General features: G+C 48.7%; 2 protein-coding genes across 2 annotated transcripts; both read right to left on the bottom strand.

Moving 5' to 3' along the window:
- Window positions 1–29,168: 29,168 nt before the first annotated feature.
- Window positions 29,169–95,449, bottom strand: FGF18 (fibroblast growth factor 18). Its single transcript, XM_066560186.1, has 6 exons — window positions 95,410–95,449; window positions 93,438–93,706; window positions 93,133–93,169; window positions 70,308–70,488; window positions 45,325–45,431; window positions 29,169–30,166 (listed from the first exon to the last, which is right to left on the bottom strand). The coding sequence occupies exons 2-6, from the start codon at window positions 93,467–93,469 to the stop codon at window positions 29,900–29,902; spliced, it is 624 nt and encodes a 207-aa protein (XP_066416283.1). The 5' UTR covers window positions 93,470–93,706; window positions 95,410–95,449; the 3' UTR covers window positions 29,169–29,899.
- Window positions 95,450–103,869: 8,420 nt separating this feature from the next.
- On the bottom strand, window positions 103,870–115,907 carry NPM1 (nucleophosmin 1). The gene is made up of 11 exons (XM_066560229.1): window positions 115,775–115,907; window positions 115,000–115,079; window positions 112,070–112,189; window positions 111,207–111,300; window positions 110,389–110,492; window positions 109,868–109,929; window positions 109,366–109,420; window positions 108,290–108,379; window positions 107,312–107,413; window positions 105,187–105,261; window positions 103,870–104,218 (listed from the first exon to the last, which is right to left on the bottom strand). Exons 1-11 carry the CDS (start codon window positions 115,836–115,838, stop codon window positions 104,180–104,182), a joined length of 885 nt encoding a protein of 294 aa, XP_066416326.1. The 5' UTR covers window positions 115,839–115,907; the 3' UTR covers window positions 103,870–104,179.
- Window positions 115,908–143,727: the final 27,820 nt, after the last annotated feature.

Raw genomic sequence — 143,727 nt, forward strand, 5'->3', positions numbered from 1 at the left:
CATGCTGCTTTCCAGTAATTCCCTGATAACACCTAGAGGGTGAAACAAACCTGCTGGTGGTCTACTCTGACCTGGAGGAACAAAAAAATGCTAAACACTGACTCTGGGAAATAAACTATTCCTTAAAAACAAGCCAGACAGATCCAGTGTCCTGAATCATCTTAACTTGTGCATGTATCTAAATGTCTCCAGCAAGGGCTTAACCTACAGAGGATTTCAGGATTTGACCCAAGGGAAGCTCTTGAAGGACCACCAGACTTCAGGGGTTTTATTAAGAAATCTCCCCCCCTTGAAGAGCAGATTGAGGGCTTGAGCATGAGGTCAATGGCTTCCAATTGCTCCACATCCACAGCTCCCAAACACATCCAACCCCCTGAGCAGTTCCCTCTGACTCTGAATCACATTCTTTTATTGACAGAGGAGGCAGAATATTAATTGCATACCAAGGACATTTTTGCACAGAATTTTTTTGTAATCTCAGCATGTCCCTAGAAGATGTCAACAATTTGATTCTAATAGGCTCTGGCAATGCATGTACTATCAGTTTATCAGCCTCAGCTTTTTTGCTTTGGGTGGTACAAAATGGTACTGAAAATTAACACTGCTATTAATAATAGGTGCTCAAAGTGATACTTGCAGTCATTTTAGAAAGGTTCAAAGCCCAAGTTTATTTTGGCTCTCTAAACTAGATCACATAACACTGTTCTGATTTAGAACAGGACCTTGCTTCAGTTCTTACATGGGTGGGTTCAAACAGGACTGACCATCTCAAAGATGCACAAGCTGAATCCTCCTGACTTCATTCTTGTTTGCTCTCCTTTCATGCAGGACAGGATAAATTGTGTCATTCAGTAGAATCAAACCACATCTATTCAGGTTTCCTGGGGTTCATTTTTAACAGGTGTAAAATCCCTGTTTTAACATAAAGCAGCAGTGCCTCTCTCCAGCAAATCTTCCACCAGTGAGAAAGGTTTACTCCATGAGGGCAAAGAGCTGTGTCAAGACCTGATACATAAAAGCAGGTCTCACCAACTATCAATATCACTTTTTCCTTGCCCCTTGTGAGTAATTATGAACAAAGTTAAATTTTATAGAGGCTGGTTGTGATGGGTAGCAGATGAAATGCTTGTGATGTTTGGAGGATAAGTTCTTTAGTATTCAGTCTGATTGGCAGAAGCTGCACAAAATAATTCAGTTGCCACCCCATCATCCTCTCCCCGTTTTGCTCCCTCGTGGGCAGCTGCACATCTGCCAGGCAGGGGAGGCAGAGGAGCTCTGCACCATGGGGCTGTGCTTGGGTTCACTACACCTTCCCACCTCTCTCAGCCGTGAGCCAATAACATGAAGGCTCCACACCCCCAGCAACAGCCCTCAAAGGTAATTTGCACTTTCACAGCCTGGTTTGAAGTTGCAAAGCATATTGAGGGAGCTAGTTAACGATACAGACAGGTATCAAATATATGCAAGTGCATAAAACAGAGGAGTAAAATGGCTCGAACCAACCAGACAGAGCAGTCAGCCCAAGAGCACAAACACAGAAATATGATGGGTATGAAATCATTGGGAACCAATCAGTAAGCTCCAACTTCTAAAGCAATTTCATAATTGAGTAATGGGACACAGCAGGGTCTGAACTATTGTGTATTATAATCTGAATGGAATGCTGTGAGAAGGCTGGAGCAATCTGATCGCACCGAGACCTCGCTCACAAGAAATGCCTTTGACATATTTCCTTAAAGCGCAGCAATAAGAGCAGAATAACTGCTTGTTAATGACACCCTGATGGGTTGTCTGCAGCACTGAAACTGAGATAGCATAGATTGGAAAGCATGTGCCTCTCCTTGGCTGGAGTTAACACAGCAGCCCCCACAGACTGCCCACCCACTGCAGCCCTAATCGCCGGCGTGCCTGTACAATCACCAGTTTCACTTCACTACATATTTCCTCCCCCAGAACCTTGCTTATAAAACAAGAGGCTCTAATAATCTGAGATGATCCCACGCCAGCCTCCTGTCATGGCACAGTGCTCCTGCTCCGTGCTGCCCAACCCATGGCTATCTGCACAGCTATGTTAGCTGGGCTCTGTTCCTTTCCAATTTTCAGTCCTTCCTTGGATACATGTGCACTGACTCCACCAAGGAAATATAACCTCTTTCTGGTTTAAAAGACATCACCCATTCTGCCTTCTCTTCACCCCTTCCCTCTGCTCTACTTGCAGACAAGCCTGGAAAGAGGCAAAAGTTGGGCTGTGGAAGAGTTTGACAGTAAGGATGGGTTTGGGTCTGGATCCCAGGAGGTGATGGGGGAAGCAGGGCAAACCCTCAGCCTGCTGTTGGGCAAAGACTGGAACACATCTCTCTCATTCACATCTCCTTCACAGATGTGCTCCAATGTGGACAGGGCTGTTCTGGGGCAGCAGACCTTGTCCTGCTTCCTGTGCTCCAGGCCAGCTGGGACCACAGTGTGGAGGGGGAGAGGGTGCAGCTTTCTGGGGAGCAAGGGACAGGCTTTGCTGGAGAAAGCTGAGCGGGGGCAGCAGCTGTGGCAGAGTTTGCATCACAATGGCAAACTGGGAGGCTTCTGAAAGAGTCAGGAAGTGTGACCGTGGTGGGGACCAGACTCACAGCCAAGCCTCAGAGGTTGTGGGAGCAACACAGAGACTGGGAGCCAGAAGAGATCTGTGCAACCCATTGAGCCAGCCACTGAACCTTCTTCGGTTGCAAGAGACCCCCTTTTCTCCCTCAGAGAGCAGTTTTTGCTTTCAGTGCTTACTCTGTTTCAAGAAGCAACCTTGAGCACTCTTGCTCTTTTATAGCATTTCCACACTCTGAGAAGACGTCAAATGGTGCTGCAGCAGTTGGGTTGAGGGCTCCAAGAGCCTGACATGCTCCATCAGCCAAAGCCCCAGCAGGCAAAGAACAGGGAATGAGGGAGATTTTCAAAGAGTTGAAGTGTTCCTGGGGACAGTCGAAGGAATTCACATTGCAGAACCAGATTTTTGTAGGTCACTGAAGATACAAGGAAGCTCCAGCTGGGAGTTCATAAATGGGTTTCTAGGCCTGGGAACTGATGGCAGCACCACAGGACTGAATGTCCCAGGAGCTCCACTCTCAGCACCTCACTGTGACAGGTGGCACCTGTGGCCCACCCAGACATGTGGTGGCTCTGGAGGAGAGATGGGCAGCTGGGTATTTCCAGGGCTTAGGAGGCAGGAACAGAGCCAGCAATGAGAGCTGCAGTGGACAAACCAACACAAGAGAATGAAAAGAAAGTGGGAATTGGGCTTGGAAGCTGGAAAGGCACTTTCAGAAAATTCATCCCACATAATTCTAACCCTTTAAATACCAGGCTGCCTTCTCTCCTCTGCCCAAGAAGCTGTTTTCATACAACCTGTTAAAAATCCCTTGCTAAATTCTGAGTTTACAAGGATGCAGCCCAAAGCTCAGTCAGGCTTGTTGCCCAAGGAGTTACTGGACAGGTTTGTTCTCTGAATGGACAGATGTTGAGCCAATATTGAAGAGTCTCAGCAAGCATGATGAATACCTATAGCCAGGAGCAAACCTATCCCAGAGTATTCCTGTCCTTTCAGATGAGGAAGGTCCTCTCCACGGACCTTCCAGGGCCTGCCAGTGCCAGCAGGAAAGCTCCCTGGGTTTTAGAGGGATTTAATCAGGTCCATGTGAGCTGTGTGCACGCATGCAAGACAGCCTGGACTTGGACTATCAAACACTAACAACAAACTACTCACTAATAAGCTCCAGAGCAAGATTTCCTTTCTTTTCAGAGATTATTTTTTTAAAAACCTTCCAAATAAGAAGTTTCTCAAAGAAAAATCCAACCTTTTCATATAGACAACTCACATACTGGAAAAAAAGGCATCATTGCTATTTAGATTATTCATTACAAATTACCCACCTATTTCTTGCTACCAGTGGTCCTTCTTGTATACCTGGAGCTGTGGAAAAGCTAGGGTCACCTCAGAGAAGGGTCACTAAATACAGCCCTGGGGTATCAAGCCAGATGAGGATGATGGTGGGACCTCCTGACCTGGCATTTGTCACATGTGCACCAAAAATCTCCTTTTTAGCCCATCGGTTGTTTTTCTGCCCAACTCTAACCTTCAATCCATATAAAAAGGCAATCAGGAGAAGTTATCCAAGATGTTCCCAGCAAATCAGCATAAACATTTTAAAAAAGAAAAAAAAAAAAAAAAAAAAAAAAGAGCACCTGTTTATCTCCTAAGGGTCAGCAGAATAAACAATAGAACTTCACTGCAAACCAGAGCCTTGTAGGTTTCCCTCTTGCAGTGCAAGCTCTGTGTGAGTGGTGTCCTCACATGTGCTGGGATGCTGCTGTTCACTGTCCATGTCCAAGGGCTGTGTCTGGCAGGTAACAGCTTTCATCTCCCCCTCTCCAGGTACTAATGCCATATCCCAGCCCACGGCATGGCCAAGCTCCAGCACAAACCCACCCTGATCTCCCTGGGGTCACAGCACTCCAGAGCCTTAGGGTTCACAAATGAGCACAGCTCATGTCATTGCAGACTTGTATTCTACCTTCCTCAGGCATTCAAAAAAGGTCTTATCTCCTACCATGAATCTATCACACACATCTCCCAGCTGTGAAACTCTTCAGACAATTCCTCCTGTTGTGCAATAGTCTGAATGAACAACACTTGAAGAAACCACAGAGTGGGGGGATGTGCTACGTCTGTTGTCTTCCTACATTTTCCCAGTGTAGCCATGGCCAAACTGGGCCATGCATGTGGGTACCTGTGGCAGCTGCAGCTCCTCAGGTTGGGCTGAGTCTGGCTGAGTTTTCCACCTAGAGACAAAGCACCACATGGTTATGTACCCAAAAACAGGGCACACATTTTGTGATGGACAGCTCTTCTTAAGTGTTACGTTATAATTTTTTTTAGCACTTCAGGTATATAATTTGACTAGTTTACAAGGAATTACTGGAAGTGAGGCAGTTGTGGAATTCAGCATGCTTGTTTCCTCTCGCTCTGAAGCTGACTACAGAACAAAGTAGGCTTTCAGACTTAGCAGATAGTTAAGATTCATGTGCCATGGATGCACATGGAATCACCTAAGAGGAGATCAAGTGTCAGTTTGAACCAGCAATTCCTCAGATCTGATGCTTTCCTTTGGTAGATGCCTGTCTAGCAGAAGACACGAGCACATGTTCCAGGAGGTCTGTTCCAGAGAACAGCTCCTCTCACTATTTTCCTCCTGCTTCCACATCTTACATCTGCTTGGAATTTAGAGGCTGATTTAGGACCTAACTCTGGCTCCGGGCGAAGGCATCCTGACTTGTCAGTCTCTTTGATGGCTGCTGCGAGAAGCCTTGATAACAGCTTGGGCTGTGTCCACTCTGCAGAGGCAGCGCCTGGTGCGGGCCATCTGGACACTCCCAAGGTGCCAAACGCTGTCGTTCTTGTCCAGCCCAGCTTCCTGCTCCAGGCAAATGGTATTTGATGAGTGGCTGCTCAAGCACTGGGGGTTTGACCCTCGCGTGTGTCCAGCCCTCCCCAGCAGTGACATGGTCTGCTCATCAGCTGTTGACTCAGTTTGCAATAGAGCCAGCTGAAAATTTTTCAACAGAGCGATTTCTCATCCAGTAAAGTCTATTTAAAAATCAAAATATTTCTCGGCAGTTTGTCAATTTCAATGAAATTTTACACCAGGAGAATGTCAAAACACGGTGTTTCATCACCACGGCGCTGGTTCCTCTCAATGGCATTGACATGCTTTGTTTCATTGTAGTCTTTTTGCTTCCACTACTGCATAGAGCTGAATATTGACCCAAACCTTCTGGAGATTTTACATTTCCCGCTTCCTAATGTTAGTTTTTCCTGATTTTGTATAATAGGAAAGTAGAAACAAATCACTTAAATAAGGCTTTCTTTTCTGAACAGTTCTTAAATTTACATTTTGTGGGAAACTTCCAAATTTCACCTTTTTATCTTGATTCAATAACAAAAGGAGCTGAGGAGTGTCAGAGCTTCTCCTACAGGAAATTCCACCTTCTGAGCAGCTCCCATTAACACCCAGCCTGACCCAGCTGCAACCCTTGGGTCTGTGGGAAGGTCCAGGGCAGATTTGCTTCCCAAGCCCAGCAACAACCAAAGAACACAACTGGCAAATCAGCCCTTTGTGAATCATCACAGCTCTGATGGAGCCTGTCCTCCGTGCAAGGAAAATGTACCTCAGCAACAGAAATAAGATATTAAATCAAATCAGACACAGCTTGAAATATTTATCTACTGTTCTGGGAAGAGGGATTGTAGTGGAACAAATCCTCAGAGTTATTCTACTCCTAAGATGGAAAGAAGAAAAGAAAATCTGAATGCAGTTTTACCAAAAAATGAGGGAGATGACACACAACTGTGAAGAAACTCTGGCCACTGAAGTGTCATATGACACTGAACAGGCAGCCTCCCCACAGGCTGAGGAGCTAGAACCCACACCAGATAGCTCCAAAACCAGAGGAAACACTTGCTGGTGTAAGTCACAACACAAGTGCTTGTGAAACACGAGGCTGCTCAATGCAGATCTGGGTGAGATTTAGCCACTCTCCTCTTCCAGAGCAGCACTCTTGGGTCAGAGATGCTCCATTCTTTCTGAAGGTGCCCAGTGACTGCTGGAGCTCATCTGCCATCTGCCTTAGCCCTGTTTCAGACGCTGCAGCTCCTTGCTGTGTGTTTGGTGATAACCTGGCAGGGCAGGAAGCAGAGGATGGGTGTCCATACAGGCTGTGGCACCATGGGGTGACAGTCATCTGCAGAAAGACAGAGGAGCATGAGCTGGCAGGATGAGACATGATCCAAACCACTGGTTCCACGCTTCTCTAGAGGAGCCATCCCAGAAATCCAGTAGCACCCATGGGATTGTTTGCCTCAAAAAAGGCTTCAATCATGTTCCAGGGGCAGTTTCTAGGATCACCCATAAAATTACTTCACCTCTGCAAGGCAAACGGGGGTTACAGTCCTAGGAGATGAAGAACCTGGCCTGTAAGACAATTTAAAGTATCAGCTTGGTTGATCTTGACCAAATGGCTCCAGTTCCCTCAGCCTTTGCTCCTACACCCACCAGCATTCTGTTGCACCTAAGCAGGTTACAGCCTTTGGATCCCATTCAAGAGAAATGTGTCCAGTCTGTGACTTGCTCTTCTCTCCACTTCTCTCCAGCCTTTTCCCTGCTCATCCAGCTGGAGACGAGTCCAGCTGTGAAATGACCACACTCCCAACACAAAGCAGGGACAGTGAGTTTTCCCTCTCATGGGTGCCCATTCCCAGCCAGAGGGTTACGAACTGCAAGGTTAGATCATAAGTAAAACAGGGTGGGAACTTCCTAGCAGAGCAAGGAAGCCTCTCAGGGCAGTCTCAGTGCAAATAAACAAACAGTATATTTCAAACGTGACTGATGTGGAGCCCCAAATATTTGAGGCTGGGTACCCTGAAGCAGAGCCCTGAGGACCAGAGGCCCCTCTGAAATGCAGTGATTGGATCTCATGTGAAAGCAGAGCGCAAAGTGACAGAGCCAGGCTGTGGTTTTGCAGCTGCACTGGCCTGGGCGATGAAATCAGGCCCAGACAGGAAGCAGTTTTCCTCAACAGTAAGCTGCTATTTTTACCCATCTCAGTTCTCCAATCAAAGAGACATTTGGAGTCAGTGGACTCTGTTCTGCTGCCTGTCACGACAGCACCAATGTCTGGAGTAGGGCTGGGCAATGAGCACTGCTGGCTCCCCTCTCTATCAGTATCCCTCTGCTATCTCAACACACCCTTGATCATCTCAACACCTCCCCTGAAGATCTCAACTGCTCCCTGGTCATAAACGTTGTCTCCACAGGTCCGATCACTCAGGCCTGAAGTCCAGTGGCTGCATCTGCCCTGTGGAAGAGGACAAGTTGGATTTCCCATGGATCAAACGGCCCAGGGCGAGCACAAGAGGCTGCAGCAGCCTCATCAGCCACTGACCCTGCTGCTGCACCACCCAACACACAGCGTTAGCCTCCAGGAATTACGGAGGAGGAGCTGCAGGGCATGGATGTGTCCAGTGCTTTCCTATCTCAGCTGCTATGTGAGGATCTCATGTTGCTATTTATACTTGGAGGCGATGGTTTCCTTCAGCTCCTGCGTGTCCTGGCCCTGGTCACAGCCCTGGCTCCCACCTCGGGGCTGCAGCTGGGTTGGGCAGTGCAAGCAGCTCCATCTGCCACTTTGTGCAAGGTGACAGCTCTGTTTATTCCCCAGTTCTCCTTCTCCCCACCCCACAGCAGCAATGTGGGCTGAGGGAGTGGCAGCACTTCCCAAATCCCAGAGCAATAGATCTGGAGTGAAGTCACTAATAACTGCTGCTTCACAGGAACGAGCTGGAAAATAGAGCTCGGAAGGGGGAACAAGCTGTTTATGCCAGAACCACTGACATCCAGTAACACCAAGAAGCAATGAGGGGGAACATTACCATCCCCTTCTCCAGTGGTTGATTTTCTCCCAGTTTCAGTACTTGTCTGTGGGAAATGTGAGCTCAGCTGGAAGAAAGTGAAGCGAGATGGGCAGGGGTTTGCAGCTCTGGCAGCAAAGAGCCCCTGGCCCCAAGTCCCACCAAGGGCTGAGGCAGCTCCCTGCGGATCTGTGCCATCCTCCTCCCCACCAGGCACCATTACGGGCATTCTTTCAGCTCTTTGCTTGATGTCTGTGCACATGCAGTGACCAGAACATCCCATTACACCTCCCTAACACTGTCACTGTCCTTTTCAGCAGAAGTTTAATAGCAGAAAATGCCCTGTTTCCAGCTCTTTCCAACACTCCAGGCCGAGCTCTGTCTCCCTTGCTCACTGAGGACCCTGCCACACTGCACAGACAAATCGGGAAGCTGAAGACTAGACTTAATGAAAACATATAAATTAACATATGCCTCCTAGGGGGGTTGTTAGGCTCAGCTCATTAGTGGTTTAAAGCATATCCAATGCTCTAAGTTATTTATTTGTTTGTATTTTTGCAGCTGTCCTTAGTTTTCTTAGGTCAAGTAGAGGTGTGAGGTCCAAAATAGCATCGGGATGGCTGAGCTTATGTTTCCAGCCCTGAAAAAACAATGAAGTGCTAATAAAAAAAAAACCTTGTGAGAAAGATTTCACTCCAAAGCTCTTTGCAAACAACACACACAACAACATGGAAATGCAGGAGCCTCTGCTCCCCGGGGAGGGGAGCTGCTGCCAGCTACTTTGGGAGGAGAAATGGAATCTCGGTGGCCTGGAGAGAAATTTTGGACATAGATACCAGAGTAAGAGAAGTCACTGGATCTTTGCTCTCTGAGCATTGCAGCTCAGCTGGGCAGCTGATGGGGTCAGAGGAGCCCGTCCATCCAACCCTGCTGGTCACTAGCACTGAAAGGCAGCTCTGCCTGCAGCAGCGCTCTCGGCTCTGGGAGCAGCCCCAGGCCCTGCAGTGCCTCTCCCGAGCAGGCACTTTAGCCCAGGCTCATTCTCTCAATACAAAGCAAGGGGTGCATGTTCCCAAAACACAGGGACTGTGCTTGGGCTGGGGGGAGCAGCTCTTCCTCAGGGGAGCTGCTTTGCATCCATACCTTGCCCTCAGAAACAAAGAGGTGCTTGAAGCAGACCTGTCCTGCTTTGAAGTGCTCCTCCCTTTTCCAGCTGAGCACAGCATTAGAGATCTGGAAGTGCAAAGGGATAAGTAAGGCTTAGAAGCCTCAAAAATGCTAGAAGAGCTGTTACCCCTCTCTGGAGTGCACTGAGCCCAGCAGCTCCTGCACTTCCCTGTGCAGGCTCTGAAAGAGAGATCTGACTTTTCCTCCAGTGGCAGTGTTGGTGTGGACCTGCACGTTTGCATCCTGGAGTGGACAAATACTGAACAGTGGTTGAAGATTCCCATTTCTGCAGGGAGGTAAGACAGTTCTCCAGTGGATTTGGTCTCATTTGGTGACAACACCACTTGTTTGAGATCTGCTGGATGAGCAGCAGCACTCAGGGGGTGCAGGCAGCATGAAGGTGGTGTAAGGGCAGGGTAGCACGTTCCCCTTTGGATGACATAAAATCAGACTGATGGTTCAGGCAAAGCCTGCAAACCAACTGGGATCTTATGAAAGGACATTTTCACTTGTTTTGGTTAACTCCACCAGGGACATGCCATCACTTTTAAGCAAAGAAACTCCACTAAAAATAAATGACGCCTCAGCTTGTGATGCCTCTCCATTCCTGTGTATAAACACTGCTGGGAGGTGATGGAAGAACAAACCATCAAGCAACACTCTGATGGAAACTTTATCCCTAAAAATTGCCCTGAGCACAGCAGGAATTACTGCTGAGTGTCCTACCTTTGAGAAGAGGTCAGGGAGACTCTTCCCACTAGATCACTCTCTTTCTACAGCAGTCATTAATTGCAACCCTCTTTGCCATCAAGAGAAAAAACCACATCTTTAGAGCCTCAGAGGTAATAGCAGAGGCTTTATCACAGTGTCCAGGGATGGGATGACTTTTTGAGCAACACTGGGGCAGTTGGACTGTCCCTTCCATTTAACAGGAGGCTCTTAAAAAGCAAAACCCTTTCCTCCCCTGGCACTCCTGTCCCCACTTCCACCTCACAAATTTAATCTTAAAAGTCACTAACAGTGGTCTCAGCCCAGGCAAAACTATGACTCTCTGAAAGCCACCAAGATTCCCTTTTTTTCGGTAGAGCCAGAATCCCACCAGCCAGATTTCAGATGGGCAAGAAGAGGTTCACTCTCAAGTAGGAGAGATACTGTTTGGCTGCAGGAGCAGTTAAGGAGACCACAGGCAAAGCTGCACACCCAGGCAAAGGCTGAGCCCCATTCCTACAGGCAGGACAGGAGCTGGGGCAGCCTTATCTCACACTGCTCAAACTCAAGCTCATTTCAGGAAAGTGTTGTTGTTTTGATCCTTCTTTGAGGGAATGAGCTCAGATGAAACGGAGGCAGGTGCTAATTAAAACCAGAACTATTCTTCAAACTGGGATTTTAATTACTGTAAATATATGTAAAGGAAAGTTGCAAAGAAAAATAGTAATTTCTTGTGCTACCTGCCATTTTCACTTGATTACCATCACACTTTTCTGTAGAGCAAAAACATCAGTCCTTCATAACAAACTCCTCTCTTGGGGGCTAGTGTGAATTGAGAGCTGTGAGGCCCTGCCATGGGTTCCAAAACTAGCAGCATAATGTCTGTAACAGACATGCTACCTAATTAAATTGTTAGGGAACAGGCTTTTATATCTTTAACACCTAATTTACTATTGTTTCTTTGAAAGTGTTTGGCTTCCCTGTGGTTTTTTGTGCCTCCCTTCTCAGTTTTACGATAGCTTTTAAGTTTTTCGTGTGTGTTTCTACTAAATAACCATTTTGGAAGTTTTGTTAGGGTCCCGGCTCGAGTCGGACCAAGGGAAACAGGGGCCTGTTTTACTGTTGTTCATGCTGGGTGAGTTACCACTACTGTGCTAATTATGTAATTACCCTATTTTAATAGCTATTGTACACTACTTTATTGCTAACAAATCTGATTTCCTCTTTCTTTGCTCACTGATCGAACAGTAAAGGCACAGGGACACACACAAACATTATACAACTCCATAAACCTCAGCACCAGAGCTGGCAGGGCTCTAACCATAAACAAGCATCTTCAAGGCAGCAGGTTTAGCCAAATCTACTTCACACTAATGACAATATAATTCTTGCTTATTGGGAAGACACAAAATTGAGTTAATTTCTCAAGAACCAAGTGCTCCACAGCTGTTGCTCAGGGAGTGTATAATGTGCTCACCACAAAAATCAGGGGCTATACCTGAGATGTTTGGACTGTGCTGTACCAAAAATGAGTAATGAATGTGTTAATCAGCTACTTCCTCCCTTGTACTTGCGGGGGGGAAGGAAATATTTGGCCCCAGAGAGGTGGGGGAACATATGTTCCAAAATACTCCTGAATTCTGCACAGTCATTTGGAGACTATGGCTGACAGGACAAGGTAGGGTACTCAGGGATATCAGAATGCAGATAGGCAGGATGAAAAGGGGAAATGTTACCCAACGTCTATCCCGTACAAAATTCAGTCATAATAGCAAAACCTTATTTTTCTGCTCTCCTTGTCTTTGCCCACAGCCAGACCCAGGTCTCATTCCCAGTTTATCTGAAGGATAACCAGTCTCCAGGCAAGTAAAACATACATTAAATTCAGCTGGACTTTCAGCAATAAATCATTTTGCCTGCTCCTTTCCAATGGCACTGATGGGCCCCAGTGCCCTCCTCTGCACCAGGAAGATCCCTGCAAACAGCAGCAAGCTCTGACACTTCACATTCCTCCTTAAATCCATCCATTGCCAGCATATCCACCAAAAAATTGACAGCAAGAAACATTGCATTAGGCTGCTGGTGTGCTAAGACCACTGTCTATCATAGTGAGCAATATTGGCTCGGCTCTCCCTGCGCTCGCTCTCTGTCTGCACCCATCTGCTGCCTTTCCTCTCCTGCTCGTCACTGGGTCAAGGACAAAAGCTTTGGGATGCTGGGAGGCTACCAGTGAATACAGAGAGGCACACACATATGTGTATGTGTATGTGTAATGGGTGTGTGGCTGTGTGTGCCTGTATGTATGTGTTTATGGATGCACAGGCATGTGTATGTGTATATTTCTAGATATATTAATATCATGCATCAAAAGCAGTGTGGGCAGCAGGGCAGGGGGAATTCTACCCCTGTGCTCAGGTGATTTCCCACCTGCAGAGCTGCCCCAGCCCTGGCCCAGCACAGGCAGGAGCTGGAGCTGCTGGAGCCAGGCCAGAGGAGGCTCCAGGATGAGCAGAGGGATGGAGCAGCTCTGCTGGGAGGAAAGGCTGGCACAGCTGCCATTGTTCACCTGCACAGGAGAAGCTTTGGGGGGACCTCAGGGTGGCCTCGCAGGGCCTAAAGGAGCCCCAGGAAACCTGGAGAGAGACAATTGACAAGGGATGGAGGGACAGGACCCAGGGAATGGCTCCCAGTGCCAGAGGGCAGGGATGGATGGGATATTGGGAATTAGGAATTGTTCCCTGGGAGGGTGGGCAGGCCCTGGCACAGGGTGCCCAGAGCAGCTGTGGCTGCCCCTGGATCCCTGGCAGTGCCAAGGGCCAGGTTAGACATTGGGGCTTGGAGCAGCCTGGGACAGTGGGAGGTGTCCCTGCCATGGCAGGGGATTGGAATAAGGTGATTTTTAAGGTCCTTTCCAACTCAAATCATTTTGTGATTCTCTGATTCCAGGACTCTGGACTATTCCAGAACACCATCATGACAACACTGACTGAGATCCACCTACAACCTCTGCCTTTCAGACCCCTTGTTCATTTCTCAGCCAGGCTTTTAGGGTGTCCTTCAGAAGGGTCCAAACCTGATCACTTGGTCACAGGCTGTGGTCCTCAGGGTTGTACAGATGTCAGGTTGCTGAGAGGAGATACTATGCACAAGCTCCATTCCACCAGCTTCTGCCTCCCACCCTGAAGGAGTTAAGCAGAACTTACAGCATTTTTAACTTATATTACTCACTTGTATTGAATTATTCTTGGATCAGATATTAAATGGAGATTTTCCATATTATATCTGTCACAGATGGAAAAAACCCCATCATCTATGGATGAGTGTAATCCATTCATTGGTTTACGGATACAGTCCTCTCCAGGGATTGTCAGAAATAAACACGATGTCCCTGTTTGCTGGATTTTTGCATTTGGATTGCTGAGCTAGCTGAAAAAATGTGTGAAATCGCATGAAAGCCGACAGCTCCCTATTGACTCGGCATACGAACAAGCTCCCATGTGTTATTTATTCCAGCAAGCCCATGGACTGTGGCGTGTACATGAAATGCAAGCCCGCTCTGAAATTCGAGGGGATAATAATCAATAATGCTTTGTTTGGAATGCAGCTTTCATCTGCAGAGCCCGGAGCAGTGGGAGGGAGCTGGGGGAGAAGGGAGGGGCAGACACACAGACCCTCTCTCAAAAGACACAACTGGCACCTGTCTCTCCACCCTGCAAACTCCAGGGACAAGCTGCCTGCTGACAAGGCACCTTTGGCATCTCAGACATACAAAATCTGTGGATTTTTGTTTGTTTGCTTGTTTTTTAACAAAACAGTCTCTGCCAGAGTAGCTTTCCAGTTACCTGCAAAGACCAACTGCAGTGGTTAAAAACTACTTGTTCTTTTGGGAATTCCTGGGAGGAATTAGGGATATCAGTGTGCCCAAAGCAAGGGTACGGCAGGATGGGAAAAGCCAAGCCTATTTCCAGTCCTTGCTTTGATTCCTGAACACGGGATTTGCTGCAGCATCCTCTTGCCAGGCTGGTGGCATCTGGGTCACCCCGGACGGGCTCACCCCGCTCCCTCGGCAGTGCTGCCTCGTGCTGAGCGGCATGGCACAGCTCCAGGACAGCATCACCCTCACCACACAGCTACCACTCGCTCGGGGATAATTAGTATTTCCCCCATCTGCTAGATGAGCCTGGGGAGGGGAGGCAGGGGAGCGCTGCCAGGGTGTGCTTAACTCTTCCATCCTCAGGCGTTTCACTGCCGCTCCCACTCCCAGGCTCGTGGCAAACCCAGCTGGAGCCTCAGGAGGTCTGGGAAAGGTGGCTGGATCCTGCCTCCCGCCTGAGCCTCTGAGGGGCTGTTGGAAGGGGAAGGGTCTGTCCTGCTCCCATGGGAGCCACCACCAAATCCCTGCCATTCCCTGTGTGTGGCAAAGCACCCACTGCTGTGCCCAGCATGGGTGGCCTCCAGGTGAGCAGGTTTAGGTTCCTCAGCTGCAAACCCCTGCCCAGCTGGCCCTTTCTGCCCTTCCCAGCCAAAGCAGGGGCCCATGTGCCCGGGACAGTGTGTGGGCACCTCATGGAATGGGGCCCTCACGTCCAGGAGACAAAGGAGGAGGTTAACAACCACAGCCCAAAAGGCAGATGCAGGATTAGTGCTGCTCCCGGCAGCAGGCTCCTTTCCTGCATTAAAGTCAACACATCACCCGACACTTACTTCCCACCTTCCCTGGGGTGGCCAGAGAGCTCCCTTTCTAAGGTTAATGCCTCCTCCTCCCCCAACACCCTGAAAGAAACAGGATTATTTCCTAGCTAATTTGTATGTGTCTAATTTTCATATCAAAAAAGCAAAGTCATGATTTGAGGCTTTTTCGGCTTTGCTTTCTTTCTCACCACATTCCTGCTCTTACTGAGGCAGTTTCCATTCCTCCACTCCTTTCCCAGATTTCAGTATCCACAGGTTTCTGGGTTAACAACAAAATAACACAGGCTGGAACCTGTTCAGGTGACTTTTTTATTAATTATTTTTATTTTCTTGCTTGGAAAACCTTTTCCCCTCTCTTTCACCCTCCCCGCCAGGGAGTTCAAAGGGACATGTTCGCAAACAGGGGCAGGGCAGCTCTCCACACCCACACTTGCCACCTTGAGGGAGGGAGCGGCATAAAAACTCTCTGGTGAACATTTGTGCAAATATTCATTTGGCATCTGCTAATGTCAAGTCTAGCTGGATTGGGGCTCAGAGCTGCAGAAAAGCATAAATGAGTCAGGCAGACAGCAAAAGCCGAGCTCTTCGTTATGCAAACAGGAGCCTCTCACAGCAGCTCTTGTGCATAGGGAAGGGGCTCATGCTCCTCCTAATTTCTGTCACGCTTTGTCCTGCTCTTCAGTTACTATGACTTTTCTCATGCAAAGCCCCTGATGTGCTAAATGCTGGACAAACCTCTAGCCCCAAAAAGCACAGCCTCAATAAACCCCGGTCTGACACAGAGAGCTTGGCAGCCACAAGGCAGCAGCAGCAGCAGCAGGGACAGGGGCTGCTCTTGCTCCTGCCTTCATGGCTCTTCTGCTTTATGGCTGTTACTGCCACAAAACCCTGGCAGGACCGAGTTCCTGGGACATACACGGAGCTCCACGAGCCTTTGGTCCTGCCAGCTCCCTGGCTATGGCAAACGCAGCAGAGCAGGTAGCAAGGAAGGGAGGGCTCCCTGCCAGCATAAGCAAAATGCTCAAACAAGTGCAAATAACCCGCTCCATACAATGTTAAGGGGGCAGCTACAGCCAGGGCATGTGGCTTGTTAGTAAAGCATCCACATGCAAAAACAGACCCAGGCCTAAAGAATGGAGTCAGTTCCCACTCACTTACGTGGTGACAAACCTTCCCCGAAATCAGCAGGACCTCATGGGGCAAAGTAGAGCTCCCACAGCCACAGGAGAGTTTCACTGCAGGAACTTCATCCATCCCTTGTAAATTCAACAGCACCAATGTAGTGGCTCATGGACCACATAATCTATAATTTACAAGTAAATTAAACAAGGAGCAGGATTGCTTCCTGGAAATGATGCTTCCACCAAGTACATGGATCCTGGGAAGGAGGTCACAGCACACCTTGCTCTGGTGCCTCAGATACAAACTGGTCACAAACATTTGGATGGCAAGAGCTGGACTGGCCATGTCAACACAGCCCTGATTCACCAAGCAGCTGACCTCCTCCCTGGTCCCCTGCTCTGGCTCAGTGCTGGCCTGCCTTGGGTGACACAGGGCTGAAGCCAGGAGGAGAGGGCCTGGCACTGCACTGTTAACCATTGGAAAATTGAGCACTGCCATTTCAGATCTTATGAACTGAATAATCAGTGTAAGAGCTGGCTGGAAATCTCCACATGTTTACAGGTAAACAAAAATTTTGCATTGAAGGAAGCCTCTCTTTTTGTCAAAACCAGAAAACCTGGGACCTGAAATGCATTCGTTGCACTTTTCAATATTTTTAGATTTTGTTTCTAGGCTGGAAAAAGATAAATAATTTTTCAAGAAAAAAAAGGTTTAAAAATGCAAAACTTAATCCATTTCCTTTAGCTGTACTTTCCAAGGCACAAAGGACAAAATTCCCAGTCATATTTCACCAGACCCCTGGCTGATTCCTGATTTAATGTTTAGTCCTTGTTCAATCATCCCAGTCCAGCCCCAGGTTCAGCATGGCCTTGGTGAAGGTGTCCCCTGGAGGTGGTGACAGGACCAGGCACAAGGGAGGGTGTCCCTGTGTGCCCAGGGCAGGTGGACACTGGTGTACAGTGGGGAGGGAGCTTCTCCAGGGCCCCAGCTGCACCCACCATCTTTGCCTGGGTCACACCATGGTCAGAGCAGAAAGGGGCTCTGACTCTCCCAGCAGCTCCCACCAAGTCTGGCTCCCTTCCTGCTCCTTTAAACAGCTTCCCACTGCCAGAGGGCAGGGTTAAATTAGATAGCAGGAGGAAATTGTTCCCTGTGAGGGTGGGCAGGCCCTGGCACAGGGTGCCCAGAGCAGCTGTGGCTGCCCCTGGATCCCTGGGAGTGTCCAAGGCCAGGCTGGACAGGGCTTCAAGCAGCCTGGGACAGTGGAAGCTGGCCCTGCCATGGCAGGGGGTGGGACTGGATGAGCTTTAATAACTGAACCAGTCTGTGATTCTGTGACACATCCCGGCCAGAGAAGCCCGGGGAGAAAACCCGAGCTCCTCCAGGGTGGAACAGTGTAGGTGTAGGTGTTGGTTGTAGGTGTTGGGTGTAGGTGAGCAAAGACTTGTTCCTTAATGACACAAACAGCTGATGAGTCCATGGAGAAGAACGGGCAGGTGAGTCAGGTCTCCTGCTTTCTCCATTGCACCCACAGCCTGAGCAATGATGCCTGGATCCCCAGCAGCATCCCTCTTCACTCCCAGAGCAGCAGGGTCTTGGGTTCCTGGGTTTGACTGAAAACACTGGGGAGATGAAACTGAATTCCTCCTCATCAGCCTAAAGACTTCCTTATTATTTATGACTGGGAAAGATTCCCACCAGAAATGTGAGCTGGTTATAATTTAAATGTTTCTTCTAACTCGGGAAATTTCCAGGAAGGTCTAGCAGTAAACACAATAACGTGCCCACAAGTTACAAGCCAGATATTCTGTTTTTTAAATTCATTTGCCCAGAAAAATAATGAATACAAAACTGATGATGATTTTTGTTTGTTCCCTAAAACAACATTATTGGTACCTGCCCTGGTGCATTTTTACTGCAATTATAAAGGTTTTTCCATCTGGAAAGTGAGCCAGCTTAACTTTCTTCTTTTAAACTAATGACCATTTAATGTCAGATAAAAGGTTTAATGGAAAGGATTAAGTACCACTTTCAACAGAGATGGTGGGAGATAATTGACTCAATTTAGCCCAGATATCCATGCAGGACACTGAATGCATGTGTCTGAGGTACAGCAGAGCAAGGGACCTCACCGGAGGGAGGCCTGCACTTTCCCCGTGCAGGTGCGTGTTCACATTGTCCCCCCCCGCATCGTCACAGCACAACCAGCACTCTAGTGGGTGTCCCTGCGCCCTCCAGGAAGATGCACTGCCTGCCCAGGAACCAGCTACACCTTTCAAACAGCAGAGATGTTGCTTGGCAGATGTGAAGCTGATAATGCACCCCCAAAAGAAGATAACAGAACAAAATGCTCCAGATATTTGCCAGCAGACAGAGGCACAGCCCTACCCTGATTCTCTAACCTCCAGCCACAGTCACATTTTCACCTGCACCCACCACCACTTCTCTGGATCCCAAACGACTTTTAATCTTTCATCCTGTGCACTCCTTTGATCCATTTTTTCTGCCATTTTCAAGGACTTGGGGTAATTCCTCCTGGAGCAATGATTTTCTGATCTCTTTGAGAAGGATAGACCCTACCAGCAGGGCTGCTTCAGGTGTCATTGTTCCCCTCTGCTCACAGCCAAACCCACCCTGGAGCTTGCTGTCTGTGTCCTAGGTGCAGTGTGGCCCTTTCCCCTGTGGCTGTGAGGCTGCCAGGAGAGGCTTTGATTGCTGCTCTGGTGTAGGAACCTCTTGGCTCGGGTGGAAAGGTGTTTAATGAAGAACAACTGTAAGGCATTCACTCCATCACTGCTCCCTCCCTACACAGAAGTCACCTATAAATTTACATGTCATGAATTCCACCCAAGGGCAGGGTTTTGGTTTATTTGCGAAGTCAGTCACTTCCTGAGAGCGATCCCTGCCTCCTGAGGTGGCTGGGAGCTGCCTGTGGGATCTGGCTTGCCCCCTGCCCTTGGAGAGTGATGCCCTGGGAGGAAGAAGGACTTTGCTGGCTTGTGGCTCAGCTGCTGGCAGGTGGTCCCAGCACCTGAGTGAAGCCACCCCATGTTTGGAGGAGCCACCTGGAAAGAGTGAGGGTCTGCCCTTGCTGTGTTGTCTCACAGGCCACAGTCTGGGTTCACACCTTGCACAGGTACGAAGCAAACCTCCAGCCTTGAATAATTTGGCTGCTGCAGCAGATCGGAGATTAGGGCACCTTGGGCCGCGTTCAGACCACCCACGGCAGCGTCTGCCAGCAGCATGTACAGCCGCGCCGAGCCCACAGCCGGGCCCACAGCCGGGCCCACAGCCAGGCCCACAGCCGGGCCCACAGCCGGGCCCACAGCCAGGCCCACAGCCAGACCAACAGCCAGGCTCACAGCCGAGCTCACAGCCGAGCTCACAGCCGGGCCCACAGCCGGGCTAAGCCCACAGCCACACCAACAGCCGGGCCCACAGCCGGGCCCACAGCTGGGCCCACAGCCAGACCAACAGCCGAGCTCACAGCCGAGCTCACAGCCGGGCTCACAGCCGGGCCCACAGCCGGGCTAAGCCCACAGCCAGACCAACAGCCAGGCTCACAGCCGAGCTCACAGCCGGGCTCATGGCTGGGCAAGGCCCACAGCCAGGCCCACAGCCGGGCTCACAGCTGGGCAAGGCCCACAGCCGGGACCACAGCTGGGCTCACAGCCAGGCTCAGAGCTGGGCCCACAGCTGGGCCAGGCCCATAGCTGCGCTGCCCAGCCCAGCCCCTGCTGCTCCTGGAGAAGACACCAGCCACGGTAGGGCCCAGAGCTCTGGAGCCAGACTCACTCCCGCCCAGCAGCTGTTTGTGGTGCTTCCTAGCAAACCATGCCATGCAGCCATTTAGATTCCCAAAGCAAAGGGCCTGTCATGTGCAAGGATCTCCTCCTGAAATCACGGGAGAAATCTGGCTGTAAGGTGCCAAACAGATGGGAATTGAGCACCTAAATCCTCCAGGTCACAAAAGATCTCAGCCCAAATGTGTGCAAGGAACTTGTAGGATCAGGCTGTGAAACACGGAGAACAAAAGTTGCCATGTTCAAGAAAAGCAAGCAATCCCAACTTCTCCACCTCCAGAATGGGACCACTTGTGCTCAGTTGTCTGGCTGGCTGATGTGAAAGGCAGTGAGGGCTGGGCAAGGTCTGGGTCACCCTGTGGAGGGGTAGGACAATTCTCTTCTCCAACTCCATGCAACACACGGCCATACATCCCTGCCACATCCCACACTGGAGCTGTATTGATGGTGAGCAAATGGGATGGTCCCTCTTTGACACAGGAAGGGCCTTGGAATCTAAAAAGCGCCAAGAGAAAAGGCAAGGTAGGGTTTGCAACCAGGATTGCCACATTGGCAAAGGTCTCAAAGGTCTCATTGGAAATAGGTGCCTGTGGAGCTTCTTGTGGAGATGGAAAGGTAAAAGAATGAGGATGGACCATACAAGTGTCCTGCAAGGTCATCATGGAGCATCTTTGCTGCTCCTTCAGGCAGCACAGGAGTGTGAGAACAGCAGGCCTCTGTGACACAGGACAAGGCAAGGACTCAGAGTCCACACATGTGGAGTTATTCTTTCTCCAGAGCTATTTAACGTAGGTGAAACAAGGTTGAACCCCAATGGTTTTCACTGGGTGGGATGGGTGAAGCACCAGTCTGTAGGGGGGTGTGCTGCCCAACACCCTGCCTCTCTGAGGCTGCTCTCCAGGCTCCCACTGTCTGAGCCCAAAGCTAATTTCCATGCTACATGTTAATTTTCCCCGAGTCAAGAACCCCTCTCTTTCAGCAGTTTTGATATTTGCTGCCTTTCTTTGAATTTCTCTGTGTTGGGAGGGCAGGTGAGTGGGAGATCCCAATTTACTTTCTCTGCAGTCTAGACTATTCATTACTTTTCTGTCTCTAAATGAAGCAGGCACAGTCCTTTCAATACCTACATAAAGCATTCCCTCACCAGGCCTCTAAGTATTTTCATTGTCAGCCTCTGAACACTTATTATTTCCACTATATCCCCTTTTGAGATCAGGTATCCAGAGAGAAGCTCGGTGTGTTAGCAAGGGTCTCCTCCGGAGCTATGCTGTAAGCAGACAGGAATTAGGGAATATTTTACATCCCTCTCTTTAACCATCCTCATATTTTGTTTTACTCTCACAATAGCAAAGAGGAAAAAAAACCCCAGAGTGGCTGTTATTGCACTCATTTTGTGAGAATAAATGATTACAATTAACATGGAACCCGACAGAGTGCAGGCACAGCTCGAATTATTCTTTGCCATGCCTTGCCTTGCAGTTATCAGGGGTGAATTTTATCTGCCATTGTGCTGCCCATTCACCTAGCTTTGTGTGGTCTGACAATATCTCAACCCAAGGTGGTATATGGTTGCAGGCACTGCCGCTCTCGTTATTTACAATGGCTAATTAAGATCCTGCTACAACCTTCATCCCACCCTTAATTCTTATGAAGCAGCCAACAAAAGGTTTTGATTTCCTTTTTGGCTGGAAGACCTTTTGGCTTCTGCAAAAAGGGGATTAAGAATGAAAGCACATAAAGGTATGTGCACAATCACAAAGTCATAACAGCTCTCCCAGTGCAGTCTCCCAGGAATGAAACGCAGCATTAGCAAGAAAGGCTAATTGGGACCGGTTTAAAGAGTGCACATTGTGTAGCTCAGTCCGGTAACACTTTTGATCAGGCAGACAACACAGCCACAAATTGCTTTCTTCCCCCTCCAAAATATCTGACCCTGCAGGAAACGGTGTTTTACCTTTCCCAAGGAATCCAGACAGGCAGGCAGACGGATGGTGCACATGGAGCTGTGTGATCACCCAGCTGCTCTGCAGGGCACAGCCTGCACAAGCCCATCTCTCTGCCAGCTCTGGGCAGATGCAGGGTCCCTATCCCTCGCCATCAGGGTCCCCAGAGGCTGGTGCTGGCTCTGATGGTGATTGCCACTGTCACTGTCATGGCAACTTTAAGATCAGATGGAGTCACACACAGGCAACTCACCCAGACTTTCTCTCTAGGGAGTGCTTCAGGCACTGCCATCAGCTGTGGGTTTCCAAGCAATTGCTCTCCATCACCTCTTTGCCTTCCAGACGAGCTGGGTCTCAGATCCCTGGTTTCAGGTTGCTTCTAGAGAGCCTCCCCATTGCACACCTTGCTTCAGAGCCTCCTCACTGCCCACCTTGCTCCATGGGGATCAGCCCTCCCCACTGCCCTGTCCCCCCGTGGCCAGGCACCCCATGCAGGCTCTCCTGTGGTGCTATGGTCCCCAGAGCCTGTCCCCAGCCCAAAGGCCTTTCCTCTCTGTCCCTGCATCCCCAAGCCAGCTCTGCAAGTCAAGCCCAGGAATCTGGTTCATTAGCTCTTGGCAATGCCACCCCCCAAATGTCATGGCATGCAGGCATCTATGAAAACCAGAGGCCTGGCACATGTGTTTTTATTTGTTTGCATGTGCCAACATTTCCAATGGCTCAGAAATGTGTGCCTGTGAAAGCTGCATGTGTGTTATTCATTTAGGATTATTTTCAGTCCTCATAATAGGAGGCTCATTTTATCCTTTTGAAAGCTCTCGAGCAGAGATGATCACAGCCCGAAAGCCTGCCATGGCTGTGAACAACATCTAAGCTCCACATAGCTGTCTCTCCTTGGAAAATGGTCCCACCAAGGAGTGGAAAGGTTTTCACTTTGTGCTCATGTCAGATACACACATAAAGAGCAGCTCATTTCTCTAGACTCCTTTGTAAACCCCAGCCAAGATTTTTACATTCTGGTTCATGCAAATCCGATCATCTGATCAAAGTAACGTGCTACCTCCCAGGAACTCAGGCCCTGCTGGCTGGGCCATGGCCCATCCCTCACACACCAATGCCTTCCCTCTGGTTCCTGGCCGCTCCCTCTGGCCTCACACACAAATCCCTCTGGCCAGCAGCAGCTCCAGGCCTGTGCCATGGTCACCTCCCAGCTGGCCATGGTCACCTTCCAGCTGGCCATGGTGGGCTCTGCTCCTATCCAGCTCCAAACTGGCCACCACAGGGGCTGCTGACTCTGCACAGCCTCACAAGACACTGGGACAGCCTTTCCGTGCACCCTCGCTGCTCCACCCATGCCAGAGTTTCTGGTGGCACCTCTCTCCTGGGTAGTCATAGGGGTGTACCCCAAAATGGGCATGTCTCTGAATCCTCAAGCTGCAAAGTTTTGAGGTGAAATTTCTCAATTACAAATTTCTCCCATGATTGCCATAGCTCATTGCATTCACTTGGGACAAAAGCAGGTTCAGAATTTCCTCTTCAGCAGAAAAAAACTGGCCCTTCCACGACTGGGATTGCACAAGCCACTGAAAACACATTCCAAGGGAGGAAGAAGCCCTCAGCTGGGAAGGGGAACATCATCATCACCTGCAGTGCTTCCCCCAGCTGGGCCACACTGTCCTGCATCCAGGACATCCCTCAAAACATACTGCAAACCTCAGGATGCCTGCGCTGCTTAACCCAGGAGGAAACTCCCATCAGAGGCTTTGGTGCGGTTACGTCTTCTGTTATTCCTGGCCGCTGCGGTTGTTTTTTTCAAAACAAAGGCAGTGTTTTCTATCCTTTAGGCCTGAGCAGACCAATTCATCTCTCTTTATATGGGTTTGATGTGGCTTGGGAAACTCAACCGGTTGTTTTCCAAGCCCAGCATAACTCAGTTATGCTTCCTGTGGCTCAGCCACGGGTCCTCCAGCCTGGCAGCCACTGGGATGCACAGACAGCTACCCTTTAGTCTGTTCCAAGCCTGGGAATCAGCCCTTGCCCAGGCAGGTGTCAGCCACCTTCACGCTGCACTGGTTGGACTAAACTTTCCACAATTCTGAGTAGAAACGAGTCCCACCCACAACAAACAGTCAGGGACTGGTGACTACGAGCCCAGAGCTCACAGCTTGGCTTGTCTGTATCAGTAACCACTAAATTCACAGGTCTTGATGGCCACGGAGGCCCCAGTATGTGCCAGACCTTGCTGAGGGACGGGGGACTCTGGAGGATGCTCACAGTGTAGATCTCCTTGGGTTGGTACCTTAACACAGACACTTAAAATGCCACAGGAGGAAGAAAACAGTGTTCTGAGCTTTGCTCCCATCAGCCAGGATTCAGCCTCTTATAAAAGGTGAGGGGGCAGAAGAAGGGCAGCAGGAATGGGTGGGACAGGGAGAAGGTCTGGGCTCTGCACCCATCTGTGGGCTCCAGAAAAGGTTCCATCCAGGGCCTCAGCGAGTGGAGAGAGGCAGCATTTGCTAAACCAACAGAAAACTGCCAAAGGACTGAAGGTTCAGTGGGGGGCTCAAATCAGTTTCAACTGACAAATAGGCAGGGGAGACTATTTTACTCATCACATAATTGTTTTTTACCTTCGAAACTTCTATTTCTCTTTTTTTCCCCTATGAAATCACATGTATTTAAAGAAAGTAAATAAATCCTTAATAAGAGTGAATTAAATGTCTCTGGTAAACCCAAATCACTCCACTCAGAACTTTGTCTCACTTAAAAAGAAAAAAAGGATAAGTTTCAGTTTGACCTGGTTTTTCCTCCCTAATTTTTCAGCTCACACTGTTGGAAATAACAGTCTACATAGGTTACATCATTTGTGAGGAATCTCCTCTCATCTGTCTCCAAATGAATAACAACAAACATTCAAAAAATAATTGAAGTTTTATATATATCCCTTGGCCATTCAGGTGGTATGGCTGGCATAAGACATAGGCACTTTAAACAGCTGTTGTGAATCTTAAGTATAAACTTCCACCCTTTGGCACAGCACCAGGAAATTCTGCATAGGAATATACCTGCTCTGCCTCACAGCAGACACAACCCACGGTGTTTAATACCTTGAGAGTGGACAGCAGAGAAAAGCTGTTTTCCCAGGGGACACCCCTGCTTTGTGTGACCCTTTTCCCTCTATTGGATGAGCATGACTGAGCAGGGCTTGGGGGAATGTACAGACCCCCACACACACAGAGCTCCTCTTCCTCCTGCACCAGCAGATACTTGTGTTGCAGAGTAATGCAATGGCCTAAAAAAGCCCAACCACCACTACACACACACACCCCCTATTTCACATACATGTTTTCACCTATTCCAACCTTATTTCTCAAAGGCAGGCATGGTAACACAATGTGCTCTGGGAGCCAAAGTAACCCATGTTTTCTGTTACCCAACCTGTCCCACTAGAGCTTACTCCAATTGCTCAGTCAGATCTTCCTTGGTGGACAAACTCTTCTAAACAACACAAAGACCATGTTCTCCAGCTGGAGTCTAAAATCATGGCTGAACTCCCATTCCACTGCTTTTGTGAAAATACAGAGACACCAAATTGAGCAGAGAATCAGGGAAAGCTGATGGACATCACCAGGCACGTGGTGCAGAACACCACCCCTATGGCTACATGTGTGCCTGTCAAGCCTGGCTTTAACAGCTGGTCGAGGCTGGTAGTTTGCCTAAGCCAGACCTAACTTCCACCTTGCCATGTTTCCATAAGCAGGTAAATAAACTGCTGCAAAGACCGAGGTGGTGCAGCAGGCACGGCTGGGCTGAGCTCAGGCCTCACAGCGCTTTTAGGGTCCTCCCCAAGCTCTGCCCCACTCCAACACACACCCACCCCCAGACACACAGGGCTCACAGGCATGAGGGCATCCAGCCTGTTCAGATTATGGCTTTAACTCCACGAGCCAGGGACATAGAAATTGGGTCTTCTTGTCGTTTAACTACTAGGGCAGCACCCCTTCCCAAAACAACATTATTTTGACCTGACTGCTTCCTTCTCCCCTTGTCCCACCTCATGACATTTATTGGAGGATGGATCAGCCATGCTCCCAGAAGCTGTTATAATTACAGCTGCACAGATATCACACATGTTGATGTGTAAGAGATGCAGCTGAAGAGATCAGTTTCTATCACAGGTAGGCTACACCTGGGCAGGTGCAGTAGGGCAGGGCTAAATCTGCAAACATGCTCCTGGAAGAGGCTGCCCCACTGCTTCACATCTGTGAAAAGTTCATCCAAACTGTCTGTGTGACCCAGCACCAGGGGGGTGATCCTGAGCTAAAGACTGCAAGGACAGCACAGGGAAACAAACATGGGTTTCCCATGCCTGTGCTCCCAAGGATTGTTGCCAAAAGCCAGCTGCTGGCCCAGAGGGGCAGATCAGGCTCTGTTGGGTACTTCAGGTCAGAGCCTGCCATGGCACTTGCAGACACAGAACAGAACAACTCTGCTGCTAAGCAAGAAAGACCACACCAGCTTTGGGGCTCCAGCTGCAGGGATGTGAACTCAGTCACACCCTGACAGCTCTGTGGCAGGGGGTAGGAAGACCAGGGCAGCTTGGCAGGGGGTTGGAAGGCACCTTGCACAGGGACCAGGACACTCTTTGTCCTCTTGGCCAGTGGTAAGCCGCAGGCAGGGCACAACACCACCATGGTCAGTTGTGGGGTGGAGGGTTTGTCCTGCCTGGACCAGACACTGGGCCTAGCTGAGTGGTGATCACTGACCCTTCACCCTCACAGGGACAGCACAAGAGATCCAGCACCCAGAAGGTCTCATCAAACAGCTCTGGTTCATGCAACATGCTCAAAAAACTTGTACCCACAAAGTTTCCCTCCTGGGCTCAGTGGCTCCTGCACCCGACAAAGCCAGCCTGGCATTAGCAGCCCGTGCCTCTCTCTGATCTCAGCTATCAAAGCAGTGTGATTAATCCAGCAGTGTTTCTGAGGCAGTATCTCCAATACACTTGTATTAATGCCAATTAAGCAGAGTACTGGTTAAAGTGTGCCCGCTCAGAGCTCCATGCACATTAATGCCATCACAGAGTGTTACGTCCCTTGCTCTTGAGGCGAATCCCAGAATAGCAATTAAATCCTCATTAACAATCTTCAATTATAAAGTAAATCAAATGCAAAGCCTCCATGGGAAATTTCAGCTCATATTCAGGGTGACTGAAGATTTTCTGAAAAGACAAAATTAGGTTAAACACCACAGACAAGCTACTTCTCTGCTCTGGATGTCAGAAAGGGATCTGTCCAGCAGGGCTGCTGACAACCACCTGTAACCAGCTCCTGGCCCGATCCCTGAGCACAGCCCAGGCAGGAGTACCATGTGCCCCACGCACAGGGCTGTCCCTCACTGGGCACAGGATGGATTTCTCCTATTTCTGTTCAGTCTTTGAATGTCTCCTACCCTGAGCACCCTTCTGTCCAACATGGAGGTCCTCTGAAGGGGAATTCTCACCTTTGCCCCTGCTTTTGTTGTTAATAAAGCCTGAAAGCAGATGTTCAAATACAAATGCTTAATGAGCACCATCAGCCAACAACTCCCTCCAGCATCACCTAATCCAGGTGAGCATCAATCTCCTCACCACACGGCCTTTCCACAGCCTGAGGGACCTGTCCCACTGCTGTCCAAGAAATACTCCTGTAAACCAATGACATGAGAGACAGAGGCCCCAGTTGTATACCAGTTGTATGACCCCTCACTCCCATTGTGGGATGGGGAGCAGATCCTCCAAGGTTGCTCCCAGCCTCAGTCTGGAAGAGGAGATCCCTTCTGCCCACACTGCTCCAGCCTTTACTGCCCCCACCCCTTTAAATTTCTCCAATAGCAAATAAACCCTGTTGTTCTAACAGTGAAACCATCAGGGCCATGGCAACATTTCAAGGAGAAGAAAGGCACCCATAAAACCTTTCTCACTCTGGAAATCAACTGGGTGTCTTCTCTTGGAGGTACTAACGCAGTAAATCTCCAGTTGCTCCCAATCCTCCACCCCAGCACTCCTCTGAACTTTCCCCAAATCCTTCCCACATGAATCAATCTGGAGACAAAGCTGGCAAAGCCTTCCAGCCCCCACCAACCAATTCCACCCTTGGGTCCCGCTCCTGTGCTTGTCTCCAGGTGCCCCAGGAGAGCAGCTCCCAGTAATCCCCTGGGACAGGGGCTGTTGAGTGACCTCCCATGTTTAGCTGGCATGAGGCATCACCTGTACAGCTCCCCAGCTCCTCCTGGAGCAGCATGGAGTGACCCTGCTTAGCACTGCTCATTTTTCTCCAGGCTTGCAAGGTTTGGAGATTGGTTCAGATAAGCATCCTCAAGCTTGCATGCTTATCTGCCCCATCTCCCAAACAGCTTTGATCTGCAGGATTTGGCTGCAGCTCTCAAAGTTATCTTGGGAAAGCTTGTTCTGGGGAGAGTCATTCTCCTGATTAACAAAAAAATCTTTCTTAGTGGCATTGAGCATTTCCAGCCCTGGCTGTACCCAGGGCATGTAGCCATGTCTGCAGACAGAGAGAAGGAAAAGCCAAGCAAGCTTTTCCTTAAAACTCCACTTGGGCTCCATCAGCATTCCAGCTAAAATCTGGAAATATCTGAGGTCAGAAATTTCATCTTGCTTCTTTTCCCCATTTTCTGTTTGTGGGGCACTTTACATCACCCATATCCTGTGCAAAATTCCCGGAAGGAAAGCTGGCTGGACTGACCAAGGAAACAAGTTCCTGGATGAGCTAGGTGAACCATGCAGAATAAGGGAAAGGGATTTATCTGGCTGAGGGCAAGTTTTAAAAGCCACAATTTTGCATTAAACAGCTGAAAGCAAGAGCCCCTCTAAATCCTCTAATGAAGGAAACACAAGCCACACGTAAGTATGTGTTAATGCAGTCAGATACTCATTTTCCAGTTTACTTTCTGCTTGGCCACAGCTTTAGGAAATATTCCTTGGACTGCAAGGTATCAAATGTGCCGCTCTTGAAAAACACTGGCGTGGATTCCCTCACACTCAGCTCACCACCATCACCCCACTGAAACTCTTCCTTGTGGAAACAACCAGGGAGGAAGAGGAAGATGGTATTAAGGAACAGGAGGAACTACAGAATCAGCAATGAAGTTTATAGTGGGGAAACTGCCCCGAACATTTCCTGCCAGCCTCGCATAAAGGATAAATATGCATTTAAAAAACACTACTCAGTGAGGGGAAAGAAGTGTGAACAGCAAAAATATGTACATATGTTTTAAATAATTTTTTTTAATTGTTGAGGCAGTAATACTTGGTTCATGGAACTGCAATATACAGAGAGGTGAAATAAATAGCTTATATATATATAATATATATAATATAGCTGGTTTTAAAATATTCCCTTATCATTGGTGTACTAGGTCATCTTGTAGTCACTTGAATGTAGTTAGCAGCATTCTCCAGAAGTGAGCGGGATGCAGGATCACGGAGCCGTGACTCCCAATGTCGTCAGGAGGGGTACAGAGGGTCGGTGCGCCGAGAGCTCCGCGGGCTCGTCCCTGCAGCCGCCGCCTGTCCTGGCGGGTGGGCAGCAGGCAATAAATAATTACTGCAACCGGCACTTGGCGGGGCAGGGTCTCAGTAACTTTGGGAAAGAACTTTGGTTTTCTTTGGTTTTATTTATTTATTTTTAATAATTTTTTTTCCCTCTGGGGATATGCTTGAGAAGTTGTCCTTTCCAAAAAAAGCAAAAGAAGCACCTGTGTGTCATCAACAACAAGAAGTCAATTTAAATAGAGCAGTTAATTTCATTTTTCAAGTCACAATTAATCCCGAACAGCTTTCCCCAGCATTTGCCATCTAGTCTTTTATTAATTTTTTTTATTTTTATTTTTTTTAAACACAATGTACAAAAATAGAGCTTCTTCCTTATTTTTAATGTAAAAATATTCCTCTGGTGCAGTTTTTTTTTTTTTTTTCTTTTTGTGGTTTCTTATTGTGACACTATTTTTGTCTGGTTTTAGCTGGGGTTGGTGGGTCGTATTCTCTTAGTCCTCTTGGTGACTGTTGTGTACTTGAAAGGTTTCTGTATCTCCATTTGACCCTTTGGGTATCTCTTCATAAAGTGTACATCTTGCTGATTTTCCCGGGTCTTGGGCCCTTTCCGCGGCCTCCCTTTTTTGGTGAATCCAACATACCAGCCTGAATATTTTGCAGACATCAGTGCTGTGTAGTTGTTTTCTAGGACTTTTTCAATGAAGACACACTCCTTACTGGTGCCATCAGGCTGAAAAAGGAAAAAAAAAAAAAGGAAAGAAAAAATAAATAATTCAAATGCAAGCTCAGTGACCAAAACCCAATTTGGCATAAATAAAATCATCACATCTGGACCTCTTTTTTGGTTCAAACATTCTTAATAAGAGCCATAACAAGCATCAGCTAAAATAGATTTTTTTTTTAAAGCATGAAAGCGTGAGGTCATAATTTCTTTTTTTTAAATGCTCTTATCCAAGGGGAGAAAACTTTTTCAAAGACAACAATTAAGTTTATCCAGTCCAGTGCCTTCAACTGCAAGCAAAGCAAGACATCCAGCTTTGCTTTCTTCCCTTAGGGAGAGAGGATGAATTGAATTCGTGCCAGGGAAACATCATACTTAGTCAGAAAAAAACCAAACCCCAGAATCTCACATGGCCCAAACAACAGCATTTCCCCTTCTACCCCTCACTCCTGAAATACCTCATGGGCTTTCACCCCCAACTACCCAAATCCCACTAAAATTATGACAAGCTTCAGTCTAAGCCTCCACAGCAATTTGAAAACTCTCCCCCATGTGATCCCAGGGCAACCCCTGGCAGATGGACCACACATGGTGCTCCAGGGCTGCTGGAACCACTGGGGTCCCCAGCACCACTCCAGTCCCTGGGACCCTGGAGAGCCCTGAAGCCAAACTGGGCTCAGCTCAGCCTGGAGATTCCTACCAGACCCAGAACTGGGCTTTGAATATGGCAGAACAAGGATCTCTGCATCCAGGACTCTCACCCAGCACAGGCAGCACCGGAGGGAGTGACAGCATCACACAACTGCATCTTCAAGTCCTTGAGCATAAAGGAAATTCTTCTCACCCATAACCTTCTGCCAGAAAACATTTTGCCCTTTAACTGCTGAGTCACTGGTACTGTACTTAGAATGTCACATGATTTGATTTATGCATCAGAAGATACTCAGGAGTAGATACAGGATAAGTAAATATAAACCATCGCACAGGACTTCATTTAAAGCTCAGCAAACTCAAAGGAAGTATTTCCATCATAGGCCAATTCAGCTTCTCACTGATATCAGATGAGTTTTTTGGAACTGCAGGCCTACACATACTACTATGAAACCCTGCCCACCCAAACTAAACACTACACCCATCATATCCTGGGGGGGCAGAGAAGCGTGAGCTGCTCAGCCCCCAGTCCCCGCTCTGCTTAGGGGCCCCTCTGGGCACAAGGCTGGGGTGAGCAGCCAAACCCTGCATGGTCACCATCCTTTCCCCAAGGACAGCTCACCCTGCCCTTCCAGGGCAGCCATCCTGAAATGTGCTGCACAACCCCTGTGGAGTTTGCTGCAGTTTGTGGAAGGGCAGGGAATCATGGAACAGGAGGGAACCCCTCCAGGCCATGCTGCACAAGGTTCCCTGCACCCCTGAGCCCCAAACACACACGACAGAGGAATCATCAGGCACCATGACCCAGGCTGGAGGCAGCAACAGAGGAAAGCCAGGATGGCTGGTCATCACCAGCCCCCAGGGCCAGCCATTCCTCTAGGACTCCATGCCTTTAGCAGAGCTTTGGTTCCATCTGTGTGACAGAAGGTGATGTTTGCTCTGAAGTCAGCACCTCGAAGCTTTCAGCACCAAGTAAGGTCTCATTAAGAGGGCGAATTCTGGCAACTCTTCCAACAGTTCTGCTAATCCAGGGGCTCTGCCTTAGGACCAGCAGTCTCCATCCAGGATAGGCACAAAGGTCCTCATTTTACCATCCCCAACTGGAAGCTCACAAATGCTTTAATGAACAGCAGAACTGGGCAAAGCCCAGTGATTCCAGTTCCTGGGGGTGTCATTCTACAAATCCTGGGTTTGATCAAAGCCACATGAGTGGCAAAGAGGGAAATCAGTCAACACCACAGGGTTCCACCAGATTTCAATGGGAAGCCATAAAACCAGCTCCAGGTTTCTCAGGGCCCAGCCCACTACAAACCCTTCCCCAGTGAGTGGAGAATTTTTAAACAATACCATGGCTGGGATTCAAATCCACCCAAAGCCAGGTGCCTGTGAACCGACCGGATCCGTACCGCAGGTAATTGGAAGGGTTGTTCCCCCCATGCTCGTGGGAAGGCACTGGATTTGAGCCCTGACCTTGTTGCTAGGAGAATTAAGGGTTTTTCATGCAATTTGGGAGGGTTCCGCTTCTACTGCAATGTCAGTTTTTCACGGAAAATGAAGACTGGAATGAAAAGAAAACATGTGTGTAGGAGGGGGGAACTTATTCTATTAATAACAAAAAAGTATTTACTTATACCTTCAAATTTGCCGACAGAGCCTAAGACGGAGACAGGAGGTGGAAGATTAACAAGGTGCAACTTCAGGCCAACCTCAGGGCTAATTTGAAGTAAACAAGGTGCATGAGATAAAATAACTTCGTTCTGGAAGAGGAAGAGCTAAATGGTTTGATAACATGAAATTACAGCAGCATTTACAAGTACCTAGAGATAAATCAGGATAAGGACCTCACTTCCCCAAACAGAGCATTCCTGTATGTGCTAAGACACGTCACAGACACACAAATGATTTTCAAATACTGACAACATAATTTTACAGTTTCTTTTATGATCCCCAACAGGATAAATCATTCACACAAGCTACCTACACCATGAAGAACTGTACTCACAGCAATCTATTAGGGGAAAAATAAATTTGTGAGGGTTTTCAGTAATTTTTAAGCATCAGGTGACCAACATTTAAAATTTAATCAGTTCCCTACTTGAGCCATAGCAAAACACTTCTTGGGTCTGTCAGCATCCTCTCACACCTCCAAAGAGAGGGGGGTGAAAGAGAAAAGGGAGACAGCTTTATCCAAGGATCACTCCCTGCTCCAGCCATGGGCTCACCCTTCCCCAGGAGCTCCTGGTGCAACTGACCCAGGGCTGCACCCTCTGTCACCAATGCAGGCAGGTGGGAGCTGCTGCCAAGCCACATTTCATACACACTGTGCTGGCAGGGATGTGCCCTGCAGAGCACTCACTCTCCAAAACACGGACCTTTGTGTTTTCAACTGATTCTTGACAATAAACAAATTCTTGAAAGCCTCAAAGCTGCACAGGGGCTGTCTGGCCCAGTGTAATGGCCTGGCCACAGGACAGAGGGCTTCCTGTGCCCCTCATGTGCCCCACTGGCTGCATCTGCCTTTTGGCCTCATCGTCCCACTGGCAGCGGCTCCAGCCACGCTCCCTGCTCAGAGCAGAACACAGCAGTGGCACCACCCTGCTCCTGCAAAGGCCCTCTGCAAGTCAGAGACCAAACTGTTTGGGTTGGCCAAGGGGCTGCTGCCTGGCTATGCAACAAGGCCATGCCCCCCTGGCAGGTCAGTTCTTTGCAAAGAAATCATTCAGAGCACGTTTTTGTTTAAACACAGCCCAAGAACTTTGGGAAGATGTGGTATCTGTTAGCCAAATTTCTGATAAATGCCTTATATTTTATAAGGCATTTATCAGAAATTTGGCTAACAAAATGCCTGATCTAAATGCCACCTTCCAGGGAAAGCTCTGGGGCGTGGCCCAGGTCTGTGCAGAGTGAGGGGAAAGCCGGGCCTGAGCAGCACCCAGGGCTGGCTCCAGCAGAGTATCTCCTAAGAAAGGGCTGGGGAGCAGCCCCGCTGGCACTGGGTCAGTGCCCAGCGCCAGGCAGGGACCTGAGCGGTGCCAGGGTTTTTACAGGGCAGGGTTAGAGCAGCAGCAGCCCAGGCTCACCCTGCAGTAAGGGGTTCGAGCAGACTTTCTGCACCGTGAGCCGGCTCCAGCCCGCGCAGCTGAGCGCAGCAGAGCCGAGGGGCCGCGCTGGGCCGGGGCTCTCCGAGCACACGGGGCTCACCGAGGAGCAGCCCCGGATTGTTTGTGCAGAGCATTTGGTGAGGGGCTCTCCAGTCTTAAACGTGAAACATGTTGAACTGACACTAAAGCAGAATTAAGTGCCAAAGCATTTGCTGCTTCTACAATTACACTCCGGAGCGCTTTGGTGCTCCTGCTCTCCTTTTATGACCCAACTTGGTCTTATTGTAGTTTGGCTTTCTCGTTTTAAGTTCTCCAAATGGAAAGGATCAAAGAGCTCTTTGTTGTCGTAGCAGGAGCGCTCCTCGGAGCGAGGCATTCCTGCCACGAACAGCTTGCGGCTCAGGGGGAATTCGCGGCCGCTCTGTGCCACCAGCCCGAGCCAAAGCATCAGCAGGTGCAGCAGCCGCCCCCGCCCTCCCCCGCAGCCACGCCGAGCCACCTGAGCAGCTCTTTATGGCACACGGGGCCAGGGCAGGTTTTCTCATTTACGCTTCACAAATCTGGCGCAGTGGACACCGGGAAATCCAAACTTCCCTCGGCTTTCACAGCAACAATGAGCTCGCGGCGGCAACTCGGGTAACAGCGAGGAGCGGCGAGAGAAGCCTCCAGGACGGAAAAGTTTCTCTGTTTGCAAAGATCGGGGTTAGCTAAGCTTAGGTTAAAACACTTCCCCTCCTCAAGTGCTGCTGTATTTAGGAGCTCTCTGGGTGAGCGACTGGTAATGTGCTGCAAATAACAAAAAACCCCAAACACAACCAAACATCCCAGACATGCCGGGTTGGCACAGGACACAGCGAGTCTCAGCACTCCAAGTGAGAGGTGGCTGAATCTCTGGTTTAATTATCACCTTTTTGGCAGCTCAGCCCCCAGGCTCGAAGTCAAACCGTGGTGACACCAGCCCTCCGTACAATGGAGAGCATCTCCCTCTGCGAGGGAAGCAAGACCCCACCTCCCAGAAATTCTGGAGTAGGGAAAGCTACCACCCAAGCAAAAGGTTTCCAAGAGGTGCACGCACCCAGGCTTTCACAAGGAAAACCGCTGAAAAGGGACCCTTCCTGCACCCATCCTTCTCTCACACAGACAGACAGACGGGGTTCCCAAGCCCTGGCACCCTACCGTGGTGGTTTTCATGCCACCCCCAGGTGTGAGGCACACCCACTGAGCTCAGCAATCATTTCAAAGGACTGCTGAAATTCCCTCGGACACTGACACTGTTAGATTCACCCACTGCATTACGCGGACGAAATCCCACCTTGTGTCTCCTAGATTTCACAGCAGTGAGAGCAAGGAAGGCTTGGGTTTCCAGGAGCAGCATGGCTCAGAACTCCCCGTGAGCTGCTCCTGAAGGATGCCCAGCTGAGGACTCAGGGCTGGTGCCCCAAACACCACTGATAACCCCTGGCAGCCCCAGAGCTGTTCCCCCAGCAGTGCCCAGAGACGAGAGGCTTTCAGGAAGTTCCTTCTCTGCAGTTTTGCACAAGCTTAGCTCAAAGCCAGAGGGCCAATGCTCGGAGCCTCCTCTAGACTTGCTCCACATGGCTTGGAAAATCCCAGGTGGAAGGAGGCAATACAGGAGCAGTGTTAATGTCACAGCTTTTAGCACTGCCCCTCTCCCCCTTGACGGGCACGCGCACACACACACACACACACCTTCTAAAGGCAGGTCGGAAAACACGATGGGGAGGTGAGCACAGCACTGCCAGAGCCCACAGTTCTGGGGTGGCAGAACCTGCTCACTCACAGCAGTGAGCCTGAGTGCTCAGCCATCCCCTGCACTTTATGGGAATTATCGGGACAGATCCATCAGCAGCATCCTGATGCTCAGCATCTTGGATTTATGACAAAGCATCCTGACCACAGAGACACCTCTTGACCCAAATGCACATTCCTGCTCCTAGAGCAGGCTGTAAATCAGGGAAGCTGCATCCATAACTGCCAAGAGTCACTCAACCTCATGCGCGTTTCCTCCAGCTTTCTGCCCTCTGAACCTGCACAATCCTCCGAGGAAAATACTTAGGAGTCATGATGGGCAGTTCAATAAAAGTGTCTGCCAGCACAGTGGAGAGGTTAATTATGTATACAGGACATCTAAGTGCATTCACGAGGCAGGGAAGTAACACAAAACCACGCAGAGGAGATGCTCCGTGGAGGGCACATCTCCCTCCAGAGGCCCCGTTCCAAAGCAGCCCTGCCCACATTTGCCTCCAGCTGCCCCCATGTGCTGGGAACACCCCATTCCTCCTGAAAACAGGCAAAAAAGGGCACGGTCCTGCATGTGTGGGTCAGGACATGCAGGCTCGGCAGAGCCCTGTGCCTGTCTGTGCCAGGCACAAGCTGCAGGAACCGAGGAAGGAAGAGAACAGCTTAAAATTTTTCTTTCCTTCCACCTTCCCTTCCAAAATTCCCTTTTTCTAACTAAGTTCAGTAATCCCCACATTGCCCTGGGAGAGCTCTCTGTCACAGGATAAACTGGAGGACACAGATGAAAGGAGTCTCTGTAGGCTGGACCAGGCAAGGCTGGGGTTACACCAGGACAGGCCTCCTCACCTGCTCCTTCCGTCACTGCCACGGCTCCTGCCAACACTGCAGCAGGGTGGCCACAGCCTGAATTAGGGCAAACCAGGTGGCTTCACCTGGAAAGATGCACATTTGCTTGACAGACATTCCTAACTGCATCTCAGAGAGCTGCACATACGAAATATCAACTGCTTTTTAAACGAACTTTATTAAACCAAGAGAAAATTTAGGAAACTTAAGTTAAAACTGCAGGTTCCCTGGAGCAGGAAGCTATTGCTCTTCAGGAGGTCTGAATCCCCAGGCAGGTTTCAGATGTGATATCTGAGCAGATCTATGGCATCTTCTGTTATCTGCACCCACCAGGTCCAGTTCCATGGAAGCTGGGAGGGGCTGCATGTGGTAAGGGATGGGAAGGTGTTTTTACCCCTCTGTACAAAGCACAACCTGCTGCTGAAGGGCTCTGCTGGGCTTTGCTGGGAGCTCTTTTCCAGCAGTCATTTCCAGCCTCCATAGGCCAGTCCTGAACTTTCTATAAAAGCCATCTAAGAGCAGCAGCATATTTCATGTAGGCTTCAAATCAATATATAATTGTAGCAAGGTGGGAGTCACTCTTCTCCCTGGGAACAAGCGACAGGATAAGAGGACAGAGACTCAGGCTTGGGGGAGATTCAGGCTGGGCATCAGGCAGAATTTGTTAAACATGGGAAGGGGCTGCCCATGGAGGTAGAGTCCCCAACCCTGGAGGTATCAAAGGAAGGCCTGGAGGTGCTCTGGGCTGGGGACAAAGTGGGCACCAGGCACAGCTTGGACTCAGTGGTCTGGGAGGGCTTTTCCAACCTCAGTGATTCTGTGATACAGAGAGTTGTGCCACTACAGGCATTGTTTTCTTAAAAATTTGTTTAAAACCCAGGTGTAGATGATAAGTGGAGCAGGATAACAAGACTAGAAGAGTTGCTGACCTCATAGAAAGTTGTGTTTGTCCCAGATTTATTCACATTAAACAAACATGCACACTTACTGTAAGTTATCATTGCAAACAAATGCAATTTCATCCAGCCAAGATTCCAGTAGTGACACCACTTTCCATGGAGCAAGCTTAAATGGGGGAAATTTAGAACCAGAAAGGTCATTGTTTGTATGCAGGATGGCATTAGTTCTCTTCATGTCAAGTTATATTACTAAGAAAAGAGAGAAATCCATCATCAAATCAAGTGCCATCCAGAAAAAATTATCATCCAGATTTGTTCCAGCCTGTGAGTGACCAACTTCCATCCCTATGCAACAAATGCAAGGCTTGAGACTTGTCCTCCCTAGGCAAAACTTCGTATCTCTGGGTACCCAAAAGATAAGGCAAGAGAATCTCAAGAACAAAAATGTATTTAAGCAGGATCTACTTTTCTTGGACCTCAAATATAGTTCTGTAACTGACATATCAAATAGACTCTATTTTGCTACTGTTAGAGCACAGGTTTTATTCTCCACCGCAAAAATAGCCTCTGTCTTCTCACCTCCTCTCCAAAACCAAACTGCAAGCCAAGGAGAAACAGTCCTTGAGGAGCAGGAGTCCCCTGAACGTGATCTCAGCTGCACCCATTTGAGAGAGACAATTCCTTCTTCCTTCCTTCTTGCAGTTAAATACATCAGTGTATTTGCTAAGTAGTGCTTAGAAGAAACATCACACTCAGCTTAAGAGATGCTCAAGACCAACAAAAAATTGCACTTAGGAGATGAAATGCTGTGAGGAAAGCAGTTAAATCCAACTTGATAAGTGTCAGCACAAGATGCATTCAGCAGCACCCTCTCCACCCAGACAAGACAAGGCATGACCAGGGCTCAGGGATCCCCATCAGTAATTTTAATTAACATTAAACCTTAGGGAACTGAAATAGTCCAACAGGACACACAGCTGCAGCCACCACAAAACAGAGGACAGGAGGTCAGCAGCTTTATGGTGACATTTGCTTCCTGAGGACAGCAAGGATTAAATTAAATTATCACACAGCTTTCAAGAAGATGGTTTTCCTCCCTGGAAGGGCATGGACACCTTCCAGCCATCGGATAAGGAAACGATTCAGAGGTCAAGCTTACAAGTTGGGGCTGCAAGTGAACCTTGACTTTGCAAGCTTAGTCTGAGAGAGAACTGGGGCTTCTTAGAAATATCCAAAGGAAACACGGCATTTCCTAAAGAGGAAACACAATAAACCTGTACATGTGTTACAGAGCTCTCTGGTGCCCTGACACAGCCAGGACATACAGTGCTCACATCCCCAGCAGAGTACCTGCGAGTCCTCATCATAAAAATAATACTATGAAGAATGTTTATTTTTTTAAATAAAATGACCATTTGCTTTATTTCAGGGCAAACACTTGAAGAATTAGGGCTGTGCTGAGAAGCTTAAGTTTACTGGAGATGTTCACATATAGATAAAAGTAGTTTTGGGCACCAAAACTGCCCCAGCACTGGAGGTGAGGCTGCCCCAGCCCAGAGCAGAGCAGGACAATCCCTCCCTTGCCCCTGATGTCCCCAGGACAGGGATGTCCCTCCTGGCTCCAGGGCACTGCTGACTCAGATCCAACTGGCCATGGACCAGGGCCCCCCCAGGTCCCTTCTTGCAGCTCATCTCCAGCTTCTCAATGATGTTTGGGGTCTGAGAATGGAGGAGTGTGGTTTAGCTTCCACTTCCACTTTTAATTTCATGACACTCTCAGCTTCTAAATTTTCAGAAAAATAATTCAATTTTTTTTCCACAGGTTACGGGGGAAAAAGCCTGATCAGATAAATGCAGAAGATTCTGATAGCCCAACCAAAATAGAAGTGGTTTTGTCATCTCATTGCTTTTAAGACCTTCGCAATCCTGCAGGCTCTGATTCCAGATTTTTGGACACTTGAGACAATTCCGGATCAGGTCTCCCTGTCCTAAATATGGCAATGTCCAAAGCTGGTTGGCTTCAGGGTCCAGTGCATGTGTTTATTTAGATGACTTAAACTAAAAAAACGTTACAGGAAAGCGAAGACTCAGACTGCAGTTCCAAACGAGATCTGAGTGAGACCCAGCAAAAGCCATGTCAAGTTCTGCTTTTGCATGAGATGCCAAGTTGGAATGGTTTATGGCTGAGCATGTCACAGAGAGATCCACAAAACATGTGCTATTAAACCTGACACCCCACCAATCCTGCTCATGTTTATGTTGCAAATTCAGCATTCAAAAATGTAAGGTTTTACAAGCCCCTTTCAAGCAACCCGAATACTGTGCAACTCCAGGAAAAATTCTGGATAAGCATTAAACTCCAGTGAAACTTAGAGTTCTGCCCCAAATCCAAGATGCAGTTAAGTGTGGTTTTAAATATACAAGCTGAGCAGGGCAAACACCTCATGTACTGCACCAGAGTTCCAAACTGCAACCCCAGGGTGCCCCTGCCCTCTCCACACACCTCCTGGCACCTTTACAGCACCCCTGGCTGCCAGGATGGCCCTGGCATGGCAGGCACAGGAGCACTGGCACCCAAATGTCACACAGGACTGGGGCATGTGGAGGGCACTGGGCTTGGGGCTCATCCTGAAGTGTCCTTACCTCAGCCCCCAGCCCTGCAGTGAGGAACTGATTCTCCACCAGTAGCTTTTCAAAGACAGCTTTTCAAGAAAGCTTAACCTCACTCTCAGCCAAAGCCAACTGATGAAAACCTGCTCCAGGTACAGCAAAAAGGCTTTGGAGGATCCCCTAGTGTCTCCCACCTATGTGAGTCTCCTTCCCTACAAAGGGAGGCTCCTGCTGAAGCCTCCACAGCTCCTTCCCCCATGGGGCCAGTGGGTTTCAGGGGCCAAGAGCACATTTACAGGCCACAGTGGGCACCTTCAGTCTTTGATGCTGTCAAGAGTTTTTTTAGCCAACTTTCCTGACTAAACACACACATGCCTCAAGAAAACCCCTATTTTAAAGCTGTAATGTAAACAACTCCAAATTATTACTATCCCCTAAAGGCTACTGCTGGCAGGCATCAGTGATAAAGCTCTGCCAGAGCAGTCTGGCATCGAGCAACAATTTGTTTGTTGTCCTGCAAAAATACAGAGAGCCTTGCCATATGGTATTAGCAACTTTCTGGTAACATTAAGAAATATATTGGCTTGGAAAGCAGTTATCACACCAGCAAAAATGCTGTGTTTAGAGGCAGGTCTCTGCTGTGAGTGGCACCAGCACAGTGGTGCTGGTCAGGGCTGGGAGAGGCACTGGTGGCCAGCCTGGCCGTGCCACCTCCTGTCCCCTGGACCAATGACATGGCCCTGGCACAGCCAGGCTTTGGCTGGCACAGCTTTTGTTCAGGAGCTGGGCTGTGCCTGGGGCCCAAAGCTCAACACTGCTCGTTGGGAGTGCTGGGAGGGCCCCAGTGCTGCAGACATGGTGTCAGGGGACACATCCCCAGGAGGCACCCAAATGATCTGTCACCTGTCTGGAGCTCTGCCTCAGCCACCCAGCTGCCCACAGCCTCCTACCCTTCACCAAACAGCTTTTCTCCTCTGCTCACATTCAGCTCAGAGAATGGAGGAATAAAATCAAACTCATTAAAATGCTTTTACAAAAATAATGCCCCTATATGTCCCCAATACTACCATGATTTTGAGAGTGTGTGGACACCAGATCACTGAGGATCTTTGAAAGAAGGTGGGAGTGTGAAGAACCCTCCCCACGGATACCTGCTGCAGCCTGAGCGCCAGCATTGACCAGACTGCCTCATCCCACAGGGGGTGTCAGGGAACTTCCCTGGAGACAGTGCTGGGGTCAGGAGATGCTCTGCTCTGCTCCCCATGCAGCAGCCACCAACCCTGGCTGTGCCCAAAAGAATAGCAGGCTCTGGCCTTCCTTTGATGGTTCAGGCTTCACACAGACCCCTGACTGCAAATGTTCTCCTGGCAGAGGATGGGACAGGGCAGTGAAGGGCAATCTCTGCAGCATCCTGCAGTTCTAGGGAGCTGGATGTGCTGTAAGGACAGGCTCAGCAAGAGCAGCTGGAGCCCAGCTCAGGTAAGAGCCACCTGCTCAGCCCAGGCTGCTCCTCACTCTGGGAGACTTCAGTGACTCACCCTTGCCAGCCTTCAGCAAACACAAATGGCCTCATCTCAATGCAAATGCATGAGATAAGAGAAGCTGAGGCAGAGAGAGAAAACACAGAAGGACTCCCCAGGAGAACCAGTTAGAAGCTCAAGAGCACCTCCAAAGAGACCATCAGCTCCTCTTTGCCTCTAACAGTGAATTACTGCCAATATTCAGAGTTGTTGTGTTCTAGATGACTTGTCACAAGTGGACAAGTCACATTGTGCCTCTCCTTTGAAGAACTGCACCTTTGAGTCCTTTTCTCCTTGTGTTTGTAAAAAACCTGATATAAATAAAGAGGTTTAATAATTTTTTTAAAGACAAAAAAGTTTCTCAGAAAAGCAGCTGGCATTCTTGTTCTGAATTTTCCTATTTTCATCTCTCTCCTGATTCCACCATAGTGTGATTCCACCATAAAGCCTGGAGAAGAGAGGGCTCTAGGAAGAACTTAGTGCAGCCTTTCAGTATTTAAAAAAGGTTAAAAAAACAGGGACAAACCTTTTAGCAGGACCTGTTGCAGTAGAACAGGGAGTAATGGCTTTTACTAAAAGAAGATAAATTTGTACCAGATATAAGAAGAAACTCTTTGCTTTGAGGGTACTGGCACAGGGTGCCCAGAGCAGCTGTGGCTGCCCCTGGATCCCTGGCAGTGTCCCAGGCCAGGTTGGACACTGGGCCTTGGAGCAGCCTGGGACAGTGGGAGGGGTCCCTGCCATGGCAAGGGGTGGAATGGGATGAGCTTTAAAGTCCCTTCCAACCCCAAAAATTCTGTGATTTTATAATAAAGTTCAATGGTCCACAGAAAACCTCAGGAAGACCAGAAAACTCAGGACCTACAATTTTTATGTAGCTCCAAAACACCATGGTCTAAGAAACAGATGGGCAGAAGTAAAAAGAAAGAAATCTAAATGTTTCTTGGGCCTTCTTCAAAACAACACCAAGAATCCACAAAAAACACACTCTAGTTTGTTTTCCCCAAGCGCTGCTCACCTGTAACAGAGAAGTGACTGCTGTACAACACATCCCCTGTCTCATTTTCCAAAGCATCACAGAGTGCCAGTGACTGCAGCAGCTGCTGTTATAACAGAGTCAGGAGCCTGCCCAAACCAGCTCTGAGCCCTTTGGCCACTGCTGCCTGTGAACACACACAGCAGCACCTGAGACAGGCAAAACCCACAAGGTTTGGGGCTCCTGAGCAGGCTCCATCAGAAGGCTCTGCTGGGAAACTCGGGTGGAGGTACAATCATCAGAAATAAGGACACAAAGGCTGCTCTTCTTACCCCTGGGGAGTTAATCTGCTTCCCTGCAACACAGCCAGCTCCAAGGTGGGGAAAAGCCCTGTCCACCTCTGGAGCTCTTGTGTTCATCACCAGTTCCAGCTGAGAACAACAACCTGCTCCTGACTGTGGCACTCTTTGTAGGTGATTATGGGATACAAAAGGGGCTAAATTCAAAGCAGGTTTTCAACTGGGGGGGATCCAAAACTGCTGAGTGAGGAGGAGAACAGAGCCAGATGGCATGTGCTGGTCTGGTTGGGGATTCTGCAGTGCAAGGCAATAGGAAACGAGCAGAGGAAAGGCCTGGGTTGGTCCCATGGCTCCTCTCCTGCCAAATGAACATAGCAGGACAACCATGGAACAATCACTTCGTGGGCTTCATTCCCCTCCACCCCCAGACTGAACTTAAATATTTGTATAAGCCCAGGCGTAACTTTTATCTCATGTTTTCCTTGGGGTTTACTGGCTGTTTAGAGCATTCAGGCTAAAAAGCATTCCCTCAAACTCTTGCCACAAAGAGAGCTGAAACCATGACACTAATTAAAACCACACTCTTTGGTATCAAGAAGACATGCTATTGTTTTCTTTTGTTGCTTATGAGGAGCTGTTAATATGGGCAACACGTCTGGAACATTTTCCTGCCCAGCGCCGCGTTCCCTCCAGCCCAGCTCGGCTGCTTTGGGAAATTGTCATAGGCTGGGCTGGGAGGGCAGCAGTATTTACAGGAACAGACTTATTTATTCTTTGTAACAAAACATTTACCAGCTTAACACCATGAAAAGCACACGGGGAGGCAGGTAAAGGTTCACGCTGCCTGAAAGGTGACAGTGAAACAAGTGACCTGCCTCAGTGCCCAATGGGCCAAATCAAGGGATGAGCCTTAAATACACACTCCATATAAATTTATGGTATGTTTGGAAAAACTGAGTGTCCAGGAACATCCTGACTTTGCCAGGATGCTCCTGGGCACTCCATTCAGAACAGGAAAGGCTGTGGGCTGCCCTGTGCCACTGCTGACCCACCTGGGGCAAGGTCTGCTGAAGGAAAAGGATTTTTCTAAGATTTTGTGCTCAATTTACCCCACCTGAGTGCTTCTAAGGTCTCCATGACTGGTATCAGCACCTCATAAACATTAACAACATTATCCTTACAACATTTCTGGGGAAAATGCTCAGATCTGGGGAAAATGCTATGATCACATTTAAAGGATGGAAAATTGGGGCACAGAAAAGTCTAAGGTAGGTTTGTGTCCAATGCAACCTTCAAAAGCATCCAACATGGTTTAAAACCAGTTAAAATAATTTCCCTGTCCAAGACCAAACAATGGGGTCCCATGCAGGGTGGTAACCCAAGTGGAGGAAGCAGAGACAATTGGCTGCTTTGCCCCAGCCCTCTCAGAGTGCTAATTTCCATTTCTCCCTGATTTTAAGCAGTGCCCTGGATGCCTCCTGCCTTGACAGGTAGCTCCAAAGCAGGTCAGGCACAGGGCCCTGGCTAGCAGCAAATAACCTGGTCTTAGCCTCCACAGAGCATCTGATCCCCAAGGAAGCACAAGTGGAAGAGGGAGGGGTCCTCCAGGGAAGGCAGTGTCCCACAGGTGTCACTCCTGGGACCACAACAGTAAATAATTTTTCATCAGAGCCATTTGGTTTCTGGTTTCTGTTTGGGAGCACGGCTTTCACTGCCTTGACTAAAAACAAAACTCTGCTTCCATTTTTCACGGCCACAAAGATGCTCGATTTGAACTCCTGGTGGTGCAAAGTGAACGCAGTTGAGGTTTGAAGGCTGGAATATTCTATTTGATATTTATTTTTTGGTGGCACTTCAGCTTTGCACAAGCCTCTTCCTGGTTAGCAAGCCTCCAGCCTTTCCAGCCATAAAGAAGGACTGTGTGAATTACAAAAATACTACTTCAGCACACAAGTTGGGCTGAAGGGGTGAACACACTGTAATTTGTTACATGCTTCCATTGGGGAGGCATCCCCCAATGTTCAGATTCCAGCCCTGGCTGTGCCATGCCAGTCCCTGGCTCCTGGAGGGCAGGAAGGAGCCTTCTGCTGCCCAGCACAAACCACAGCACAGTGCTCTGCTTGCGCTTCTACTCTGAATTCTTCCCAAAAGGAATTCTGGGGGAAATTCATATTTGAATGTCCCCCCAAAGAAAGATCAGATGAGGAAGGTGCTGTGGAGGTGGCCATGGCTCTGGGATGCTAAGGTGACATCTCACGTGAGGCACGACCCCGTGCACACCTGCAGCAGCACTGGAGAGCCCTGTGAGGCTGCAGGGCTCCTCTGGCAGCCTGGGGGGCTCAGGAGAGCCCCTGGGAGAGCAAAAGCTTCCCTGCAAACCCCACATCCCCTGTCCTGCTCCTCATTTGAGGCTGACAGACGAGGCTCAAACACATCATTACAGCCTTGAGGAGGCTGCTCAAGGTAACACTCAGGTTACAGATGAATTAATAGGAAACACTTACCTTGCCCACTAGCTTGCCTTTCCTGTTCATGCAAAGGTAGAAATCTGTCTCCTTCCCTTTGATCCGGACTTGACTTCCAAAAGTGTCTGTTTCCACTAGAAGCTGGGCTTGGAAAGGAAGAAGAAAAGAAAGCATTTACCTGTGTGGTCCCATGAAGGCACAGGGTGCAGATCTCCCTAGGCACTGTCCCAGTGCCCAGCTGAATCACACCATGCCCAGGTGCTCTGCAGGGCACAGCCCCAGGCAGCACCAGGGGCCGAGCTCATGGCTCGGTGCAGGACTGACACCTCTCCACTCACTCCCACACAGATACCCCAGGTTTAAAGCTGGTTTGCCACAGAATAACCAACAATAAACACAATATAACCACACGTGTGGGCTCCATCTGTCACACCAACGCCACCACCACCAGCAATATTAGCTCAGTGTTAATAGAACCAGAGAACTGCTTATATTGGAAAAAACCTCTGAGATCATCAAGTCCAAAACTGTTCCTCCAGCACTGTTGAGGCCACCACTACACCCTGTCCCCAGGTGTCACATCTACACGGCTTTTAAACACCTCCAGCGATGGTGATGCCACCGCTGCCCTGGGCAGCCTGTTCCAATGACAACGCTCTCCTTCACGCTGCGGGAGGGTTCTTGGAGGATAAGAACGTGGATTTTATTCTCATGAAGATGAAAGATTAGCATGACGAGAAAGAAAATCCTTTCCCCACAGCCAGCAGCCTTCAAACACTGCACAGAAGTGGTTCAGCCACACACTCCAGTGCAAAACATTACAGTGACCTCCTGAAGGTCACCACAACAGCCAGCAGGGAGAAATTTGGCACTGCTTGTTCTGTCTGATGCACACCCACCCTGCACATGTCCTCCATGCCTTGTTGTGCATCCAGGAGGTCAGAAATTTCTTTCTGGCAGTCCAGACTGAGGTCTCCAGCTCTAGCTGGGAGAAATGTGGCCAATCTCAGTGTCTTGCAGGGTATCGATGCCAGAGCTGGTTTGCAGCAGGAGCCAGGGTAGAGGACAGATTTCTGCCGCATCTCCATAAACGCCCTGCTCTGCCACAGCTGTACCTGCAGAAGGGGCCAGGCTGCCACCCAGACAAGCAGCATGCCATCATCATCATCATCATCATCATCATCATCATCTCAAAACCCCAGACAGATCCAAATCCAGCCTTTTATTTCATCTCTAATCTAAACACAAATTCCAGTCATGCTCAAGATTCGGATTCCAGGAATTTCCCCAGAGAGGCAGGAACAGGCAGACTGGACATTTTGGTTCAGATCCATCCCCGACATGGAGGAGGAGAAAGGAGACATGGTTGAAACACAATGCAAGAATGTGTGAGTGTCAGCAAGTGCAGCTCCATGCTCCTGCTCTGGAAATACTCACGCCTGTGAGTGCTGAGCCCCACCGTAGAAATACAGCTTTTGCCAAACTCTGGAGAATGTTTGATCTGTGCTGCAAAAAGTCACATTCTTTTTGGCATTCATATTTCAAACTTTAAAGCCCTCTAAGAGCAAATATGTTCATTGTAAGGATTTACCATGGGGATAGAAATAGGAGTTTGTTTCATTTAAACACATTAATATTTTTCCCACTTGTAAAGTCAGCTTTTGGCTTCTGCAGCAGTGCAAATATCACAGACCTTTAACTCACAAGGGCCCTAAACAATTTTCCCCTCACAGCTCAGTCACATCTGTAAGTTCAGGGGTTTCCAGTTACTAGCTGCTTACATTTATTTAGATCTATTTGTTAAACCTGTTATCACTGGGGATATTTAAATTATAACTGCTTTCTGACAGCAAGTGGGATAATGTCTGTATTACAGCAGGATATTACTTGCAATCATGCACAGATATGGATATTTATGGAAGTTTTTCAGAAACACCTCATGGGTTTAGGTACCTGTGATGGAGAGCAGCCTGAAGCAACAACTGGGTGCTGCCCACTTTGTCCTTTCACCTGCCAGGTCAGTATCCAACCTGTGACCACTTCTGTGAGGAAGGGCCCTGAGCCAGAAATAACCCCTCAAAGGGAGGCTATCAAGGTGAGCCAGCCAGGAGGGGAGTGATGGCACAGGGCCAGGCCAGCTCCTCCAGGGCAGGCTGAGCAGCACGGCTGGAACCTGGTGAGTGCCCACTGCTCCAGGAAGCTCGGGGAGGCTGCTCAGGTGCAATGCAACATTAACAGACAAGAGAACAGCAAAGATGGGACTGTCTGCCTTTGAAGAGGTGATTCTGAAAGGGCTTCTCCTCACATGAGCAGAGGATGGAGGTCAGCCTCAGAGCGGGAGTCCAGCAGCCAGCACAAGAGCAAAGGTTGTGGAGCCAGCAAAGCCTGGTCCAGGAGCCATGGCCGACACCCAGAGCACCAAGGAGCTGCTCACAGATGTGCAGTGGCCAAACCAGCTGGGCATGAACACTGGTGTGGTGCCACCCAGCACAGGGGTCAGAGAAGGCTCCACACAGGCCAGAACAGGAGAGCACAGCTCCCTCTGAGCTGTGAGGCATTCCCTATCCACCCCAGCCTGAGAGTAAAAAGCTGCTGAGAGTGAGTCTGAACATCAGATACAGCCTCTGGCCAGCCAAAGGAGGAGCTAACACCGACAAAACCTTCCGGCATGAGAGCCGTGAGCTGCGGTCCCACGGGACAGGCAGCAGCTCCCACCCCTCTGACGCAGGTCCCCGTGGCAGCCCGTGCTCAGATGGACAAACACGGGGCACACTGGCTCATGCTCCCCACCCCCTCGCTCTGCAGCCACTATGACTAATATCCAAGCTGATTTTAATTTGAAAAATATCACCTTAAAAAGATGCCGGTTCCCTGCTGTGAAAATTAAAACCATCTGGATGGAGTGATTTCAAATAATTAATCTAGGACTCCTTTGGCACCACTACTAATTAAAATATGATACCTTCCTCCCCTTTTTTAAATAAAAAATTTAACTAAAGTTTAAAGATCTAATAAAATAATGTCATAATTTAGAACTAGATGGAAGTCACCTTTCCTGCAGGCTGCAGAGGTTACAGCAGCCTGAGATCCCTCCCAGGCAAGTGCCACAGCACAGCCTGAGCACCAGAGGATAAGCAGGCATCCAGGGAGACATTTGTGCTGGCAAACACAGCAGCATCCATCCCAGGGCCCTGAGAGACAGCCCAAACCCCCAGGGACCACCCTGCACCCCATGCCGAGGAGTGGGAACAGAGGCCAGGAGGTTCAGATGTCTGATCCCTGCTGTGACCTGAGCTGCCCTAGGACAGGCCAAGGCCTCACAGAGGTTTCCCACTTCTGCAAAATCTGAGTCTTAAGATGTAGGAAACATCTTATTTCTAGGGATCCCTGACCCCCCTTTCTACAAGAGAGATCAGTGCAGCTCTAGGGTGGGTTATAACCTATAACCCAGGGGTCTGCAGCACCCCTGACAGCTGATGCTTCTTTGTGCAACAGGCATCTCCCTAAGTTCTCTCAGGAGCAAGGACAGGCACCTTAAATAGCAAATCTGAAATCCTCTGGGATGGATCCCAGCCCTGAAGGATGCAACCAGAGTTCCTAGGGGGTGGAGGCTGAGCCAGCACCCAGGGGTTGCTCATGTCTCCCCCTCCACTCACACACAGCAGGAGAAAAGCTCAGCCAACATATTTTACATTAATTCAAACTGGACTTGAATGCTGTCCTGTCCTGTGATAGGTATGCCATGGCACAATGGAAGTGCCCGGGAAAATCCAAGAGAATGTACAGGAGAGTTCAGGTGAAATGAGAGCCACCATGCCAGAGCAGCAGCCCCACAGCACTCTGGTGCTCAGCACCCCTGACTTCCAGCCCCATCTCTGTCCCTGGACACACCACACAGAGATTACAATCTTTATTTTCAAAGGCCCTGTGCTCCAATCTTCAGATCAGGTGTTATTGTTTAAATTCTTTGACAGCTAGATATTCTGATATGTTTTCCAGGGGAATAAAATAAAGAGCAAAAGAGAAAAGATGTCTTTAGAGGGTGAGATCTCCTGCTACATGTTTTGCCTTATTGGCCCATTTAACCTAAACCTTCCTGAAAACTCCCACTGGAAGAGACTGGAATTCCTCACAAGTCTAGGTGAAAAGAATTACATATGTATGTATATATATATATATATATATATATATATATATATGTTGAAAAGCTATCTACCAGCTAAGAAAACATGAAGTCAGGGAGATATGTGAGATATGTGAAGGTGGCAGAAAATATGCCAAATTATCTTTCAGATATTTCCTGGGAGTGGGAGGACAGGAGCCAGAAAAGCACAGGCAAAGAGAGGAGAAAGAGGGCACCTGAGAAGTGTAAGGTTTACAAGTACCAATCAAAAAATCCTCAGGTCCAGATAAAGAAAGAGATAAAGGGGAAAACACAAGAAGGGTGCAGAAGGACTAGATACTTCAAGTCTATCCACTGGTTTGTGTTTTTTTCAGGTGAAACCCCTGCAAAGGGAGCCACAGGGAGAAAGAACACAGCTGCTTACACTGTCCACAGGCACCCTGCAGCTGGCAAGACACTGGGGAAAAGGATCTCAGAGGGGACAAAGATATTGTTGCTTTGGTTGCACTTCTTTTTCTGAGAAGTCAGGAGAACCTTCTCAGACTTGAAACCATTTCCAGCTAATGAAGAGGATGCACGGACACACTGAGGCTGGGAGCACAGCACCTGGGATGGAGGGCAGCTTTCCCAGTTTGTTACCCTGGAGCTGTGAACAAGGACATTCCCATCTTTCACAGTGCATAGATCACATCCGATGGGAGAGCAAAATCCACTCTGCTGAGACTGAATCTTCTCCTGAGACTCCCAGCATGGGCAACAGTGCTTAAAATAGTTGAAATCTGTTCAAACACTGCCTACCCCTACCAAAACCACATGAATCCCTTCCACGACCACAACATAGGAGAGAATGACCCCGTCTCCACAGTCATGATGTAATGATGAGGGAGTAACACCAAAATTAGGTAAAGTCTGGAGGGTCTAATGAAGCCTGCAGGCTGTGGCCCAGTGAGGGAATCAAGGCTGCATCCCCAAGTTTTGTCTGCACGCTTGCATCGTCCAGCAAACTAAATGGTATTTAATATTTATAATCCACAGAACCCAGCTCCCTTCTCAAATATTCAGGTGCAAATTAGGAGTAACCACCCCAGTCAGTGAGGCTGGTGCTCTGACCCACATACCACTGCCCTGAGCTCATCCTGTCTCTCCTGAGCACAGCATATGCCCATCAAATTATTAAAAGGTATGTTCGTGGGGAGGAAGACTAAGAGCAGCTCTGAGACCCAGGCTCCAGATATTGTCTGTTTTAAGCCACCATGTTTCAGGAGCCAGGAAAGTGCTCGGTGTCAGCACAGAGGCTGCCCAGGGAGCAGCTCCCAGTCCTGCCCAGGGTTTGAAAGATGCTGTTACTCTAAATGAGGATTTCTTTTAGACGCTGTAACTTTCACTCGGTGAAAGCACCCTAACTGTTGCTGACCTGGGGACAAAGACTTTTTGGGGTGTAAGGTCCTCAGGGCACCAACACATCCACCGAGTGCCAAGTCCTGGCAGGTTTTCCTGCCCCATCGCGGGATGGGAAGAGAAGCGGGAGCGAGGGCTCTGTGTGCACAAAGGACAGGCTGCAGGCACAACCTGCCACCGCACAACTGCCTCAGTAGCTCTCAGGAACCAGACAAGTTAAATATTTGCATGGGAGACATCTGAAGAAAATCTATAATGCAGCAAAGACCTCAAAGACATTTCCACTGCAGCAACCTGATCTTGTAAATACTTCCACACAAAGGACTTCACACACATCGGAAGTCCCTCGAGTGCTGATAAAGACCCTACAGGCCGCAGGGTCCCGCCTCTGCCAGCGGCGGCAGGGTGACAGCACAGCCTGGGACAGGCTCTGGGGACAGCTTCCCCCTAGGGCTGTGTGCTGCCCACTGCCCACCCCGAGGGGAAAGGTGCAGGATCCCGGCACGGAGACCCCTTCCCCTCCTGGCACCTCCCTCGGGCCTCCCCTCCGCAGCAGCCACGGCAGCTTCGGCCTCCGGGCTCTGCTTTCGGGCGCTGCCGCTCCCACAGCCCCGCCTCACGCCCGGGCGGCTCCCGTCCCACATCCATCGCTCTGGGCTATCCCTCGGCGCTCCCTGGGCTCGGCTGCAGCACTCGGGGCCAAGACACGCAGGAATCTCCATGCTGGTGCCAAGCGCACCAGCCCGAGTGCCCAGCTGGGCAGGCAGGACACGCTGTGCTGCAGCCAGCCCAGCCTGCACGGCCCGGGATGATCAGCACAGAAAGCATAACTCTCAGGCTCTTTAGTATCATTCTCCACTATTAAATATCACTCCCTATTTAGCCTGACACACCATTCCTAGAAACATGAAATCACATAGTGGTTGGGTTTGAAGAGATTTTCAGGCTCAGCCAGTCCCAACCCCCTGGGCAGGGGCACCTTCTACTGGACCAGGTTGCCCTAAGCCCTGTCCAACCTGGCCTGGACCATTACAGAGCTCTTACCTGTAGTGATGCCCACCCAAAAAATTTCCCTACCACTTCAGCAGTAGCTAACAAAACACAGCCAGGAGATGATGCTGAGCTGGTGTTCCCCAGGTATCTCCGGGACCATCTCAGGCTGATTCTGCCTCCCCACCCTGTAGAGATGTGTTGTTTATGCCAAAGGAGGTTCTAAAACATACAAGTCCTCTTCCCCAGACTGCCAGGCTCCTATAGGATGACAAAGCTTCCAAACATAGTCCCTACAAACTCACTCTAGTCACCACATCTTGAGAGAAGCTTAAATGAAAATGTGCTAATTTGAGATCTTTTATTAGCCTACACATATGAAAATTGTTTGAGAGTTCAACAGATATAAGACCAGAATCAGACCAGAATAAATACCAAGGTAGGTAGGTAGGTCTAAGAGATTTTTGTCCAACTTAAATAAAACTTTAGTAAATCCCTGAATCTGTAATTCTGTGAAAAACAAAACAAATAAACACACACAGAAACAACCCCCCCTATCGGAGCTGTAAGTACCATATTACTGGCCCAGGCTGGTACTACCCAGAGGCTGGTCATCCCTTAGCCATGTGAGAAATGAATGCAAAATACTGTCATTCTAACAGGGAGCCATTTGCACCCTTTTGTATATCTAAGAAAACAGGACTAAGCAGTGGGAATCAGACTTGACCTCTTGCAGATGTTTTATACATAATTCACCATAAGAGACACTAAAAATATTTTGGTAATTGCTTCAACGATGGTGAATAAGTTTATCTAGACAAGATTCAGTAAAAGGGAGGTGGGTAGGTTGTGTGCTTTAAAAACGCCTGGGCGGGGACAGCTGTGAACAAATTCTGCCCTGAACTTTGCCACCTGCAAACTTGCCATGACTAAGAAATAAGCCTGGAAGGAGAAACGTTCAGAATGTTAGCACAGAAATTCCTCTATCTCACCAGGGTGTCCTGCTGCCTCCAAGCACAGCTCAAGTGGACAGTATTTCTACAGAGGCAGGGAAACTGCCTGACAAGCTGCCAGGCTCTGAGTCTGGAATTACTGAAGGATGAGCCTCAAAAAAGTTCAGAAGATCTGTTATGCTTGAAAAAGCACCTAAAATGAAAAATAAAGGGCCAAACCCTGATGTCTTTGATCATTCTCATTTGAATAAACTCCTACTGACACAGTGAAGCCCAACACAACGACCTCAGAACCTGGCCCTGAGCTCCTCGCTGAAACGCATCCAAAGCGCTGGAGTCTCTCGGGTCTGGAAAGAGTGTGAACCTTTCCCGTCCCCGCAGAGGGTTAGAATTACTGCAAGAACAAACCCCAAGGAAGGTATTTTGACTCTCTTGTTCCCAGTCTCAGCTGGACCCAATAAAAACACTGATGTACACAAAAATAACAATAAGGAGAGAATGACCAGCCCAGGAACCCATGTGCTCTCGCGTCTCTGCAGAGCTGCTCCGTGTGTGCCCAGGAGCTCAGGAGAGAGCACAGGGACCCTGCAGCACTGCCCACCTCCCTCAGCAGCTGCTGGCGGGCTGCTCATCCTTAGGGATGAAGTAGGAGTGATGTCAGCACTACCATCTCCTCTTTCCGAGGAGTCCCAAACACATAAATCTCTCCCACATCCCAACACCCAGATGGTTTCACCCACTCCAGCAGTCAGCCTGCCCAGGCTCCACTGCTGTGTTTTTCAGTGCTCCAAAAGGGGGCTGATTGGGACAAATGTGTCAAGCATCTGCAGTACAGCTTGAATTATCAGACGTGCCCAATACACAAAGATTAAGTTCTACCAAGCAGGGTTCTTATTCTGCACCAGTAAAAGCTGAAATTAAGATAATTAATTTTATGGATCAGAGTAGAAGTGTGTCTATGCATTCTCTCAAAAGGGACTCATTGTAACATTCACTTCTTTCGGCAAGTGAAAAATATGCTGAAAATAAAGTTGCAGGATGCTCTGGTGTTTTAAGTGGGATTCTTGTGGCTCTGAAACCCAAAGGAGCAAAGGCAGCAGCACAACCTACCAGAAGAAAATGTTCTGGCACACAGGGAAAATTCCTTTCTGTTTTAAGATTTTAAGCAGGATTTGCTCTTAGACATGGTCACAAATACAGTTTCAAAGATACCTGACTTCTTAATGCCTGTGTTGCTGAAGCTCCCTTTTGCCAGATAAAAGATAACTTATTATTAAATGAAGTACAGAAAATCGTCACTCTTGGGTCAGAGGATATAAGAGAGTGTGACTATTTTGGAGTAAGGGTTAAAAGACGTGGGAAAGGACTGATCTTCTTACAGTGCCTGGGGACACCTGGAACCAGCTGTACCCTGAAGAGTGCCTCAGGGGAAGGACCATGGAGAAAAGTCCTCTGCACCACCCCCTTTGGAGAGGTTTCTCCTAATAGACACAGCACAATTCTTACAACTGTTCTCAGGGCATGAGCAACAGAAATAGCACAACGACCACCAAAAATCAGGTATCACATTAACTCTCCCTTTAACACCTTTGGTTTCACATATTTATTTTTGGAAACATTTATCACGGGACTTCTCTTAAACTGTTACCCCTAGTCCTCAGCATATGTAAGACTATATACTTCCCTTTTACTGCATTTTAATTGCATGAGAAGTTTTAAAAGTCTTTTTTTTTTCTTTCCTGAAGTCATTTGGGACAAAAGGCATCTGGCACTGGGTATTTAAATAAGACCTGTCAGAACTGTAAAATTAGTTTTATGTTTTAATAAAGGTACTTTAAAAATCTCAAATATAATTCTGCATTCAAATCATAAGTGTTTGGATTAAGAAAAGCAGATCCCATGTTAAATCTTAATATAAAAAATAAGTCAAGTACAGAACTAAGCCAGTCCTCATTTGTGGCATTATAAAGAGCAGCAAAGAGGTAATATCTCCCAATAGCTTTTTGGGGGGGACATTCTAAGTTTAGAGAAGCAGCATTGATAGCGAGAAAATCTCTATTATATTATATTATTTGCTATTTATTTCAGTTTATCTAGAGACCCAGGCTACCTTTAAGCTCAGACTCAGGCCCCTGTTTCCATCCAAAATTCTCTCCTCTTTCTTATTCTCCCTGGGATGGACCATCCTGCCCTCCTCTCCCCACCCTGAAGGGGTTGGCCCCAAGGACCTGCATGGCAAAAGATCCCTGGAGGTGCAGGTGCCACATTGGCAGGGGACATTTCTGCTGTAGGTGTGCAGCCCACACCCATCCAAACTGGGATTGAAAAAGCTCACTTAGCTTGGAGAGCTCTGTTTTCAGCTCTGCAATGGGCACAGAATTCACTCCAAGGACCTGCAGACATACAGACAGAGGACAAACCCAAACCTCCTTCCAACACTCACTACCCTACACCAGCGAGCACATCCCTCCTCCCCACCAGGGCACCTTCTGACTCCCCTTCTGTTATCTCCTTCCAGCCTTTGAAGTGCACAGAGAATTGCCCACTCCTACACCTACACAGACCTGTGTGCCAAGCCCGAGCATTGGGCTGCCCCCACCTTTGGCATGGGAGGACAAAGCCACCTTCAAATGCCACCAAGGTGACCAAGTCTCCCCATGTTTGCCACCACCTGAATTCAGCAACCACTGCTAGGACACTCATGGCCAGCACCACCAGAACAGAGGAACCCAAGGACACACCACAGTGGTGGGACAAGAGACAGCCCCTGGCCAACAACACCTTCTCCAAGGGCTTTATAGCCCAGCACAAAGCTGCAGCCTGACCTGTGCGAGAAGGGAGCCACTTCTCCATCCAGGACCCCAAAGGAGCAAAGGAACCAGCTAACACGGACTAAGGAGCTTCAGTGCAAGCTCCTGGTGAGGAACTGCCTGACCTTTACGATCCCTTCCAAACCATTCTTCCCTTCCTTCACTGTTCTGTGACTCTGTGGAGTGGTTTTCCAGATGCTCAGCAGGCCTGGCCCTCCTCCGAGGTCACAGTGTGGATGAAGGGAGCAAGCAGGGAAGTGTCACAGGTGCAGACAGGCTCGGGACAGCCCCCATCCCCCAGCCATGCTGTCACCTCCCTGCCGCCAGCTGCCCAACCTGGCACTTCACCACAGGTCACCTCTGGTGTGAGGAGTTAACGCTCATCCCCCAGCAGGCGCGATGAAAAGGAGACAAAAAAGCAGGATGCTGGTGAATGACAGCAGTGGGTGGCCCAGCCCTGCACACAACAGGCACAGCCAAGTGTGTCTGGCACCAGACAATGCTTGGGCTGGAGGTGTGTGGGGCGGCAGCGCCAGCGCCATTCTCACGGCGGGGCACCCGGCCATGTCGCCTCACAAATCCACTCCTCTCCTTGCTCCCAGCTCTTTCCCGAGGTTGGATTTGTTTTTTTTCTGTGCTGTCCTTCCTGTTGGGACATTTGCAGCTCTGAAAAGAAAGCAGGTCAAACCCCCTCAAATGGTGTATTTAGAGCTTCCCCTTGGGTTCCTGTGGCTTCCTTGCCATTTCCCCGCTGCACTGGGAAGTGCAGCTGGATTTTGGGGTAGCAGCCTGACCCCTGGCTGCTTGGGGCCTGATGTCAAGTGCTGCTAATGTGTTTTGCATTTGTGCCTGGGGGCAGGAAATCTCAACTTCCAGTGCCAAGGGGTTAATTATAATTTATACAGCAAGATCTCAGGCTGCAGGAATTTTTTTCTCCAGCTAATTAAAAGGTGCAATTACCTTTGAGAATCAAAGGGATATTCTGGTACCCAGCTCTGAGAAGCAGATTACAGGCACTTAGGACACAAGGACATCTTTGCTTTTCTACATGTTCTTAGTTTTTGATGTTGATCATTAACAAGAATTTGTCATATTTCTGATCCATCATCACAATGTCCTGCTGACCACATGCTGAAAACCACTGCAACAGGGTAACACAGAGCATTGCTGCTTTCCCTGTGATTACCTATCCTTCCACAACATGCTCAGCTGGCCTATCACCTGCTGCTCAGGACTCCGAGCAAAACTTCCTGCTTTTTTAATTAACAAAGCTTTATGATGACCTTGAGGTGGGCAATACCTAACAGCCCAGTCTGTGCTCAGACCACAAGCTCGGGACTACTTACTCCCAAAGCAAGCAGTGCATTGACGAATGTTGTATTAATTTAATAAAAACATTTGTCTTTATTTGTAAATATTATTATAATTAATAATTATAAATTGATACAATAATTATAAGTATTGTATTAATTTAGTAATAAACATGACTAAACTGTCCCATGGCAGCCGCTCTGCATTTCCCTGTCCTACCCAGCGGTCCAGTGCAAACAGGAGGACACCATTTGCAAATCTACCCCCTCCCACAAGCTCTTCCCATCCGCTCCTTGTCCCTTGCCTTCGTGTTTGTGCAGAGGCTTAACAGTTCCAGCTCTCTCTTCTTACCACTCCCAGAGATGACTGCTGAGCCATTTGCAAGGGGCTAATGTAATTGAATATTCAAATGTGGGGAGTGGGGCTTTTGGCTGAAGACAGCAGTGAAAGGTTCTGGGGAGCTCTCAAAGTCCTGCTCTGGGGTCTCAGCAGAGTTACACGTGCAACACAGGCTGCAGCCTCAGCCTGGCCCAGAGTGCACAAATAAATCCTCAGCCATTCATTGTTTTTTAGGGATGCACTGGGCCATTGCTCTCAGTGAAATGGAGTGCTTAAGTTAGAAACTGGTGCCATGCAGTTGTCAGCAGCCCACACACACTGCAGGGCTCATACACCCGCAGCAGCAGCCTCCACCCTGACCCAGAGCACAGCCAGAAGCAGAGGTGAGGCTGGCAGTGGCAGGAAGACCAACCCTTCCTCTGAAGAGGGGATTCCAAGAAGAAGCTCTGTCTGTGTGAGTTAGAAATGAAGCTCCTGCTGGCAAAGGCGACAGGGGAGCTCAGCAGCTGGTACCCAACATCAGTGACTCTCTACCATGACTTGATTACACTGTAGCAGCTTTATCAGGCTGCCCTTTGATGTGCTGACAGCAGCAAACTGCCTGTGTTGAACTTGTGGCCACGCAGGCTGAAGCACACACCCCAAACCCACACCACGTGAGGCGTTTTGTTAAATGAGGAGGCGATAACACAGATAACACAGCTGACATCTCGGCATGGAGAGATGCCTACTGGCACTGCTCATCTCACAGGGAGCTCCAAGAAGCTCCTTTAGAACTGACAACAGACTTATCCCACAGGTATTGCCATCCTTTGGTAGGTGGCTACCATAGAAAGGGCACATCAGTTGTCATAAGCCATTTTACAAGAACATCTACAAAACTACACAGACCTGTATCAAGCAGAGCATTTCCAATACAACCAAGTCCCCAGACAGAATAGTCTATTTCTCTTTAGGAGACTAAGCAAAAATCAGGAAGGCTTTCCTCTGCAAAGGTTGAGAATAATCAGGGTAGAAGAGAGGATGGCAGTTTTTAGAACATTTATTACTCTACACAGGAAGGTATTTTGCTCCTTGTTGGTGCAGGCAAGAGGTTGGGAAAGGACCTGGCTCAGCCCTGGAAAAAGCAAGAGAGGGATTACAAAACTATGCTTGTAGTCTCAGCTTAACCCACGAACCTGCACAGCATTCAATGAAAAAGGTTGTAAATGCTTCATCAGCAACATGACCAAGCTAAAGAAAGGAAGGGCAGATCCAGAGGGAAATAAATTTACTCCAGCGTTACCTTTCCCTACAGCTTGCTATTTATTGAAGAAGCAGAAAAGCTTCAGCGTGCTTCAGGATACAAACGCTGACACGGAAATTCAGAGCCCTGAACCACCTCCAGCAGGGAAAATATACTGACCGCAGTCTCTTTGGAGGTCAAACAAAATCAATAGCCTTTCTCTCCAGTCTGTCTCTAAACTAAGCTTCTTTCAAAGACATCCAGAGAAAATGGATCATCTTTTGTTGTTGTGTGTGGTTTTGGGTTGGGCTTTTTTTTGTTTTGCTTTTTTTTAAGTGGTCAAACATTCATAGAAGCATAAGAACTCCTTCCTCCCTAAGCATACTGAAAGGATTGTATAGAAGTCAACACTGCCCATCAGTTTTACTACACAATAGATGAGTTATCCACTTCTTGGGGAGGAAACCAAGCTGGAAGCTGCTTAGTGCTCGGCAAGAGAGGAAAAAATAAATCAATGCGTTTTGCTTGATTGGGGTACGTTTAAAGCTGGTTGTCAATTAGTTCAACACAGTTTGCTGTTAGAGAGCACAACAGTTTAGCCCCAGGAGCTGAAGTTTGCTGCATTTCCTCAGATTCCTCCTGCTGAGAGACAGATATTGGATGCAGCACAGAGGAGGAGAAGGGGTGAGGCTGAAGTCACAGCCACAGAGTGGGAGCCTGACATCAGATACAGCCAGCGGGGACCATTTTCTTCTGTTCCGAGCACACAGCACACCAGGCTTGTGTCCAGAGAGGAGCCGAGATGAGAGCTGCTTCTCACCCTGATACACGGCACGCCTCTCCCCTCCCAGCACACATCTTCTGAGATAAACTACAGCTTACACACCCTTGTGTACCAGATGGTATCATCCGTTCCACACGAGGGGGTCACCCCAAGCTGAGCAAAAGGGCAGAAGGACCAAAGCGGGAGGATGAAAAACTTTGCCTATCTCCAGTTTTTAAAGTAATTCTTAAAAATCTCAATACAAAAATCCCAAATGGGGACAAACCACAAAAGTCACTGCCCTAGGGTCCCTCTGAATGCATCCAAAGGAAAATCAGAGAAAGGGATCACCAATGCCTTTACCTGCCAGTTCTGTTCTGACAATCAGTGTTGAAAGACACTCATTCAGGCTGAGAAGGCTCTCAAGAGGTGACCCAGCTCAACCCTCTGCTTCGAGCAGGACCACTAGAGCTGGGGACCATCACTTCTCAGCTGTGCTCCAGCTACCCTGCAACAGGTCACTCTCTGAGCAAGTGACATCCTGATCTAAGCACACCTAAGGGTGGCATTACTGTGTCACAGGCATGGCTGGAGAGGGACAGACACATCTGCAGCTGACAGGTGTCCCAGCACCACCAGCAGGGCTGAGCACTAACCCAGCAGAGTGAGCTGCCCCCGGCCATGACCATGAGACCCTGGTGCCCTCGCAGGCACAGGGAGTCACGTTTGCCAGCAGGCACCCATCCCACACTGCTGGCCTGTGCTGGCAGAGCCTCCACGGGCTGTGCTCAAGCTACGCTGTGTCTGCAGCCGCCCTCCAGGCACAGCACACCTGACTCACGGCCGGCCTGCACTCACACCACGGGAAGGAGGGTTTGTTCCCTCAGCCGATGTAAGGGGCACCTCATTTCCGAGCGAACACATTTAGCATCCTATCATTAGGATCTTAGTCCCGTGCCCACACGGGTCTAATGGTGCTGGAAAATCCTGGGGAAGCTCAGAACAGGCTCCAGCAATGGTGACCATCAAACGTCCACCCCAGCTCCAGTAGCAGCAGGAACAGCCAAGGCTAGGAGCTAGAAACAAAAGCGCTGCTTCTTTGTAATGCTTTTTTATCTCCCCTCCTCCAGCCCCCCCAGGTGGGACAATTTACCCGGTGACTATAAAGCTCTTACATGTGCTTGTTAGCACCCCCAAATTAGTAGGTGTAAAGTCAATATCCTTTTGCCTATTTACTCCTAATGAGTCACCAGTCAGAAACTTCACTTGAAAAAAACGGTTACAAATGCAGATGCCGAAGCAAATGAAATAAAGGCGAGAATCACAAACGTTGCACAAAGGCAAGGGGCTGGGCACACCACACAGCACCAGGCCATTGTCACCGGCTCAAACCTAACAGCTTTGATTTGCCTCCCACCGGCTAAAATGGTTTGAAATGCAAGGTCTGAACAAAGGTGCAAGACACAGGAGGAATGGGAGGCACTGCTGGGCACTTAATCTCCTTTCAGTCTCACACAGGAGCTCCAGGAATGGCTCTGTTTAAGTCGGTGGAGTTTCGGGAGTGTAGGAAAAAGGATAATCAAGCTTTGGCTGTAACAGAGATCGAGCCCTGTGATCCCTCCATGCAACCAGCAGAAACCTTATTAGGGATTTATGCTGGTTACCTTTAGGCAAGTTCCTTTGGCACTGGAACCTGGGCCTACATCACTGATGCCGAGAGGACAAGACCAGCTTTTGGGAGCTGTGGTGTTCACCTTCTAACTAACCAAGTATGTGATTTGAAATCAGGAGCCTGAAGCATCCCCCAGTCTGCTTCAGCACTCACCCCTGCAGACTGTGAGCCTTGCAGCTGTCCCTGGCCAAGCACTGGGGACACCTGGACAATATTTTTAGTGGCGTTTCTGGTGCTTACATGCCATCCGATTCCTAGCCCTTCCCTGCTGCTTCTCTACTCTAAGGTCCTCACAGCCTCCAGAGGCTGGGGGTGACATCCCTCTCACAAAGTACCTCAGAGCTCCCCTCTCACATTCCAACAGCCATTTCCTCTCCTGCTTGTCCTTCCAAAAGCACTTGAGTACATCAGATATAAACCAAAGCACACCAGCTCGAAGCCAGGATCCCAAGCATGTCACCCACCATGTGGGTCAAACACCAAAGGCTCATATCACCATCGAGCTGCTCAGGAGCAATGTCTGCTCCTTCTCTGCCCCACCAGCCCAGCTGTGGGACGAGGCCAGAGCAGCTGAGCAGCGCAGGAGAACAAGGACTCCTCTCCACAGTAATACCTGGGGCCAGACCCCTCCAGCCAGCACAGCTGCTGTCACTGCTGGAGAACACCCAAAACTCATCACAGCTGAAAGAGGCAGGGCCACAGTGGACGGTGGGGTTTTGTTCATATTGCTCTGGGAAGAAAGGCACCTTTTTTGGCAGCTGCAAATGCAGAAGAGGAGAAGGCCTCCAGGCACATGTTTCAGCTCACAGAGACAAGGGCAAAAATATCTGAGCACTACCCAATCACGCTTCAAGCTCCACCATTCCAGGCAGCATCAGCAAAGGACACATCCCAAGGCAGCTACAGCACAACTCAGGGACCCAAAGCTCAGGATATATTGAGAAGGTCTCAGCCCCTATGTTCACCATGAAAGCATGAACTGTCTATTATGGGCATTCAAAAATACTGAAAGTTCTTCAGGGACCAAAGTGGGCACTATTTATTGCTGACACAGCTTATTAAAAGGGATGCTTGCTGAGTGCAGCTGCCTTGAACCCCAGTAGCCCCACACTTCCTCACTGGATGAAAAGTAGGTGTTTCTTATTTTTTACTGGGACTTCTCACTGCCTTTACATCCAGCTCACCTTCCACTTCTTGCGAGCACTGCGACCGCAGACGCTCCACACGTGTTCTCCTCTGCATCCGACTGGCAAGCAGTCTGGAAAATGCCAGTATTGGAACGGCCTGGATTCAGCGGTTTCTGAATGCTGATCGGACACTATTTCATTCAAGCCACAGATAGTCATTTTTGGGGGGTATTTTCAGCTCCCTTTCTGGACTCTTCCAGCTTTCCAAGCACCATGCATCAGCAGTTTCTCCTCTTCACAGCTTCGTTATTTTTCACCTTTCTGCCAAACACCAGTGCAGTTCTGCAGGACCTGGGCTCTTCCCTGTTCCTGCAGACAGCCAGGCAGTGCTACTGGCCTTGTTAATGTTTGCTGTGCTCCACCTTGCAGCTGCGGAAATTCCTGACTATCTGTTTTTTCAAAGAGCTGAGGTGAAATCCGAGTGACTGAAGTACCTTATTTTTTATAAATTTAACACCTTTCTTGAGGAACCCCCAACCTGAAAACAGGAACAGTCTCACAGCATCTCAAAGCACCAAATAATTACTTCTACCCAGGCTACCAGTGTGGTCTCCGTTAGCACTGTCTCCTTAGCATTTCTCCATCTGCAAAGCTTTCATCCTGCTGGCACACCATGGGCTGAGGGGGTTCTGGGCTGAGGAGGGACACGTGAGGACACTGAGATGATGAAATTCATGCTGCTTCATTATACATGAGGAACAAAGTTCCTTCTGTGTCCAGTGTCTGGAGGGTCCAGCCCCAGCGTCCCACCACCCCAGATCACCCTTCCTGGAGTAGGAGATGCTCCAGGTGAGGTGTGGCCAATGCCAACACCACCATGAGTCTCCAGGAATCTGACTTTAGGAATCTCAAACAACAGGCAAGTGAGGTTCCATGATAACTTCAAGGAGAAGTGTAATCTTCACATCAAGTTTTGTATTCCCCATCCTGTCTTTAGTTAGGCAGTTTTTAACAGGGTTATTGACATTTCTTATTCTTTCCAAATGTTTCTTGTGAAGAAAAAAATTCTTTGGCCACTTGACATCGTGTATGGGAATGTACACAAAGCAAAATGTACAAGAGCATTTGTTGATGATGTTTTCCTTCCTTCTTCTTCAAAGTAAAAGCAATTAAAAACCCTTTTGGAAATGCAGACTAGCCTATTTGTAGGGTACTTTTACTTGCGCCCCAAGAACCGACTTGAATTAATCAATGACTGGCCAAATGCTTAGACATGGGAAAACCTCCGAGAGCACAAAACAAGGTTTGGTAATAGGCACCAACACAAAACAACTGCAGTAAACCCAAAGGAGCTCTCAGCATTTGTGCACAGAATCACTCCTGGCCTAGAAATATACTTAAAATTATGCAAACTTCTTCCAGAACTTCATCACAGAATGATCTGGGTTGGAAAGACCCTGAAGATCACCTCCCAGTGTCCCTCCAGCAGTCCCCAGTACAGATTTCAGACAGAAGTAATCACTATACTGACAAGCATAGAGCATTTCTGGAGCCATGGAGGAGAAAGGAAAGCCCTAAGTTTGTTTCTGTGTTATTTCATCAGAGCCAGGGAAGAACATTTAACAAAGCAGATGCTTGACCTTCGTGGGAAAGCACCATAAACACAGCAAGGCAGGAGCAGATAACATCATATTGACCTGTCTTCAGGGGCTGGCATTCACATTTTCATAAAGTGTCTAAGAAGATAAATCACTATACTAATAATATTTGTATTGATTATCTAAACTGAAGCAGCAATCGACTCCATTGTCTCACTTCCTCTTAAATTGCTCACAGATGGGATCCTATTTCCTATTCTGCATTTCTAATGGGAACACTTAAATCACAGTGCGGAATTATACACACACACACACAAACTGTTAACAAAAACCCTTTTATGACTCACATGAAAATAAAGATTTTTCACTTTGTAGCTCACTTTCTACTCTACACAAGAATTAAAAATGACAAATTATCAGCAGATCCCTAAATTACCTCTCCTCGTTATTTCTGAGTCTCTAATATTTGCTGACAGACAGGCCTATGCTTTCAAAACCCTGACCAGTGCTTGTGAGACTTGTGAAGTATAGACACCCAGTTAAAAGGAGATTCTTTGTTTCCCCATGAAAGTCAAGGTTCTTTAAGCTATCTCAAGATCCAGCAGTAGGGAAATCTAAAATCAGTGCGGTGTCAGAGGGAAAATAAACGTAAGGCTTTGCTGTTATGCGGGTACAAAACAAGGACTGGTGCAGAGAGACTCGGCTTCAGGTGTGATGCTGGTTGCAGCAGGAGCTCAGGAGAGGAGCTATCAAAATCAAAAGTAAAGGAAATTGGCAACAAATTAATTGTTCAAAAGAGGTTTGTCATGAATCAAAAAGGCTAGGATTTTTCTCAAACTTCTCATCCTGCCTAAGCAAGGCTTTTCCCCACACTGCTGCGAGCACAGAATATGGCAGAATAAAAACAGAAAATGTCTTCAATATACAGATGGTTTGTATAAGATGCTAACAGTGTGTTTCAAATAGAACTTTTCAGAGCCACCAGGAAGGTGAGGGCAACCAAGAGCCCTCGCTGCCCAGAGCAAGCTGGGAGCCCCAGCTCCATCCCCAGCCCCAGCTCAGGTTTCTGCCTCACACAGAAGCTCTTCCTGGCTCAGCAAAACCCTGAGCTGCCTGAAGCTTCAGCTCATCCCCTCATCTGCTTTCAAGGAACAGCTTCACCGCTGCCCCACTGCAGATGAAAAGGGGAGACGTTTTAAGGAACAAAATATAATACAGCTCTCAGGGATTGCTAGGCAAGCAGGGAAAAGCCCAGAGCCACAGCACAGCAGCTGGAGGGCAAAGGCTGCTTGGCTCAGGCCTGTCCCCAGGACCCATCTGACTGTACAGCTGCCATGGTGAATGATCATCCCCTACGCTGAGGTCAGCTCTGCCCCCGGGCTAAGTAAGTGAAAATAAATGGTTTAGAAGATAAAAGGTCTTTTAAAAAATTTATTTGTCTTGTTGTGATGTCAAAACTGTAATGGGAAGAGACTGGAGGCAGCGATATGTGGGTTAAATGGGAAACAGCCATTCTGATGGGTCAGCACAATAAATTACAAGGCAGATCCCAGCTCATGCGGGATTTGGGGCTGAGCTGCACTGACAGACAAAACCTTGCACGCACCTGTTCCTGGAAAGAAAAGCAGCTTGGAAATACACGTGGAAAAACTGCGGAAATACAGCGATATTTCACAAATCAAAATTGATGTTCGGACTACATCTCTTATCTTTCTTGCACAGAAATTCTGAGTCTTCCAGCCACAATGAGTTTAGTTTTTTACTCCTGCTCTTTCCAGGAGATGGATCAAAATTGATTCAAACTATTCCAGGAAGGGAAAGGGTTAATCAGATTTCCCAAGGCAGCTTGCTGTTAAGGTGCCAGAAATACTGAGGGAAAGAATGACTTGCTAAAGATGGGACAATGGCACTGGTATTTTGCATTTGTTTCCAGGCTTTCAGATAGAACAAATGGGAGTCATTAGTGAAATGAGTTTAGGGAGTTCTAAATTAGCTGTCAGGCTGCCAAGCTCGAAGAAGTGCTATGTCAGCCATTAATTCTGGAGAGCACCAGATTACCCAAACCTAGGAAGGAATCCTGCAAAATTTAGAGTCAATTAAAGGAGGCTATTTTGCTATAATATTTTCCACACATATTACACCTCCTCATGGAACAAAGCCCACTTCTACCACAAATGAAATCTCTGGCAGGATGGAGTGTGGCTGATGTCTAGACAGCAGTAATGTGCTCTCCGTGGGCAGGTCCGCTGGCATCTCAGGGCAGCTCCAGCTCGAGCAGGAGGTGGAGGCTGCAGGGCTCAGCAGCCCGGCTGGAGCGGCCCCAGGAAGTGACACCCGTTTGCCTCAGCGCCTTGCTGTCTCTGTACCACCCAAAGCAGCGCATCTGTGTGGGGCGTGATGTCTGTGCCCACAACGCCCTTCCCCTTCCCTCCTGACCCCACTGACAAACCCAAAGACCCCAAACCCGTCCCTCGGGAGTTCTGAGCCGAACCCGCTGAGCCGCGGGAGCCTCCAGGGGCTGGCACCGCCAGGGCACAGTGCCCGGTGCTGATGCCCCACCTGTGCCCTGCCCCTGCACAGGGTGTCCCCAAATAAAGCCTCCACGCTGTAGACGAGAGAGCTTATCGGTAGGACGGTTTATAAAACACAGGGTTTGTAACTTCCTGAGGGACTTGAGAGTGTTTTTGAAGCTGTGATGGAATGGATGCATGGAGCACACACCACCTGGAAGGTGCCGTTCAGGGATGTACCTCTGTCCCGAGCCCAGCCCCCGGGACACCCCCACACTCCGCAAAATAAAGTTCTCTCCACCGAGGGGAGCAGAGGGCTCTCACACCTCTGCACTGACGGCTATCGCTGCTCCATGCCCCGTAGGACAGCAGGACTGGGAACAAATTAAATCAAAAACCTCTGAAATACAAATGAGGCAAAAAATGCCTTCACCCAACCAAGAGAGCTCTGCCTGCCCAACTGCGCCGGATACACAGATCATGAACAAACAGGATAGAATGTCTTCTGCCTTTTGTGAAATGAAAATAAATGAAAGGATCTAAGGTTTCAGGTCACTGATCCCTCTCTTCCCTATCTGTACCATTTATCGGAGGTAGATTATAAAGGTTCCAGGTCCTTTTTTTTTTGTCAGCAATTTAATGGTTGTTTTTTCTCCTTCATCCTTTCATTTTCTGAATGAAAGGACCACTTAGGAACCTGTAAAGCAATAATAAGCTTATAATAGAAATATTGTTTTTCTGGGCCAGTGCAAATTCTTTCTGAATAGGTTCAAGGGATTAAAGTAAAAATGCAATTTGTATATACATCAGTCGTTTAATTAGTTTATAGTCTGTTAAGAGATAATATTTTGCTCACACAGATCATCTATTATCTAAAGATCTCAGAGCACTTTAGGAACATCAATTAAGCCTTTAAAAAAACAACCTTGGGAGATAGGTAAGTGTATTTAGATTAATTAGTGTTGCTGTGAGCAGTAGGCATTATTATTAGATTTAATTTAGTCCAATAATTGACTTATCTGTTAATGGATTCTAAATCATCCGAGAAGGGATCAAATCCATCTGATTAAATGGATTACATCGACTCAATTAATTCTATTAACTGACTTAATTTGACATTTAATAATCCAACACACAGGACCAGATCTTGGCCCCAAAGAATGCATAAACCAAAAATTACACACTGGAATTGTTACGGCAGCAGAATTATGCATTGCAGAGCATGCATTTTGCCTTGCACATGGCATTTACACACCTGGATTAAACAATCAATGGGGATTCCTCTGCCCTGGGATCCCCCAGCCCTGCAGCTGCGTTCCTCCCTGACCAGGGCTGGCTGCTCATTTTGCTATACTTGGGGTGGCTGCTTGGAAAGCAGAAGTTCCCTGCCTGAGATCTGCCACCTCCCCTCTCTTCTGGGCATTCTCTGCAATCAAGAGGTGACAAGTTTTACAGAAGTCAATAAGCCTTGCAATAAAAGTAATCTCCCTTCAAAGGCAGGACAACCCTCCCATTTGGAAGCTGGATATGTGGAAAGAAAAAAAAAAGGAAAAAAGAAACATTTGGACACTGTTGTGAATATAAGGGAAGACGGGAAAGAGGTGTTAAAACATTATTTATTCCGCTATCCTTAAAACGGGCTGGTGCTAAAGGGCTGGTGATGAGCACCAGGGACCTTCGCCCTGACAGAGCTTCCCACGTGAACCCTGAGCTGGCGTGGCCCTTGCCCGATGTCACCTTCTCCTAATTGGACCGGGCTGTTGAGAGGATGCACGGCTGGAGCCAGCTCACGGGCACCTTTGATCACGTCTCTTGCCTTTTTTTCAGACATTTCTCAGACGTGTTTCTCCTCCTAAAACCTTCCCCAAGCTGCAATCCTTAGGCCACCAGCCCACATCATCCTCGCCGTGTGCTCCCCCAGCAGGGCCGGGGCAGGAGCCGGTGCCATCTGCGAGGGTGGCACAGCCCGGCTCTGTCACGGCCAGGGAAAGGGCAGGGGGACACTCAGCCATCTGCTGCGTGGGAGGAGAGGTGTCCTCCTCCAGATGCAGACCTGATCGGTAAGACGGAGATGTGGATCAAAAGTTTACAACTGTTGAGATTCCCAGACCCGGTTTAAGCCTCTCTGGTCTTGATCAAAGGTTACTCCATAATAATGCCTCAGGGGGCGGGGTTCCTGGCACATAATGAACCCTGTGTCATTGCTTTTGTGTCCAGGTTGGGCTGTAACACAGATGGTTCTCACTCCAGTAACTCCGACATCTCTCCCCCCTCCATTATCCCAGACAGGAGCTTTGCGTGGATCCATCCCGGCCCGCCGTGTCCCACCTCACTGTCTTCCCGATTATCATGCTCCGAGTGTTCCATGCCAAGCAGCACCAAGAGCAGATTTCCATAACCTTTCACAGCGCTGGGGGCGAGAAGGCTCCACAGCCTCGGCGCGTTTGCTGAGAGGCTCTGGGGACGGAGCCGGACGGGGTCTGGGGGAGCAGGCAGGGATGGGGAGCGGGGTTTGGAGACAGGCGAGGATGGGGAGCGGGGGTTCGGAGGCAGGCAAGGATGCAGGAGTGGGGGTTTGGTTCCAGGCAAGGATGCAGGAGCAGGGTTTGGAGACAGGCAAGGATGCAGGAGCGGGGGTTTGGATGCAGGCAAGGATGTAGGAGCGGGGGTTTGGATCCAGGCAAGGATGCAGGAGCGGGGGTTTGGAGGCAGGCAGGGATGCAGGAGCGGGGTTTGGAGGCAGGCAGGGATGCAGGAGCTCCCGGCCGAGAATCTCGGGCTCTCACGGCAGCAGCGCCCTCGGCCACGAGCACGCTCCCGCACGCGGGGTTTGTTGTTCAGACACGATTGCATATGTATGAAGGGGACAAGATGGGCTTTGACACATAAATTAGCACTTGTCAGCTGCTCCCGGGAACACTTCCCTGATGCACCCACTGTAAATGCCGCCTTCTTTCACCGAGAGGAAAACTCCATCACGGCACCTGACAGCCACCGCGGGCAGCAGCCGCACCCGGGCGGCGGCGGCAGCGCCCAGCGCCTCGTTTACACATCAGAGCTCAGGAGGATGAATGCCATAAAATGACACAATAATTAGCAGCCAAGTGGCACTTTTCATTCCTGTAATATCTGGGAAAAAATTTGGGAATGACAAAGGGCAAGGTTGATGAGACGTGAGGGCAGGGCTTTCTCTGAGAGAGGGGCTGACCCCACACAAGTGCTTTGGGGGGGTCACTCCCTACCTGCCCGGTGCTCTCTGGCTGTCGCTTCCCGTGGCACAGCTCACGCTGCCCCTGCCCCTGCAGTGGCAGCAGCTGCCCTCAGTGCTCAGCGTGTGCCTCATCCGTCCTGAAGCTTCCCGAGGGAACAACCGCTCCCAGATTTTGACCTGCCCTCCCCGTAGCTCAGCTCCATCTCACCAGTGCTGCACCAGACAATCCCATACGAATGGCTGAGCCAGCAAACTCTCACACACACCTCTGCAGCAGCACAGGAACTCAGAGGGCTGCACATCCCAAACACAGACAGGACCAGTGTTCTCAACAGCCCTAAACTCCTCCCAACAGCCAACTAGAGTAAAAGCATCTCAGCAGAAACCATCTCAAAATGAACCAGAATTACAGCATTTTTCATAGCCCAGGCTCTAGCAGCGTTTCCAGCATGTTGCTTGTGTGCAAATCACAAGAAGAATAGTTGAATGTGCTGTCAGCACAGGGATCCTGCAAGATCCACACACTCGAGAGATTCAGCTTGAACTCTGGGGTACCCTCAAAGCTCTCAAAGTCTACTTTCAGTTTAAACCAAATATCCCACCACCCGAAAAGAAGAAAGGGCTTCATTCAAACACTGGATTCACCCAAACACGAGCTCAAGAGTTCATGGGGAAAGGACTTCCCCAATCACCAATTTAGGTATCATTCATGAATTGCAGTAAACACACTGTGAGCTCATGGCCTGGGGAGAAAGACATTTTGTTCAACCATATACTAATAAATTGGGGCATGGCAGTATTGTTGGAACTGCCTGCAGCTGGGAGGCAGCACCAGCAAAACAAATCTCATGTTCTTAACCTGGAAATGTTATTTTTCCTTTTATTTTGGTTTTTATTGCTCTTATTACTTTTCTCCCAAGAGGTTCTTAGCACAACACCCTGGATTAAAGCCTTTGACCTGAAGTCTGGGGGATCCCAGTAAATATTCTTACCATATTTATCTCCATCTTCTCCTTTGGCACTGATCCTCCTGCCGAGCACTTGGATGTGCTTCCCGCTTGTCCTGCTGTAGAGCTGATAGAGCCGGAGCTGCTTCCTGCTCACATCGTCCCTCGCTCGCGTCTGGTTCTCCACGTGTATCCGAAAATCCACATTCTCCTCAGCAGCAAACATCTGAGATGGGTGGAGAGTGGGGAGAGAGAGCAGAACAGAGCATGAACACAACAAGCTCTGGGGCAGAGGGACTGCAGACTGGCCTGCCAAGGGCACTGGCACTGGGGACCTCAGATTTGGCTGCCTTTCATTTGGCAGCAGTGTTAGCAGCCATCCAGAGCTGATTCTCCACTGTAAACCAAATCTGGGCCATTGTAATCAAACTGGGAGTTTTTGAATAAAAACTTCTGATCATCCCTGCTTTGATTAAATCCTAGTCAGCCATGCTGACCATAAATTAGGCTCCCCACTGCATATGCGCAGCCTCTACCAGGTTACACAGGCCCAGACTGGAGAGTGGAGACAGCCGAACCCTTCTCAGAGATTTGGTGCATCTCCTTCAGCAGCTGCACTGATTCTCTGAGTTAACTGCAGGAAAACATCAAGGGGAAAAACTCTTTGTGTTGCCCTTAGCAGTACAGACTTCAACTTCACACTGGCATAAAGTCCACTACAATAGAAGTGACACTTGTACACTCTGCAGCTTAACTGTTTGATCAACTCTGCTCTGCAGTGAAGCCACCTCATGATCCCCAGCCATGGATGTGTTTCTGTCCACCTCAAAAGGGGTCACAGGAGGACTGGTGAGAGTCAAACCAGCTTTTCCACCAGTGGCTGTGATCAGTAGGGGTCTGACAACCTCAGCCACCTCATCTGTTTCTTCTGGCCAAGGGAATAAATTAACCTTAGTTCACTACAGCTTAAATTATTACCATAAACTTTTCATTTTGTTTCCTATTTTAAGTATCCCCAAGAAATATCAAAACAGGAGTCCCACTTTTCCTTCCAAAGAGTCATCCTGACTTGCCCAAGGTCAGAGGACCCAATAACACCACTGTTCTCAAGATGCCTTCCCAAAGGGGAGACTGGGCAGCATGCACCCAAAAAGCTCTTCACACCCAAACAATAGGAAGCCCCAAAAATTGCTCCATGAACTGTCCATCTATGATCTGTGGAGCATTTGCACCACAACATCCACACCGTCCACTCCAAACTCACAGATGGGCAACATTTTGGTGGCAGACTTTACAGGACAACAAATGACATGAAACATGGCCTGCAAGCAAAAGTGTTCTGATGTATCAGAGTGAGGAGGGAACTGGCAATGAAAATGGAAAAGGTCAATAAATCCTTGTTCAGATCTGCTCCAGACTAAAACACATAAAGAAAGTGGCCACAACACACCAAAGAGCCCCACTTCAGCCTCCTGCACATCACCTCATGCCAGCAAATACAGTGAAGCCTGAAAGTCAAAACCTCAATAGAACTTTGCAGCATTTCCAGTTATCCTGGGGACACCCAGGCCTGCAGCAGGAAGAAAAGCAGTGTTGCTGAGCACCAGACCTTCAGAAAGCACCCCGAGCCAAAGCCCAAGCTCAGCACAGCAGCAGCAATGAGGTTCCCAGTGATGCTGTGGGATTGCCTTCGGTGCTCTTAGTAAAATCTGGGATTCTGGTATTGATGTTTTGAGGAGAAAGTGATTTATCTCTGATTTGGCTGTCAGAAGCCCATAGGGAGCTGAAGGCACAGGCAGAGGCTGGGCAAGGGAGGCTCAGGGCAATGCTGGGACATTCACAGTGCTGTCAGAGGTGACAGACAGGGGTCACAATATTTCACACTCTCAGAAAACAGGGTGGCCAGAAGCTGTGACCCAGAGCTGGGGAGTGGGAGGAGGAGCAGCCCCTAGCCAGAGGGCATGGCAGGGTGCCACATCAGGATGCTGACAGAGCTCTGGCCAGCAGAGAGCAGGGGTCTGCTTGCCCTGCCCTCTCCAGGCACCACAGCTACACCTGAGCGAAGCACACAGGACTTGACTTTTGACAGAAATCATATTAATTTATTTTTCTCCTTGCTATGTCTTTTCTTCCTTTCTTTTCAAATCCCATTGCTGCAAAGGATGCTAAACTACCAAACCCAGAAAGGTTCCAGTCATGCTGACAGTCTGCCTTGTGCCCACAAAGCAAGGCTATTTGCAGCTAAAATTCTGGCTCCATTATTTTAAGATTTAAAACAGATTTTAAATCAAGATGACGTCGTTACATTGCTTTCACCACATGTTAATGAATTTCACATTTTTCTAGGAAAAAACCAAAACAGGTGGGATTTGAAATGGGGGGAAGGGCAAGTTGCTTTGCTTTTTTGGAAACTCCCAACAGAAAATGCAATCTGTTTTCCAAAACATGTTTTAATTATCTTCTAATTGTCTCTGGAGCACTCAGAGTGCAGAGGCTCCAGCCTGTAGCTGCAGTGCCTAGGTGGGCCCAGGAACACTCATGGAGCATCCTGCACAGTGCTCAGCTCCAACATGTCACCAACACACCTTTGTCACCACTGTCCTGCCTAAGATCAGCTAATTAAGTGCCCCTTCCCTTTGCAAGAAGGGCACCAGCAGCACAGGGGGTGACATCTCCTCTTCCCCTGTCCAAGGAGCTGGATGGCCCCACCCTTAGCCAAGACCTGAAGTAGCTGATGCAGGAATCAGCAGGTGATGCTGACCCTGAAATACAGCCAGCCTAGCCTGTATCACTCCACCACTTCCCTAGAAGTGCCCAGTTCTGCCCAGGGCAGAAATCCTGGAAGAGGAACAGGCTGCAGGTTCCCTTGCGGCTGAGCTGTCCCCTGGCCAGAAGCCGTGGTTAAGAGCAGAAGTGAAACCACCCGGATTTAGCCACCTGCTTAAAGATAAGCTCACACTTAACCACCCTGTGGAAACAGGATGCTCTGCTGGAGGGTGGCCAAAGGGAATTACCCATGCCAGCCTGGGCTGCATCTGGCCTGCAGCAGAGAATATCAATACCCCCCAAAAAATTTCACGCAGTGTTGATTTTATGAGATAAAACTTGTTTGATCATTGATAAAATCCACTCTCACAGGACCCCTTCCCTACAGGGTACACTCCCTCAAGCAGCAAACCTCTCTGAGATAAGGAAGTCCATATATATATACCAAAAGAGAGACTCTTCTATAAATCTCATAAAAATTAGTAACATATGTCTCCTTTGGCAACTGATCACCAACACTCAGTCAGGGAGGTCACCTGAAACCAAGTACACTCACCCTCAAATACACTTGAATGCAGAAATGTCTTTAAGTCCCTTAAACTGAAGGGCTTTCACTCCTGTTCACCAAAGCAAGTTTTCCTTTTTTGTTTTGACTATTGAAATGCTATTACTGCACATAACACATCATACACAAAATGAGGCCCTTTTTTGCCTTTCAGTCTGATCATCCACATCTCCACGTAGGCAGCAAAACAGACCCTGGGTCCAGAGCTCCACACAACAGGTCCCTGAAGGGAAGGGCTGTTTGCACCTTCTAGCTCCTGAGCAGCACTGTGGGACACAGGAGACAGGACTCTGTCCTGTCTGGCATCTGTCCAGCTGGTATGGGCTGTTGTCTGTGCATGTCGATTTCAGCATCTCAAGACAGTGGTTTTGTGTAACTCCACCTCATTCCTTGGCAACAATTTATAACCTGCAAAATTCCAGCTGTTAAATCAGAGCATTGAATTTCATTTCATTTTCACTCTTCCTCTCTTTTCCTTTTCCATCAGTTTCTTATCCATTTTTTATTTATTTGTCACTACACCTTTCAGTGATAATATCCAGCTACAAGTACAGTTGGCTATCCAAAGTTTATGCAAAGGAATAAACAGCATTTACTTTAAAAATAACCATCACCTCCAGCCCCAGAAGCGACAAAAATGCCTCACTCATGAAAGGAAGCTGCTCTCCCTCGTCTGTTGTCCTTGCCCGGTCATTCAAGGTGGAGCATTCAGTTCTTCCTCCTTTCCCAACAAGCCAAAGGAACCAGAAATTACATCTGTCTTCCAGTGAGTCCACAATGGGAGATTTTCATGTGCTTTTTTGCCAAATGAGTCTCAAATAAGAGTGGATTTCATTTTAAATGGCTTTACAATGATCCTTCAGCTTAAAGAACGACTGCCCTCTTTGTTAAATCCCAGACAGAGGGTGAGGGAAGGACCATTTTGCTGATGCAGCCTAAGGTTTCACTGTGCATTAATCCAAGAAAAGCTCAGGAGCAGCAGCAAAAGCCTCCAACAGCAGCTCTGTGATGTCAGCCCTGCACAGGCTCGTGCCCCATCTCTGCACTCACGGATGCCTCCTGTGAACGGAGCAATCCCAGCCCAGCCAAGGTCAATGAAAGCCTGGCTGTGCCAAGCCACGTTTGCAGGATTTGGCTTTCCACCCAACCAACCTCCAGCACTTTGGATTGTTCTATTTCAAGCTTTCCAGTAACGGGGGATGTTAATCTGTTATTGTTCATGTCATAAAGTGTTACAGCATGAGATGTCCAAGGCCCACAGCATACCCAAGTTAGCTGGGAGCTGGACTTGAGAATTTCCTGGTGTTTTGCTATTTATGCTACAGAGCACTCAATAGAGAGCTCCGTATGTCACTCAACCATATGTCATTCCCCCAGCTGAACCAGGAATACAAAATCCCTCTAGCTAAGGGCCATACCAATTGCAAAAGATAAACAAATCAGGCTATTCAAAGTCCTCTCAAACCCCATCTGATAAGCAGGAAATACTTATTACCTTTCAGCCATCAAATCAAGCTAATATTAATGATTTTCTCCATGACCTTCTAAACACATGAAAGTTAACTCAATAAGGTCAACAAGAGGATATCCAAGACAGATCTCTCTCAAGCCCTCAAAGGCAAGTAACAAACCACTTTGCTTCCATGACTTTGGCAGAATTCCTGTATACAAATCACAGCAGGATTTGCTAGCTCCCCATGACAGCCACCCTCAGCACACAGTGAAACACAATGCACTCCTTTTTCCTCCATTTTAACTGCAAAGTCAATCCACCACCAGGATGTTGTTACCATCGTGTCACAGAGCCTCCCACAGCTAGACAGGAGTGCTTGGGTGTGGTCCCTTCTGTGGCTTTAGGAGCATGTTTGGAAAAGCAGCTCCATGCTCAGATATGCAAAGAAGGTACCTTACAGTGAAGCTCTGCACATCCAATGGGAGAGAGGCCATGGTGCAACAGTGCCAGAATTCCACCAATAGAGCTAAGCCTTTCCAAAAAACAGAACTTAGAGCTTTGCTTTGGTGTTTGTTTCTTCCCGATACCCATGGAAAAATATTTTTGTCTTGAAAAATAAATATCCAAAAATTTAAGCTGCACTCTTAAACTGTGGGAGATGTCACCATGGATGGTGACTGTGCACCTTTTGGGATGGTCTGTGAGAAAGGGCATGCAGCACTGTGGAAGTGGTTGTTCAAAGTGATCAGATATGAGATTCCACAAAAAACTTTACCAATGGCATTTACATTGAAATGCTTTTTGGTATTTCTTTTTGGTGAGAAAGCTGGAACAGGAGAAGGAAATGGGGTGATGCGGGGGTCAAGCCTGCCCATCCCTTTGGATTTCAGAAATGTTAAATAAGACCCAAGGAGAACACATTTCCAGGGCTTAGAAAAAGGGACACAGCTCCATGAGGTGACACATACTTGGATCCAAAAGCTGTTCTGCAAGCGAAGCCTCCTTTCCTCTGGAGAGCTGCCTTGTACATTCAGAAAGGCAGATTGAATCTCCTCGGGCAGTGCCAGACCTCTGTTCTCTCTGAAACACACAACCTCTGAGAAATGCAGCCATCACTCAGCCACACCTCCAGCAGCTCCAAGCCCCCGCTGGCTGTCCAAGCCATGCACCACTGCAAAAGCAACGCATCTGTCGGCCTTGGAATGGCAGGCACAGTGTTACTGAGCCTGGTATGAAACCAGGAGGGAGGCTGGAGGGAGCGCCAAACAACTGGAATCTGAGAGTTTGAGGAAATGAATGTTTTATGGCCCATCAATCAATATTTGACCATTTTCTAGAGAAAGATGATGCCATCTTCAAGAAAACTAAGTTCCTCCTTTTGATGGTGGAATGAGCCATAGCCAGAACTGTGAAAATGCCCCATGTGTGATACGCTGAGATTCTAAACTTGTTGCACCCTGGGAAATGGTTAATCCTGGCGAAGAGCAGGGTTTCAGCCTTGATGAATGGCTTTTAGGAGCCCAGCTGGAGGCAGGATGTCGCTCATGGCCTCTCATCACCCCCAGCCTCCCATCTCCCCCTGCACCTGTCTGTTCTCACTGGCTCAGAACAGGTTACTGCCAGCAGCTCCCAGGCCACATTACTGACAATGTCACCATGAGCAGCAGCAGCTCAGCTGCCTGCACTGGGCAGCCCCAGTGCCCCCCATGCCCCTGAGCTGTGCCCTGGTGCTGCAGCACCAAAGGGGCCAAGACTGAGCCCCCTCCCAGCACCCAAAGGCAGCTCTTTCCCACTGGGACCAGTTCCTGCTACCTGTGTTGACCAAAGCAAACCAACCTCATGTACCTCAGCTGAGGGAGATCTGCGGGATGCCACAGCTTGCCATGGGCTCTTGACAGTTCAAGTCTCCAGAAATACAGTTTAGACCTTAACTATTTTTCTTATTTTTCTCCAATTCTGATATATCCTGATGATAATGATGGTGACGATTATTAGTTAACAGCTGGTATTATTTTACCATGCTATCCATCAGGCAAGGAGCAAGCAGGGCTTTTTCTTTCTTCCTTTCTTTCTTTGTCTTTTTTAATGCTTGTTATATCTCTGCTATATACTTCCTCTCCACACAGAAATATCCCTTCAAAGCTTGATATTATTGAGCAGCTTTCAACCATGCCCAGCAGAGCCATGTATTCTCTGCATTTGTCTGGCCTTTGTTTCTAGGAATGAAATACCAATGGCTGAACAGTGTGACTTCGTTTCACTCCTTCATTCCAATACTTGTTCTATTTCTATCCCACTGGGTCAAACTCACCTATTGTGAGACCTCACCGATTTCAATTACATCAGGGATTAATTTGTTCCATTGCGTTGAAGCTGTTAATACAATCCTGGCTGGCTCTAGATTAGAAAAGGCACGGTGAGACCTCCCTCACAGGCAGTGTGTTTAACAGCAGTCTTGATCTTCAGTTTTGTTCGGCGGTGGGGTGGGTTTTTTCTTCCCTTTGTGCCCCTTTGCCCCTCTTTTCACAATCTTCCCCTTCCTTTCTAAATTGCCCTTATCAGAACTGGGTGGTCCTTCTGACTTCCCCTGTGCCTGGCCAAGTGTTGCCTCCCCGAGCCGCTGCCCAGGGCTTGCGAGGGAGGTCGGAGCTGCAAGGTCTGAGCTGACACCATACAGGTGTGACCACTCCAGCTTTGGCACCTCATCTCTGCATGGGGCTCCAGAGGAAGTTTCTGTGTTCATCCATGTCCCCTGCACTCTGCTAACCAGTGGCAATGTCCTTCACTCTTCACATGGGCCACGCTGGATCCCACATCCCTGAGAGGCTCTGTGCTGCTGTCCTCACTGCTCACTCCAGGACACGCAGATTTCTCAGAAGTCATTTCATGTCCCTGTCCCTCCTCACAGCATTGGTGTTGCTACAAAGAAATCTGCAACAGGCTTTGCAGAACAACCCCAACCAACCCCTGTGAAACTGTGGGACCGGGGAGCTTGGCATGCTACAAATGCCTCCACTACCTTAACAAGTACCCTTATTTTCTTGATGGAGAAAGCACTCCTGCTGAAATAACCTGCCCTGGTATGCAGGAATTAAGCCCTTGCCCAGCACAGGTGGCTCTGCACAGGTGAGCACAGGGCCGAGGGGCTGCCTGCCCCACCCAAGGGTGCTGCTATCCCCAGGGCCCTCTGCTGCTCACCCAGGGCTGGAGGAGCCTGGGTGGCCACAGCAGTGGGGCTGAAGTGGGCAGAGCTCCCAGTGGGTTGTTCCTGGGACAAAAGCTGCAGCACCCCACTAAAAATACTTACCAGCAATTTGTTCACCCCTTCAATTGGACCCGAGTCCAATTACTGAGAAACCTGCCAGGTTCAAAGCACCCCTGACCTTTTCTCCCCTTTCCCCAGGGGAGATGCTCCTGCTGCAAACCCGTTTGGCCACAGCAGCAGGGCAGAGCAGAAACCCCAAGCCCACTACCCTGAAACTGGTCAGGCATTTCCTAAACCCTGGAAAAAGGCAGAGTTCTTCACCACAAGGACTTAAAATGTCAATTTGAAGCATGGGCCTGCCAGGTTCAAGGTGACATCTCTGCTCTTCTGCTTGATGCCAGCCCAGTTGAGACCCCGCCACAAAAACAGGAGCAAAGGCACAAGATACAGAAAACCTGAGAGATACTCAGGAAAACCCGAGGGATACTCAGGAAAACCCTGCCATCAGAAGGAGATGGAAGATCATCCAAGACCAACCTCCCCATAAGAGAATAAACATTTGCTGGGGCAGCACCTCAGCAGTGATACTGTGCTTATCCTAGGAGCTCCTTTCATCTGGTCCCCTGGCATCCTCCAAGGAACACAGATCCCTGCTCCCACTGCAGAAAAGCAACTCCCTCTAGGGTAAAACACGGCAACTACCGAGCAGTACACACCAGGGCAGAACTCACAAAATACCTTTCTGCATTGCATTTGCAAAGAAAACAGAGACTTGGTCAGCAACTGTCCCCACAGCAGCTCCCAAGTCCTGACCTCAGGTGAGAGGTGGCTTCTCTGCTGATTCAGCAGAGACACTTGGGGACCTAACTGAATTATCCCAGCATCACCTTCCTCTGTCAAATGTCCTCTCTGGAAATCTTTTACTAAGCTCCAGTCAGTTCCACTCCTGCTCATTCTGACAAGGTAACACCCAGTGACCCTCTGTGGGAATGGTGCCAAGGGGAAGGAAGGGACCTCCTCAGGAGTCCCTGCCATTCACACCAGCCTCGTACCTGCTAACAAAAGGATCCAGCAGCAGTCTGGCATCCTGATTTCCCTCTGTGACAGAGTCCCCTTCCTGAGGAACCACAGGATGAGTCATAGAATGACCTGGGTTGGAAGGAACCTTAAAGATCACCTGGTTCCAATGCTGCCATGGGCAGGGACACCTCCCACTGTCCCAGGCTGCTCCCAGCCCCAGTGTCCAGCCTGGCCTTGGGCACTGCCAGGGATCCAGGGGCAGCCACAGCTGCTCTGGGCACCCTGTGCCAGGGCCTGCCCACCCTCACAGGGAAGCACTTTTCCTAATATCCCATCCATCCCTGCCCTCTGGCACTGGGAAGCCATTTCCTTTTGTCCTGGCACTGTATCACCTTGTAAATTGTCTCTCCATCTTTTTTGTCAGCTCCCTCACTGCTTCACCACTGCCTGCTCCTGCCTGAGGACTGATCAATTCTGCTTGCACAAGTCACCCTCAATGTTAGCCCCAGTCTGTTGTCCCAGGCCATGCTTGGAGCATTTTTGCTCCAAGTTATGAACTCTGCTCCAGGCTGTCCATGGAGTGCCCACAAAACCCATCAGCATTAACAGGGAGAAATAAAAAATATGCTGGCTGGGCTGGTCTGTAAAGGCTCTTCCTCCAGCACAGCCAGGATCACCCCATACCTTCCCTTCCCTTCCCCAAAAGCCCTTTGAAATACATTCTCAAGCCCTGTTATCTCTCCCATTTAAACCACACTCCCTCTATCATTGAGAAATCTCAAAATAATTTATAAGCCCACAAGCTCCTGCACTAACAGGGCCATAAATCACATTTATAAAACCCATCACCTGCTGTTCCAGGGCTGTGGCCCCGGGAGCAGCTCCCCAGCTCTCCACAGCCGCACGTTCCGAGGACAAGGCAGCTCTGGTTGCACCAGCCACAGGTTCGTTCCCAAGCATCCAGAGAGGATCCCAGCCAGTGTCCTGCCTCTCTGTGCTCTCCCCATCTGACCCCAACACAAGCACACAAAAGAGGGTTTTCTTTGCACAAAATCAAACCAAGGGAGGAGGATGTTTCTGGCTACTTTCCTCAAGGAAAAAGGTTGCCCATCTAATAATCCCTAAATGAGCAGTGGGTTGTTGGGCTTTCATGTTTGCCTTCGAGCCTCCCCTTGCCGTGCCAGGTCGCTGGTTTTCTTTTCCACAGAATTGCAAAACCCCTGAATAACAAGATTTGTGCATGGAAGTGCTGACACAACCCTTAACTACAGCATCCTGAACATGATACCAGAATAAGGACGCTCCCTGTGTGGCCCAGCCTATGGATAAATAAAGCATTTCAGCAGCCAGCACCGACAGATCATAAACCTCCACGAGCATAAATACCAACAACAACCCAAAAAGATTAGAGGGCTTACGGGCGAGGCATGCTGGGATGATTTAGAGTTGGGGTGGAAGGGTCATTATTGCTGAATAGGTGGGGGTGAGTGGGCCACAGAAATCAATAAACCATTCTGCTCCCAGGGAAGGAAGGGGCCACGCTAATTGTGCAAACACACATTTCCATGGCAGGCCAGAGCTCTCCGGCTCACCCGGCACGGGGGGATGCAGGGAACCCACTCCACGGGCTGAGGGACAAGGACCTCAGCCCAGGCCATGTCCCAGCAGCTGTCACTCAGGGCACAGCTCACCTGAGCCCCTTGCTGGGCACAACCTGCTGCTGGAGGCACCTTCAAATGAATGCAGATGCAGGCAACATTCAGCTCCACTAATTCCACTTTCAAGGGAGTTAATGTACAGCTGGCACAGGTATCTCACTTGCTTTCAGCATCACCATCAAGTCAGAGCTTTCCCAGTGTCCAGTTCTAGCACTGAACAATCACCCAATGAGTCCTGCCAGCACCAGTTACCCTCAAGCACCAAAGACAACTCTGGGACCCATTTAATCCTGATCAAATAATCCTATTTGGAAGTTTCCACACTGGCATCAGAGATGGAGGTGGCCACAGAATGAGCCACAACAGCTCTCTGGATCCTCCAGTGAGCACAGACCCAGAACTTTGCAGATGGGTTTCCAGGCACAGAGTTCAAAGGCAGTGAGCAATTCCCAGTTCCTCCTTGGGTCCTCCCCATTCCCAATTTTTCTACTGTTTTCCCTCACCTTCTTTCTAGGAAACACAGTAATGACAAAGAGACACTCACTTTGGAGAGTGAAGTTTATTTATAAACAGGATAAATCTATACCATACAAATACACAGCTGTTTGTACCCAAGGGGCCAAGGGTAACCAAAGCCCATTCTGGGGACTCACCAAGGAGGGAACCAGCAGCATGTGGCAATGCCTGTCATTCCCAGGAAGAAGCCTGAGCTCACAAGCACATACAGGTGCAAATGGTGGCAGTTTTTACTCCTGCTGGTCGGAACTAGGTGCTGGTGGTAAAGCACAAGGACCTGCTCTGCTCCCCCTGCATGAACCAGTCTCCTCCTCTCTGTCCTTCCAAAGGTATTTAAAGAAAACACTGTCTAGATCAGTTAATAAAATAGCTTGAAGTTTGCCCAGCCCACATCAAGCTTACAGCTTGCAGTCAATGGATTTCAACTTGACTTGGGATTTTAAGAGTTTTTAAAACAAGAAATTTCATCTTCCCTCCAGAAATAAATTCTTCAATAGCTTCACTGCAAAAATATTCCCAGGAATGGACAAGTCTACTACTTATGTACTAAAGACAGCCTGGAAAAAAAATCAGATTACTACTGAGCCTTATCAAAAATATGGCATAAACCATGTGTTGACTTTAATCCAAACCAAATTGTCAATCTGCCTTCAGGATCCCATATAACAAACATGAGCCTAGGGTCAGAAAAGAAAAGCAGAGTTTGTTTTCTAATAGAAGATTTGTTCTGATCTCTATTAGCCACACTTCTGCCTGGAAATATTTACACTGCAAACACCAGGCAAATAGGATTTCTTATCTTTCAGCTTTGTTGAGTTAGGGAAAAGCCTCATTTGGTATTAATTAATTTAGATTGCAAGTTTCCCATTTTCAGGGAACAATTCTCAACAGTTTAGGAAAATAAATCTGTTTTTTAAAATATTTTAAATAAGGGAAAAAATAAAGTGGTGTTAAAATCACTGAGGTTTGGGCTGCTGCATCCCTGCACAACTTGGGGGTACCAGGGAGAACCCCACACGTTTTGATCCGTCCATCACCAGTCACCAGCAGTGGGAAAATGCTGCTGGGGGAAAATTCAGGCCAGACATGGGCGGACACAGACATGAGACCTCGTGGCATGAAGCTGGGGATGCCCCAGGAGCCCTTTCTTTGAGCACTGGGGGGATGTAAGGCCCCGTGCCTCGTCCAGACACCCCCGGTCCCTGTCTGGTCTGGGGACACCTTCAGGTGCCACCCCCCAGGGCCACTACCCAGCACAGGGCAGCTCTGCCAGCTGAGCCTTGCTCACCTCAGATCAGACTTTGCACAAATTTCCTTTGGAAGTGAAACCCCACAACTGAACCTGATGGTGCTCGGTGTCTTGGCTCACACGGTGATGGTGCACACTGGGGAAATCAGGCTCCCACAAATGAAAGCTGAGCAAATCAATTCAATTTTCTTGTTTGCTACATTTAAAGAGCAATTAAATTCCTATTACCTACTCCTTCAACATAAACAGCACAAAGCAAGCCGTCTGCCTTGCTGGCAGACTTCTCCCATTTATTACAGGACAAGGGGGAAGGGGTTTAAAGTGAAAGAAGAGATATATAGATAAGATGTTAGAAAGGTGGTCAGGCACTGGCACAGATTGCCCAGAGAATCACAGAATATTCTGAATTGGAAGATACTCATTAGGATCATCCAGTCCAACCCCTGGCCCTGCACAGACACCCCAACAGTCCCACCCCTGTGCTGTCCAAACACTCCTGGAGCTCTGGCAGCCTCGGGGCTGCTTCATTCCTGGCAGTGTCCCAGGCCAGGTTGGACACTGGGGCTTGGAGCAGCCTGGGACAGTGGGAGGTGTCCCTGCCATGGCAGGGGGTGGAACGAGGTGGGCTTTAAGGTCCCTCCCAGCTCAAACCATTCTGGTTCTGTGATGAGCAGGGCAGACTCTCCATGCTGGCCAGAGCTGCCCTCACTCCTCCCTTCCAGCCTGAGATGTTCCAGCTTTGAGAATCCCAATGGAAACACACAGAGTCCCTCCCATGCCCATAGCCTGGGGTCAGGCTGGCACAGCCCAGCTCCCAGCATGGAGCTCCAGGTGGAATTGCAGGGGAAGCTTGAAGCACTGCCTGCTCCCTGGGACAAAGATGCCTGTGCCTGCAGCAGTGCTGTCTCTGCAGCAGCAGCAGTGCTGTCCCTGCAGCAGCAGCAGCAGTGCTCTCCCTGCAGCAGCAGCAGTGTTGTCCCTGCAGCAGCAGCAGCAGCAGCAGCAGCAGCAGCAGCAGTGCTGTCCCTGCCGCAGCAGTGCTGTCCCTGCAGCAGCAGCAGCAGCAGTGCTGTCCCTCCTGCAGCAGCAGCAGCAGTGCTGTCCCTGCCGCAGCAGTGCTGTCCCTGCAGCAGCAGCAGTGCTGTCCCTGCAGCAGCAGTGCTGTCCCTGCAGCAGCAGCAGTGCTGTCCCTGCAGCAGCAGTGCTGTCCCTGCAGCAGCAGCAGTGCTGTCCCTGCAGCAGCAGTGCTGTCCCTGCAGCAGCAGCAGTGCTGTCCCTGCAGCAGCAGTGCTGTCCCTGCAGCAGCAGCAGTGCTGTCCCTGCAGCAGCAGCAGCAGTGCTGTCCCTCCTGCAGCAGCAGCAGCAGTGCTGTCCCTCCTGCAGCAGCAGCAGTGCTGTCCCTCCTGCAGCAGCAGCAGCAGTGCTGTCCCTCCTGCAGCAGTGCTGTCCCTGCAGCAGCAGCAGTGCTGTCCCTCCTGCAGCAGCAGCAGCAGTGCTGTCCCTCCTGCAGCAGCAGCAGCAGTGCTGTCCCTGCAGCAGCAGCAGTGCTGTCCCTGCAGCAGCAGCAGCAGCAGTGCTGTCCCTGCAGCAGCAGCAGTGCTGTCCCTCCTGCAGCAGCAGCAGCAGTGCTGTCCCTGCAGCAGCAGCAGCAGTGCTGTCCCTCCTGCAGCAGCAGCAGTGCTGTCCCTGCAGCAGCAGCAGCAGTGCTGTCCCTCCTGCAGCAGCAGTGCTGTCCCTCCTGCAGCAGCAGCAGCAGTGCTGCCCCATCAATTGCTGGCGCTGCTCTGATCTCAGCTGGCCAGGACGCTCCCAATCACCGCAAGGTCGCGACCACAGGGTCAGAAACCTGCACCTACATACATCATAATTTATTGTACAGCTAATCAATACTGCACTGCCCTGTGCAGTCCTACAGTGCAGCCTCACACCCAGGGACTGAGGTTGCTCATGTAGGGTCGTAACCTTCCGGCCTGGGAGGGTAAGGGGGCCAAAAGCAGCTTCGTGTTAGAGCTGGAGAACATGGCTGGAAACAGAGCACAGACTCCACTCCCTGTTTGTTCCTACAATGCAGTCCAATTCCACCTGTGGTTTGAATTCAGCTTGGGAAGGCAAATCCAATTATCTGACCAGGATTGTACCTCATACTCCAACGGGAGAAGCGATGCAACCACACTGTGAGGAGATCACCCAGGGTGTGACAGGAAGGAAGTGACCCCAGTCCTGGTGGTCACAGCACGGCCAGCTTTCAGACCACCCCTCTCCTCAAATGGATAAAAACCATCAGAGAAGCAGCAAAATGCCCTTCTATCAAAAATGTCCTTCACCCACTTTCTAATTTATCTTCCCAGGGCTTCCCATCCCAGCAGCCATGCCTACAGACACCCAGCACACACAGTACCCACAGTCATTGACCAGGCTAATTGCTGCTCCCTGCATTTTTCTGTTAATTCTGGATTTCTGTGCAAGAGCAGCTCAGGGTATTCCAAAAGATACAAAAGCTTTTTAACAAGCTTAAAGTTCTTAATTTCTCCTTCAAAATTATGCCAAAGATAGTATTCTAGCAGGAAAAAAGGGATTTAAAATACAGGAGAAAAAGGAACTGGGAGGACTAAGGAGTGCTGGGAATACCTTGTAGGAAAAGCAATCCGTTATTTATTGCTGCATCCTAACATTTCTATCCACACAATATGCGCTTCTCTGGGACCTTCACCAAGATTTAGCATCCATCCATTTGGATTTTAAAAGACAAGCAGAGGAATCACAGGGCACACTGGGCCCCTCTCCACCTTGCTTTCCCTCAGTGCCAGCTCCTCCTTGCTTCCAGATCCAGCCCCTTAGCCTGGCCACCATGGGGGTGCTGGGTCTGCCTGGGGCAAGTGCCAGCATCCCCAGCCTGCCCCCACTTCCATCTCCACATGGGTGAGCCCATGGGCTGGGCTCTGCCCCACCTCCTGTCCATCTCCAGCCACACAACAGTGAGCAGGATGTGCTGGGCCATTCCTGTGCTGCCCACTTCTTATCACAGAATCATTTAGGTTGGAAAAATCCTCTAAGATCACCAATCCACCTGTTGACCCAGCACTGCCAGGCCCATGGCTAACCCAGGTGCTCAAGTGCCACACCCACACATCTTTTGAACACTTCCAGGGATGGTGGCTCCACTCTTCCAGTGCTTGACAACACTTTTGTTGAAGAAATTTTTTCCTAATATCCCATCTAAACCTTCCCTGGCACAACTTGAGGCCTTTTACCCCAGTGACCTCAGATCTTCCCCTCTTCTCCCACAGCCTCCAAAGCAACGTTGACCTCCAGCAGCAGCAGCAGCAGCAAACTCAGCAGCAGCAGCCCAGCTCCAGCCCTGCAGCCAGAGCAGCACCAGCCCAGGCAAAGAGCCATGTGCAGGACATCATCAGAGCTGTTCTGCACCCTGAGCTCCAGAGGTTAAAATTGTTCTGGCTCTCCTGGCTGCAGCAGAACCAAGGCAGTAACTCCATGAAAAGGCACAGTGAGCAGGGTGTGAGAGAGCCTGGCAAAGGGGAGGATGTGCTGTCACTGCCGTGTGGTTCAGCCTGAAATGCAGCTGTTTATGTGGGCAGAGCAGGCAGGGGCTGAGGCAGCACTGCCCAGGGAACCAGGGCCACATGGAAGCACCGGGGGCACAACCGGAGCCCAGCCCCTGGAGGGGGAAGATTGGAAGATTGGCAGCCGGCTCCCACCCGCCGCAGCCCCTGGGGCTGTGAGGAGGTAGCACAAAGGGAAACACACAGACCATGACAGGCTAAGCCTCCTCCTTCCTCTCTGTTCCCCTTTCTTTCTCTTCATGCTATGGCGAGGCTGCTGAATGGCAACAGCAAAATACTTTTGCAGAGCCAGACGGTCTTTTATATTTTGGGGTTTTTTTCTTACTTTCCTTCCAGCTGCTTTGCAGGATGCCTAATCCTCCATGGACATCTGGAGAGGCATCAGGACAGAGGCGACATGCTAGGTAGGCAGCACATTGCACAGCTCTGCATAATTTCTGCTTGTACCTGCTGTTATGGCACAGCAGGTGACCAAAACACAAAAACCCAGGGAAGGAAAGAAAAACAATATGTCTGGACCTTCCAGGCCACAAGTACCCAGGTGGAAGCCCCCTGGTTTCAGCATCAGAGCATAGGAAGGCCATGCCCTGCAGCAGAGCATCTCACAGGCAGGAGGGCATTTAGGTGCCTCCCTGGGCCCAGGGCTCCCAGCTCCCCCAGCACAACTCACCCCAGGCTTCCCAGAGCAGCTCACAGTCCCCAGGCAGGGACCCTGGCAGGAGGTATCCCCATCCCTGTCCAGGCACCAACAGCAGCCATTCCTCTTTTCCCTTTTTAAATCATGTTCCATTAACACATTTTTTTCACCTGCACTTATCATAATAAACTATTTAAATCTGTGGAAAAACAAAGGAAAAGAAGCTCTGCAAGGGAGAAGAGGAAAGAGCAAAACAGAGTCCTAAGGAAAGGAAGAGATACATAAAAATACTCCCAAGGATCTAGGAAGTAGCTTATATATCCAAAATAATGATTTTCAGTCCCAGATGAGTCTCTCTCTTGAGCTCAGTCTCACACAGCAGAGAGGCCTGGCTGACCAGCTCAGTGCTATCAGCTTACAGCAAAATCAAGTATTCAGTGTGGCTGCCCAAGCCCCCAGTGCTGCTCATCCTCCCTGAGCCTCCTGCAACCCTCAGCAGTCACTCACAGCACCAGCTGCATCCCACATGCCAGCCACAGCCACAGAGCTCAGGCAGTGCCACCCTTTGCCCATTCTGCTCTTTTCTCTCCCACCTTGGTATGCTACAGCCAAGCTACTCTATAAGAAAAACTAATTCTGAGTTTGAGCAGGAATTCCTCCTGTGAATCCCACTCCACTCCAAACCCAGCACCTCTCAGAATCCCACACTGCACTGAACCTCACACCACTTCAAATCCTGCACTACTCCAAACCCCGTGCCCCGAGCCCCCATCCAGTCTTGTACTTGTCAGGTGCAATAAGGAAAGCAAAAGCAAAATACAACACAACCATCACACTGCATCCAATTAAAAGCTGAACTTCATGATATCCTTCTAGGCACTCTCCTCAACAACGCCCATGTCCATCCCTGTTCCTCTGAAGCACCTCACACATCTCTGGAGCTTTGGAAAAGCAAACTGCATTCACGCAGGGGTGCAGAGCAAAGCCCCCAAGGAGCTCTGTTCTGCTGCCTATTGCCACAGCAAAGCCAAACCCCCAAATGCTGAAGCAGCTCACGTTTGTGTCAGCCTCGCTGGGGTGAGAACCTGGAAACAGCTTTGCAAATCTCCCTGCTAAATGTCTTTGAGGGGTCTTTGTGGCAGAGAACTCGTCCCAGCACTTTGAAGGGCTGGGGACCTTCAGTGAAAAACAAAGGCATGGTGTGCCCAGGGCAGGCAGCCAAGAGCTGCTGGTGGGGCACAGGCTGCACATCCCCATGTGTGAGGAGCAAGACCCACAGCTACGCTCACCCAAGCTAAGCTGAGTCTCACCCCTCCCACAGGAGAACCCCAGCACACATCAGCACAAGCCCCAGCCCACTGCCATTCAGCTTCCCTGCTCCAGCCCAGACAACTGCTCCAATGTGTCTCCTCTTCCTCCACAAGCCCAAGCTCTCCAAAGTTCAGGAGGCAGAAGCAGGATACACGGGGCAGCTTCAGGACACAACACTTTGTATTCTGGTGCAATGAGTCAGCAGCAGGGAATAAAAATCCCTTGTGGCAAGCCACATGGTTATTTCCTGGAGAGCAAGGGCATTTGCAACTGGAACAAACGCTTTCATGTACAACAGGACCCTGCCTCTGCAGGCCTCCATCACTGGGAGTCCAGCACAGCACGGAGCCAAAGCCATCCCATCCCAAAGCCATCCCAGGGACCATCCCATCAGCTCCAGCCCATGATGGGGCCAAGCACTTTCACATGGCTGAGCTCCTCTGCTCATTAACTCAGGCTTTGCTTACACAGTTTCTCTGGTCTCCTCACTGCCTAGTAATCAAGGCAGGTGCAATCCGAAAAATCAACAGAGAGCTGCCCAGCCTTGCACAGACCACATTTGCCATATTCTGTCCTTTTCAGGATGACTTCTCTACCCTCATGGAGCAGGAGGCAGGTACTGGCACAGGGATGCTGTGCTGAGGACGTGGTGTTCCCAATCCAGGCTGAGCAGAGAGGGCAGGCACGGGATCACCCAGCCTGGGGGGCTCTCACCCAGCCTAGGCCCCAAGGAGTCTTGGCACACAGGGCTTGACCACAAGGAAGGAGCAGCCCACGGAGGCACCACCTACCCCATCCCACAGCACTTCAGGAGCAATGTGGGATGCCCAAAGCTCCATCCCTGGCAGCACACTCAGCCTTGGCACCACCTCAAGACAGACACTGTGCCACCCAGAGAGGACAAAGGCAGGTGGGTGCCCATCTGCAGGGAGGGGAGACATGAGAATAACCTTGTTGGTGATGTGCAGTCCAGCTACCTGCCTTTGGTGCTGTCACCAGGAGGGCAAGGACAAGGCAGGCAGGGAGCTGTGGCTCTAGCACTGCTGCACACCTGCAGAAGGAGTGGCCAGCCAAGGCAAGCTGGCCGGGTTGTGACCAGGACCTCCTTTGGCTTCTCCATGGTGAGTCCCCAGAGCTATTTGGTGGCACTCACCACCCGTCCTGCTTGTCCCAGGGAGGACAGCCATGGATCAGCAGGCAGGGAGAGGGGAGGGAGCTGCTCAGCAGGCTCACGCCTCTGACATGTGCTGTGTGTGGCTTCGCCAGACCGCAGGATCTGGCTCACTGAACGTGTGGAAGCAACGCTTCTCTGTGTCTCACTTTACAATGTCCCAAACAATAACTGTCTGTCGCTGCACAGGAGCTTAGGAGAAACATAAGTTGCTATTGGCATGGCACACAGCAGCCTTCCTCTTACACAACACCAGCAGATGTGAAAATAGCCTAGTGCTGCCTTGTGCATTCCTCTGACCTCCTGTTTGCTTCTAGATCAGATTCCAAAGCTGGATCTTAACCTACAAGAGCCATAAAAGCAAAGGATTTGGCCCTATCAGGGACCTCTTCATAATCTAAGACAGATGCACTCTGTGTAGGAGAACACTGGCGAGGTTTATCAGGCAGGGAAGAGGCTGGAGCAGGACCACCCTCTGCTCTGCAGCACAGCCAGGGCAGCCCACGCTGGGATTGCCCCCTGCTCTGCCTGGCCATGCACTTGAGGTGGCTCAGGGACAGAAGAGCTGGAAGCTCTTGCAAACCAGGAAAGCACTGAGAACCTCGGATCCTACTGCTCAACTTACACTGAAGCTGCCTCCAGCCCCCACCTGCCCTGGCAAAGGGGGCCTCTGAGATCTCATGTCCCCAAATTTGTTATCCTCAGGGTCACTGGTGCTGCTAGAGCCAGCACAGCATGGGGCAATCCCCTCCAACCCTGCAAGGTGCTTCTGGGGTTTCTCACCTGCTTGTAGAGCAGAGATTGACTCCAAAGCCAAAGTGCAACCCAAAACCACTCTGGGGCATAAAGAACAAAAGCACATGGAAGAGAAATTGCTCCTGGAAGTGTGAAAAGGTAGGAGAATAAACTGAAAAATGTTAAAGACATGATATAGGGAGAGCTCAGTAACCATCAGTGAAAGAGCATTCCTAAGAACAACCTGCATAAATAAATTATTGTCTCCAGGGTCTGCAAGGGTATCCAGTATCCCTGCTTTGGAACTGTAGCAACTCCAAGCATCAGAGTGACTTCCTAAGAGGCAAGAGAAGAAAACAAGACAGGGGCATTGCTGTCGCAGGGGAAGGTGAATGACCTCTCCTCCAGGCAGCCCTGTGAGGTCCAGGGCTGCTCCCAGGGCTGTGCTGCACCCATGCTCCAGCAGTGCTCCCCTCTGTCCCACCATGTGTTAATCCCTGCGCTTCTTGGTGGAAATGTCACACGATGCCAAAGCCCTGGAGGAGTCCAACTCATCCAGGGGTCTAAATCCTGCTTCTGGAAACTCCCGACCCTCCAACCTCCCTGTAGCCAGGGCTGGGGAACACTTCCCAGTGCTGCCATAACCTGCCCACAGGAGATACTACACCTGCCCCATCATCCACTGGCGGCTGCAGGGTGGCCTTGGGGTCTATGAGAAAGCTTTTGGCCAGAGCTGAGCCCCCACCACAGAACTGCAGCAGCTCACACGTCAATGCACCACAGCCCTTGCACACAAGGATCCACTCGAACACACAGAGTGTACCCAAACCATGGTGTTTTGTCTCAGAATCCCTCCAGCCCCACACACACTGGGGTGATTTCTACACAGAGCCACAGGTACCAGGCAGCAGCAGAGCAGAGTAATTCTAAGACCAGCACACAGGACGAGCCACAGATCATGGCTTGAACGCAGGGCGAGAGGCAGCCTTAGAATATAATCCCCTTCAGGAACTCTCAAATCTCCCCAATACAACACAGAGCCCTTTAAGCAAAACTAAACAACTTCCTTTAGACTAAATAAATATTAAACCTAAGTGATGCATTAATTTACTCCAGTTCACCAAAGGCTAACTCCTACCCAAACTGATCATTATTAAAGAAATCCTATAATCCCTTGGTCCCATTCAGGCTCAAAACATGTAATCCCATGAATAAATCCAGAAAGAAAGTGTAACAAAATGGGCAATAAAAACTTACAGCATTCACATCTTTTCATCTACCATTAATACTGTAAACACTCACTCGAAGGCCCTCGAGTATGACTAATCTAATGTTTTGGCTCCCCACACCAATCGCCGAAGGAGCTCGGCTCTGCGTGTGTCACCCAGTGAGCTCCACCGCCTCTCCAGCCGCAGCCAGGACACCTCCGCAGAGCCCAGCGCAGCCATCCCACCTCACAGCCCCCAAAACGCTGCAAAATCAGCACAAAAGGTAGCAAGTATGGTTCTAATAGCACCAGAGCACAGAGCTTTCTCCTTTTTTTCCTGGTTTTTTTTTGGTTGGTTTTTTTTTTTTATTATTTTATTGCTTTGGAAGCCTGCAAGCTCCAACTGTATAAATGCCAATAACTTTGTTTTAAGGCTGCTGAAGTAAGAGATCAGATTTTAGCAAGTGCTTTCCAGGCAGCCAGCCAAACTTTTTCTGATTCACTAAAAGCACCAAAGGGAGGGGGAGAGGAAGGGGGCTGGAGGGCTGATTAACTTCAGTTACCGCACAAGCGCAAAAAAACCTCTCCCCGCTGCAAAGGGTTCCGGCGCTGCGAGCCCTGCGCAGCCTGTGATTCCTCGGGCTGAAAAAAATCCGCACCAGAGAAACAGAGCAAACACCTTCCAACGGCAGGGTAATTTACAGCTGCGGATCCTCTCCTGCTGGGGAGGCTGCTCCACCAGGGGAGGCTCTGCTGGTGTCGGGTTCGAGCTGCACTTTTTGGAGAGGATGAGGAAAAAAATGTGATCGGGCATTTTTCGGATGGGTGGGAGAGCAGGGGATGGGGCTGGTTCGGGTTTTAGCTTGGCCAGAGGGATGGAGCCCCCTCCAAGGCTGTGCTCATCCAGGACCATCCCCTGCTGCCGTTGGGGATCTGGAGAGGCTGAGCAGGTGCAATCCCGGCCAAAGCACAACTCAGGGCCAAGGGTGTCACAAGTGTCCCCCAGCTCCGGCGGGAAGGTGGCCAGAGCCACCGAAGTGGCACCTGCTCTGCGCGGCCCCGCAGGTGGGTGCGCTCCAGGATGTCCAGCTAAAATCCCTGAGGCAGAGAGGCAGCTGCCATCCCCACCCCGCGGGCACCTGGGCTGCAGAGCCTCGCTCAGGGTGTTCCTCCAACGGCCTCATTCCTGCCGAGACAGGATCAAAGGCTGGAGCTGACTTGGACGGCGTTCTACTGAATAATGGGGAGGGAGCACGCAGCCTCCTTCTCTTGGCTAGGAAAACTTGTGTTTTTCAAAGCATCGGTTTTTGGGAGTGAGTTACCGAAGAGGAGGAGAAAAAAAAAAAAAAAGAAAATTTAAAAGAAGAGAGGGGCGAAAAAAAAAAAGAAATGGGAAAAAAGGGCGAGCAGGAGAGCGCCTGCTCTTCCAAGGCAAGTGCATCAATCAACACTGTGCAAGGAGAGTCCAGCACTCCCTCTCACATCATTAGCCAGGCTAATGCACTCCAGAGGATGCTGCTACGGCAGGCTACCGTAGTGCGCACCCGGCTGCACCCCTGCCCGTACCGGCGGCAGAGCACGGCGGAGCACGGGACGGGAGCTGAGCACAGGGGAAGTCCCGGTCCAGGGCAAGTGACACTCCAGCATCTGGTGCGGGGCTCGGTTTAATACAGCTATAAAAACTAGAGGGAAACAAGTGAAAGCCCCAGCCAAACCTGCCTCGCACTCGAGGTCAGCACGCCGCCTTTGTTTCTATTTTACAACCAAAAGCGAGAGAGGACAGAAAGGACACGTACCTGTACCTGAAAGCACAGCAGCAGGAAATGTAAACATCTGGAGAGGAGAAAAAAAACAACAAAAGATCAAATGATGCGGTAGAATGATTAAAGTTGATTTTTGTTTTGCTTGGTTTTTTCTTTGTTTTTGTTTGCAATTTTTAAAGGGTTCAGAGCGATGCTCTGCTTATAAAAAGGCTCAGGTCCCCATTACCACCTGGCTGCAAGGAAAATGCAACCGGAGCCTCCAGAATGAAAGTTTAAAAAAAAAATTAAATCTTTTTAAACATTTAAAAAAATATTTAGAAATATGCCATAATCCTTACAGGCAAGTGCAGGCTGAGAGCAGTGAATACATCGCTGGGCGAGGAGGGGGTTGGCCGGCGGCTGGTCGCTAGCGGAGCGCAGTCCCCCGCCGCCGCGCTGACATGGGAGCGATCCGGCCGGCGAGCTCCGATCCCCGCCGCGCTGCTCCGCGCCGCTCCGCGCCGCCGGGAAGTTGTGGTACCGCCCGCTCTGCCTCCGCCGAGTGACTCGTCAGGCATCAGCTCTCCTCTCCCCCTGTCTCTCCTCCTCCTCCTCTCCCTCTCTCCGCCTTTGGGGGGATGAAGGTGCTTATTGTCAGTAACTTCCGATCATCAGCAAGTGCCCCCCCGCGTCCCCCCGGGCCGGGCCAGCCCCGCCGGGCGGATGGAGCCTCTCGGCCGCCGCCGCGCCCCGCTCCGGGCTCCGCTCCGCGCCCCGCGCCGCGCTCCGGGCGGGCGGCATAGCGATGCGCGGGGCGCGGAGCGGGAGGCGGGACCCGCCCGGGCGGAGCGGGACTGGCACCGCCTGCGCGGAGGGGGCACCGCCCGGCCGCGGGCAGCGCCGGCCGGGGAAGCGTTTTTTACAGAGTAAGCGAGGGAGGGGGTCGGGCTCCCCCGAGCCCTGCCCGGCCCCACAGAACGGGCGGCGCCGCCGCTCGCCCGGGACGCGAGGCGCTCGGAACCCCCGGCACAGCGGCCGCTGCCCCGTTCACCGGCACGTGTGGCCGCGGCTGCCCGGAGTCCGCTGCGCCCTCACCTCTGACGGGGCAGGAGCGCGTCCCGCGCCCGTCGAGCCCCGGGCGGGCGGCAGCGGGGCCCGGCAGCCCCGGAGCGGCCCCTCGCGGGCCGGGACAGCCGCGGCCGCCCGGTCCATGGGCCCGGCACCGCTCCCCGGCGGGACGCGGACGGCGGGGTCAGAGCGCCGCGCTGCCGGCGCCGCTCCGCACGGCTCGCCTGCCCTCCAGCGGCCGCTCCGCCGCCCCGCACCTCCCGCAGCCCCGGGGAAAGCCCAGAGGCTTCCTCCGCCTCAGCTTTGGGGAGTTTTTTTTGTTTGTTTGGGGGTTTGCTTTTTTAGGAAAAAAAAAATCACACGCTGATAGCGTGTGGTAACTCTTTCCTCTTGTCTGAAAGCTCGTTTATAGCAGACAAGATGCCAGGAACCGTTAACCTCCACACATAGCCGAACTCTCCAAAGAGCACCCAACGTCAGTTAACACCTTATTAAGTGAGAACATAACCCTAGCTCAGAGCTCTGAGCTTTCCAAATTCTCCACTCAAATAACAGCGTGCATCAGCGCAGCGTGTCGGGCCCAGCTGCTCCCACCTCTGCAGGGACTGAGGTGCTCGCTCCCCAGGCACTCTCAGCCACAAATCAAACGACATCTTTAATCCCTGGAGTTCATCACTGGGGAGCCTTCAGGTATCAAGTCACAGGGTTTTTTGGCCCATAGTTTCAGGCTCAAGAGGCACAGAAAACATTAAGTTTTAAAACAGTGATCAAAGCAAGTCCTTATAAAATTTCCAGCACTAACACATGTCTGTGATGTATCTAACAGACTTCACACTTCTGTTCTTAGGGATCTGCAAGTTAAAAAGAAAAAAAAAAAAACCAAAAACCCAAACTTCTGTCAATTGCTGATGTCACCAACATCAGAGGCCCCATGCATCCCTGTCCTGGCAGTCCCATGGCACCTTGCCACAGCTGAAAGCTGTTTTCACACATGGCCAAGAACATCAGAGCCACCATCCTGAGCCCTACAAGTTTAGCTCACCGAGATGCCTACACTGAAACGATTCAGAATTTGGGGACTCACAAGATCATAGTATTTAACTTAGATGTGAAAATATTCCATATATCCCTAATCATCACCAGTACCTCATTTCTTGGAAGAGGTTTGGGTGGCAGAAGCCCAGCCTGTGCCATCTTATGCTAGTAGGTGCTGCTCAGCCCCACAGGAAAGGTACAGGGTCATGCCCACCACCAGCCACTCACCTTGCTAAGTCCAGTATCTGCTGCCCAACACACACAGGAGTTCTGCAAAGCCAGGGGCAGTAACTCCTCCAAAAGCCTCACAGTCACCTGTCAGCATGAGCTTTGACTGCTCCTCAGGCTTTTCCATCACTTGCCTCCAAGAAAAAGCTCCACAGACGGTCACTGATGGCTCTGCCCAATACCCAAGGTGGCCCAGGGCTGCTGCACCTGGCTGGAAGCAGAACAGCTCAAAAAGGAATTTGTAAAGCTGCTGCTAACATTTATCATTTTAATTGCCCCAACAGCACGTAAAATTACAGCAGCTACAACAGAGCTGTGAGCTACACATGGAAAAACTCATCCCAGGTGATGCTGGCCCAGACTACGCTGAGGAGCCATGTGCTGGTAGCACAGCTGCCCCCGCAGCCATGACCTGAAGGACTTGGATTCACACAGGCCAGAAGGACCTGGACATGTCAAACAGCAAAAACTGCCAGGGCAACACAAGGGGTTGTTTTAAAGAGGGCACATGAGGGTTTTCTTCTTTCAATTATTGTATTTGTAATCACAAAAGTTCTTTTTTAAAATAGAGCCATCCTTTGTGCCTCAGTAGTCTGACAAAACCCCTAAATCTTCAATGTCCAAATAGTTACCTGGAGAATAATACCAATATTGGGTGAATTTCAGACCACCAGTCTTGAACAACACAGATGGGGCACAGAATAGAGGCAGCTCATACATGTCTCTGAAAAAATAGAAATATCATTTAGCAGCATGCTGTTATGAATATATACGAGCGTGTGTGTATATGTGTATATATATTAAAAGCTCCACACCCAAACCTGTTGCTCCACTGCTGAAGGCTCCTGTGTGATCAGATTCCCAGCACAAATCTAGCCAGAGAAGCTGATGCCCACTGGAAAACCTTTAAGGGTGTTTATTTTTCTTACAGCATGCTCAGGGTGTGAAGGCTGGCACAGCAGTTCCTGAGAGCCTGACGTTCTCAACACGTTATAAACCAAGACAGGGCCAGGTAGGAGCATGCACTGCAGGACACCCTGGGAGCTCCTGGGGTTACTGCCTTCCAATCACCCTTGCAAATGCCTGAATTAAGGCTGTGTCCTACAGTCCCTCGCTGGCTTATTGGATTAGTGACCGTCCTTCAGCAGCTCAAATCAAAGTCTGAGCAGCCTGACCTTTCGCTTGCAGGGCAGTGAAGGTGCCCCCAGTGAAATGAGCTTCCCTCGCCCTGCTCCACTGGTCCAAATCCCATGAGGAGCAGGCATTTCACAGAGCATGGAGCCCATTCAATGGAGCCAAGGACTTAAGAGCATGCTTGAATGGGAAGCCTTCCTACCCCAGATACCCCTTTGGTATGTGAAAGAGAAGCCAGCAGGAATGGCCGGGATCTGGCCCTGCTGCATCTGGTACACCAAGATTTAAATTAAAATGAAAAACCTGGGCTGATATTGTACAAAGAGTTCAGCTCTACATCCCAGCCCTGCTGCCAGTGAGCAAATCCATGTGTGGTTGCTCCTGTTATCTGCATTTCCAGCCTTGTGTTCTATAAGCAAACTTTTCCTAACAGAAAATCCAGCTGAGGAGGTTTTCTGAATCTGAAAGCCTTGGTAAAAGGAAAGACAACTTTCAGACTGACTGGGGTGCGTGTTCTGCCTTTATCCAGTTTACACACAGAAAGACAACTTCATCCCAAGGTAAGGAACCCTTCTGCCACATAGTGTGGACACTCAGGGAAGGAGGGGGATGCTTTGCAGTTACTGCCATTTGACAGAAAAGCCACCTCAAAATGACCCTGAACTGTCCAGGAGGACAGGACTTCAGCCTCAGCTCCACCACATTCAGGCACAGTCTTGCAGAAGGAAGATGGTGAAGAACAGTCAGGACTTGGATTCAGCCATCACAGCTTGGACTTCTTGGGAACAGAGGCAACTGCAGCATCCCTTCCAGCTCTCGACCACAGGGATGTCTCGTGGCCCCTTGCAGAGGGAGAACCCAGCATGCTACAGCTCTTATTCTGATGTGTATCATTACTTTATAAGAGAAAAGAAACCCTGGAGAGGCAGGCATTATTCAGCAGGCAGGGTTTCAGAGTTTATAAAGTTTTTACTCCACTGGAACACCCCTTGGATTTTCAATGGGATTTGGGGACTGAAACCTCAGATTCCTCTAAAAGTTCCAGCATAGTCATAAACAAATCCCAGTGTTTTATCAGCAGAGCAATGAGGGTAGTCCCTAACAATGATGGACAACTCAAGCTAAAGGGCAGACCAGTGGGTTGCTTCAACACCCTGCTCTCCTGGGTATCCAGCCCCTCTCCAGTGCCCAGAGCCCCTTAGCTAGAGCCTGCCCCCACCCTGTGTCCCCCAGCCTGGCCACCCTGCTCCAGTGTCTGGCACAGGGTGGACACAGACATGGGCCTTCCTTGATCCCAGTGCCCAGGAGCACGGCAGCTCCCCTCTGAAAGCATCAGACAGCTGCTAGAATGCTTTTGAAGGGAGGCAAGAACAGGCCAACCTCTGCAGACAACCCTACACAAACCAGTGGGAAATTCCACTTTTCAGCCTTTGCACTGCATTAAATCCGAGGGCTTGGCTCCTTGGATTTATATTCCTCTATGGTTTCACTTTTCCCTAAAAAAAAAAAAAAAAAAAAAAAAAATCACAAGCTGTTAAGCTTCAAAACTTAATATTTCCTTAACTTAGAGCTTTTCAGCTCAACAGCTCTTAAACATAAACCTCTTTGACTGAAGTCTTCTGAATCAAGCTGTCTCCAGCAAGTCCCCATCTCAAGCCCTGTCTCTGGGATGACCCATCCCTCCCCACACCACCACCCTGGGCTCCTGCCCTCTGCCCCAGCTGCTGGCTCAGGGCAGGACCTCACACAACATGCATGACCACCCATGTCCCCACAGCTGGCAGGGACACTGCAGGGGCAGCTCAGCGCTGATGCAGGCACTGACTGGTGACATCACAGACCTCTCAATGCCCTGTGTCACTGTCCCCAGTGGTGACACAAGTGAATGAGTGACCCCGGAGGAACTCAGGGTGGGCTGTGAGACAGCTCAGTTTCTGAAAACATCACTGGAAAACCTGTGTTTCTACTAATCTTTCTGAAGAGGAACTGTAGCCACACTTTGCATCAGAGCATGGATTTAGAAAATGTCATATGGGTGGATTTACACTAAAAATATTGGAAAATGCCATTTTTCTGCAATGTCACAGATCAGTAAAGAGACATCTCTGGAAGTCCCATTCTCCTGGGGCATGCACAAACGTCTCCTGCAAGCGGAGCTCCACCCACTTGGAGGTACAGCAGCAAGGCTTTTATCAGTGTTCTCCACCATGGCCACAGTGAGGGCACCAGCCACAGCTGGGCTCTCAGGGACACTGCCAAGCAACCCAGACAGGGCACAGATTCATGCAGGAGCACGTTTGCAATGGTGTCCAAGCTTTTCCCAGAGATCAGGGAAAGGCCATGCTGCTCCAACAGCAGTGGCTAGGGAAGACTGGAGGAGGAACTGAAAAGGATCAGAAGACTGAAAAGTCTGAAGAGCAGTGAAGGACTAAGCAAGAAGGTTGAGGCAAGATGTAGAACTAGGAAGGAATTGGAAAGGACTATTTAGAACCATGAAGCCAGAGGGAACAAGTAGAAGCATCTCTCCTAATTCAAGACCCTAAAAATGAAGCCAAGATGCCCCTATCTCCCTGTCCTGTGCTCTCTGGAGATCACAAGGACTGGCTGAAGGCCCTGCACAGTGGTCCAATTACGTGTTATTGCTCTTAGCTACAATTATTGAATTAAAATCTATTTTCCATGTAGAAAATTGGAAGGAAAGGCTTCAAAGTATGGGAAAAATATTTAAGAAACAGGGAGGAATGTCCTAAACACCAGAGGTGGCCTTATTATTAAATTGGAAGCTTTACTTATTAGCTGTAGCTGTGCACTGTTGTTGGTGTCCTCACACACATTTACACCCAGGGAACAGCTTTACACCACTTACAGCAGTGCCCAGATAACATTCACTGCCTCAAAACAGCACGATAAGGGCTGCTAGGAGCCTTTTATCAAGGACATTCCTGGGAAAATAGCACAATTACAAGCTTTGGGACAAATGTAAGGAGCAGTGGGAAAAGTTTCACGAACGGGCACGGATAAAGGTGGCTGCAGTGGTGAAATGCCAAATACCTCAACAGCTACAATACATCTTTCACTCTCCCTGCCATTACTACTCATTAAGAAAAACCATAACTAATGTAAAACCTAAGGCTTAATTTGAAAACAGGGAAGAAAAACTGTTTTCTCTTAAATACAGTAAGTCAACAGAATTGGATGGGGCTCAGCAGGCTTCAGGCCCCAGCAATTGGTTGAGTAAGACTCCAGGACCCTTCTAACAAAATTGCCTTCAATTGTCTTCAAAGACTGTTTCTAGTACCAGTGTAATCATTTGAGGTGAATCAGGCACATCAACTCTGAGAGGCCCAGCTCTGTTCCTTCTCTTTGCCATTTGCAGTACAAGCAGGGTGGTGGCCATGCCCTGGTCCTGGACGAAGCTCTAGGCAGCAGCACAAGGCGCTGGCATGGCCAGCTCAGTGAGGGTGGGCACTGTCAGAGGTGCCCTGTTGAGCATCCCTCCCAGGGTCTTCACTTTTCCCATTCTCACTTTTGACCCTTGGCTACCTTTTCCCCCCTTGTTTTATTCATTGCCCTTTCTTGCTTGTTTTCTCCCAGGATCCTTTTCCCATAGAGGCTCTTATGGCTTGGTCAGGGAGAGGTGACAGAAGTGGTGGAAGAAGAGAAGTTTTTGAGGAAAGGAGAAGAGCAAGAGTCATCTTTATAGAACTGGATGCAGGCCATACATGTGGTCCCCACAGCAGACATCTTAATTAACATTTGATATATTTGATTGATTTACTTGGTCCCAATTAGGCACTGCTTAAAATTCATTTATGTAAGACAATCCAAAGGCCAGTCACTGAAGAGCTGATTCAAAACACAGAATTGTTCCCAAAAGTGTCCATGCAGTAAACCAGTGAGCAGCCAGGAGGGTATTCCCTGTGCTACCTGCAAATGGGAGGACAAGTCAGGCCCCTTGAGGCACACCTGTAAATCCAGCATCACTTTTCCTGCACCCCATCATACACACTCAGCTCTCTGTGTTCACATTGAGAACCAGGCTCAGACAAAGCAATCCTTAATAAATACCAGATCACAAAACCTCCAAACCTCACTCAACACAATTGCACTTGCTGTTGCTTGCCAGAAACTACTGCCCACTAGCCAAGGGCAGGAATAAAGGCACTGTGCTCCATCCAACACTGAGCTCCAAACCACCCCATTCTTTTGTAGCTTTATCTGACATTTTTAAGTAGGAACCAGTCTGTAACGCCCTTTTGGGAAAACAGTGAGGAGAATAAGGATCTAGGTGCTGGTTCCACAGAGAAGGAAGGAAAAGTTGAGTTTGGCTGCTAGTCAGTAATGCACATGCAAAAGAGACAGGACATGGCTTGGGGTATCTGGGTAGGAGCATGAACTTAGCCCCTGAGGGACCGTCTGGGTGGCAAGGAGCCCAGAACCGCCACCCATCGTGGCCCTGTTTTCCATTACCTCAGCCCACACACACTCCCACCCCTCCTGCCAGCCATGCCTGAGTTGCTTCTCTCCAAAGGCTTCAACAATTGCTGAGCACAGGGCAAAGAGCCTTGCACTCATCACAGCCCCTGGACTCTAAAAAGCCATTCTGGCAGGTTTGCTGGATCACAGGAGCAAAGAGAACCCCAGGACAGACCTATGGCGGCTACAAACATTTCTCTTGAACACCCTTAGGAATTAGGCACAGACTGAGAGCTCCTAACAGGACGGTGCCCTTCTGTTATCACCTCTTCTGGAGTGAGATGCCAAGAGAGATATGTATGGAGCAGCTCTATCTGCAGCACCGTCACACACCCCCACTCAGCTGGGTGGCCTCCCCTTTGTCCTCCTCAGGGGGACACCAGCTACCTGTTCACTGTAGGGAATGAAACACTTGCAGAAGGAAATGAAATATGAAAAAAGCTGGAACAGACAGGATCTGCAACAGGAACGGCAGCAGTAAGGGGCAATTCATGTACAAAGGAAAGGTGAAGGCACCACTACCTGGAGAGGAATTTCATCATCCTGTAAAGTTTTTCCCCATCACAGTGTTAGGAAATAGCAATGCATCTGGCTGCAGGGCTCCACGCTCTCAAGTAAGCCATCCTCAAGGACCAGGATCACACAGAGGCTCAGAACCCTCAACACAGCTATCAAAACACTACAGCTTTGTTGCCATCATTACCATGGCAAGAACATGTTTCAACTGCAGAAAGTCAAAAGCAGTACTTCAAAAACCCACATCTGTTACTTGTCTTTTCTCTTCAACAGGTATTTTCACATCTGAGCTTATTTTAAGATCAAACTTTGAGGCTCTGTTCAAAGTGAAAGAACTGGCAGCTGCATGTGAACATCCAAGAGGATACAGCTGCATCCAGAGTCACCAGATAGCCAGTTCCAAAAGGAGCCAGGGTTTGGAGATGTGACCAGCACAACAGCAGAGGCAGGGAACAGGCCCCACAGCCAGAAGTGGGGCAGTGACCACCCCTCACTACTCCATGAACTGGCAGAGAACAGTGTGGGATCTAACCAGGGCCACGTGAAATTGTTATGCCACGAGGGTGCCTCAAAGATGCCTCATGAGGTTCAACAGCAGCTGACAACGACTTGACCTACACTATACCCCAGCACCAGCACAGCAATGATTTCCTTCAGAGCTGCCCATACAGGCTCTGCCTTTCCCCTGCAATGCTTCTGCAGAGCATGGCTGCACCCCAGACCTGCTCTGGTCAGTCACCTACTGACAGACAACACCCTGGCTTTTCTTAAAACTAGCAATCAGATTATTTTACTGGCTAGTAATTTCTTGCTGAAATTACTGCACAATTTTCACTTCTTTCAGCCAAAATTGAGGGCAATTTTGCTTAAATAAGCCTGTCTGTGCCATTAGCCCTGTTTCACCAGGGAAATCTGCTCTCACTTGTGAATATGACATCATCTATTGACATAACCCCACCAAAACAGGCATTTCAAACCGTTATACTCTGCCATTTCACATGCTGCAATTATACTCAAGCTTAAATGAAACTTTGACACAAGACTTGCACAGTTTTGCTCGTCTACCATGCACTTCCCTTGGCTCTATTTTCCCCAAAAGAGCTATTTGCTTGTGGAGACTTGCACTGCTTTCCATTTCACCCAGCATCTCAACTATAGGAACTAAGGGTTTCGTAACAGCAAACATAAAAAAATAAATTCAGTGGCAAACCAAATTGTCTATCCTAACTTAACAACTTGTAAAGAATGCTCAGTAGGACAGACCCCATGCCCAATCAGCACAACCTAGTGTGTGTTTACCACATGTCTTGCAAAGCCACTTGCTGCAGGACCTAAGTGTCCCAAGTCCTTCAAGTGGGGAAAACTCAACCTGTTTTACTCAAGTTAGGGGGTGTTCTGCTATGAGAACACAAGTCAGTTGTGTTAATTTCCAAACACAGCAAGGATTAAAGCAGAGTTTGATAGTTACCATTCAAGTGTTTGAATGTTTTCTGAGTATTCTTCCAGTCTCCATGTCTGCAGTTACTGGACACAAGGTGGAACAGTCATGCATTGGAAGTGACAGCAGACAGGAGCCTTGACGAGTCTCATCCTCATGGCACAGACATCCATGCTTCCCTTCACCTGAAAGCCCTTACAAACATTGATGTTTTTACTTCATGTAACAAGAATGGCCCAAAATTTGAACTCTGGCTCTGAGCATCATGTGTAGGCCAGAGGACCAGAGAGGACTTCCTGCTCATCTAAGCTTTTGGATTTCTTGGAGATCAGTCTCAGCATTCCCAGGAATTTATCCACAGGCTCTGAACTCACTCTGTGAGCTCTCTAGGCACACCCTACAGCATTCAAGCTAATTCTTCTCTCCACAAAATCCTCACAGGAGTCATTATGGGAGGCAGCCTCAGACTCTGCAGCTCCTCAGAGGAACAGCACAGCCAGCAAATCCCAGATAAAAGTATTGCATTTTACAAGCGGAGTTCCAGGCCCTATAAACCCAGTAGTTAGAGAGAAACCATAAACCCAAGTGCAGTGAAGCAGGTCAGAAACTGAGATGCAGGAAGGGCTGTTTTAGGCAATTATGCAATTAGCGGTCACTTTCAGACAAGAATAAAGCCCCACTTGCCACTTCAGTCTTCTTCCCAATCATCTGCTCCGTAGCTCCACAGCTCATGGAACTGGAGTTGTTTTTGAAGCTGACAACACTCGATAGTTTGTGTACTTGCTAAAGAGAAGCAGCTAAAATACTCAAAGGTAGTTCCTCAGAGAACTTTCAAGCCCAATTATCTCTGGGTTCAGTATGCAGATTCCCCTCATCCATAAAAAAAGAAACAATAGTACTGTATCAAAATACTAAATTTTATTTTTTCACATACATTTAGTCTCCCCACCGTTTCCATTTGTCTGACCACCACCATGCCTTATCAAAACATTCCATTACATACTTAAAATGAAGCTGAGGGTGGAGTCCTGTCTTTAAAAACTAAACAGGCATTTTGGACAACACATTCTTGGCAAGGTAATCTGGATGACATTTATCAGACACAGGAAGAAAAGCTCTTTCAGTATTTGTAAAAAGAACAGCCAAATAATGGTTACAGAAGTAAGATTGCAGATTTTAACGAACTGTTTAAACTGTTTTCTTTTCTTACAGAGTCTGTCTCCACTGCCAGAGAGCTTGAATGACCTGGAAGTGTACACAGAAAGTTAGAAATTGAAATCCGTATTTAAAAAATTATTTTTAGCTTACTATCACCACTGAATTTCATAAAATACTGACAAGAAATTGTAACAAAAGTACATTCCTTCCAGAGAAAATCAAGTTGAAAGCATGTCATTGGATCCTTCTGCTAGAAGATTATTATTCACACTAGGTCACAATAGTAAGAATTCAGTGAAGGTTGAGTGAGAGGATGGGTGTGGATGAGTGAGGCAAATACTGGCTGAACTCTGCCTACCCTGGCTAATGCCACAGCAGGTCCAGTAGCTGAGGCTGACTGCTTTTTAACATTCCTTCAGGAACATATCAATTTGTCCATCAGACAAGTTTACACCAAACCATTAAGGGAAGCAGGAAAGCATAAGCAATTCTGTCACTGCAAAATTGACTTGGTGGAATTTTGATAAGGAAATTTAAGATTTTCAGCTTAGTCTGTGCTAAGTAGTAAGCAATTCAGAAACTTGATTCCTGGTATCACCTTTTGGCTTGTGCTCTTTCAAGAGCTCTGTTGATTCTGGGAGAGAATGTGGCAAGAATGCCATAATCTCCATCACAAAACAGCTCTGCTGTCCCAGACACCCTCCCCAACAAGGGCTGAACACCAGACTGGCTGAGGTAGCCAAATTCAGCAGCAAGGGAAACCACAGCTCATTTCCTTAGCCAATATGGTGCCAAAAGGAAAATTCTGTGGGTTTAGTAAGCAAGAGATAATTTACCAACCATATAAAAGCTGGAAAAATGTAATAAAATAGTAGCTTTCTCATCTTAGCCAACTAAAACCCTTAAAACCATTCCCATATATTTAACCTGAAGTATTGTTTGTGGTTTGCAACCCTTTAAAACAGTCCAAAGCTTGTAAAGATTAAGAAGTGGAAAAGAATCCCCAAGGTTATAAAAGTTTTTGGACTTTATCAAGCTCTGATGAATTCTGTTACCTTCTGGTCCTCTGTCCTGAAGCAATTCTTAACGTAGTTGGCAAATTTGGGCTCCAGCTTAGGAAGGGTAGTACCCTATTTGGAAAAAAAAAAACAAGCTTTAGGGTCTGCAGATCATTTAATGCTTTCAACATATGATGCTGAAAACCCTTTGCAATACATGGAGTTTGAACTCACCTGGCAACTTCCCACACTAGTCTGCTTTAAACCATTTTAGGAAGTTTGTTTTTCTACCATGCCCAGCTATTTCTGACAGACGTGGCTACAAACTGAATCGATGTCCAAGATTCTTTGCTGATGCTGAAGAGCATAACAGTGTTCACCACTTCAAATCACTGTTTGTAGTAAACAGTCCCATGCTACTCAGATAAATTACAATTAATTCTTTATTTATGGACTCTTACTGCAACACACAACCTGAGGCCACCCTTCACAGGCAGATTTTTAACTTCAGCTCTCTAAAGCAAAACATGAATTTGACCTCCCATCTATCTTTGAAAACTCACTAATACACTACTCATTAATATGTGACTTTTATTAATTTAAAGAACTGTTCTAGAAACATTTCCTTGTAATCCCTGGAATTGTGTTTGCACATGCTCAAAGGTACAACATAGATTCAGTTATAAATCATACATACAGGGTTATCATCTTGTCTCCTAGTATCTCCAGGGAAAATAATACAGCATGCAATTTTAGGAGACACTGGTTTCCTTTCCTATGTCCCAAAAGAAATATTTTCCAATTTCCCAGGTGAATCAGTTGAAATATTGCATGTCAATTAGGACAGCACACTTAGCTGCTCCCTGCTAGACAGCACTTACCAGCAGAAGCACTATTCAGCACCAGATAATGTATTTTAAAGCTCTTTTTGCCAGTTATCTGCTCTGCATGCTTCCCTCTGCACGCGTCTACTATCTGCTCCCATGTCTACTGTGAGCAGCTCATGCACTTGTGCTCACACTGCAGAAGTACCACTGATCTCCTGAGTCATTCCCAACACCACAGAAGCTTCCTGGGTTACTGTGACCCACCAGGATGGGCCCATCCATCATGCCAGGCTCACAGGCCAGGGCTCTGCATTTCCATCCTCATCACAGCCTGTCATTGCTCATTCTGCATCCAAGCTGTATTTAAACACTTCTGGTCTGATTTTGCATTCCTGGAAAAAAGCAGCCCCAAAACACTAACGGATCTAAGCAGAAGATGATCCTAATTCTTTAGGTGACCTTTGTTTGCCATTTTATGGGTTTAAGAAATGTATTATCTTGAATTAAAAAACCCCATCAGCAAACCAACAATGCTTCCTAGCACTCACATCAGCACTTGTGAGCCAGCCAAGTGCAGCCACAGGCAGGCCCTCACTTTTATCTGCTCCAAGCACAGGGATATTCAGAACACAGCCCTTGCTGGCATGTGCACTTCAACCCTGGCTCAGGAGGTAAAGAATCACCTGCTATGCCCAACCAGCCTGCAACTGGATTTTCTATTTTATACTTAAGTAGCTGCTAAGAACACTACTGACATGTGTGACCACCAAGTGCTGGTCAAACCTGGCAACAACCGGAGCAAGTGACTGGCCTGACACCTTAAAAGGGTGAAGCATCCACTGAAGGGAGACTCAAGCCCGGATCCCTCCAAAAAGCAAAAGCTTTCAGGTCTGCAGCAGTGCTTAAACTCATACCACAAGCACCTATCTCCCTCTTCTGGAAGTTACTGAGCCTTACAAGCATCAGGATGTACTGTTTCAAGACCAAGGCATTCCAACCACGTGAAGAACTCCACTTTACTTTAGTAACCCAAACTGTATATGCACTATTTAAATCATCTTAACAGTAAGTATAGCCTATATGGGTTTTTTAATTTGAACAGAGACAGTTCACCAAGAAATACCAAACTGCTAATCAGCACTACTGGAAAAATACAAACAAAGTGGTTTTGTTTCTCATGAGTAGAGGCTTTTCCCTGCAAATGTGTTTTCATTTCTCTGAGCTTCAACATCAACACCACTCATAGTAACAGCACAGGAATCAGCAACATCATAACCATTTATTGACACATCCAATTCTTCTTATCTCTGGAAGTGTAAAAGAAAGGCTGAGAAACTTCATTCCCAAACACTCACCTTATCTACAGATGCTTGCATTTTTGCTTTTATCTCCTCTAATGACAGAGGGACTTTTGGTGTTTTTGGAGTTAGAGTTTTGTCCTTCTTGGAATCTGGAGTCTGAAAATTATTTCATTAGTAACTTGCACATAAAGTTACAGAGAATATAAGATACATTTTACAAAACTAGCTATCACACTGATAGTCCATACAGTTTTCAGACAGTCACAAAACCTAAATTTATGCTTCCCTCACATTCCTTAGAAGCATGAAAAATAACCATTTTCAAATCTGAGTTATTAGAGATAGCATAGCTGGTGTCTCATGCTTCTGGGCAGGTGCCTCCACAGCTTTTTGAATAGAAATTAAACCAAAAATAGCCAAAATTTTTAGTGATTCAGAGTTTACTCCACATCTGTAGCCAGATTAGGTCATGCTTTAAAAGGCACACCTGCAGTGCTTCTCAAATGCTGTCCTGGCAAGCATCCCATGCTCATATCTGTATGAACCTTCCTGGCATTATGTCTGAGTACATGCAGCAAGGAGAAGCTGTACAAGGAATCAGGACACAATCACACAGCATTAAAAAGGAAGGAAACTGCCAGTCCTGCAGTGGGTCATTGTCACGAGAGTCCCTTTTCCTGTTTCCACTGGAAAACAGCCTCCAGCGTTCTCCAGTGGAAACACACTTGGCAGTCACCCTCTTGTACTAGGCGCTGCACAAAACCAATAGATTTAGTGTTTCCAACCAAAGAATTACCAGTATTCCCAAGAGACAGTATGTCTGATTTCAGATCCTGACTGTTGTAGGTACATACTGATCACTGAAGAGTTTCACAGAAAACATGAAGCAGTGAACAGTACCTTCAACATGCTTCATATCAAGATCTAAAAACCTAATTTGAATGTTAGTATGTTGTTTGAAGTTACTATTAGGCAAGAAGCTAGCTTCCCCAGTAGAATAAACCTTTGTTTTACTCAGTTGTTTTCACTCACTTTTGATTTAGATGCTGGTGTGGATGGCTTAGAATCTTTTCCATTCTGCTTTGCTTTCTGCATATTTTTTCCTGCAACCTCACGAACAGGCTGAAAAGCAAGCACACAAGTTCATTTGTCAAATGAACTGCAAGTAAACTCAAGATGGCATGTTACAGGAACCCAAAGGAAAACCTCTTCGTGCAGAACAGTAACACACCCAAGAACAAGTTCTGTTACATCATTCAGTGCTGTCTTTTTTCTGTAACACAACCGTTATCTTATTTGGCATTTCATCCAGAAATATTGTCTGGGATGTGCATGGGGCATGATACCACATGCCTATCTAAGACACAGAGTCTAAAATTCCTGTAGCAATCAAGTGACCATTTTGTTTAGTCACCCCAGATCACATCAGATGGCTGGAATCTGCGTTTCAGACTCATTACCAGGCCACTGTGCACTATCACTTATGGCAATTCAGTAGGGACAGAACAGCACATTGTGAAGTAAAACTATAAATCTCTGTTTTTAAACAGTAGGCATGAACATAAAAATTCAAGCTGAAGTACACAAGTGTGAGAAAAAGAAAATGCCTCCCCCTCCTGCCGGCGCAGCTGCCCTGCAGCACGTTCACAGCACCACCAGATGGCCCTCGAGGGCCGAAGGAACAGCACCTCCCGGCACGTCCCTCCCTCAGTGAACCCTGCCAGAGGCTCACATTTAAAGCCTTTTGCATCAGAAGTCGCTGAAAACTCCTTTCCACAGCATGCAGGACTAGAACTGCGAAGCACAACCCCCTTTGAGCAGGATTTCATTTGCTGTTTAACAGCTATCCAGGCCCACACCGGTCTGACAGCTGCATTCCTGTGCTGGTAAGACCCAGTCACCCCTTTGCAGCCAAGGAAATACAACATGGACTGGATGGGTGCACATTCACACTGAAGTGCTTTTACACCCTATTATAATTTCTTCACACAGGCTGAGCTAAACCTAGTGCATCCCCCATTCACACAATCCAGAGAGCTGTGATAAAACTCATTGATTTAAGGGACTACCTGCTGGATTACTATTGTATCACAGGATTAGCCACTTACTTTCTTTATTGGTGCTTTAATTTCTTCCTCATCATCCTCTAAGTCATCCTCATCACTACAATTAAAAAGGAAGTCACTCACCATAACTCAAGATCCACGTTAGGAATTGATCTTCCCCCTCCCTCCCAATAAAATGTTTTATTCATGAAAGAAGCAAGCAATCTTTTCAAATTTCCTTTATACCTTAACACATGGCTAAGTGCTAGGGCAAGCATTACCTTTGAAGCAGTTAAATGCACTCCCTTCCCTTCAATACTGAAAGGACATTTCCTAGGGACTTCCACTACTACTTCTAGAAGTTAGTGAGTAACAGGAAGCCCAGTATAACATATCTGAAGAACATTAATTTACATAGCATTGTAGAGATAAGTAAGACAAGGATGCCTTTTCCCCAGTCAAGATACAGGAGCTTTTTCACTTAGCATCCAGTTGTGTCGCACAATTCATGTTCTGAAAGTTAGCCCTTTATTTTAAAACACATTATCAAAACAGGAATACATACTCATCATCGTCATCCTCATCTTCATCGTCATCCTCATCATCTTCTGCTAATTTTGGTTTTTTCTTTAAGAAAGAAAGTCTGTTAAGTGTTGATACCATTTTTTGGTAATACAGAGCCATACAAAACAACTATGGCACAAGTACAAGGCTACTTTCAATCAATTTAGCTAAACCCAGGAACTTACAGCTGCCAAGCCCAAAGCTATTGACTAGTTAACTGCATATGCTCTGAGCCTAGGAACCTTTCCTCGTTAGGAAAGTCCAGTGCTTTAATCAGCATCAACTCTTACAGTACACTGATGTTTATACCAGAACCTGCTGTCACTACAGGAGACAGAATTTTCACAAAAGTAGCCACTCTATCTATCCCTTCAGCAAAGTTTTGGGACCTTCTGCAATTTAGTACAAAATAATCACGTCCCACTTATAATAGCAAGGCATCTAACTACTTTATCCTAGAGGCAGCACTAATACCAAACTAGAAGAAAATGTTTCGAACAAAGTAACTGCAAGTCCATATACCTGTGGTGTTTTAGCTCCTCCTCCACTTGCTGGTCTCTTTGTTGAAGCATTAACAATTTTTGCATCATCTTCCTCCTCATCTGATTCTGGTTCTTCTTCTAATGCTGATAAAGCAAAGGCAAAGTGTAAAAACCTCACTTCACTTAACAATATAAAGCAAGACTGCTAGTAAGAAACAAAGAGCATTACCCACAACTGAGTAGGTTTGGTCTGGCTGAGGTGCTGAATTGATATCAGGAAGCTTCCCACTAGTGACTTAACCACTGACTAGGAGGTTTTCCACCTGACTGAAGCAGGTACTACTACAAGGAAATCCCAATCAGGTGAACTACCACCCCTCACACTGGTCAGAACACTTTTCACACACAACACAAAGTCAAAAATAATGTTTTCTCCAATCCTAAGGAGACACTTTTGAAAACTAGTAGAGAAAGATCAAAGACAATTTCTTAAAGGAGAAGACTAGTCCTGGGTTAGTTTAGTTAAAGACCAGAACTATTTCATGGGCAGTCTTCTCATACTCAGCTGATAAGCAGAAAGCCTACAGTGGGACAAGGTCCACTTCTAAGGGAGAAATTAGAACTGAAATTCCAGGGATGACAAATGCCCCTTATCCATACAAAAACCAAGTAGCAAGCAAAGGCATGCAAGCACTTCTCCCAGCTTCTGCCCTACAGCCCCTTTCTGCTGAGGATGTGCCTTTAAGATTCAGAGGGTCATTACCAGCAAAAGCACTGCTTGCAGCACCAGCTGCACATCTTCTAAGTTCTGCAGGTGCTGCCAGGTGCCAGGACACAGCAGTGAGCAGCCATACGTACCTACGAGGTGCTGACCACTGACGTAAACAGGCCCTGAACCACATTTCAACCTCAACACCACTGGTGGTGTGATCTCGAAGCCACCCAAGGAAACCTGTGAGACAAAGCATTGGTATTCAGTCGCATATTCCAGACAAAGTGTATTTAACAGACATTCCATCCCAGTGGAAATGAGCTTTAACAGCTGGAGACTCCATGGCTAACAGCTACTCCAAGTTCCCTTTCAAAGGAGTGTTCTGCAAGTGTTAAAAGGTCAACTCAGTCTCAATAAGCCACACACAGGGGTTTACTACACTCGTTGCTTATCCCAGTTAAAGCACACCAAGGCCAGAAAAATACACATTTGTTTCTACTCCACTTGGCAGCAATGTCGATTTGAACATCATCCATCCCACCTGCCCCAGCATTTTGTCGTTGTACACTATCAGCAGCTGAGTCAAACTACATTCCAGATAGCAGAAATGACAAGGCGCCCTTCAATCAGAGAGGAGCAATCATCTTCAGAGTGGCATTAGAGCTTGGGACCTGCAGAAAAAATGACTTGTTCCCATCCCAGGTTTAAAGAAAGCAACACAACCTAAAGATGCATCTGCTTGCATATGCCTGGACCTGTCTGTCTATAGATGGCATGAATAATTACGGTCGCTTAAAAAATGTGTAATTTGAACATGTCTGTTATCTCCACATGACTCAAGTACTCTTCTAGGCACAAAAAAAAGATGTATTTACTTCATGCACTAAAACAGACACTTCTCTGAACACACTGTTCAGTTTCACTAAAATTCAGTTGACTCAAGCCTTTTTTAACTTTTTTCTTACTGGACACCAAATTTACAGTAGATTCTCTAAGTTTTTGCACTTACTGTAGGCTGCACTGACATTTTCAGAGATGCCAATACTACTTTAGTAGGGTTGCCTTCATAGTCCAGTGCTTCTGCTTCTACAATGTGTAATTCATCTTTGGCTCCAGCTCCTAAAGTAACCTGTGAAGTCAAGAACAGGACACAGTCTGAGCATCCTAAATATTTTTAAATCTTCTAAACTCCATTCACTGTTCTGCATCATTAAATACTGAAATTTGCATTTCTGACTACAAATTATTCCATCAAACTCCATCCTAAGCTGACACCCTTTCTCCACAACACTGAAACTTCCAAGGGGTACCTCCAGGCATGTTCTGATGACAGTGAAATCAGGTCACTTGCTGCTGGATCACTGCACCAAAAAGAGGCAGTGGCAAGTTCAGTCAGCTCTACAGCTGGTCCAAGGAGAGAAGTATGAACACATTATCTCCTCTACAGAATCACACCTATAGCTTTCCCCCTCCTGCCACATTTTATCTGCCAAATGCTCCTCTTTACCACACTGTGCACCTTTTGCTTATTTGACATTCACTTAGGACTCTAACAGCAGCTTAGTTGAATACTGTGATTTATGCACATGCCTTTTGCTGTAATTCACCACGGACTAGGAACTGCTGTCCCAAGGCATTTCTAAATTGAAGTACCTGGATCCCTTACTGAATCTACCACTTTCTGAAGAGTCAAAGCTCTGTAGGGAGATGAGTGACAGACAGTGGTCAGGCCTGAAACTCCAGTTCACTGAACCTTGGGCCCCTCAAACAGGAGTACATGCAGAAGATGTGAGAACCACAAATCTTTCAGATTACAACTCTTCCCAACAGCAGTGCACAAGGTTTTGTGCTTCCTTTCCTAATCCCTAAACAAAGAAAGCTTTCCAACCCCCCCCCCCCCCCCCACCCGGGAGATGTGGGTGTGAACACTTCAGGCAGAGGCACACAAGTTTCTATTCTTCAAGAGATGAAGAGCTTTAATGAGGCTGTAATAGTCCACACTTAAGATATATCAGACTGAAGGCTGGAAAATAGAACACTGGATTCACTACTTCTGGCAAATTTTGTTATTACCAATTCAGAGGTGAAATTGCAGCTCTAATCTCACCTCTCTAATGTGTTGTCAACAACACTGAATTGCTCAGCTAGTGGGACTAAAATTTTAGACCATGTCCTGTCATTTGCCCCAGTTCAATACTATAGCACTTTTTATTTAATTCTCGTATGTTTGTCAAGCATCCATGCATGTGCTTCAATTTCTACATTGAAGGAATGCACACCAAATAGGTCATGAAGCAGTGACCATCCCTGTTCTTAGCTGCCATTAGTAAGACATTTACAGAAATTCATGGCACTTTTACCTCCTGCATCTATCCTTTTTTTCCTTTTTACTCCCTTTCTCCCCATCTTGCTGTACCTCATGCCCAAGTCCACCACCACACTTGGTGGTGTAAAGACAGACATCTGGGAGCATAGACCAGCCCCCAGGTATTTGCTGCCTTTACACCTTTTCTTTAAATCCTTCCTCTTCTCAATAAGGTCTTTTATGTTTCAACCATGTCCCACACCTTTCAAGTCTTAAAGTCTCTTATGTATTTCCTAGTTTGTCCTTTGGTACGTTAATCCTATTTCTCCTGTGCATCACCCCTTTTAATTCTATGAGAACAGGTTACTGACATTAAGACTTCATTCCCCCCACAAGCCTAACAACAAGTAGTGGTCAGGATTTTTACTTCATCCCTCAGAGTACATCAGAAGACAAGCTACAGTTAATTTAGAAAATATAATTAGAAAAAGAACTTTGAGTAAAACAATACAATTAAAGTATCACTAATTTTAACTGCATAACAAACATTCAGACAGAAGAAATCTGCACGTGGACTTGCCCTAAACATTGCTATTCTCCTCTATCAAAAGGAATTGCAATTAAGAACGAATTACTCGTTGTCAAGTCCAGGCGGTAGTTTTCATAATATACAAGGATAAAAAACACATGATTCACAGAGCTAACACAGAAGTGTTTTAAGTAACAGCATGAAATGTTTGGAGATACTTGTTATGCAAGGTACCTCCAGGAAGCAATTCTCCTGTAGGAATTAGTCCACAGTTTAAAGACTCTCTTGCTTCCAGGTATCAAAACATTTCCTTGCATATAAATAAACACAGCAACATGCCATAAAGATGCTACAATTCTTTAATTTCTTGTCTGTTAGGATGGGGCACATTATTGTTTCGCTATTCAAAAAAACCATGCTCAGTCGAGAACAAAAACCTTGAAATATTACGTCTAACTTGTGTGGCACCAGAAAGCCCTAAGGACCCATCCAAGAACTCCCTGGGAGTCTGTCAGATGAATTATCTGAATGAAAGATGGGGTTTCCCAGTTACATCCTTGGAGAGGGCAAACCAAGGACAATAAATCAAAAGATAAACTTTCTGTTCTCTTATTTGGATTTACTTATTTGCTTCTAGGAAAGAAAAAGAACCCTACCTATGTTTGTGAACACACAAATGATTCTTAAAAATCAACTTTCTAGTAATCTACAAGAGAGTGCCTATGTATGACTCTTACAAGTCTATCCTTCTTCTGCTCCTGTAGTATCTGCACTCGTTTGCCTTAGGGATGCCTCAGTGTATAGTCTTTAATTCCATTTAGCATCTATTTATTAACCCACTCTAAGTTGATATTTAACCTTTTCCAGCCTTGCATTTGCTTCCTGTCTACAATGAAATATCAGTGGAGAAACGTTTTCAATACAGAAAATATCTGCAATTACAGAATATTCTCCACTGCCAGTAAGAGGTGGTTATTTTAAACAGATTTATGTAACAATTATCGTCTGTATTATAACTGGAGAAATAAACGACACGTAAAAAAACCAACATCACAGCACACCACTACATTTAAAATGGAAAACGTAAAAGCTAAATACTACTTGCCGTTCTCAGAGACAACTGATGTTCATTTTCTTCATCATCTACTTTAAACTGAAACTCTTTATCCGCTTTAAGCTCGCAGCCTGAAAGAAAACAGTTTAATTATAAGCTTACTGTTTTACTCAAGACACAAGTATTTGCTAACCAGTTACTTGGCAGCTTGCTACTTCCAGGCCTCATACTTGCAGGGAACTAGCGGCACACTCCAAGCACGCACGGAGCGGAACACGTGGGGAGAGGAAAACCCCAGGCGAGCGCGGCCTGCTGCCGACCACGCAGCTCCCCGCGCGGCCCGTTCGAGCCCAGCAGTTTCAACACCATCCCCGCCCAGCGTCCGCCGCGGTGCCCGGGGCGATGGCAGCTCCGCACCTGCCCGCCGTGGACGGCCGGGCCTCCCCCGCGGCGATAGGCAGCACGGCGCGCGCGGCCGCGGCGCTCCACGTGCTCCGCCTCCGGCCGCGCTGCCACGTGCTCCGCGGGCGCTGCCGGGGGCCGCGTCCTTAGGAACGGCGGGAGGCACCGGGAACAAAGCGCGGAACAAAGCGGGACGGGCCCTGCCACGTGCGGGCCGCGGGCCACGTGGGGAGCGCGCGGGAACGGCCGCTGCGCGCCCCCGGTCCCGAGAGAGCCCCCCCGCCCCTTCCCCGCGCGCGGAGGGGCGGCGCTCGGCCGGCACAGGCCGCGGCCCTGCACGGCACCCGCACGGCACTCGGCCCCGGGGCCTGCGGGGGCGACGGGGCCAGCGGGCCCCGGGAGAGCGTGGCGCGGCGAGCGTTACCGAAGAGGAAAGTCTGCGGGCGCAGTGGGCCCATGCTCTCCATGTCCATGGCGCTGTCCTCCATCGCGGGGCTGGGGCACGACTGAGTGAAGCTGCTGCGGTGCGGGCGGACGCGCACTAAAGGAAGCCCCGTGCCCGCCCACTCGCTGATATAGCCTCGTGCTCTCGCGAGAGCTGCGCGCCCGTCCCTCGGTCCCCCGCGCCGCCCCTGCGCACGCGCGCACGCTGACGGTGGTAGCGCGCGGGGCCGGGCGGGCCGCCAGGGGGCGTCGCGGGGCCGGGGCCGGGGCCGTGTGAGGGGGCCGGGGCCGTGTGAGGGGGCCGGGGCCGGGGCCGAGGCCGGGGCCGGGGCCGGGGCCGAGGCCGGGGCCGGGGCCGGGGCCGAGGCCGGGGCCGGGGCCGGGGCCGGGGCCGGGGCCCGGGGCCGCGCCCCGCCCGGGCCCGGGACTGCCGCGACGGAGCCGGGGCCGCGGGAATCGCAGCGTTCCGCTCCTGGGCCGCATCACACGTGGGGCAGAGCCATGGGTGGGGATCGCAGCGTTCCGCTCCACGGCCGCGCTGTACGTGGGGACAGCGATGAGGGGCGCGGCCACAGCCCCGGGCCTGGCACAGGGCTTGCAGCCCGAGGGGTTCCGCTGGCCGGAGAGCCGTGCTGCAATGGAACGTGCCCTCCTCGCTCTGTGACGGGAGCTGGTTGTTGATGTCATCTTTGACTAAAATAATAAATGAACGAAAGCAGCTCCCTTTCTCTGCATTACCCGTTAGGATGAGCACCCACCCCGAGCTACTGCTCCCTGTGCCACTGGCTCTGTTGCCAGGGTCAACAGCATTGTGGGAACCTCCTTTTCAGCTGGCGTGTGATGGGAGCAAATCACTTTTTAATGTGAATTGGCACACGGGGAAATCTGTCACAACAAAGCTTAAAGTCACAGGGTTATGTGATACTGTAGAGCTACCAGTCCTGGAAAGACTTGTTTGCCTAAGCGGTGGGAGCCTATCAGTGGCCCCGGGCTGGGCTCACCATCCACACATTCCAGGCCATCGTGTCCCGGGGCTGATCTGCACCAGTCAGGTCCCTTGTGTACTAATCTCACACTTACCTGAACACTTACTCTGCAAAAATAAAAGCGTATAGGCTCTTGGTACACTTATCTCTCCACTGATTTGAAATGTGTAACTTGTAGTCATGTTACCTTCATTCACATTCACAAAGGAACAACATTAAATGGTGTTGCTGAAAATGAGACAAACTGAAGAATAACTGTCACAATGGGAAAATGAAACTTACCCTGTCAAAGATTCCTTTTCCTCACTCTTCCATGAAGCTGGCCCCTTTGCAAACAGCAAATGCAGTTCCACAGGATATACATGGTTTCATCAGGATACGATCCCCTACTGTCCTCTTAACTTTAGAGCAGGTTGTCCACTGAGGTGTTTCAGGTGGGGTGCCACAGGCTGACTAAAATTCAATAAGAGTTAAATTGTGTGTGAAAACAAGGTACAGAAATAAATTGAATCGCAGCTTAGCATATGAGTGAGGATGGATATTCTGTGATTCTGTGATTTACTCCCCTTAAAGTCTCACAAGGAACCAATGAACAAACAGTGTTTATTTCATTTTCTAACATTTGGTTTGGTTAATTTCTTATTATCTTTACAAAGTAATTGCTGCTGAGGGTAGCCCTTAGGGTAGGAAGAGTGGCAACTATGTGAAGATACACCCAGGGATCTGTGGAGCAGCAGAGGCAGAAATCCCAAGTGCAGTTGCTGGTGTCCCTGGCAGAGAGAGGCATCATTAACTGATCAGACACCTCAGCCTCAAGAGCTGCAAAAATGCAAATGAGGCATTTGTTTGGGTTGGATTGAAAATGGGAACTAGTATCAAAATTTCAAATGAAGTTATGGCATGACCCAGATGTCAGACAGGAGCTGGAAGGCAAATCCTACACAGTAATAGTGGAAGGGAGTGAATTACATTTACCTGTAATGCCAACAGGAGGACATGGCTGCTGGTCAAACCTGCCCAAAGCCCTGCCCCCAGGGCACTGAGCAGCTCACAAACTGCAGCTCCAGAATACACCCCGGTGGATTGGATCTTGCTGAAGGGAACAGTGCAACCACAGCATGTCCTGTGTGCAGAGTCACTTTTAATACAATTACAGTCTTCCATTATGGAGGAAATAAATGTGGGAGGAAACAAAGGACAGACACAGAGAAGCAAAACAGGGGTAGGAAGTAGGAGATATATGCTTACTGCGTCTCATTTGGCTCCATAGGGCTTTAGAAGGGCTGTCATATATCATGACATTTATTATTTCTGCCATGGTACTAGGATGTGAAGTCCATTACAATATCGATCATTTTACTTTGCTCGGCTCTGTGCTGTGTAATACTCAGCATGGCAGAAAAGGCTTACAAGTGATTTAGAAACAGCCATACAGGGACAACTAGGGGAAAATCAGAGCTTCCCTTAATGGAATTCTCTTTTTAGTGAGCTTTTACAAAACTTAGGAAATTGTATTTTAAGCATGGTTAAAACCACAGTGCAGTTGTAGCCAAACAATCAGAAGCTATAGAGACAGTAGAGATTTCCTATGCAACCTTAATTTACATTCTGGCATAATGAAATAATCTTCAGCTGCCCGGTCCCATGGCCATCACATAACCTCTCCACCAGGCTCCCCCTCCCTTCACTAGCCAACAGTTTCTGTCCCAGTGAACTAAGGGCCAAAATCTTAACTGGCATCAAAACACCCTTCTTGATGTCAAAAAAAATATCACTTGCACACCAGAAAATCCGAATATTTCACTTTAGCCTGAAATAACTGCATATTGCCATCCCCAGATAGGACAGCAAGAGGCAGGTGTTAGCTGTCCTCACCCCCATGAGCTGGGGGTACCTGCAGGAGCAATGTGCTGGCTGGACACTGTGCTGGCAGCACAGACAGAGCACCCTACTAGGTGCCAGGTGAACACCCTGAACACAGGTGAGAGCTGCATCTCCTGGGGCTGCTTTGAGAGGATTTGGCCTTGTGTTTGTAATTGCCCCTCACCTCCAGGCTGGTTTGCAGCCAGCTCAGGACAGGGAGCTGTGATGGAGGGACCATCCTTACCTGGTTGTCTTCTTTCTTACCCACAGTCTGCTTTTTGCTGCTGACCCTGCTGTAAGTGGCACTGGAAGTTTTCTTCATCTTCCCTCTTTCTGTAGTGCCTGTTCTATCCCCAGCTTCGCCTGTAGCATATTATTCATGCAGAGCAGCATAAAGAGCTGCATCAGAAGGTCCTTCAGCACCAAAGAATGCTGCATAAGGGGAGCAGAGGGAGGCTGGTGACCCAGCTTCTGCTTATAGCAGCACAAGCTGGTGCTGCTCCATCTCTTCTATAGTTTTGCATAGACCTTTCAAGGGATCCTTCTCCTATTAGGGCCCAATGTCAGAAATACAATGGGGAATGGGAGGAAAAGGGAGGAATGACAGGTGAGCCAGGATGTCCACAGGGGAGGCACTCAGGTATTGTAGTGATGAAAAGAAGTAAGGTTACACAGATAGATTACAGGTGTCAGTGTCCCAGTGTCCACAGCAGTAAAAATTGAGATAGCCTGAAATTTATCTCTCTCTGGTTTTTTTGTTTTGTTTTGTTTTTGTTGTTTGGTTTTTGGGGGGTTGTTTGTTTGTTTCTTTGTTTGTTTGTTTGTTTGTTTGTTTGTTTTTTTCTATAAATATTCAGTACAGAATAGCCTCTGGGTCCTGGCCAGTTGGCCATGACCCTTCCTGGCTACTGCAAAAATTAACCCTGTCCTGACTGAAACTGGGTGAAAAGCCAGGATACTTTAAAACTTTCTGTGTCCTGCCGGTCCCAAAGGTGAGGCCACCTCCCAGTAGGAGCAGTAGAAGTTTGGAGTAGGTGCTGCTGACACGGGTCAGGAAGGGGGTGGCAGCAAAGAGCTCCATCAGCCCTGTGTGTGTAAGGCTGGTGAGGCAGAGTGCACCTAGCGTCCTCCCCCAGCCATGCCAGATGCCCTTGTCCCATGAGCCACAACTGCCCCTGCAATATCATTTGCTGCTGTGTACTGATATATACCTGCTGCCAGCCCATGGCACTGCTCTGTTGTGGTTTGTGTTTCTGCTTGTTACACCCCATGAGCTCAATCCCAAAATTATGTTCTGCATCATTGCCAGGGTACATGAGTTCTGCTGACCACCCACAGGCAGCCAGGACTGTGGAGATGGGAGACAACACCTGGTACTCCACAGCAAAGTAGCCTGTTCTGGTGGTCCCTTTTCACATCTACTCCTACAGCAGCACAAGCTTTGAAATATTGTCCCTGTGCCCCATGGTTCCTGCAGGGTCTAGAAAAGCAGACATAAGGCCACGGAGTGGGGCACAGCACACTCGTGTCCAGTTCCTGATTTTCCTGTGTTTGTTATGCTCCATTTCCACAGCTTCACTGCCAGGGCCTGAGGGGCAGGTCCATTTGGTGTTTGAGTAACACGCAGGATGCTGTTAGTCAACCATAACTTTGTGAGGATGCTCTGGCTCTAAGTTCAGGAAAGATGTTCCCTCATCTCAGCACTGTCAGTTCCCATTTCAAGGTCGACAGCACCATCTAGTGATCCCTAATCAGCTTCCTACATGGCTGCCTGCCTTCTCTCAAGTTTTATCCATGCCCCAGGTGTGCCAGGTGGGCTTTGCCTGTCTATGCCTGCCTACTACACCCTTCCTGCTAGAGGGTTGTTTACTGGAAGGTCTTGCATGGGGAGGCTGATTGCCCTTGGCCACAGTCACGGACCTGAGAGATGGGATGGCAGGATCCAAACTAAATCCCAGGCCAGAAAACATGGCAGAGCTGTGTTCCAGACCCCATTTGGCTCAGTGAGAATCTTTCCTGCCCTCCTGGGCAGATTCCACATTTAAAATAAATCTGCCCAGGGAAAGAAAATAATCCCTCTCATTCTTCCCTTGGGTCTCTGCTACATTTGACCTCAGCCAACATGTTGTGTAAGGACCTCAAGCACACCAGTCAAAGGTGGCATTTTGTCTCCAGGGTCCCACTGGTATGGACAGTTCATAGCACAGATGTCAGGAAAGTCAAAAGCTTGGCCAACATTATTTCTGATCTCTCAACTTAGAGCACAGGCAGACAGGCAGCTCCACACCTCCAAAGTGCAGCGGGCCCTTCTGTTCTTTTCCCATTACACCCCCTGCAAAATACCCTACCAAAAAAAAAATCTGCTGGAACCATAGACAAACCTGGAGAGGTTGATGTGTTGTTATCATCCTGCTCCTGCACTGCTGCATTTCGCCCTCTCCACAAGAGTCTCTGGGGCCCCTGTGGTGGATACAAAGGCAGAAGGGTATCATGTTGATGGCAGTATCAGATTGTGCCTCTACTCTTCCTAGCTGGGACAATGTGCAAATTTCACTATTGCCTTCTCTCAATCCCTTGGCGCTTCATCAGGGCATCTTGGAGGCTCCAGGTGCTACAGGGAAGGAAACAGAAGGACACCAAGTTTCTGACTGCTCTTGCTAGGGAGTTTTGATGCATCAAGCACTTCCTCCATCAACAAAGTAGTGCCAGGAAAACCATACTATGTGGGATTCATGTGGCAAGCTCTTGTGTTTCTACTTGATTGTTAGGCTACAACGGTTCCATGTTCCCAGTTTGGGCTAGAAAACACTCTTGGAAACCAGGAATCTGAAGCCATGTGGTTATACATGTGGATGTGGATCACAGCTCTCAAATTTGCAGAGACAAACCCGGCAAAGTTCTTTCAAAACCATTCCAAAGCCATGCAGAACATGATGTATATTTAAAGCCATACATGTGAATCAATTTATTTCCTGGACTTTCCTGAGCTTATCTAATGTGAGCAACAGTATGAAACCGCTCTGCAGGCTAGGTTGAGTGTGTCCAGCTGGGGCAGCAGGATGGGGTTTTATCATCACAGCAGCATTCCAGGGTGGGTTACTGGCTCCTGCACAAAAAACACCTGCAGATCATTTGATATGATTTCATGTATATCAATATGTATATATATGTGCTTATAAGCTTCAGCAGGCTTTTGGACAAAGATATTTACTGAACAAATGAACATTTACCACATTTTCAAACTACAGTTTTGAAAATCTTACAGATGAAATAATGAGCTCTGGTTGGATCTCTGATCACAAGTGAGTTTAGAGATGTAATATGTAGCTGTATGATCTGTGTGAAGCACTGCAAATATCAAAAATCAAATTGAATTGTAGGAATCTCTGGGAGATAAACAGCAAATATCATTAGGTCAGTGTATGAGTGTGGGGTACAACCACATCTTGACTACTGTAGGTAGCAATAGGCATGTTAGGAAAAAAAAAAGACAAAATAAAGGGCTATTCAATAACAAGAAGCATGGAGAACAAGAAACAAGTGCCTGATGTCTCCCCTAATACAAGAAATAGAGGACATAAAATGAAACTTGTAGGTGGCAGATTAAATATAAAAAAAATAAAGAGGCAGATCCTCAGCCAACACGTAGCAGAGCTGTGCAAGTCACTGCCACAGGATGCTGGGGACGTCAGAATTTCATGAGCATCAGACATGCTCATGGGAAAAGAAAAAGCAGCAAGGGAGAATAGGCAAAAGGCACTGTTCTGTGGCTCAATAAATCCTTGAACAGCTTGGAAGATATTCTGGGGGAAAGATCACTGTAATCTTAGTCTGCTCTCACACGTTTCTTCCAGGCACTGTTGGAGACACTGGGCTGGCTGAGCACTCAGTGTGACCCGGTGCCACAGAGACAGATGTTCCCAGCACCTGCAGCTCAAGAGCCCTTGGACCCAGGCTGGGCTCCAGCCCAGTGGGCCCCACAGTGCTGGGTGAAGACCCACATCCAGAACAGAGTCCAGTTTTGAGGCTGGTAACACAGAGCAGAGGTTTAGGAATTCTGGCCAGCTGTTTCCATCCAGGTGCAGCCAGCATTGGCAATCCCACAGTGGAAGGCTGTTCAGTGATAGCAGAAGCTCCTACATGCTTGTACTGTCACCTGCATTGGAAACCTACTTCAGATGAAGTCTCTGTTGTACTGCTGGTGGTAATCTGCAGCAGGTAAAGACAGAAAGGTGACAAAATATTCACACAATTATCTCAATGTTCATCTCACAACTCTATCCTATAGTGGGGAAAACTAATTCCTGGAGGAAGGTTACCTAGGGCCCTGGTTCCTGGATGACACAAATGAAAAACACACAGACCCCATGTTTAATTCTCTGCATTTCCCAAACCATTTGGGAACCTGGTCATGAATGGCACGTGTTTGGGAGATGTAGGCTTTCAAAGAGTGGGTGGTGGGTTTACCAGTGGTTGGGGCCCTGTGGTACGTTAGCTCACAGAATAACCTATAACTTCCTTTCAGAAAGGCTTTCCAGCTTCCTCAAGAAGAAATCCTTCAATTTCATCTAAAATTTGGAAGTCTGAGTGCTGACAGCAACACTAAAATAAGAGTTCCCATCTGTCTTGTACTGCATCTACATGCTGCCACTGTGTCACACTCACATGCTGTCACTGTGTCACACTCACATGCTGCCACTGTGTCACACTCACATGCTGTCACTGTGTCACACTCACCTGCATCATCTGGTCTTGGCATGTGGCTGGAACACCTCCTATGTACCCAGGCATTCCTCAGAGCAAGTGGTGCATGGCAATGCTAGAGCTGAGCAGGACACCAGATGGATCAGCTCCTGAGGGTCCACGAGGTCCACAATGCCATCCCTCCATGTGCTGTCATGGTCACCGTGGTGTCCACAACAGGTTGTATCAGACACAATCTAAACAGATGCGGTTGCAAACCCACAATTTATATGTTGGCCATAGAGGAGCAGAAGTCAACTGAGGGGGTCTCTGACACTCATTTGTTAGACCTGGCACACTTAATTATTGCCACCTGCTGCCAGCATCCAAGGTCCCTGCAGGACCATCGCGCTCCTAGAACCATCCCATAACACACCTGCTCCTCCCTGTAGTGCTGAGGCCTCTGGCCCACAGAGGTTCCTCTGGTTTTACTTTACAGCACATAGCATTGATGAAGACTTATGTTTCCAAAACTAATAGACCTTTAAAAAAGTCATTCCATGTAATGAAGAACAGATCAGAGTCTCAGCTAATATAAATGTCATTAGTCTCTGTAAGAATATCATCCTCCAGATAAACCCACTGGATGTAGAGCAAGGATGATTTTGGCTTATTGGTTTCTTATTAATATATTGGAATACTTGGATCGGTTCTGCAGCCCCATTCTGCCCCGGGATGTCCACTGAGTGAGAACAGTGTCACCACTGAGACAGCCCCCTGCTCTCCAAGGTCCCGTGCTCCAGGTCTTCTTCTCATCAGTAGCAACATGAAACCATTTTCATCACAGCTCTGGGCTCTGATATCATCATCATCATCATCATATCAGCAGAATTCTTCCCTAACTAATGCAAAGTCTGGGAGCTCCCGAGGACTCAAGCCCAGTTCAGGCTGAGGAGTCGCACCTGCGGCCCCTCGTGGATCCGTGGGTCGGGCATGAATGGGTTAAAACCGAGCTCTGGGGCAGGGCCGGGCCGGCGGGGCCTTGGCGGGGTCCGGGCGCCAGAGGGCGCTCTGGAACCGCAGATCCGGCACGGAGCCGCGTCCAGAGCCGGGCGGGACGGGCGGGAGAGGGACAGAGAGCCCGGGGGGACAAAAATGGGGACAGAGAGCCCGGGGGGACAAAAACTGGGGACAGCACTGGGGACAGAAACTGGGGCCAGAGAGCCCGGGGGGACAGAACCTGGGGACAGCACTGGGGACAGAAACTGGGGATAGCACCTGGGACAGAAACTGGATACAGCACCTGGGGACAGAAACTAGGAACAGAACCTGGGGACAGAACCTGGGGACAGCACCTGGGGCAGCCCCTGGGGACAGAAAATAGGGACAACACCTGGGGTCAGAAACTGGGGACAGCCAGTGGGAACAGCACCTGGGACAGCACCGGGGACAGCACCGGGGACACAGCACCCAAATTGTATCCCCACGGGACCGTGGCCTGCAAACACTGAACCCTGTGCTAGAGAAACACAACATTGTGCTAACAAAACATTGCCAAAGTCTTGAACTCAACCGCAGTCCTTGCAGTGTTCAGGTTCTGGCTGGATTTACCTTGCTTTTATGAAGGTGTAACTTATCAGCAGCTGTGCTGCATTCAGGACGATTTAATCAACATTAAATTTGGCCCTTTGGGTATCTTAAGCTGTTACAGATGACTCTTATTTTCTGCAAAACCAAACTTCCCAGTACCATCATCTATCCTGAGACTCTATGGAAATACAGTCACCTGAACCAGGCAGGGAGCACCAGGAAATTCCTTGGTAAAATCCCTGTGCTCTCCAAGCAGGCCTGAATAAATAAATGGCCACGATTGCAGGGACTGCAGCAGCCAGACCTTCTCTGGGTGGTCTTACTGCTAGAGAGCAACAACAAATACACACAGGAGCAGATGACTTATCCAAAGCATCTGCTTCCAGCCCTGGAAACCCTTCCTGGAGCACACGGCATTGCCACCCTCAGCTCTGACAGAAGACTTCTCCTCTCATGATGAGCACAGTGTCACACACTGTCACCAGCGTTAGCTCTTCAGATGATTTTTTGCTTGTATGCAAGAACTGAACCGTGGAACAGCAAACACAGAATGGAGGAGGTTTGAGTAACAAACCCAGAAAGGATTAAATCTGCAGCAAAGTGCAGGGCTGCCCAGTGGGTTCGGGTGAGCTCTGGAGCAGGTCAAATCCTGCAGGTTTCCTAGGGAAGGGAATCCTGGAGCTGGAGGGATCTCTCTATGTCATTTCAAGGATCCCAGCTCAATAACAGAGAGACAGATAATAGCATTTGAACACTATCTGCTTCAATTCAATTGTATTGATTTATTGCCTGTCCAATGAAGCCATCAAGTGTACAAAATGGTTAATCTTATTTTTTTTCCCTGCTGTCTGTTCAGAGGAGTGAAGTTGTAAACACTGATCTATGCAAGGAGGGTGGCAGGGGAGATACATTGAACTTTTTTCAAGGCAAATGCTGATTTGTGTCCGTGCAAAGCGAATCCAATTTTAGCACAGGGCAAAAGAAGGACACAAGCCCTTCCCACTCCAGACTCCCAATGAAAAGCTGGTCCACTTGAGTGGTTTGGACCCACCTTGCTGGCCCACCTCCCTGGCATCACCACACTCACTCAGCCTCTGGGAGGTGGCAAGAGTCCCAACATCACCAGCCTGGGTCAAGTGACCCCAAACCCACCTGGGGGCTGTGGGGCTGCCTCCCTCCTTTTCATACACAATGACCTCCATGATTTACCTAACTCCCAGCCTTCCCCAGCTCAGGGAGGGAAGCAATGGTCCAGCCCATCCCAAGCAGACCCAAGTCAGGCGGGACATGGCTGTTGTTTGAAACGCACCACTGCAAAACAGAGAGTGACGTGTACAGTGTGGCCAGCGGGTCCCTGCTCCAGTGCCTGACGCCCGGGAGAGAAGGAAAATGAGGGGTTTTTTTAAATATTTTCTTTCAAAATGTACATTTGCAATTAAAGGCTGAGTATACTCTATATTTTATTAATGATGTGGGATGGCAAGGCATTTTAAAGCTTTCTATTTTGATAATTTTTATGGGAGGAGGAAGGGAAGGAATTGAAATGGAAAACTTAACACTTATGATTTCAAAAATTTGGCTTATATTTTAGGTTCTGGTAACATGCAATTACAGGCACTTAGAAAGAATTCCCTTTTTTATACTATGCCCTAGAGCATAAAATTAAGAGGCCAATTCAGGCTTTGTACTGCTTTCAGAGGCAGTTTGCTGCAGCATAGATCAACACGGAGACTGACTGTCGCCTTTCTATTGAATTAGGTCTATATTTTTGACAAGTATGGCAGCAGTATCATCACTTTAATCACCAACAATCTGTTGTGTCTCTTTATGCTAATAAATAAAACATTCTGTGTTAAATATTTCCCAGTAAGCACTTGAAGACCTGAAATCACCATTCCTCCTATATACTTTCCCAAGTAAAATAATATAATGGTAATAAAATCAAATGATGTCTAGGAGTTTTATAGACAACTAATAGCAGTTATTGCAAAGTGCACATCAGATACCAATTGAAGGTTATATTTCTCTTTAATATAATATAGCATGCATATTTCACTAACTGTCTCTGTATATCAAATGAATTAAGCAGTAGGATGATATCAGTCAAAAATGGAGTTCTTAAAGAGAGGTCTTTAGGCAGAAGAGTTTTACTGGAGATGTGTTAAGAGTGGGAACACTGGCTGCAAAATATGGGAAAATCATCCCAGGTTACTGAGGAGTTGCCCAAGAAACCTCCTGACAGTTCCAGCCAGCCCTGTCTATGCACTGGGGCTTTGCTCCAGGGATTGATGTGTGCTAGGGTCTCACAAATCATCATGGAAATGGCTGGGAGGAACCCCCAGTCCACCACCCATCCTCTACTCTGGAAGAGCACACTGGGCTCAGCCCAAGTCCTGGAGCCATAATGGCAAAGCAGAGGTGGAGGTCTTAGAATAAACACACATGGGTGTGTGAGCCCACAAAGACACCCAAGCTCCTGCCATGTGTTCTCCAGGGCTCTGGCAGCCGCTCAGCCAAGCTCAGGGATGGGCTCCTGCAGCCCAGGGTGTACCATGGGGACACTGTCTGCCCTCTCCCGTGGCAGCATTTCCCTTTCTCCCACCATCCATGGGGCCCTGGACTGTCCAGATCCTCCTCTCCCTTGCTGCTTGGCCATCCCAGGGCTCCTCAAGCCCTGTAGCCCCTTTGCTGCTGGAGCAACTCCACAGCAGCACTGGGAGCATGGCACAGTCCGGGAGACCCAGCACAGCTCCAAAAGCACACCTTGTCCTCAATCTCCTTGATTTCCCTGGCTTCATTCCCATACTTCACTCTGGAGTCTGAGAGCCTTGGAGTCACCCTAAAGAAACCCTTTCCTAAACTTCAGATCTGCTTGCTGAGAGATTTTTCCCATACCCGTTACTAAGATAGCTAATACATTCAGGCGGCCCCGCCTCAGTCAACATGAATTGTAAACCATTTCTCTAATCCCCTCAACAATACCCTTCCCAAACCTTTTTTCTATCTTAATTAGATATTCTTTCCCTTTGGTTTAAAATAGTATTTAATTTCACTTAATGATTTCAACAAAAAATATTAGGATTCCCCAAACAGACATGTTCCCTCTGAATTCTCTCATTCTTTTTTCCAAGGGCTTCAGTTTCATCTTTTTGTTGCTTTGTCAAAACACAGCTAATTGACTGTCCTGAAAGTACAATTTTAGTAATTTCTCTCAATGAAGCATTGCTGCCTCCTCTATTAACACTGTCTAATTGGACTTTGAATCCCCAGCCAGCGACTTCACCCATGCTACAGGCCCGGATCACTGCAACAGTAAATATCAGCATTCCAGTTAAATGTAGGTTGGCTCACATTCCCCCAAAATTGGCTTTCTTCTCCTTAGAGTCCAATCTGATGTAATATTACATTAACCATTTTTTTCTCTGGGAACTGGAGGGAGGGAGGAGAAGCTGCAGCGCAGATCTGCGTTTCCTCTGCTCGCAGAGCGCGTTTACTCCCGGCGCCGGCGGGGAGGGAGCGCTGCGGGCTGGCAGGAGCTCTGCAGCCTCCCAGCGCTCATTTCCACCTTCTCTGTTAGCAGCTTCAGCTGCAGACAGCACAGCAGGCAAGGACACAGCACCGCTGATCCCCACGGGCCCCACAGCTCCAGAGGGGTACCTGCCACCCAACCCCATCACCCAGCAATGGACCCCAGCACAACTCTGCTGTGGGCAGCAGAAGTCATTTCTCTTTTTTTGCCCTCCTTCTCCATAATACAGGCTGTATGACACGTGGCTTTCAACCATCGAGGGCTTGTCACATACTGGGGGGCTGGGAAGGTTCAGTGGCCGTGCCACACTGCAGCAGCAGCAAACCACCCCCGGGGTTCATCTGCAGCCGCTCTAATTATCTCAGAGCATCTGCCATTAAATGCAAGATCAGGCCAGCTACAAGTAGGAAACAGAAACAGAACTCTTCACTGATGCCTGTAACAGGCACCAAAGGCGTATAACTCTGCATAATTGCTAATTTTTATTATTGATGCCAGAATTGCCCAAAGATGCCTCTTGCTCCTTGTGCCCCTGTGGGATTTGGGGGGAGGCTGAATCCCACCACAGTGGCAGTGGCAGTGTCCCCAGCAGGGACCCCCCATGGCGAGGCGTCGAAGCCACCCCTGGAGCCTGCAAAGCCCTGTCAGAAACCCTCAGCAGGCGCCGCACCAGCAGCCAAAATCGCAAGGGACAGAGTTAAGCGCGAGTTCAAGCGCGATGAGGGCGAGCGAGATCTGCCGGCCCGGCCCCGTGAGGGCCCGGCCCCGTGAGGGCCAGAGCCGCACAAAGCGCCTCCGCTGCGCCACCCTCCGCGTTCAGCTCCCGCCGACGGAGCTCCGGGGCCTAATGAAGCCACTTGACCTCTTGCTACCCCCATTCTCCGATCTCCAAAGAGGGTATTAATGCTCCTGACACACAGGCAGTCAGGGGGTGGGGGTGGGTTTGACACGGGCTGTTCCAGCCCTGCTCACAGCTCTGCAACAGCGCAGCCTAAAAACACCCTAAGATTCCCCATTCTGTTGTCTTGAAGAGATCCTTACAGTACACAGCACTATCAGATGTTTTTTCCCCTTTGCTACTGCATTCCTGCACCCCCAGCAGGGTTCAGCTAGGATCTAATTTTGTATTTCTGAACTGGATTTCCATTGCTCACACTCAGACCACTTCACCACCCACACTGCTCCAGGTGTGAAACCCTCATAAACCTGACCAAGCAGTGCCGTTTCTACTCTGTGCGTGCACAACCCACTTGCAAACATATAGCTGAATGATTCCTTTGCTCCCCTGCAGTGACTCACCAACTGCTTCTCCTTGCCCAGTGCTCAGCCTAGAGGCCCAAAGCTCCAGGGTATGGTTTGGAGTCTGGTCCAGGTTTGATCCCAGGACCAGGCTGTGGAGCAAAGCAGGACCCCACTTTCAAAGATGTTGGGATCAGCTCTTTCTGTGCTGCAAGAAAACACTCCAGCAATTAATGTTTCTTGTAAACATACCATAGGTGGAGGTAAAAGCCCACAAATTGAGAAGCCAGCAGCTTTTTTTGTAATTTAGTTTCTTTTTGGAATATGCTACCGAGGAAGAAAAGACATCTTTGATAAGACTGACATTAGAAGCAGCCAGTAAAATTAAAACTCCAGGGAATGGCCTGCCTTTTTCTTGTCAGGCAGGTATACAGATTCCCTGCTGAACACTTCAAGATACTCATAAAGATACACTTTAAGATACTCATAAATATTAGGGACAAAACTTTCAAATAAAGAAAGGAAGGGCTTCTGCTGTCTTCAGTTTTGGCAGACCAGTTTCAGATGCTTTAAAGGGCCTGGCTTCAATCTGAGTACTCCTTCTCCTGCCCCAGAAGGGGATCCAGCCCCAAGAAGGCACCAACACACCTGGTTTTGGGGCTGGAGCATCTCATGTTTCTGCTGCCTTCCACAAGCTCTGCTCTAAATGATGCTAAAGAAAACCAGTCTCAGAACCCCACAGTGAGCTTGGAGCTGCATCCAGAACTCAACAGCACATGTACACAGAGGATTGATAGATAAAAACAGTTCAAACCCATCCCCCCTTATATCTGCAGGCTTGTGGGGCTGGAGCAGGAGGACTCACGAGCTCTAAGCTCAGAGGTGCTGGGAGTTTTGTTCCTGGACAAATCTCCAGTAACTTCTTGGAGCTCAGATAAATGCTTTGTTTTATTCTCATTGGCCTCGTTCTCTTCTTTCATTTTTACAGATTATACCTTACCCTGAAAGCCCATTTTTTCACAATGGTGAACAGCCCATTCTGTGTCTGGGTTCTTTATCTCAGGGCAGCGGGGATCAAGCTTTTCAATTCAGTTGTCTCATCTCCAGTCCTGCTCCCAGCAGCATCTTCCAGCTTCCACCAGCCCGGCACAGAGAGCCCTGCTCCCATGAGCACCTTGCCAGCATGCACTGCGCACTCATGGATCTAAATGAGCACCATTCCTTGTGCTTCCACATTTTAGGAATATGTTTATCTTGTTTATAAGAAGATAATGATCTTACAGCAATCTTGCAGTAAGCACTTAAATAATGTTACAAATAAGCAGTTGTGTATGTGTTCAACCATAAGCACAAGGGAGGTGAGGTGAAATAAACCTACCCCAGATTTTGCAGTAACAGCCTGTGGCCCACATACTGGGCCATGAAGCCATAGCAGCAGCTAGCCAGGCTCACAGGAGGGCTTTCCTAATAAATTCAGATTAATAGAGAACAAGTTGCTCTTCCCCACCCCTTTCACAGCCTCTAAAACCAGACACCCAGGCCCTCTCTGACACGTGTGTACCACCTGAGCCTCACACCAACATTACATGTCATTAACAAAACATAAACCAGTGGTCACATCTTAACGGGAAAAGTGAAATCTCTTTATGCGGTTAAATAAAGATACCTTGTCCAGTCATTAAGAAGTGATTAACTTATCTAAGAAATAACAGCACTAGGGCTGTCAGACTGGCACACAAACACTAAAAAGAGCAGGGATCAGATATCATATTAGGCTAATTATAAAGAGAAGAAAAGACAGGCAGAAGCATAAAATAGCCATGTGGACAGTATTTTGCTGGAGTTTTTCTTTACACAGAAAAGGCTGTGAACATGTTCTGCAAAAAAGATATATGGGTATTAAAACAATTTTGCTCCTGGTTTCCCTAATTTAGTGCTGTATGTGAGGAGGCAGTCAAGTTCAGACAACCTTCCAGGTTGTGTGAAGCAGTGGCCAAATCTTCATACAGACCAAGCTTCTTCAAACAAACAGAAATCCTTAAATCTCTGCACAATCAACCTGGAGCACAATTCCAGGTCCTGGAAGCTTTGCAGAGCAAAAGTGAGGCAGCACGGCCCATCCCACCCACCTCCTGCTCACCCCCCTGCCATGGCCATGTTCCTCCTCTGGAGCAGCCACAGAAGACCCTGAGATTCCTGGAGCCTTGGTGCACTCAGTTCCTTATCAGCCTGGTGTGTTCATCAGAGTCACACAGCCCTGATGTCCAAAGATGTTTGATTTCCCTCCAAGAGAAACTGAGTGCCTTTCCTGCAATTTCTGCCCTATTAATACTTTCAGAACTGAGGTTTACCTCTCTGACCTGGTTTTGGTCAGGCTATTCCATACCACCTCATGTCATTGTTGGGGCCAGGGAAAAGGGACACTCTGGCTTCTGAGAAGAAGCACATAGCTACCAGTGGGAAAACGTGGCGGCATTGTCCATGCTTCTTCCTTGCTTGGGGTCCATGTGGATGCAGCCTGCTGCACACAACCAGAGTGAGGTTATCTGTGACAGCCTTTGGCACCTGCCAAAATCCTGGCACCTGAGAGACTTGGGAGGCAAAAAGCAGGGAGCACAGCACTGGGAGGAATCTCTAGAATTAAATGGAGGTTGTGAGCATCTCAATTATAAATTTAGGTTAACATCAGTTAAACATCAGTTTAGGGGGAGCAGATGAGTTGCAAACCCATCTTTGGGCAGGAGACTGCCCACTGTGCTCTGACAGCCAGCCAAGCACAGACCTGTCCTCCCCTTCCAACCATGGACAGCTACAGCCCCCAGCTCTGCAGGGATGTGCTGATACTGAGGGATATCCAACCCCTTGTCCCATTGTGCAGGACATCATACACAGCAAAGTTTTCCAACACAACCAAAGTACTGACCTGACAGTTCAGGACCTGGGAACAAATGACTGGGACAGCCAGAAGTATCTGGTCACTGTTCAGGGAAAAGGGAGGTGGGTTTCCATTTTTAACACTTGCATCCTCTTTAAAGCTTTTTTTCCCCTACCTAAAACCTAATTTTAATAATGATGGCTGATCCTACTTTCCTTGAAGTAATGCCAATTTTAATGCATTTTTTTAACATAACTATAGTGCTATTGAGGAACAAGTAGTAAGTGATAGATACTTTAATGCGAGTCAATATGTACTTGTATGTGCTTTATGACTTAATCAATATTGCTACATTAGCAAGAATAAATATAGTGTTTCCTTTTCTGGCCTTGGAAAGAACAAATTAGGAAAGTCACATGCTGAAGTTTAGGAATGAATAAAATCTCCACATTGCCCAGACAATTCAGTAAATTTCTTGACATTCATTTGTTCTCCAGAGCAGAGGAAATACATCCTAGGCTGCACAGGCAACACTGAGGACTCAGCCTGGGACTCCAGTTCACGTTTTTCACAGGGAACTTCCTAAGAGGAATTTTAAAAAGGGAAACAGGCCCCAGTAGACAGTGCAGATCCACTCCAGCATGCTGAGTGTCAAGGGGAAGGGCTTGGCACCCTGAGCAATGAAGGCTTTTACTGCTGAGGAGCGAGAGGAGTTCACCAACCCTTCCCAAGCTGTGCCTGGCCCAGCACACTGGCAAAAGGAAATGACAGAGTGATCCTGGTTTACTACTGCTCAGCCATTTACTGCTCCAAAAGCAAAGGTTGTGACATGGATAAGACATCCAATTTTGTAATTGACACAAACTTTTCCATCAATTATTTGTTCTGGAGTACTGGCCTCATCCAATGCAGCAAGGAAGCCCAGCCCCAGCAGCAAGACATTCATCTTGGGCTCAATGATCCCAAAGGTCTTTTCCAGCCCAGTTAATTCTGTGATTCTGCGATCTTACACATTCTACACATTCATCCTCCAGTGGCAGGCCTTCAACTGGAGCAAATCTGCTGGGAATGCTCATTCCCAGCTCCCATCTGCCCTTGCTGCCCCTCAGGTCAGAATCACACTGCTGGCATGTGCTGGTACTCGCCCCAGGTAAGGCATTCACTGTGCACCATGCAGCGGCTCCGCTCCTGCTGGACCCACACAGGGAGGGAGATCCAGCTCGTGTCGTCTGAGCTTGAGCACCCTGATGGGATGCAGCAGAAGACTGGCTTCTGATACTGGCTTTGAGTATCCCCAAACTGTGCCAGAGAAGTCCCACTCCTGTCAGTGCTGCTGGGACACAAATCCAGGTGACATTCAAGAAAACAGAAAGATCACAGCACTTGTTTCTACTCCAAAATCCCCCAAATCCAAGCAAGCAATATCCATTTCTGCTCAGAATCTTCATGTTTCCAATATCACATTTTGGGGCTTCATCTTGAAGACACCGGTGAGATGTACCCCCCAGGCACATTCCAGGGGATTTAAGGCAGGATCTTAATTTATCTAATCTGACTAAATACCCTCAGAGCAAATCTCAGCAGTGACCAGTGTCCCTTGATGTCCCCCCCCACAGTTCCTTTCCCAGCCACGCCATCCATGCAGTTCCAGAGGGTCTCTCACTTGAGATCCTCATTCCAATGTTCAGTGTTGGATGGATGCTGTGGTGCCTTCCCTCCCCAGCCCAGCTCTGCAAGGGCTCCTCCGTCTGCGCGTCTGGCCGGCCACAGGCTCAGCCTTTGCCAGGGGCTGTCCATGCTCCCCACGAGCAGAGCTGCAAGGTGCATCTGAGATACTTGGCACTTGAGAGGCTTTTCGGTGTGCTCCTCTTGAGGAAAAAATCTCTGAAAATTCAGCCACTGCTTATTCTATCTGCCTTTGGCTGGGTTCTGTCTGCATCCTCCGCCGCTAGCTTTCTGAGCTACTTAGAACACGGACTACTTTCCTAGAACTGGGCTAAAAGGTTGTGCCAGTGATGCTGGAGCTCTACTAAACCCACCTGGGGCTGGCTGCTTCCAGCCCAGTGGCACAAGCTGAGTTAAATGCAGTCTTTCCCCCCGCACTTGGTGTCTCCTGCCCTGCTGTCACACAGGATAACCCCCATGGCTATCGTCCTGCCATTCTGGATTTACTCTGCTTTCCAGGGGGTCAGAGCCTGACCTTACATATCATTGAGCCAGGACTCACATAAGGGCAGGAGAAGAGAAAAAAATCTCCTCTATCGTCAATTTGGAGAGTTTGGCAGCATTTGTTTATTTTTAACAGATCACCGCCACCCCATTTCAGCCCTTTTCCTGTTGTGATCATTAGAACTTTTAACTGGATCATAAATCTTTTATTAACATTTGGTATTATACTAATTAAAACTGTTCCATGTATGTATTATTAATTTCTCCAGCACTTCTTGTGAGGGTGATGGTTTTAGCTGGCTTAGCAAAATTCACCATAGTAAATAAGGAGAAACTAATTTCCAGGCAATTAGGCTTGCAGAAAAATAAGTTTCTTAATGAAGGGGATGATCATTACAAATTTTACCTAAATAAACAGGGTTTCTTAATGGTAACTCTTCAAGCTAAGTAAACAGATTGGTGTGGTAATGTCCTAAGCAATACTTAAATGTAACTGTTTAATAAATTGGTAAATTACTCATTTCATCTTAGAACAAAATGGTAATACTGCGGTAATAACCTAGTATATATTCTGTAAATATGAAGCATTATCACTTTAGCTCTGAAGAAATCACCACAGTGATATGTCAGCATTGATCTAAAACTGCAGCATTTTATCTCAAGTTTATTACCCATTTTTGAGAATTGCTGAGATTTTCAGAGCATAATGGCAATAAAAGAAGATTTTAAAAAGCGCTTAAATGTGCATAAGTTAATCAGAGGTATCCTCAGGGGGAAAAGGAAATTTGGTAAAACATGAATTATAAGCATCATTTAAACTTACTTTGGACACTAGAGATAATAAATGGCACCATAATTTAGAAATAGCTTTTAACATCAATGACTGTAAGAGGCACTTTACTGTTCATAAGAATTGCAAAGCAACGGTGCTGAGGCCAATTTTATTAGCCATTTTTTCCTTGATAAAAGCAATACAACCATTTCCAAAATGAGCAGACAGGAACAAGAGTTACGTGTTAATATGCAAAATGCATTTGAGTTGGTTTTTTCTTTTTGTTTTTTTTTTTTTTTTTTTTTAAATAGCCAGCAATAAATTTACCAAAAGATACAGTCTGGAGACAATTGAATGATCATTGAAGAAGAATAAAGCCTGCTCAGAGTTTACATGTTTGGGAAGAGCGGATAAGAGGAGGGAAAGAGAATCGTTCATACATCCCTATTTACTGGGGAATGTCGCAGCACTTCCGAGCTCAGGGGAGCCGCCGTAAATCAGCGGAGGCAGCGCGGGTGGAACAAGGCTTCTCCTTGCTAACTTTTCCCAGCCGACGGCGCATGCCAGGCTCGGGGACCCGCACAATGCCCTATTAACGCGCCCCTCTCCCTCGGCAGAGCCCCACAATGCAGCTTTCAGAGCCATCCCTTATCAGCCCTAGCACCAATAAATTTTGGCGAGGCAGGACAAGAGCGCCTTTGAGGAGCTGCAGCCCGCGCGTTACCGGGGTCCGGCTGCCCCGCCGCCGCTCCCGGGGAGCGGGACCGGCCCGGGTGAGCTCAGACCCCACTCACTGCCCGGGTGAGCTCAGACCCCCCTGCCCGGGGAGCGGGACTGGCCCGGGTGAGCTCAGACCCCACTGCCCGGGTGAGCTCAGACCCCCCTGCCCGGGTGAGCTCAGACCCCCCTGCCCGGGGAGCGGGACCGGCCCGGGTGAGCTCTGAGCCGCTCCCGGGGAGCGGGACCGGCCCGGGTGAGCTCTGAGCCGCTCCCGGGGAGCACGGGCCGGTATCGCCCCGAGCTCTGACCCCGCTCCCTGCCCGGCCCAGCAGCACAAAACATCCGGACTCGGCTTTACCCTGAGGCGCCACGCGTATGCTCATGGAACTGGCAAACAAACCCAGCTCAAGAATTAAAATTTAATTTAATTGGTTTCAGACTACCCCCGAGTCTCGAGAATAAGAGAGATTAATATTCTTGAGACTTTCCATGTCTGAAACATCCAGGATCCTTGACACGTGAAGTAGCCCTGCTTGGCAGATTGGGCTGTTAACGCTGAAACTCAGGAGAAAGCAAATATCTATATTTTAATTATTTTACTCCTGGCCACTTAGCATAATCAAGATCTAACTACAGTTCTTATCCCACACTGCCAAAACGACTCCTTCATGGTCTCAGAGCTGCTGGGAGCAGTCTCAGATCTCCAGTTTGTCCCCCACTAATTTCTGGGTTGTGATGTGGTTTCACACCATCCCAAGATAAAAAAAGGTCACTTGTATAATTTCCTAGGGAACCAAATTTAAGCCATTCTGGTAATAGACTAGTTGGCTAATTTTCGATGTTGGCAAGATTAATTCAGCCACTGGAAGAGCCACAGGACAAAACCTGAAGCTGTTCAAGAGAATATGGGAGGAGCAGGGAAGCATCACACTTATTCCTGAAAACATCCTCTGCTCCAGGACTTTGCCTTGGCTTCCAGCAAAGCACATTTCCAGCGGGAGAGATCCCTCTGGAAGTAAAGACAGAGGATGGAAGCAGTTTGTTAAGTTGAACAAAGAGAAATGAGGAGGTGATGTAAACCTGAGTCTCCTGTATAGGACTCAGCAGCATTGAGTAAACAAGTGTGCCATTGGTTCCAAGGGCTAGAAGCTAGAATTATACAAATCTAGGGGAAAAAAACCAAACCAAACCAAACCAAACCAAAACCAACAAACAAACAAACAAAACAAACAAAACAAACAAAAAACCCAGGAGCAATATATTAATTTTTATTGTGGCTGTGATTAAGTACTTAAATTTTGAATCGATTCTTCATCATTAGGGATATTTCATTCAAGACTGGATTACTATTTAAATGAATTATCTTAGCTCAAATAAGGCTTTATTTGGGAGAAATTTAATACCTGTATAATTAGACACTGAATTAAGATGACCTTGCCATGGAACAACTACATTTTAATTTACTCTTCATAATTAAAAGCAAATCTCTAAATACCTAAGGCTGATTTTTTTTTAAACACCCATTTAAATCTTCCTATTGTTCTAAGCGAACATCTTAAAACGCCGGAGGTTGGTACCAAAAAACTTGTAACCCTGAGATCCCTTGAAATCTGGAAATACATTTTTAATTAGAGAACTCAGGTGCTATACTCCGTGAGCTGGGCAAGCACGGCTGAAGAGGCGAGCCCTGCAATCCTTTTTAGAAGCAGTTTAACACCGGAGGCATGGGGAGACAGGAGGATGGACAGACAGGCTGTGCCCCCCTGAAAGGTGCTGCACCCCCTCGAGCTCCCAGCAGGAGGAACAGCTCCTGTTTCACAGCTGGTTCCTGTGAAACCAGCTCTGCCATACCGTATCTGGCATCAAAAATAGCAACGTGGAGCTTGGCTTTTGCGCGAAGACAGCAACATTTCCAGCCTCTCTTTCCCCTCCCCATTAGCGGGGGGTTTGGCTGTCGCACTAGAAGCAAGCCTGCTATTTTAATGCCACCATAGAAGAAGGATCTGCGCGCTCGGGTCTGTGTTTGCTCCCTGCAGCTGTGTGCAGCTCAGCCCGAGGGCATCCTCGGCAGCACCGCCCTCGAGGGCGCCCGGAGCCCCGGGGAGAGCCGGAGCCGCTCCCGCCGGAGCCGCTCCCGCACGGCGCTCGCTCCAGACCAGCCTTTGGACCCGCCACCAGTGAAACCGAACGCATGCATTTACGAAGATGAAAACTCAAACTGAAACGTGCACTGAAAATTTGGCAACCAACGGGATTGTGAAATGGGGCCCGTGAGCCAGATTTTCAGTAAATCAGAACAGCTCTATGAACGCTCTATCCCAGCATACGAGGCATCGTCGAAGAGCTCCGAAAAGACCTGGGCAGCAAACATCACGACACAGCGAGTTCCTCATCTGCCCCGAATTTGACAGACCCTGCTGTTCCTGGCAGTTAAACAGAGAGAAGGGGGGAAATTCCCTCCTGGCTCTGCCTGGGCTACGGCAGGGCTGATCGGGGGTACACAGCCCGAGTTCATTGGTGTTATTCAGAATTCACTTTGGCCTCTACACCAGAGCTGACTGTTGCTCGAGTACTTACTGAGCTCGGTGCAGAGGGCTGCATCCTCGGCTGCTTCAGTCGCTTTCAGCCCATTCACTCCCTGGCAAGAACGATGCCAATTTCGATCAAACCCTATTGTACACTAATGACATTCAGGCGGCACCAGCCAAGCGCTGGGAGCAGCTGAGCTCTCCCACTGCCTGGTGGGTTCAGGAAGAGTTACAGGTGTAGGATTTGGCTTGGCTGCTTTGTTTTTGCCTCATCTATTTTCATACATGTTTGAGCCTTCCATGACACGTCACTGAATTCCAGTGACAAAAATTATCTTAAAGGAGATTTATTATTTTGGGATGAAGAAAAAAAAAATGCTGTTCTCTACCCAAGTGAAATCTATAAAAGGTACGAGCTTGACCCTTCCGCAGCTACGTTAAGAGCCCTCCTCCAGCACAGCCCGCATCAGTGGGTGTCAGTCTCCCTCCCTACCTGGGGGCAGCACTGGCCACCCCCCAGGGCTGGGCCACCCCTCCGGGGCTCGGATGCGGCGGAGCTCCCGCGGCAGCCGCGGGGGACGGGCACGCAGGCGGCCGAGCAGGTGGCTGCACATGCTGCCTCTCCCACCTGCTGCCCCGTGCCGAGACACAATGAACTTGTCAGGCCGTGCTATTGTCACCGAGAGCAGATGTCGGCTGGGCAGCGCGGCCCCGCTTCGCCCGGCCGTGCTCCAGCCGCTCGCTGCGAGGCGCTGCTGGAGCCGCTTCTCGGAGCTTCCTGTGGTTCGGGGGGGCTCGCCTGCGTTTCCTCGGGCCTCATTTCTCTCTCTTGCTTCCAGCCACTTTCTTCAGCTGTTCTGTAACCCCTGCTTACTTCACTCTGCGGGATTTTTGGGTCCTTCTTGCCGAGTTTTACCCTGTTTGCTGTTTTCTGTCTTGCCCAGTGGCATGGTGATTTCTCCATGGAGCTGTCCCAGTGCTCGCTATCCAGTGGGACCCCAAAACACTGCACAGTGCACTGTGCACTCTCTCCCTGCCCCTCAGCAGGAACTCATGCCAAGCGATTTCCATTTCTAAGGCAGTACCTGGTTGCTTGCTCACATACAGCCCCACTGCACTGAGGTTTTAAACAAAAAAAAAAATTCCTTTTCCACCTGAAAGTCCAGCAGAGCCCCACGGCACAGCTTCCCATTGCTCCAGGCATCCTCATGTCTCTTCCTCATCACTGCAGCTCTGCACAGCGCTTCCCCTGCTCTCTCCCAGGTGTTCCCATCACTCCCGCTTCCAGCTTTGCTCTTGTTCATTCCTGGCTTTCTCCCTGCTTCTCAGTTTTCTGTGCACGCTCAGAGGTCTGGGATGTCTCCTTTCTCTGATCTCCCCCTGCAGCTTTCCCAGTTGCTACATTTCCATCCCTTCCTGCCCTCCAGTCCCACCAGCTCGTGCTCCATTCCCCTTCAACCCATCAGTTTTCTCACCTCAGTGCCACAACCGATGTGGTCAAAGTGTGGATCACACCTCGTGCATTTCTGCCTCTGCCCCATTGTTAATTTGAATTGATAAGAAGGAAAAGTCTTGGCCAGAGAAGAAGACAAGAGCAAAGCAACAAACACCTCCGAGAAAATGAGCCAGCACTGTGGGAGGTGTTCCAGCCGCAGCTGGGAAACTGTGGCCTGGCATCCAAAGCAAGTGAGGAAGCAGAAGTAAACAGAGATGGATCAGACTGAGGGAGGGTCCCTTTTTTCCATCTGAACTAGTGAACAGTGATTTACGTTGTGCACATCAACCCAGTTTCCTCTGGTTTCGCTCCCAGCCATGGAAGTCTCATCTGTAGGACCACAAGTCTGGATGGACAAAGGACTGACAGACTCTGCTGTGTGTGGTGTGACAAAGGCCTTTGCAGACCTATCTGGGATCCTGCAGAGCAAACAGGGAAAACCAGTTGTTCATGTGAACCTTGAGCAGCACAGGGAGGTAAAAGCTTTAACAGGAAAGAGAGATTTGTGCCAGAAGGATCTCCCTCAGAGCAGTTTGACAGAGTCAGTCACACAGGGGTTGGAAGCTCCATCTAAGAATGTTTTTGGAAAACTGCCTGCAGTTTGAAGGAAAATCCTGACATGAGGAAGGGTCACAGGCTGCTTTATTTTCCTGCCTTATTCCTTATGGCAGGGAGAAGGGGCAGTGGTTTCACCCAGCCCCTCCATGCAGCAAAAGTACATCTTTTCCCCTCTGAGCACTTGGCTGCAGACAGAGAAGGTCAGCTTCACAGAGATCAATGTAGGAAAGCCACGAGCATGACAAGGCAGAAAAAAAACCCCTAAACCCCTAGAATTTCTACCCTTGATTTAGAGAAGGATCACATTTCAGATTTCCAAAAAAGGTCCTCCAAGCATTTATATCCTGAACACTTCACTTATTTCAGGTACTCCAAAATATTTCATCCCAGAAAGGGTGGAAAAGGCTTTTTCCCTGCTCAGGCTTTCAGAGACAGTCTCCTTTTTCACACCCACCATTGACCCCCTGCTGAATAAAGGGGACAAATTCGAGTTGAAAGCATTCCTGATGAACAGTCTGAGGATAGGGGAACCTCCACAGCCCATGACAGTCTGGAAGCAACGCTGGGTACAACAGCTGCTCCGCTGGAGCACCGAAAGGCAAAGCTCCCCAGTGCAACACGACAGCTTCAGCGAGCGAGTCCCCAACTGTGCAAACTGCTTTCAGAATCAATTACCCATCTCAGCTTCTCTGGGCAAGAAGCAACATCCCACTTTTTTTCCCCTTCCAACCCTACAAAAGAAAACAGAGCAACATTAGGGTGCCGTTTGAGCCCTGAAATGCTGAGGGGGTCTCTTGGCTCCAGGCAGAGAGCAACCATGCACCTGTGCAGAGAGGAAAGCTGGGAACAGAGGAAAGCTGGGAGCAGGGGACTCAGAAGCTGCCAAAGCTGATGGAAAATAAAGGCTGGGGAGCTGCACAACACCAGAAATAGGCAGGCTGTGACCTGAGAGACAACAACATGTGCCTCAGCCAGGAGCAGAAAGGCAACATGGAGACAGGATGCCCACAGAAGGCATGTCACAAGGACGAAAAAGAGTATTTTTAGAAATTCCAGGAAAAGCATGACTAAGTACTGCTTTGAAGTTCTACTCAGGAGCACAGATTAGGGTAATCCATGATGCAGGGTGCAGGACTGCAGCTCCCCATGTGCCAGAACCAAAACAAGATTAATTACCACAATTTCTCTGTTGCCTATGAAGGAACCATCTCCTACACATCACCCTGCAGATGCATCCACCTGCCTGCCCATGTGTCAACCTCAACAGTATAAAAGACATAAGAAAATGGATTTGATGAAAGATCTAGAAGGATCACTGTTTCCTCTTCCCAGTCTACAGCTCTGTGACAGCTAAAGCATCCCCATCTTCTCTGTGCTGCTAGAGCCAGAATTGGGCACATCTGGGGGGGCAGGAGAAGAGCTGGCATGGAGGAAGAGCACAACCTGGAGCCTCTGCCTGTGGGCTGCAGTCAGGAGGCTTCATCCCAGGTTGCCCTTGGAATACCTTTTGTCCAGATCTAGAAACATTTTCGCTGTGCTAAAATTCCCTATTTTCCAGATGTCCAAGGGAAACACAGCTCAGGCCATGGTTCATGACATACCTACCTGCAGTAATGGCATGAGAGAAGCTACTGTCCCAGCCACTCCAGCCTCATGCCCTCCTGGCAGGGTGCCCACCTGGTGAGGCCCACAGCACATGCCCAGCCCTCACAGGTGCCCTCGGAGCTCTTGCTCCATTCCACCAGTCCAAGGGAGCTGAAGGCTTCTTTAATTATTAACTGTTTTGCTTTGGTTTCCCACTTTACATGAGAGCATGGGCTCTCTGGAGGCCAGGAGCAGCCTAAGAGGGCAGCAGCCCTGGTGGGAGCAGCCCAGGACTGGCACCAGCCGTGCCCACCTGCGGCTGGCATTGCCCACAGGCTGCTCCCATCACCAGTAATGGGAACGGCGTGTGCGGGTGAACAAGAGGCTGGAATGTCTTTACATTATTCCACCAACTGAGCTCTCAGGGTCGTGTCCTCAGCTGATGTAAAGCAGGGGAGATGCACAGAAGTTAATGGATCTTTGCTGATTTACACCCTCTGAAGGGCTGGCCCTCTGCCTTGTATAAAAGCTGCTGAACCGTTCCAGCAGCCCTGGTGTTTAACAGCTCCATACTGAGCCAGCCTTCTCTATCACTCCAGTCCATAAACCACAAGCTTTATTAACTAATAATTAGTCCTTCAGTTAAGTTTCAGGGTCATGTTTTAAGAACTGCTGCCCTTAGAGCTAGTGTGGAGTTTTGAAGAGACCTGAAGCAGTGGAGAGAAGCAGAGCAGAGGTGCTGCCAGGCTGCCCTGAAGATGCAGAGGGTCTTTCACAACCACGTTGGCACCCACTGCCCTGTGGAAGTACCTGGCAGTTCAGCACCTCGAATTCAAGCTGAGGGATCACTCTCACAGACACAGAGGTGATTTTAGCCCCTTAATTTCAACAAGGCTCCTGAGCTGTGCAAAGATTAGTTTGGGTGCAAGTCTCTGCCTGACCAGGGCACAGTGTAAATGCTGGGGGACATCAAGCTATAAAGCAGGGCCCAAGTGCATGGAGCAGCTCTGGCAAAGGGCAAGCAGGATGATTTGGGAGGACAGACTAACAGCTACCCTCATTTTTTTTTAGTTGTACATAATGACTAGTCAGAAAAATGCTGTGAAGCTGAGTCACATCCTTCCCTTGTGTGCTGCTCTCTGGACACCCTGGTGTCACAAGTGTCCTGAGATGGGTAACACACTAGTCCATTTAGGAGGCTAAGCTTGGGAAGAATGGTGGATAAAGCTATGAATAAAATAGGACTTTTCTAATCATAGATTAAAACACAATTTCCCAAACATTAGCTTTAGCTAATGCTCCTCTTCTTCCTTCTCTGTCTGGACTGAGTGAAGAACATTGA

The sequence above is a fragment of the Molothrus aeneus genome, chromosome 15 (assembly GCF_037042795.1).
Source record: "Molothrus aeneus isolate 106 chromosome 15, BPBGC_Maene_1.0, whole genome shotgun sequence".
Lineage (NCBI taxonomy): Eukaryota > Metazoa > Chordata > Aves > Passeriformes > Icteridae > Molothrus > Molothrus aeneus.

Excerpts from the sequence above, each read along its gene's own strand:
- FGF18 (XM_066560186.1), bottom strand. The coding sequence starts at position 93,469 with ATGTATTCACTGCTCTCAGCCTGCACTTGCCT. Across the intron at positions 45,432-70,307 it reads AGAAGATGGAGATAAATATG|CCCAGCTTCTAGTGGAAACA; the intron begins GTAAGAATATTT and ends TTCCTTTCCAAG. Across the intron at positions 30,167-45,324 it reads AAGGCAAGCTAGTGGGCAAG|CCTGATGGCACCAGTAAGGA; the intron begins GTAAGTGTTTCC and ends TTCCTTTTTCAG.
- NPM1 (XM_066560229.1), bottom strand. The coding sequence starts at position 115,838 with ATGGAGGACAGCGCCATGGACATGGAGAGCATGGGCCCACTGCGCCCG. Across the intron at positions 111,301-112,069 it reads AAATGTCAGTGCAGCCTACA|GTTTCCTTGGGTGGCTTCGA; the intron begins GTAAGTGCAAAA and ends TTTGTCTCACAG. Across the intron at positions 109,930-110,388 it reads GAGGAGCTAAAACACCACAG|AAAAAACCAAAATTAGCAGA; the intron begins GTATATGGACTT and ends TCTTTCTTAAAG.